General features: G+C 36.8%; 8 protein-coding genes and 1 long non-coding RNA gene across 31 annotated transcripts in view; 3 read left to right on the top strand and 6 right to left on the bottom strand.

The window, feature by feature from the left end:
• Positions 1-1,214: 1,214 nt before the first annotated feature.
• LOC148872961 (uncharacterized) lies at positions 1,215-16,407 on the bottom strand. 3 transcript variants are annotated; one of them, XM_088967518.1, is made up of 10 exons: positions 15,700-16,407; positions 15,561-15,627; positions 15,204-15,232; positions 14,905-15,113; positions 13,280-13,398; positions 3,926-4,021; positions 3,754-3,829; positions 2,092-2,245; positions 1,923-2,007; positions 1,215-1,831 (listed from the first exon to the last, which is right to left on the bottom strand). In XM_088967518.1, coding segments are annotated over exons 1-10 (1,065 nt in total). In that variant the 5' UTR covers positions 15,928-16,407; the 3' UTR covers positions 1,215-1,829. The 3 variants fall into 3 exon arrangements, with proteins under 3 accessions (XP_088823644.1, XP_088823642.1, XP_088823643.1); XM_088967516.1 differs by lacking the exon at positions 1,923-2,007; XM_088967517.1 differs by lacking the exon at positions 1,923-2,007 and having other exon boundaries at positions 15,204-15,270; positions 15,700-16,399.
• A 4,357-nt stretch (positions 16,408-20,764) lies between these two features.
• Positions 20,765-34,867, bottom strand: LOC148872960 (chromosome-associated kinesin). 2 transcript variants are annotated; one of them, XM_088969548.1, is made up of 9 exons: positions 33,421-33,681; positions 32,665-32,990; positions 27,500-27,566; positions 26,636-26,713; positions 25,351-25,403; positions 24,953-25,089; positions 24,605-24,669; positions 21,277-21,335; positions 20,765-21,158 (listed from the first exon to the last, which is right to left on the bottom strand). In XM_088969548.1, exons 2-9 carry the CDS (start codon positions 32,860-32,862, stop codon positions 21,069-21,071), a joined length of 747 nt encoding a protein of 248 aa, XP_088825674.1. In that variant the 5' UTR covers positions 32,863-32,990; positions 33,421-33,681; the 3' UTR covers positions 20,765-21,068. The 2 variants fall into 2 exon arrangements, with proteins under 2 accessions (XP_088825674.1, XP_088825673.1); XM_088969547.1 differs by having other exon boundaries at positions 32,665-34,867.
• A 5,327-nt stretch (positions 34,868-40,194) lies between these two features.
• LOC148872959 (uncharacterized) lies at positions 40,195-43,496 on the bottom strand. 2 transcript variants are annotated; one of them, XR_016106592.1, is made up of 6 exons: positions 43,160-43,496; positions 42,211-42,253; positions 41,274-41,336; positions 40,960-41,147; positions 40,658-40,845; positions 40,195-40,555 (listed from the first exon to the last, which is right to left on the bottom strand). It is a non-coding gene; the product is annotated as an uncharacterized LOC148872959 (long non-coding RNA). The 2 variants fall into 2 exon arrangements; XR_016106593.1 differs by lacking the exon at positions 41,274-41,336 and having other exon boundaries at positions 43,160-43,490.
• Positions 43,497-43,684: 188 nt separating this feature from the next.
• Positions 43,685-60,773, top strand: LOC148872958 (uncharacterized). Its single transcript, XM_088974050.1, has 5 exons — positions 43,685-44,210; positions 44,724-44,917; positions 49,968-50,277; positions 59,190-59,288; positions 59,982-60,773. The coding sequence occupies exons 1-5, from the start codon at positions 44,118-44,120 to the stop codon at positions 60,015-60,017; spliced, it is 732 nt and encodes a 243-aa protein (XP_088830176.1). The 5' UTR covers positions 43,685-44,117; the 3' UTR covers positions 60,018-60,773.
• Positions 60,774-64,841: 4,068 nt separating this feature from the next.
• LOC148872957 (RING/U-box superfamily protein) lies at positions 64,842-67,171 on the top strand. 6 transcript variants are annotated; one of them, XM_088969097.1, is made up of 3 exons: positions 64,860-65,010; positions 65,245-65,374; positions 65,834-67,171. In XM_088969097.1, the coding sequence occupies exon 3, from the start codon at positions 65,847-65,849 to the stop codon at positions 66,906-66,908; it is 1,062 nt and encodes a 353-aa protein (XP_088825223.1). In that variant the 5' UTR covers positions 64,860-65,010; positions 65,245-65,374; positions 65,834-65,846; the 3' UTR covers positions 66,909-67,171. The 6 variants fall into 6 exon arrangements, with proteins under 6 accessions (XP_088825225.1, XP_088825222.1, XP_088825226.1 ...); XM_088969095.1 differs by having other exon boundaries at positions 65,828-67,171; XM_088969094.1 differs by having other exon boundaries at positions 64,861-65,010; positions 65,763-67,171.
• An 8,786-nt stretch (positions 67,172-75,957) lies between these two features.
• On the bottom strand, positions 75,958-80,156 carry LOC148872956 (Pyruvate kinase family protein). Of its 3 annotated transcripts, none has more exons than XM_088968357.1 (3): positions 79,720-80,156; positions 77,403-77,864; positions 75,958-77,159 (listed from the first exon to the last, which is right to left on the bottom strand). In XM_088968357.1, the coding sequence occupies exons 1-3, from the start codon at positions 80,008-80,010 to the stop codon at positions 76,347-76,349; spliced, it is 1,566 nt and encodes a 521-aa protein (XP_088824483.1). In that variant the 5' UTR covers positions 80,011-80,156; the 3' UTR covers positions 75,958-76,346. The 3 variants fall into 3 exon arrangements, with proteins under 3 accessions (XP_088824483.1, XP_088824484.1, XP_088824485.1); XM_088968358.1 differs by having other exon boundaries at positions 79,762-80,156; XM_088968359.1 differs by having other exon boundaries at positions 79,786-80,155.
• Positions 80,157-84,056: 3,900 nt separating this feature from the next.
• LOC148872955 (uncharacterized) lies at positions 84,057-89,981 on the bottom strand. 12 transcript variants are annotated; one of them, XR_016107677.1, is made up of 8 exons: positions 89,633-89,965; positions 89,504-89,554; positions 89,226-89,277; positions 88,412-88,470; positions 87,886-87,931; positions 87,192-87,266; positions 84,468-84,581; positions 84,057-84,354 (listed from the first exon to the last, which is right to left on the bottom strand). XR_016107677.1 is itself a non-coding variant. In XM_088972018.1 (7 exons), exons 1-6 carry the CDS (start codon positions 89,696-89,698, stop codon positions 84,556-84,558), a joined length of 300 nt encoding a protein of 99 aa, XP_088828144.1. In that variant the 5' UTR covers positions 89,699-89,965; the 3' UTR covers positions 84,057-84,354; positions 84,524-84,555. The 12 variants fall into 12 exon arrangements, 6 of the variants coding, with proteins under 6 accessions (XP_088828144.1, XP_088828140.1, XP_088828142.1 ...); XR_016107678.1 differs by having other exon boundaries at positions 84,498-84,581; XR_016107680.1 differs by having other exon boundaries at positions 84,524-84,581.
• Positions 89,982-100,505: 10,524 nt separating this feature from the next.
• On the top strand, positions 100,506-103,890 carry LOC148872954 (myb-related protein 2-like). Its single transcript, XM_088969092.1, has 7 exons — positions 100,506-101,171; positions 101,254-101,464; positions 101,556-101,632; positions 101,715-101,772; positions 101,947-102,019; positions 102,102-102,171; positions 102,776-103,890. The coding sequence occupies exons 2-7, from the start codon at positions 101,254-101,256 to the stop codon at positions 103,532-103,534; spliced, it is 1,248 nt and encodes a 415-aa protein (XP_088825218.1). The 5' UTR covers positions 100,506-101,171; the 3' UTR covers positions 103,535-103,890.
• Positions 103,891-108,705: 4,815 nt separating this feature from the next.
• LOC148872953 (uncharacterized protein At5g19025-like) overlaps positions 108,706-109,529 on the bottom strand; it is a 972-nt gene continuing 148 nt past the window's right edge. The window contains exon 1 of the mRNA XM_088969093.1: positions 108,706-109,529. This exon is cut by the window's right edge and continues 148 nt beyond it. Coding sequence (XP_088825219.1) covers positions 108,846-109,529 — 684 coding nt within the window. The 3' untranslated portion in view covers positions 108,706-108,845.

Here is a 109,529-nt window from a genome sequence, read left to right as displayed (position 1 = left end):
TTTTTCAAAACCGGTTCAAGAGGGCCAGTTTAAGGCTCCTCCACCCCCTGAATCAATCAAAACCCCGATACACCCTCTATAAAGATGTATTAGGGTGCTCCCAATACAATATATATCGGCCGATACATATCGATACTTTGAACCTTGCTTGGAACATCTCATTTGATTCTTTATTTCAGCATTCATGACTTCAACATATGGATTGCTTGGAACAAAAATATTCCAAGATTGATAATGTGTTGGATATTCTAGCCTTATACTACATATGGATTGCCAAGAATGAGAAGTGCAACCTTAGGCAAGGGCAAGGTCCCTCTCTTAAGGTATTGGAGGTAGAGGTAGGTCATTTCCTCAACCAGATCCTTTAGGTATTGTAGGAGGAAAATCCCAAAGCCGGGATACCATTAAGGAAGTAGAGCTACAAACCATCTTTCAAGGAATCTAGCTAGTGAAGCAGAAGGATTTTTTTTTAATAAATCTAGGAGGTGCTACACACAATCCTCACATTCTAATATGCTCGGATTCCACACAAGTAATTCAAGCACTTCAGGAGTAGGAGCATGCAAATCTCCCTTGGTCTTACCTCCGGCTTTTGCTGAAGACCAAGAAACTTTTAGGTGCATTTGTTTTTTAGATTTTGAGAGGGGGGAAAGTTGGTCAATGAGATTTTGGTTTCCATTGACCAAGAATGGGTAAATAACTTTCCCACCTAGGAAAGTTGCTAACACTTGAATGGAACAATAATCCCCCTTTTAATAATGGATTTTTATGACTAAAATGATCATTACCTTATTTACCTAAGAATTAAAAGAACATGAGTAAACACACTTACCTGGGTAAATGATAATCATTTCCTAAGTGGATAAATTTCCCACCTAGAAGAAAAGTTGCTAACACTCGAATGGGACAAAAATGTTCCTTTTAAAAATGGATTTTTATGACTGAAATGGTTATTACCTTATTTACCTAAGAAATGAAAAAACATGAATAAATACACTTACCCAAGTAAATGTTTCCCAAGAAAAACTTATTACTTATCAAAAAACGAGCGGGGCCTTAAGTGAATTAGCTTCCTTCTCCTTTTGTTATATAAATAGATGTTTTAATACCCCGTCTCACTCTATAGCCCCAAAAGGCTAAAACTTTAAGAATGGACTTTGCTTTTTGGCACACTTACCCTACCGGGACTCACAATGTATAGGACTTCGTTAATATTGTGGTAGATGAATAGATATATTCTAGCTATCAAAGAAATAGAGTATCCGCTACAACCAGCCACAGATCTTACCAATTGAGCCAATTGGCACCTTCATGCTTCATGAATGATACATGAAACACTTGTTCTTGAAATATTTATGACTGATAGACCCTTCAGTTGCATTGAACACAAAGCCTACAACCAAGATTAGAGGTACAGGGCCAAAATCTTTAAAGAACTTTCCTTTCCCGTAGAACAAGGTGGAACAAACAGGAAACCTTTTGGACCTGTTCACATCGCTTTGTCTAGTTATGTCGTGGAACTGACTGAAGCTTGGGTACATCATATAAGCACACAATGTGGATCACTTGGTTGTTCCACTGGACTCAACCATCAAGAAATTGTGTAGATAGCCAAAACTTGTATTATCTGGACGTTACCCTTTTGCTACATGATAATTCATTTTTCTGGTTGAGGTTGAAATTAGGAATTCTCCCTACATGTATGCTGCAATCCTATAAACAACTTGCAGGAGCTGGTCCATAGTTTCTTCGCAAGTTCAGTGTCATAAGATAGTGCAGAGGAACTCACAGACCTACCTCTGCCTCCAAAAAAATACACTCCAGATGTTTCCTGAAATGAAACACAAATAGCTAGTAAGTCTATACATTATTCATCTACATGACATCATTGATGGCACCAATATAGGTTAGTATGCCATTACATGTTTCTTCCCAGGCCAACACACACATGGGGAGGAAGAGAGAGAGAGAGAGAGAGAGATTCCTCAAGGGCCAAGACAACATATCCTAGCAATATGGATTGCCCTTTAACGTCAGAGAAATTTGGAGATAGTAGCCACTAGACACCAATATTAAACTAAAGATACTTACTGGAGGGGCAAGGGCCGCATCGACAGTAGGCTCAACTCCACTTTCAGGTGAGTGTAAGAAACCCAGAACTTTCAGAACAACTAAGGCCAAATGAGAGAGTTGAGAAGGAATTTCTCGCATAATTTTTGTTTCTACTGCCCCAGGATCTACAGCACTGCAAGATAAAGAAATTCAACCAAAACAAACATATTTCTACTAATACCAAGTGAGTCTTTTGTTGGAAGGATCAATCTGTCAAAATTACTTCCTCATGAATCAGTGATTTTCAGGGGTTTGGAGACTCACAAATTTCTCCAAGAAAACATGTTTGGTAGAAATAATGCTGGCAAAACAATTTCTCCAAAAATCATCCAACAGTTGCAACCAAGGTTCAAAGTATCAATATGATACACCCTATATCGAGCATATCGTATCTTTTGGTAACGATACACCTATTTACAGGTGTTTCGGGAAGCTGTTTCTTTTTAATAAAAGATATTGTTAAAAACATTACTAAAAAACAAATTTAAAAAAAATAACTAAAAAAACACAAAATCGTGTCGTTTTAAGTACCATTACACCCCTGCCGGTACACGGGCATATCGATACTTTGAACCATGGTTGCAACATCATTGGTAGTCACATGTTACTACCATGAAAATTGATTTAAAAAACACCTCCTGATTCACAAAGCCATCTCCCAAAGCTTCAGGCCTCATCCCAAATCATGAAAACCGGTACTAACCAATCCTCTACTAATTTTTGAGGAATTGGTCTACCAAATGGAATTTTTCACATGATCTGGGGAATCAGCTGACATGGTAATTTTACAATTCGGAATCAAGAAAATTGATTCCTACAACCAAACCCCCAAACCATTTGTATTAGTATAATAGTATCATATATGGTTAGTGTTTGTGACTCTTGGAAGATAAGCGTGTTTGTCTTCTAGGATGTTAGTGTTATCAATTACATTATTTGAACATGTAGGGATGCCAAACCAGCACCAAATCTAATTCACAATAAAGAATGTAAAAAAATCACTAAAAAGCCTGAAATACATGATTGAAACCATGCAAACTACCACATCCTTTAGGATATTTGATGAACTTCTAGGATGGCCTAGAAACATGTCTATTAACTAGATGGTGATGTACCAGATTCAGGTAGATTTCTACCTGAGATTCATAGGTCATGGCACTCATGCACCCATTATTGGTCTCAGCTATTACTTTCTCACCACTTGCATAATGGGCTTAGGACAATATGATTTCCAATAATCAGTTCATGAATTTTCTAAAAAGCATAATATCGCGAGATTAGATCATCATATTTGGGGGGCTAGGCCTTTGGCAGCCAAAATGTCTCATTCAGTTGGGTTCAAAGATTGCCAATTCCTTAGCTGATAGCCTGACCAGAACTGGAGGTGAAAGAAACAAGAGTAATAACGAGAATCTTCTATCCCAGCATAAATCTTAACTCTTTTCTTGGGCCTTGGGTTGTATTCACTTATACATACTTCATGTAGTTGCATTGATGTGTATGATCTGGACCATTGTTGTTTCCCATTCCTGAAGGGCTTTGCTGTATTTTTCTCTTTTTTATATCAATTAACTTAAGTTTCTAATTAACAATCCAAATAAAACTAATAATAATTATAACATGTCAAGATTGTAAACACACATGACAGAGACTGGATGAGATTTGTCCATCAAGTAAAGTTGGCGATGAAGCTCATAAGAGAACAGAAGTAAGCATACTGTCATAAAAGAACCACGTATTCTGATTAGAATGAAGAAAAAGGAGAGTTCTGGAGACTGTACTTGCATTTATTCTTACAGCACATTTTACTTACTTTTGGAGTATTCATAGATATGAGCAAATGGGTACTGTTTTGATTTTGAGAAACATATTCCAGACAAAGATTCCTCGTCAACTTGTAAATCAAATACTGCAGCAGAAAGAAACAATGCATTTAAATTTTTGTTATCAATAAACAATGCATTTAAATATATATCAAAAAATATATTCAGATCTCCCACATGCATCACAATTCAGGCTTTTCTAGCTATATCAATGAAAAAACAAAAATAAAATAAATAAAACATTTGTGAAAGATGAACCATGGAAATTGCTCTGATTGATGAATTTAGGTCCAAATAAGTGGAAGGAACTGGTGAGAGGAATCAATAAATTATTGTCCTCGACACATTGGGAAATTGGCAAAGGATAGGAACGGTTGTAGTGTGGCAATTCATGTTAACTATCTCTGTTTATGGATGATCTTGAAGACCTCCCACAAGTTGAGAACATTAACACGCAGCTGAAAGAAGTGCTCAACCACAAAGGAGAGTGGAATCTTCAGAATGGGGTAAACATCCTTCCTAGTTCCTAGTGATACAGTACATGCAACTCACATCCTAAACGTTAAACTCATGGAGGAAGAAGATAGGTGTGATTGGAAAGTGTCAAATAGTGGAAACTTTTCCACTCAAACAGCATAGGCTGTCATCCAGGGAAGAGGAATTGAGGACCAGGTTTGGAGATGGAAAGCTTTCAATATTGGTGTGGAAAGCTTTCAAAAGAAAATTACTGGCAGATAGTAATTTAAAAGTATAGAGTACAATTAACCTCAAAATATTAGAGAACATGGAAGAAGTATACCACCAATTTTCACACAGCCATCTTGCAATAAAGCCTGGAGACATTCCAGTCCATTCTTTTTTTTTTTTTTTTGAGAAAAGATAACTGATTTCATTGAAATCATTAAACAAGGGAGGGATGTACAAAGTCTTGTCCGCAAAACAAAAACAAAAGACAAAGCCCACTACTAATTTGGCAATATATGTGCATTATACAAAAAAAATCCCTTCCAAGACCAGATTTAGCAATGCAAGCAAGAGGGGAGCTCCCTGATTTCTAACAGCATGTGGGAGAGCTTCCACAGGTCAAGAGCATGGTTCAAAGTATAGATATGCCCCTGTGTATCAGCAGGGGCGTATTGCATCAGTACTTAAAACGACACGCTTTTGTGTTTTTTATTTTAGTTTTTTTTTCAAAATTTGGTTTTTAGTAATGTTTTTTACTATATTTTTTATTAAAAAGAAGCAGGCCCCCGAAACACCTGTAAACAGGTGCCCCGTGACCAAAAGATATGATACAATACACCCAATCGATACTTTGAACCTTGGTCAAGAGACTGTCCAGAAGCCCAATTTATAACATTCCTCAAATCTGATTCCACTGCAATGAAAGGAAGTTGTTGTGACTTGGCAATTCTGAGGCCTTCAAGGAGGACCCTAGTCTCTGCTTCCAATGCATCAGCAGCCTTGGAAGGACCACTATAGGCCCAAGTCAATTCTCCATTAGATCTACAAACCTAACCTCCTATTCCTGCATCTGAGCTGTCCTCCGTAGCTCTCCTAAAGCTGCCATTGAAGTTCAGAATGTACTCACATTCTTGTCTTGGGGTGATTTGAAAGAAAGGCTGAGGATGAAAGGGAGTGGTTGACAGTAGGGCTGGCCAATTCCTTTGCGGTTCACGCCGATTTGATACCCTCAAAGACTTTACTATTCACCACCTAGTTGTTGATATTAGCTAGGATACGATCTCTAAGAGTCTCTAAGGAGGAGTATATCTCATCGAATAATCTCATATTTCTTTCCTCCTAAATATTCCACATGACTGCATGGATAATTACTTTCCAGAAGCAACTTCCTCTCTTGCCCAAATTAATCTTTAGCCCTCGCCAAGAGTTGATAAACTCTATAACAGAATTTGGGGGAGTCCAGCTGAGACTGCCCCTTGCTAAAGAATCAAGAAAATACTGCCAAAGACTTCAGACCACGATGCAATTAATAAAAAGATGTCCAATAGATTCCCCATCATTATAGTGCATCAGACAAATAGAAAGAGATATGTAGAGATTGCCTTGAAATTTCTTGTGGAGGTTGTCACAGGTATTCAGGGTCTGTTTGGTTCGCAATCGGAATTGAAATCCTGATCAGAATCAGAATGGTCCATTCCCATAGTCTATTTGGTTCAGACAGGAATGGGAATGAGAATTGAAATCAGTAGAAATGGGATTTCATTCCCAAGGGATGGGCAAGGTGTGAACTGAATTCAAAGCAAGAAGAAAACAGATTTAGAAGTGTCAAGAATAGTCAACCCCCACCCCAAAGAGTCTCTTTTATATTGAAGAGATAAAAGGTATGTACCGTTACAAGAATGCCTTTACAGGCTGAAAGATAAAAAGAACAAATAAAATAATAAGAACTACGATATTGTACAACAAGGACTACTCTAATAATGTACATCAAGATATATCTTCACACTCCCCCTCAAACTGATGCATAGACATCAGCATCAGTTTGCCCCCAAGAATGAGATCTCGACTTTTAGTCATGGCCTTGGTGAAGATGCCGGCAATCTGCATGTGAGAGGCAACGTGAGGAAGAGATATAGAGCCTGCAACAAGGAGGTCTCTAATAAAGTGACAATCCACCTCTATATGTTTAGTCCTCTCATGAAAGATTGGATTAGATGCGATCTTGATAGTGTTGGTGTTGTTGGCATATAAAGGGATAGGAGTAGGAAGAGAAATACCAAATTCTATGAAAAGTGACATCAGCCAAACAATCTTGCTACATGCAGAAGACATAGCTCTATACTTGGCTTCAGTAGAAGACTTAGAGACAGTTTGTTGTTTCTTGCACTTCCAGGACATGAGAGAGTCACCCATGAAGACGCACCACCCAATAGTGGATCGACAAGTGTTAGGGCAACCGGCCCAATTAGCATCAACGTAAACCCTCAACTGTATGGATGACGAGGAAGAGAAAAACAGTCTCTGAGGGGTCGTGTCTTTAACATAATGGACGATGCGGCGAATAGCAGCCATATGAGATTGTCTTGGGGCAGAGACAAATTGATTGACGACCTAAACAGCATGTGAAATATCAGGCCTGGTCATACTAAGATAGATATAAAAGCCAACAAGCTGACGGTACAAGGTAGCACCAAGAAGGATGAGGCCTTTGGATTTAGATAGCTTGACGTTCAGCTCCAAGGGGATATCAACGTGTTTCTCATCAGTGATTCCAGCTAGTTTGACGAGATCAGAGGCGTATTTTTGTTGACAAATAAAATACCCTCGACTGCTACGATGAACCTCCAAACCCAAGAAGTAAGCGAGAGGACACAAGTCCTTCATGTGAAACGAGTTATGAAGTAAGGACTTCAGCTCACAAATGCCGTCATGATCATTCCCCATTAGAAGCATGTCATCAACATACAAAAGAAGAAAAGTAATACCCTAACAAAGAGGGAGTAGTCAGAGGAACTTTGATTATACCCAACTACAACAACAACATCCCGAAAGCGCTCAAACCAAGCTTTGGGTGCTTGCTTCAGGCCATATAAAGACTTCTTTAGGCGGCAGACACGTGAAGGATCACTGCAATATCCAGGCGGAGGTTTCATGTACACTGTCTCCTTTAGTTCACCATGAAGAAAGACATTCTTCACATCTAATTGGTAAATAGTCCAGGAATAAACAGCAGATATGGCCATAAGAGTCCGAACTGTGGTGATCTTAGCAACCGGGGCAAATGTTTCTTAATAATCAATTCCATATTCCACTGTATCCTTGGGCAACTAACCGGACCTTATATCGATAAAGAAAACCAACTGATTTCAGTTTGATCGTATAGACCCAACGACTTCCAACAATAGAAGCATCTAGAGGAGTTGGCACAAGATCCCAAGTATTAGTCTCATGGAGGGCTTGAATTTCGGAATCCAAAGCTTCTTTCCACTAAGAACTTCTAATGGCTTGCTGATAAGATCTAGGGATATTTGTGGAAAAAAGTACAACAGAAAATGAACTATTATTTGAAGGAAAACCATAGCAGTCAGGAGGTCGAGAGACATGGGTAAAACGACGAAGTGGAATAACCGAATTACTATCTGAAATAGGAGGATCTTGGGTCAATGTATCACTTACAAGGATATCTAAGATGAATGCTCTAGACCGGGTGGAACGGGGGTTGTAGGTGCAGGAGTCGGGACACGTAGCTACTTGCGGGTAAAGACAAGAAGATCTCTCTCAGTTGAGGAAGTAGTAGTGTCATTTGAATCAAAGTCCTGCAAAACAAAGATAAAAGGAGCAGACAATCTAGCAACCCCAACAAAGAAGAATATATGTTCAAGAAACACAACATTCCGAGAAATCCGAATACGATGAATAACATGATCATAACACAAAAATCCTTTGTGGTTAGGACCATATCCCACAAAGGCACACATAACATACTGAGCAATTAATTTAGATCGTTCACGAGCAGAAAGATGAACAAAACAAAGACAACCAAAAACATGAAGGCTAGAGAAATATGGGGAAAAACCAAAAAGTTTTTGAAAGGGAGAAGTGTTGCATAGAACAGAGGATGGAAGAAAATTGATCAAATACGTAGTTGTACTGGCTGCTTATACCCAAAACAAAGTTGAAGTATGAGACTCCTGTAGTAATGTCCGCACAACACTAAGAATATGTTCGTTCTTCCGTTCAGCTACACCATTCTGTTGTAGAGTGTATGGGCAGATCCGCTGAGACTGAATTCCATAACTCCTCAAGTATGCCAAGAAGTCACCATCTCTATATTCTCCCTCTGAATCTGAGCGGAGGATAGTCACATTGCACTTGAATCGATTTTGCACCATAGTATGAAATAATTTAAAAGCACCAAAGACTTCTGATTTGTGTCGTAGAAAATAAATCTAAGTATATCTGGTACAATCATCTATAAATAATACGAAATATTTGTACCCCAATCGTGAAGTAATAGAAGCAGACCAAACATCACTATGTATCATCTCAAAAGGTTTAGTGGCATGTTCAGATGTATGAAGAAATGATAAAACATGACTTTTACTCAAACAACACGTAGTGCAAGAAACATCAAAAGTATCAACAAGGGGAATTTTATTCTTAATCAAACCAGAGTCAAACAAAATTTTTAATTTTTGGGAATATGGATGACCCAATCGTTTATGCCATAAATCCCAAACATTATTTCTATAACTCAACAGAGAATCAGATAAAGAAGAACTAAGTAAAGCTGAAGATGCCCGCGCAAACAGACGGCCCAGCCTACGCCCCTTCCCTTTCACCTTCCCAGTGTATCGGTCCTGTATCAAACAACCATCATGAGAAAAAGTGAGAACATATCCTTCATCAACAAGTTGGCCAACAGAAATCAGATTAGTAGTAAGGTTGGGTACTAAGAGGGTTTTGGAGAGAGGAAATGATCTAGTTGGTGACAGTTGAAGGGACAGATCATTACTACCAATGATGTCTAATTTTTCACCATTAGCAGTAATAATATGTTTATGGTGAGTTTTAGTGGAAGGGATTGGGTGATTGAGGTAGGCTCCTGTCATATGGTTGGTGGCACCTGAATCTATAATCCAAGCATGTGAAGGGGAAGAACAATATACAGAGAACTTACCAGACAAGCCAATAGCAGAGAAAGCAGAGGAAATAGCAGAAGATACCAGTTGCCAAACCCTTTCCTCATCCATGACACCTGTTGAATCACCTTTCACTAAAGACTCACCCTTGGTAGATACAGTGTCTGTTGCTTGATAGGCCCCTGAGTCTTTTTCTGAGAGCCCTTAGCTGGTCGGACTGGACAGTCTGGAATAATGTGACCATTTTGCTTGCAATAGGTACACATATTCTTCTTATTACAGTGAGATGCAATATGTCCAAAACCCTTACATTCATAGCACTAGGTTTTAGAGAGGTCCTTGGAGGTTGGCTTCTTACCCCCATGAGCAACAAAGGTTGTTTCAGCCCCAACTTCAGCCATCTTCCCATCAAACCCGACTGTAGTGAGAAGTCTAGTCTCTTCGTTCAGAAGTTCCCCTAAGACAGAATCCATATCTGGAAGTGCTCCCCTACTCAGAACGTTGGACCTGATTATCTCATATTCAGGTTTGTCTCATCAAGAATTGAGTCACCTTTTTCTTCTCAAAGTGCTTCTGAAGATATTTCACACACTCTACTGGATCCGAAGGTTCAATGTGAACAATCTCATATTTAGCCCATAAATCAAGAAAACCAGAATAATACTCCTGTATCCTCCGATCTCCTTGGTTGTAAGAGAATATTTCTGGTTCTATCTGATATTGTTTAGATACGTTGGATTGTTGATAAACCTTTTCTAAATACATGTACATCTCATATGCTATTTCCATTCTCCTCATAGGTACAGATATATGATAATCAATAGATCTCAGAATCCAAGAAACAAGTTATCCATTATCCAACTTCCATTGTTGTAAAGCTTTGGCCTCAGTCTCAACCGATTTGGTGACCATTCCATTCAGATGTCTTTCTAAACCCTTTCCCTTAACACAAAAGTCGAAGTGGAACTTCCACATCTCATAGTTCTGTCCATTCATCTTTACAAGAATGATATCACCTCTGTCTGAAACCATTTTAGCAAGAGAATAGCACAAAATAGGGTTCGGTTGAAGTTTAAAGAAACTAAACTGAAGTAAAACTTGATCCAAAGACGAGTGAAATAGGCTGTAATAAATCCAAGAGAGTCAAAAAAACTAAAATAGAAACCCCTTACTTTCACCAGAGATTGTTCAAGATCCAAAATAAAGAAAAGTTGAACACACAATCTAGAAAAGGAAAGTTTGGGCACAACCTCCAAGAAGAAGAGTCCACATGTCTCTCAAAACTTCACGGGTCTCCGTAAAAATTTCAGAATATGTTGAGAGGGGCTAGGTGACAACTCCTTTCAATTCTTGTTGCAAACGGAGATCAGACGAGAGAGATCCAATAAAATCTCTCTCTCTGGATGCGCAGAAAACAAAAAAGGGGTTCCTGGAGAGATCAAAACAGTCCAGGACCACTCCGCAGAGATGTAGGTTCTCAATAGATCACGAAAACAAGGTGGATCAGAGAAAAGGAAGATCAAAGGGCAACCTGCTCTGATACCATGTGAACAAAATTCAGATGAAGAAGAAAACAGATTTAGGGGTGTCAAGAGTAGTCGACCCCCACCCCAAAGAGTCTCTTTTATATTAAAGAGATAAAAGGTATGTACAGTTACAAGAATGCCCTTATAGGGCTGAAAGATAAAAAGAACAAATAAAATAATAGTAATTACAATACTATACAACAAGGACTACTTTAAATCAAGCTCATAATAAAATTATATTTTTTAATATATTTGTATTTATAATATAAATAAACATTAAGTTTTTTATATTAACTTATTTACAATATAAATGAATAAATTTATAATTGATTTTCAAAATATATTTTTATTTGTGATATTAATTTATTTATATTTTTAATATATTTTAAATTTTAACGTACCTATTATTGACTTATTTATAATTTTTAATATCAATTTATTTATAACCGGCTCAAGTCGAGCCGAGCTTGAGTATCGCAAGTATCAACTCGAGTTGAGTTCGAGCCAAATATATGAAACACGATCGAGCTCGAGCCGTGTTTCGAGCTCTATGTTTTTGAGTCGAGCTCGAGCTCGAGTAGCTTGATACTCGACTCGACTCGGTCACACCCCTAGGAGGGAAAGATGAAGACTTCTAAGAGCATTGAGAGTAAGGAAGAAATAGCCGGGATTTCTAAGTCTTGCAGCTCTCTACAAAAATTGAAATTGAAGGAGACACCATCTGATCCTCTTATCAAGGTTGTAGAAATGAGAGCTTGTTTATCATGCACGCACTAACCTAAAAAGAGAGGTGAAAACTTCATGGAGAGGATTATTTCCCCACCAAAGGTCTATCCAAAATTTAATGGTATTCCCATTTCCAACTTTCAGTCTAAGAAGGGGAAAGAAAGAAGCAAAGGACTGTAGGGTACCTCTCCAAAGATTTCGAGAGGAATGAACTAGTAAAGGAAGAGAGTTGCCCCATCCCCAACAGCTTCTACCATATTTGCTGCAGATGACTGAGGTCCACAAAGAGTTATGTTCCATCTTGAACCTCCAAAGCCACTTCCCAAGGAAAGCCTGATTTCTTTCCGAGATGTGTCCCAAGCCTATCCCACCTTCCCAAGCAAACAAATTTTCCAATTCACCAAGTGGAAACCTTTCTCTCCTCTTTCCTCCCAAAGGAAATCTCTTTGGATGGGTCTCCAATCTATTCCTAATCTTAGCTGGAACTTTGAAAAGAGAGAGGAAGTAGATAGGGAGGTTTGAGAGTGTAGCCTTTATGAGAGTTAGTCTACCACCTTTGGAGAGAGAGTTCCGCTTCCAAGTACCCAGCCGCCTCTCACATTTCTCAATGACAGTGCCCCAAAAGCTTGCAGATGACGGGTTTCCCCTGAGGGGAAGGCCCAGGTATGTGAAAGGAAGACTCCACCCTACATCCCAGAGCATCCTTCAGACTCCACCCTACATTCCAGTCCATTCTTGGGGTTTAGGGTTAAACCATGGAATTCATACAAGACTTTGTAGCTGGGTGCTTAATGCATCATTCACAGACCAATTCTCTCGTTTATCGGGGGTGCAATACCCCTCATTAATCGACTGGAAGATATGGAAAAACAGAAATTTCAGAAGTCATGATGAATCTTGGTATAGAGAGGAATTTGTAATCAATAAAATACTAAAATGGTTAAGGGAACTGAGTATAATTCTTTCCAGATTCACTTGATAATGGCTATGAGTATTAACAAATTGAACACTGAACGGAGAAGAAGAATACAGAGGGGTATTTGTTGCAAAGTAAAGTTCAGGGTGTCTTTGTTGCAAAAAAAAAAGTTCAGGGGGTAATTATCGCTGACTTCATAGTACAGGGGGCCTTTGTAATTTACCCCAAAAAACAGCACTTAGAAGACTCGAGGACTCGGAAAATATCCCAATTGATGAGGCACTAACTATTATTGTTCAAGAAATTGGATAACAAATGATAAATCTGTAATGGTAATAGCCACAATAGATCCAGAATTGTAGTTTAACCTTTATAAGGAAGATAAAAGATAACATTTTCACCATTCTTTTGAGATGGGGATCCAAATATAAATAATTACTCTTGGCCACTGTTAATATCTGGAACCAAATATCACACAAGATTTTCTAAAGGAACCAAATATATATATATATATATATGTAGAGAGAGAGAGAGAGAAGCTTTGCATATTGGATATTAAAGCATGCTCACCACATCTATGGGTAAAGGATGTAACATTAACAATCCGGGAAGGAACAGGACTGCTTCTAAGTAGTGGCAAGAGGAGATTAGTTAGGAAAAATGCACCAATATAATTTGTCCCCATCATCCTGTGACCACAGAAAGTCAGAAAACCTATCAACACATGTTCTATGTTTTTCCCCTTAAAAGACAACTACATAATACAAACAATGAAATAGCAAACGGTATATATTCCTATTTTGGAGCTCTAAAAATCACAAATAAAATGTCATTCACAAGAAGTTTTTTGCTCTATCAGTATGTAGGACTGGGATTGAACCACAACCGCATGCCTAAGATGGGAGACAGAGAACCTTCCAATTGAGTTCATATTCAAGAAACCTCAACTTAATCCTAATTTTATGTACAATATCATTCAAGTGTTTTAATAGTTGAATGCATAACACAAAGCTTCAAGACCTAACAATTCATGAAAATTAAAAGCAAATGAAAAAGCTTAATCTCAAAACTTCTCATTTGATCATATTAAACAGAACTATTAAAGGTAAAAATTGCAGTAAAATTCAGAAAAGAGTTATTGATTAGAACGTATTCCGGTTAAGATAATGAGACAAAATACCCATTATTAACATATGAATGTAGCGTATGTATCTGTGTCCTGTGTGTATACTCATGGCCAATGACTGTCTTGGTAAAGAATGAGTGTCAAACCTTTTCCTACTACAAGATCCATTACCCTTTGGGCTGTCCTATTGCCTTCTTATAGCCTTCAGTTTGCAATAAAGCATTGCTCACTACTGCAGCCACAGGCCTCCACTTTGACAAAGCTATGTCATAGCCTCTCTTAGTTTAATGCCAATCATCCCATCCTAAGTTCCATGGTTATCCCTTCTATCCCCATTTATCCATCTCAATATCCTCATTGTAGCTGCGTTCATCTGGACCACTGAGGCCTAATGGTCCAACGTTCTAGGACCAAAAAGTACAATTTTATATGTGTCCTGTAAATGTCTCCCATCAATCCTATTTGTATTCATCAGTCAAAACTCAAGGACACAGTTATACTTCACCACCCAGCATGCGGGCAATGTTCTCTTCAGTTCTGAATAACCAATAAAGAATATCAGTCGACGCTATTTTAAACCTTTTTGAAAAATCCCACCAAATCTTCAATCTTTGTTTCAAAAAGGCAAAAGAGGAAAAAAAAAACAAAAAGATGTGAAATAGAACCCAGAAAAGGATTTAAGAACCATAAATACGTCAATCATTCCAAGGAAATAGTTAAGCATATGAAGAATTAGATAAAAATGTTATTTTTTTTTTGCTTTTTTGATTAAAAAATATAAGTTTTCTCATGCGTTCAGATCAACACCAATTCCTATTTCTCACTATCATTTGTTGACCCATCATAAAAGTAGGGATCATAATGAATACAATGCCAAATTATGAATTTTAACCTGCAACTCGTGATATTTTATCAAGTAAGTTTATAATGATTGTATATATTTTGGGTGCTTCCAGAGTGCATGGAACAAAGAAGGAAAAGCAATCAAAACTAAAATCACATGAACCATGTAAGGCATGTTGGATGGGGTTAGTTAATGGAGGAAGAGATATTAAAATGAGAAACTTACTGGTCAAAGCCTTCGGCTGTGAATCTGCATGATGTCGCCAATATCCCAGCATTGTTTATCAGGAGTTGGATGGAGGGGTGCATATCAGAGTCCAAGAGCCACTGCTTAAGGGAATTTTTGAACTTGAGCATAGATTGAAATGATGACAGGTCTACCTGAAATGCTTTAAGATGGGCGTCTCTATTTCGCTGCTTAATCTCTCTGATAATCTGTTATGCAAATGAAGGGACAAACACTCAAGAAAAAGAATTGGGAGTGGGGGAGGGGGGATGATAATAAACTCAGGACTTAAGCCACACCTCTGATAACAAATCGGAGGACCGCCCAGCTGCAAATATTAGATATAGATAAATTTCAGTTTCACAGCTGCAATTATGGTAGAAGAAAGGTCATCCTTTCTCCAAGATAGAGGAGCAAATCAACTACTACTTGTAAACTCAATCAACACAAGAACTAACTAGGCATCTAGATACTAATCCTAATCGATTGATTAAGAGGTCTTGGATGGTTAGGGATATCTGAAGACAACGAACTTGATAAAAAAAAATGGCTTCACTTGTCAAAATGCTCTTCGCTAGATAACCAAGTATGGCCTTAAAAAGGAAGGTTAAGTCCATGAAGTTTTACAGAGCATGATACAGTAAATTGAAAAGTACCAAGAACGACATAGAATCCTTCCTTGGAAAGGGCATGCGCAGCTGCTGCACCTAAACCAGACGTGGCCTGCAACAACGAACACATATGAAATAGGAAGAAAAATAGATACAAAAGGATAAAGAAAGGTGGAATAGTTACGCCGGTGACGATGCAAACAGGCATGGAAGTGGTTGTGGTTGTGAAAATGGGCTGAGGAGAACAGCGCGGGTAGGAATGAGACTTCCGAGAGAAGAGTGCTCTGACAAACAACTGCAGGTGGGAGAAGACGAGAGCGAAAGTCCATAGCACCGCCATTCTCCAGAACTGTACAGAGCAAACGAATCGCAAGGCGTCCCTCCAGTACATCGTTGCCGTCTTCGTCGTCATCCTTCTCGTTTTTCTCCTTTCTCCAAAGGGGAAAATCAAACTATATTTCAAAGAGAAATCCGGATCTTCTACCCACGAATCCTACCCACAGCAATCCGAAGTGTTATTGTTTCATTCGAAAACTAACAGGCGTGCAGGCTTAATTCCCACAATTGCCGCTACAATTTCACTGAGAAGCTTAAAGCCCCGTCCTTGAGATATTGCCTTCAGATACGGTTCGAAGCTGCTTAACGGAGAACCGCGGGTGCTGGGATTTGATTAAGATAACTAGGCTCAGTTAGCAGTGAGGATGAGTTGCAGAGAGTTGCAGTTGTGATTGAATGGTTTGATTGCAAATGGTAGGGAGGAAGAAACTGTTCGACTCTACTTTGATCGAGTTTAGACTGATCTGAATAGTGAATACGATTGGGAAGGACGCAAGGAAACACCCCTTCTTTCTTCTCTTATTTCCCACCAAAATTGCTTGTTCATCAAGGTTTCGTTATTTCCGATTCTGTTGTCTGCAACAGAGTAGGGGTGTCCCGGTTCGGTTAACCGAACCATGGCACTTTTTTTTGTAAACCGAACCGGTGGTACCGATTTTTCTAATTCTCCAAATCGAAATCGAATCAGTACCATCGGTTAATCGGTTCATCAGTTTCGGTTTTTGACTGATTCGGTTCTTCGATTTTTATATTTATAATATATATTATATAAATATATGTATAATATTATATTATAAATAATAAATTATAAAAATTTGAAAAATATATAATATATTTATAAATACATCATTATAAATATAATATAAGTATATATTTTTATATATAATGAATATATTTATATATAATACATAGAAAATATATGGCATATATTAAAAACATATATAAAATATACATAAAAATATATATATTGGTCGGTTCGGTTAACCGTTAGTTTTTTTGTAGGTTAACCAAAAATCAAACTGGTCCTTCGGTTTTTCAAAAATCCTGAACCGATCGATTCAGTTAACCTCATTTTGTGATTCAATTTTCTCGGTTCATTCGGTTTTTCGATTTTTCATGAACACCCCTACAACATAGTCCATGGAGAGAGATTTTTTTATCCGGCCTTCCTTTCCCTACTGCCTTCACTGGGTGGGTCGTGTAGCGAAGATGGACACCCTTCAAGATCAATTGGCCCACTACATCCTGTGTAAATCAAGGGATTACTCCTTTATGAATTTTCCCCAAAAATACAAAAATTCACAAAAACAATTTATTTTACATGTTTAAGACATTGTTTCGTGATTAAGTGGTTGTTAAAAGAAGTATTTGTTGCACAAATATTTTTTAGAAGTACTTCATGCCTGTTTGGCAAGTCTTTTCCAGAAGATCTATTACAAGATCTGATGGTTAAAAGACAGGGTGAGCTTTTGAAAATAGATCTTGGAAGACCAAAGACTGTTTGGTTGAAATATTTTACATAGATCTTACAAAAGATCATAAAAGCTAAAAGACAGTTCGGTAATGTGAATGTCGTGTGTTGGCCAACAAACCTTTAATTTAACACATGGGACCCACATACATTTTCTAAGGTGGGACCCACATACCATTAGTGAACATGTATGTGGGGCCCACGTACATTTTACAAGATGGGCCTGACATACCATTGATGGACATGCATGAGGGTCCATGTGTGGACATGTATGTGGGGCCCCACATACCATTAGTGGACATGCATGTAGGGTCCATGCATGGACATATATGTGGGACCCACATACATTTTATAAGGTGGGCCCCACATGTAATTGGTGGACATACATGTGGGGTCCATGTGTGGACATGTATGTGGAGCCTACATACATTTTTTCAAGGTGGGCCCCACATACAATTGGTGGACATGTATGTAAGGACCATGTGTGGACATGTATGTGGGGCCCACATACAATTGGTGGACATGTATGTAGGGTCCATGTATGGACATGTAGGTGGGGCCTACATACATTTTGCAAGGTGGGCCCCATATACCATTGGTGGACATGCATGTAGGTTCCATGTGTGGACATGTATGTGGGGCCCATATACATTTTACTAGGTAGGCCCCACATGCCATTGGTGGATATGCATGTGGGTCCATGTGTGGACATGTATGTGGGCCCTACATACATTTTCCAAGGTATGCCCCACTTAACATTCAAATAGTTCTTGTGGAAAGATGACCCATTTTCTCTCAAGCGTGTATATTGTACCACAAGTTCAAAGAAGATAGGGTCCTAAAAACTATAAAAGCTTCATTTGAAGTTTCCTGAGAATGCCCAAATTCAGGTTTCTATCATCTTTTATGGCCCAGATCTATTTCCAAATGGGAAAAGCCCAGAATTCAGGCTTCCAGGCTTCTGAACAACCCAAAGGCCACATGAAAAAACTTGCCAAACATGGTCTTCTTTTAACAACCACTTAAGGTTGTTTGGTGACCTATTTGCCAAATCACTTATTATGTTTTTAAGCACTTATTGTGGTGGGAATGTTTGGTGATGTGGCATAATCTAGTTGCTCCTTATTGGATATGATTTGGCTGCCAACAACGACGATGACTGGGGTTCCTAAAAGAGATGGGGTCAGAGATCCCAGGGTGGCTCACCCAGCGAGGACACTCCGACGACTAAATTAGAACACAGTGATAGTAGAGAGCTTGATGATGATAATAGTGAGAGAGCTAGAGAGTGAAGATTACACATACAACAATAATAATTCGCCCCCTGGGGGGCGGAGTCTTTATATATTGGGGTCCATGCAGGTCGGTGGAACGGTTACCGGATCCCAATTGTGATGGGACTTGTTTGCGTGTTAGGTGGGTGAAATGTCGTCAAACGATAATACTGTCCCTTCTCGTCAGAACTGGGGAGTTGGTGAACTAATGTGACTGTTACAAAGTACGGTCCTGTGGGATACAGAGTACGACAGTGTGCTCCTCGAGGTTGCCATGCTTTGAACGGTAGGCGAGCTGCCTGTAGGATATCGGGCTGTTCGATGGCGAGCTGATTGGTAGTGAGCTTCTCGAGCTCGTGCTCCTTAGGTCCGCCTTGTCACAAATGTCGAAGTGCCCTTGGATCGAGTTGATCCTGGTGTGATCTTGTGCTGAGGTATACTTGCTTCGAAGTAGTCCTGACCGAGGTAGTTTCATATGTCCGGGCTCGATCTGTAACGAACTTGGTTTCGTTATCCTGGTCGCAATCTGGTATCAGGGCGGTCTTAGCTCGAAGTGACTTTAGTTCGGGGTACTAGCGTACCCTAGGTAGCTTTGTAGTGAGCTGATTCATGCCGAGTCACCATCTATGTTGAGTCATGTCCACGTGCTGATCTGATCTCGTCAAATTGTCGCTTGTGCTGAGTCATGTCCACGTGTCTCCCAGTCACAAGGTCGGGCCAAATTCTCCTTTATCATTTGGTAAACCACTTTTCTCATAAGTACTTATATCGACACAAATAACAATTTTAGCCATCACTTCACTCATACATATATGTTAATAATGACATTTTTTCTTATTTTTTAATAATTTGCATAAATGAAAATAAAATATAAATTAATTGAAAATTCTGAATTACATTTTACATACTATATGTATCTTATGAACCTTATATACTTTTAATTAAAATAATATATTTTTGTAAGTTATTAACCAATAAATTAATCCACAATAAATAAGTAAATAAAACATAATAATTACTTAAAAAATAAAAACTATTATTTATATTTTTTTAAAACAAACATTATTTATATAAAAATATTAAAGAAGTAACAACAACGATTTATTAATTAAGTAAAGTTATTGTGTGATATAATATGTCAACGATTCTATTATTATTGATTGTAATGTATTTTTTTATGTAACATAGTAAAGTTATTAAGGCGTTGTTTAGTCCCATGGGCTATGGCCAAACGTGTTTGGCCACGTGTTGTGTTTAGTGTTGTTTGACAGTTAGGGTGACGTTAGACACTCCATAAGCTCAACAGTAAATAAATGATGTTTCCCCCGATGCCTGCATGATGATGATATAACACCGTTTTTCAAATAAATGGCCACGAACCAAACACCATGTAAAGTCGGAACCCACATTGTTAAGCAAAATTTAAATAGAAGCCCCATGACAATCCCAAGTGAGTTGAATCCAACTTGTGCTTTCCTATGCTCCAGTAAGTTACTTGGTTTTGCACTTGCATGTTAGGAGTCTTAAGACTCTCGAAGTCTAAGGTAGTAATGTGGGTTGGGCCAACACAGCCCAGCATGACTCGGCCCAGGGTTATGCCGGGCTTCTCTCTTGATAGATTCATGCCAAGCAGGCATGGCCCGCTGAAGTAAGGCAGCCCAAAAAAGTGGATCATAGCAGCCCAGCCCAGCCCAGCCAACATTGCAGCTCTAGGACTCTCTCTAACAAACATAGGGCACAGACTTAAAAATGACCAAAGGTTGTGAATGACTGCAAAAGCAAAATTTTGCCAATAAGACTCGGTATTATACTGTATTTAGGGGATAACTCGGGTTGGGCGGTTGGGCCAAGTCGGACCATTCAAATTTCATAATAGAATCCACCCGTGCCATGTGCCCCTTGCTCGGGAAACCAATACGATACCGGCAGGTTGGTGTAGGACGAGTTCACACCTCCACCCCACAAGGGACCGCCCCACAACGCCCCACAGCACATCCCACTGTGTATCGGGAACATCTCCCAATAATAATACCACTTCCGATGATATCATCATCGGAAGATGTTCCCAATACACGGCAGCGGGGATGTGCTGTGGGGCGGAGATGTGATCTCAGGTAGGACTATGTCCAGTCCACTTTTCACTTGGTCCTTTCTTGAACAACATTGTATTGAAATTGAAGGTTTGAAGCATATTGTTTCCCATGACAAAAGAGATTTTAGGAAGTATAAAATGGACATCCACACGTATCCCCCGTCTCACAAAACCAGTTTAACATTACTGGAAGGAAAGAGAAGTAAGAACAAGTTTAATAGAACTTTCGCCGCAATAAAATAAAAAAATCTGCAGAATTTGAAGCTGCCAGAACCAGTAATCGTATGTATTTCCTTTTTATAACACATTCATTTGTCCCAACGCAGAATGGACAGACCTGCAAAGCCTTCCCCACTCAACAGCCACAGGATCTCTTATCATCAGACCGCAACTCCCAACTCTGACATTTTCATTATCCTCTTGTCCAGAGAACTTCTCTGTTGTTTCACCAGAGATGCCATGGAAGCAACCTGAAAAAAGGGAAATATTTCAGTTTAAAGTTTAAACCACACACTGTCTGAATGACGGTTGACATGCATCAGCATAGAAAATAGAAGTTTCAAGGATAAAGAAAGATGCTGGATTTGCCTCTGCTCGAAGCTTCAAAGCCTCCCTGCCAGGAATTTCCCGTAGCCCATCCATCAAATCTACAAATTTATTTTTTGTAAACAGTGTCAGATTAGGTAAGCAAATATTGAATCATAAAACAAAATATATCAGGCTATCCATCTAATTACAAAATTAAATCACTTTTTTTCATTTGTTCCTTCTTTTTTAACTTGATATCCTAGGCAGCAACTTTATCTGTATACTTTGATCATAATGTGACTGAACACTCAATAAGACCTTATCCCAACCAACACCCATTTCGCCATTCCACTTGAAACAATTCACAATTCATGTTTGTAGGATTTGAGAATTTGTCATGCTCGTTGCCAGCCTGACCCTATCCTTTATCCAGGCTGGGAACCAGCACAGCAAAACAAGTTTGGTAATTCTATGTATTGCAAGAAAGTAAAATATCAATTAATAAGATGTGTATGTGAATGAAAAGATGAGGGGAACATATACCAAAAAATAATAACAATAAAGGAAAAACAAAGAAAACTTCCCACTCCCCTCACAGAAAGAGATCTCCCATTTCATTGAATAAGTGAGCTAATCTCCACACACCTAAGCCATCTCAGCCTATATCTGATGGCAGCATTTGCTGAACCCCCAAGGACCGAGAGTGGAGGAGCCACTCACTCTTGGCAGTTCTTGAGCCAGTCAAGGCAATAATCTTTTCCTTGACTGCATTTGCATACAAATTGGCTTCTGAAAAACCATAGCAACAATGGCATACTATGATTTTGAAAAACAGGCCATGACATTTTTAGAAAAAAATATATATTCTCTCATGAAGGAAAAAAAAAGGAAACAAGTTTGCCCTCATATAATGATTTTATTTTCTTTTGCGAGGGCTTTTTATCTTTCAGTAAGGACAGAGACAGATATGTTATATGGAACGGAGTGTTGAACAGTTAAGAAACAAATATTCAAAAAATAAGTTTAGCAGAAATGCGAATGTTCAGATGGATGAGTAGGGAAATTAAAAAGGAAAGGATGAAAAATTAACATGTTCTTAGGATCTTAGGAGTAGACCATCTACAATATCAGTGAGAAAGACATGACGTGATCTATTGAAAGAAGGATCTAAAAAGAAGGGGGCAGACCAAAAGGGACATGGATAATGGTAGTTAAAAATAATTTGAGGGTCCATAAATTAACAAAGAATATGATACTGAACAGAGTGGAATTGCAGAACAGGATTCATGTAAACAACCTCATATAATTGGGACAAGGCTTAGTTGAGTTGAGTTTGTTATTGCCTTCACTACAAAGTTGTCCCATTTACAATCCCTACTCTAATTTATTTACCTTTTCTTATTTCTTTCAAAGGGTTATTTTACACTGAAAGTGCATATGTTGGCATCATATCTGATTCTAGATTTTCTATTAACATGTTTTTGGCTCTGAAGTAGTGTATTTCAATCAAACCCAGATAAATGACACTATCATTGTTTTAAACTTCTATTAAAAGCTGACTTCCAGGTTCCAACAAAAAAAGGGCAGCCCAGTGCACAAGGCTCCCGCCAATGCAGGGTCTGGGGAGGGATAGATGTACGCAGCCTTACCCCTGCACATACAGAGAGGCTGTTTCCAAGCTGACTTCCAACAACCGAAATGAAATCTACCAATTGAATTTCATTTTTTTTTTCAATTGAATTTCATATCAAGTTTCAGCAAGTTTTGATTCATCATCATCATCCAAGCCTTATCCCAACTATATGGAGTAGGCTAGATGAATACTAATTTCACCACTCCAATCTGTTAAATGCCATAACTTTTGTTAAATCATGAGCACTGAAATAATTTTTACTAAGACCCATATCCTTTTTGTTCTACCCCTAGCCCTTCAAGCCCCATCAACTTGCAATAGATCACTTATTATGGTTAGGGGTGTCAATGGGACTGGATTTGGCCCAATCTGGTCCAGTCCAATGTGAGTACATTATAAATGGACCAGGTCCAGTCCATTCCAATGAATATTTTGGACCATTTTGGACCGGTTCAATTCAATGTCTGGACCGCCCAATCTGTTCAAATTCGTTTTGACTTAGATTGGTTTCAACCCAAACCCAGTACATTAGCACCTATATTCTTATCTTATATCAATGGACCAGATATTGGCCTTAATCCAATCCAATCCAATATAAATTTATTACGGACGGACCAGATCTAATCCAATCTAATAAATATTTTGGACCAGATTGGTCCAATCCAATATGTCTTGTTGGTCCATCCAATCTATCCAAATTCATTTTGGACTGGACGGGGTCCAATCCAAAATCGGTCCATTGACACCCTTACTTATGGGTGCTGCTGATGGTCTTCTATGCACATGACCAAACTATGATTGATCAATAAAAATATCACACATACAGAATACATGATTTTGGTTAAAATATGAGAGTATGCTAACTAAAACCATAAAATAAGTGTAATAGAGAAAGAAAGGGTCGTTGCATCAAAAATAATAAAAAGGGAGAACTCTCTAAAACTCAAGAAAACGAACAGACTATAACAAAAATATTTGAACATAACTTAATGTTAGTTGTATTTATTTGTAATGGAAGAGGCATTTGGATGTTAATGATATCAGACACGCATAATGGCATACATTAGTTTCAACAAATTATGTTTCCTACTCTAAATAGTTGCTTTGATTGTATGATGAGTTTTAAATCTGTCTGGGTGTTTATTCTATCTTTTTCTTACACTGTTTGGTTTGAAAGAAAATGTAGGGAAAGGGAGGTAAAGGTAAAGAAACCTATACAAGCCTTGTATAGGTTTCCATACCTCTCTTTTAAACCAAACACAGGGTAAAGGTTTATTGTAGATTCCCAATATTTTTTTTCTAAGAAAGGTAAATGTTCCATTTACAGGGGCAAAAAATAGACCCCAGAAGCTATACAAATGACACTGTATAAATGTATACAAAGACTATTCTGCTGCATAGAATAAAAAGCAAGAAAGTGTATTACACTTTAGATTTCCAACATTTTCATAGTTTCCATAAATTTACAATATTTCTACGAGCTTTCATGAATTAATTCCACTTCCATAAGGTCTGAGGTTTATACTGGAATTGAAAGTTAAAAACCTTGGACATTATACTATTGCTGTTTTATGGCTTAATAGAGCACCACTTCCATTTGTGTCAAGATAAAGGTTTCACTTCAAGGTTCAATAAAGAAATGCTTGAATGGTCTAATAGGCTAAACTATGAGAAATAGAGAAATAATTATAAATATTGATCAATTCAATTGCTATCCAGTTCCACAATTTGGTAAAAACAAGCATACATACATACCAGCTGCTTGAGCTTCAATCTTGTATACTGATTTAGCAAGTCTTTGAATGTCAGCCCCAGCATTCCTGCAGAAATATTTTAAATAATCAGCTCAAATGTATGATGCCTGTGCTATATGCATGAACCTTTTATAATGGTTTTATGTGTGTGTGTGTGTGCCCATCTGTATAACCGTTCCATTGTTGCCATTAGTCCTGTCATCCTTCAAGATCAGCCCTAAGATGCAAGTACAGTAAATAGACTTGCTCTAGTCAAGTAATTCAACAACCAAAAATACATTGTCTTGATGGTCAAACACATCCATATAGTTATTTTGATGTAAATAAATGAATGAGGTACCACATTTACATTAGTTGATCATAACCACGTTTCATATCCTTTTCAGCGAGAGTTGCCCTTTCAAGGAGCTTTTTACTTTCATTCTTCATTAAATCCACAGAAAGAGTCAGCTCTTTGACATTCTTCTCAGCCCTAAGAAATTGTGCCTGTCAACAGATGTGTGAACATTAAGTAAAAAAGAAAATGCTTTAGAGTATAAAAACACAAGTTTCTTTACTTCTATTTGAAGAGAGGACAGATACAGGCTTCTTACATCAATAGAAGGTGATGCAATATATGCATGTTAAAAACTATATGCAACTCACCGTGTAAAACACTTGTTGAAATGGATAAATTGAGAAAAAAAAATCAATTTACTTTATAACCCTATTTATATGAACCTTCTTTGAAGAAAGATGAGAATGTACCTCCTCACTCTGAAGTCGGCCCAATGTATGACGAAACAGAAACCTTCTTGGACCTGCAAATGCAGCAACATTATACTCAAAGCTATATATGACTTAACATAAGGAAGATAAGTCTGAAGACTCCAAACAAATTAAGAGTCGAATAAGAGATGCAAAAATGCAAGGGTTCAGACAGAGCAACCCAAAAGAAAAAAGAAAAGAAACGAAAAGAAAGGTAGGAAGGTAGGAAGGAAGGAAAGAAAGGAAAGGAAAGGGAGAAAAGCAAGAGAAACAAATGCCATTTGTTCTAGTTCTTAAGTATTAGAAAGAACCAAGTTAAACTCTAAGAGAGTTTTCTTTAGTCTCTTTAAGAAAACCAAGAGAAACAATCGTCACAACTTTCAAACATCAGGCAAGCATGTACCAACCAATTCTCAGTCAACTGTCTCAGATTCTCAGGCACCTCAAATGCATAACTTACGACTGACCACAAGATCCCATGCTTGGATAACCAATCAACCAATCAATTCAATCCCCAAGAGGAAATCTTATCCCAGATCATTATAATGTTGGCAATGATGTACCGACTCTTTTGCCTTTCATCCTCCATGTAGTCATATACTCAATACTAAAGGAAATACAATCTACACCCTACGAATGACAAAGGGTGCTGAAAAGATGTCCAATTTCCTGAAAATGTTACATATTCAAAGCATGGTTACTTCAACTCTCAGAAAAAAAAAAAAAAAAAGTAAGATTTACCTACCTCCACCCCTAGAAAAAAGTACTCGCTTCAAATGGTGTGGGACCAATAATAAAAATGAGTAACCTTTCTAATTTAATTTCCTAATTCAAATAAAAGACTCACCATAAAGATTTTCAATTCGTTAATTGATGTGGGTCTTTTCTTTTAGATAAAGTGGGTCAGCAATTTCAAACTAAACCCGATTTAATCTCCTAAGTTAAATAGAAAATCCAACCCAAGTTTACTGCATGAATAGTAAATCCCAAACAAAATAATATGTGGTTACCCCATACTTGGTATGGGGTGGTCATTAGCTAGCAATGTATTAAAATTAAATCAATGTCATATAATTAGGATGAAATAAAACCATTTATTTGATCTATATAGTTAATAATTATATTTCTAGTATTTTGTTATATATTTACATATTTTTCTATAATAAATATTGTAAATAATAAACTATTCTTTGGGATGCGTATTGACAAAATGTTCCATAAAAATTCTAGCAACATTAGTATGGTATTAAAGAAATGCAAGAAAGATCAGAAAAGATTCTCATACCCCGCATAAGAAGAAGACCTGCTGTAACAGCTATTCCACCTGCCACAGCTGGGTGCTCTTGTGCACTCATCAACTCATCTAGAAAGGTAGAAGTTAGAGCATAAAACCAACACTAGAAATATGAGTTAGAGAGAAAGATACATAGTGAGAAAGGTTGTATTTTTGTGACATGCCATTTTCCATGAACAAGGCACACTTCCTCTGACAGGACAGAAAGTATCCTTGCCTCCCCCCTCTTAATTCTTGTAATACTAAAATGATTATATAAAGGTATTCTCTGTCATTTTCAGAAACTACTTTAGGGCTTACTTATATTTCACCCCTATATAAAAAGGGGGTGTGCCCAAGTTACCACCATGGCACCATGAAAAACTATATGCAGAATAAATTCCTATTCTCAATGAACCCAAGATACATATGATAGATATTGTTGATGCACTTCTCATTCCAAACCTGATCATCTTCCAAGCTACCTCCTAGTTGAGTGATAACCAGAAAAGGAAAAACAAGGATCTCAACCATCTGATAAAAATGGGAACTTGATCTTAAGAAAAGGAAAATGGGGTTAGTGTTAGGAAGAGAAAGTTAAAATATGAACGTTGTGTTTAGAGATTGTTCCTTTGATGATCCAGTTGGCTACCATATGGTATGGGCCAGGTTTTGTTTTTGATTTAAAGAAGATTAGGATCATCTAATATTTTCCAAAGGTTATATGAGGTGGGGAAAAATACTTGTTACCATTTATGCCCATCTGTGGAAAGCTCCACTGAATAAAGCCAATTGATATGAATTAAGGAAAGAAAGTTTCATGTATTAACTCCACATACGTATTTCCATTACTGCTGCAGGGAGAGAACAATTCACCTTTGACTTTCTTGAAGACAGCATCTTCATAAGTTTTATACTGGGATTTCAACTGCGCTGTGAAAGTCTGTAAGATGTGATACAATTCTTAGCACAAACAAAGTACAAATAGAAAAACACTTTCATAAAGTCATTGCTAATTATATGGGAGTAATAAAAGCATTAAAAAAAGAAAGATAAACTACAATCTTGAACTTAACTGCAGCTTAGCATACATAAACTGAAACATTATGTGACTAAATCACTATATCTTGCTAACAGAAAGACAGACAGGGCAAGTTACTATTAATTGAAACAATTCTAAATTTCTTAACAATACCACAGCATTGACATGGTTAATAGTCAATCCTTGCTTGAATTTCTTTTTGATCAGCAACGACAAAGAAGAATCTCATTAACGATTAAGAAAAAGATAGAACAAGGAGTTCTGAACAGCAAGCATGCCCAATACAAGGCAAGCCACCCAACCCATATTACAATTGTGCCCAATGCATAAACTGTCTTTGAACCCCTTGCTTAGCTAAGTTGTCTGCCAATGCCAAGCTATTTGCAGATCTTCTAACCCAACACACTTGGATGTTCATGTCTTTTGACAGCCACAGAAATCTTCTGAAAACTATTAATTGAAGCAATTCTAAATTTCTTAAAAATACCACAGCATTGACATGGTTAATAGTCAATCCTTGCTTGAATTTCTTTTTGATCAGCAACGACAAAGAAGAATTTCATTAACAATTAAGAAAAAGATACAACAAGGAGTTCTGAACAGAAAGCATGCCCAATACAAGGCAAGCCACATTTATCAAAAAAAAAAAAATACAAGGCAAGCCACCCAACACATATTACAACTGTGCCCAATGCATAAACTGTCTTTGAACCCCTTGCTTAGCTAAGTTGTCTGCCAAGCTGTTTGCAAATCTTCTAACCCAACACACTTGGATGTTCATGTCTTTTGACAGCCCCAGAAATCTGAAAACATTCCCTAGATGTCAAGTCACCCCCTCTCCTTTTACCAACCATCCCACAACTACCTTCAAATCCCCTTCAATAATCAATCTGCAATTCCCAATTCTTTGGCCTTCTCTACCCCATAAACCACTGTCAAAAATTCTGTTTTCACTGAATCACCATGCTCTATTGGACCTGAAAATAAAGCACTAATAATGCCTCCCTCATCCATAATAACCCCTCCAATACCAAAGGGACCCAGGTTACCCATACAGCTATGGAAGTGCTGAACCCACCCAGATATTACAATTGAGTCCTGTGTACCCCTTGCTTAGCTAGACCATCTGCCAAGCTGTTGGCAGTTCTTCTCACCCACTTAACTCTGATAGTAATGTCCTTTGCTAACCATTTAAAATGCCTGAAGTCATTCCTCAGGTGCCATGTCACCCCTCTCCTTCCTTCAGCCATTTCACAACAGTTCTCGAACCACCCTCAATGATTAGGTTATTGACGCCCAACTCCCTTGCCTTCTCGACCCCGTATACTGCAGCTAACAGTTCTGCTCTTGCCACATCACCTTGTTCAGCAAGCCCCGAGTATAAGGTTATGATGTTTCCTTCCTCGTCCCTGATTCCACCCCCCCCCCCAATGCCTGAGGAGCAGGTTTCTGTCTTCTAGTAGATGAACCAACAATAACAGCCCAGGCCCTAAAAAAGTCTTCAACCTTAAAGTCTGAAAACAGTTTCAAACTTTTTGCCCATTGTGCCACTCTTAAGGTCATGATTTCCACCAAGGCTTCCTTACTCCTTTCTCTTTCTTCAAATATTCTTGAATTTCTTTCCTCCCAAACTGCCCCTCCTTTTAGTACAGCTAAAAACAGGAGGGCTAAACAATCCTTCCAACCTGTCAGAAGGAAACCAAAAGCATCCAAAGAGGGAGGAAAACCAATTCCAAAAAAAAAACTAACAAGAGGGCAAGAGATTAGGAGATGAAAGGCAGTTTTACCACTTAACTTGCACATAACGCAGCAGCTGGGGGACAAACACCAAGTTGGCCTTTTTCTTTGAAGCAAGTCACAGGTATTAATACAGCCATGAAACGCTTCCCAACAGAAAGCACTGATTTTCGAGGGAATGGGAAAGCACCAAACTTCCTTAACTGGGAAAGGAGAGGACGAAGTGGCAACCAAAGAATTGAAGAAAGATTTACAAGAGAACAGACCATCAGAATTTCGGCCCCAAACCCTGGAATCCATAACCCCTTCACCCAAACACACTAAATTCAACAAGCCAAGCAACTCAGGCACATTAGGAATTTCAGCTTCTCTAAGGTTCCTCTTAAAGCCAAAGTTCCAATTCAACCCAGAAGGATGATCTGTTGGGTCAAGAAATCAAATATAATATAGGTCTACCCTTAAAACTGGATAGGTCACAAAGAGCAGGAAAGCAGGAAATCTTTCACCCAAAGGGGCGTCCCCAATCCAATCATCCTCCCAAAACCTAATTTTTTGACCCAAAGCCAATCATACCTGACATGATTTAGAAAGGTAGGAAGAACCTTGTGGATGGCCTTCCAGGGGAAGCCAAGGTAGCTCTACAAAGACAACCAGCACGCCATCCATTGCCAGATATGCCATGAATGCTTGCAATAACTTTGTGCCATAGCTTGTCATTCTCATTAGGAAATCGCCAAGGTTTTCATATTTAAGAATGAGCAGAGCCATACTCTTCAGCTTGACACTACCAATTGACCCAATTCCCAACCCCCCTTCTACCTTTAATTTCACCACCTTGTCCCATCTAACCAAGTGATCCTTCTTTTTTTCCCCCCAACTCCCAGAGAAAGTCCCTCATGATTTTTTCAATTTTCCTCACTATCTCTTGGGACATAACACTGACATGCAGTACACTGGAAGGTTTGCAAGGATGGACTTAATAAGAATTCATCTCTCCCCACTGGAATATAGTTCCTTTTCCATCCAGCCAGCCGCTTCTCAACCCTCTCCACCACAGGGGTCCAAAAACTAGCTAATCTAGTGTTGTCACCTAGGGGTAAGCCTAAATATCTCAGAGGCCACTCTCCCCTCTCACAACCTAAAGCGCTTGCCATGTCCCTTAAATCATCTTCTTTAGGGGTGCTCACGGTTCGGTTAACCAAACAGTGCGCTAATTTTTGAAACCTAACTGGGTTACCGTTTTTTGGAAAACCGGTAACCAAAACCAAACTGAAGTCGATCAGTTGACTAGTTCAGTTAACCATCGATTTGGTTTGTTGGTTTTGCAGTTTTTTATTATTTACAATATTTATTATAGAAAAAATATAAAAATATATAATAAAATACTAGAAATATATTTTATTTTTTAAATAATAAATAATATATTATAAATATATATTTATATATAATGCATATTTATTAATTTATAATGTATAGAAAATATATAATATATATAATATATATAAATATACATAAAATATATAATATAAATATAAGTATACCATTCGGTTCAGTTAACCGCCGGTTTTCTATTTTGGTTAACCAAAACCAAACCGGTACCTTCATTTTTTTTAAATATTGAACCAAAACTGAACCGACCGGTTTGGTTAACTGAATTTTCAGTTTGGTTTCGGTCGGTTCGTTTTTTCGGTTCTTTTGCTCACCCCTAATCTTCTTTTACATTGATTCCAGTAATTAAACTCTTAGACCAACTAACCCTCAAGTTAGACAACCTCCAAAGAGTTTCACCACCAATTTCAAATTTTCCACCCCTGCCCTACAGTCATCTTCACAAAATATCAAATATCATCTGCAAACTACAAGTAATCAAAATATTGTCTCTCCCAATTGGCCAACCTCTAAATAATTGCAAGGAGTTTGCTCCAGAGATCAGTTTACTCAGCCCTTCAGCTACCAAAGTGAAAAGAAAAGGAGAGAGAAGGTCACCATATATTTATTTGGATCATCATATATTTTAACAGCCATTTGAAATGTCTGAACTCATTTCTTAATTGCCAAGCTGCCCCCTCCCCCTTTTTCAGCCAACCCACAACTTTTTCTGAGTCACCTTCAATTACCAGCCTTACAATATATACATAGTTTTACCTATAAAAAAATACAACACCTTCCTGTGCCAAGCTAGGGGAGAGGGTAAGACAACCTTAAGGTTCAATATTCCACAACTATGGACATATGATACAATAGAGCACTCTCTAGCCTAGTATAGCCTCCTCTATGAAGACTATCAGCAAAAGAGTTAGCTCACCTTTGTATTAGTCTAAATAAGTTTCTCATTATGGAAAAACAATAATCTAGCTTCAAGTGATTTTAGCTACTAGCTGACACTCCCTCTCCAACACTTCTGACTTGTCTCGAAATCTTGACCTAAACAAAGCTTTCTGGGAAGTGCACTTCCATTGAAATCATTTCCTCCTTGAGGATCAAAAAGCCGTCCCATCACCCTCCAATCACAAATTCTTATTGAAATTTGAAGATTTAGCGTGGTCTTCTGTTATATCCCTTTTCAGAGCTTTAATCAGGTATACCAACTTACCAATCCAAAATGGAATATAAACTTCTTGATATGTTCCTAACGTAGGAGGTTCCCTCACTCCAAATGGAATATGTATGAGGAGGAAGTATGCAACCCCTCCCCCGGGGCAAGAAAGAGAGGAGAATGAAGTTAAGCATATATATAATTTTTTTCTACCTCTTATTGTTTGTTACTTTCAGTTTCAGCAGTGGTGGGAGAATATAAATACCTGTAAAAAATCAAATAGTAAAAACTATAGAATAACCAGAAACTCTGCAAGCAATCCATATAGAGAAGGCGTATGCCATCAACACAAAGTGAGAATAACAAAGAAAAAAAATAATCCCATAGACAATAGACCCCTAAATTAAACTTTTACTAAACCCAGGGAAAACAAGATGATCGAGGGAAATTAGATTGGAAACCAAATATATCAACCGATCCTGCAAAACATATAACAAGCAATCCAGCTAAAAAAAAATAACAAATAACAAGCAATCCAGCAAATATATATATATATATATATATATATATATATATATATATATATATATATATATAATGGGAAAATTCAAGAGAAACCTAGATAGAAAACACACTCTCCACCAAAATGCCTCAAAAAACGAACAAAAATAAATTAAAAAGTAGCAACATTAGCGTTGAAGGAAGGGGGGGGGGGAGAGGAAGTACCTGCAATGAACGGAAATGGGTCGATGAATTCTCTTGCAGAGAACGAGCAGAACGGAGGGCGGAGTCCGTGGTTCCGAAAACGGTCTGCTTCAGATCCTCTGCGGTGTAAGCGTGCCATGGCTTCTGTTCCTGTGATGCTTCGCGTGGGCTAGAAGGCCCCTCTGCCATTTTTTGTGTATAGTTTTCCCGGGTGACCATTGGTCTCTGGCCCTAAATTGCCTTTCTCTTTTTCAAGCGTAGGGAGAAAGAAAAGGGTAAATTACAAAGACCCCCTATTATGGGGTCAGTGACAGTCCGCCCTGTACCTTTTTTTGCGATAAAGACCCCTGAATTTTAGCCGTTAGACAAAGACCCCTTCCACTAACGTTCTGTCAATTAACTTCGAAAAAAATTTCATCCGACTGTTTAATTTTTAAATGTCCAAACTACCTTTTTTTTATACTGTAAGTTAAGGTGAAATGGCTACAAACAGAAAAAAGGTTGTACAAGTAGCGGTACATGAGGACCGACAAGAGGTGCTCTAAATACGGAGAAGACTTCGAAATACAGGTTGATAATACAAGCTTATAAAAAGTATCAAGAAAATTAGGGGTGTTCACAATTTGGTTAATTGAATTGTCGGTTTTTTCTGAATCTAATCGACTTGATTAATTTTTGAAAAATCTAAATTGAAATCAAACCGATGTAACTGATTAGCCATGGTTCGGTTTTTTTTTTTTGCACTCAAAATTGAGAAAAAATAAAAGAAAATTTTACCTGGCCTGAGTGGTGGCAGAGCCGCATAAATGAGAGATGAGAGAGACAACAACAGAGCATGGGAGGTGGCAGTCCTGGCAGAGTTGAGGCGGCGACCAAGAGAGTCATTGGTTGAGAGGATGACCGACGCTATTGGTTGGAGGATGACCGACGCTAGAGGAAAAACAGGGAAGACAAAGAGAGTCAAAAGACAAGAATCAGAAGAGAGACTGAGAAAATGAGAAAGCCTAATACCTATTACAATTACTGGTTTAGGTTTTCAAGAAGGGAAAACATGGAAAGAGGAAAAACTAAAAAGGCTCTAGGCGGACAGAGTGATAGATGCACGCGTGTTTGTTATTCAATTTAAAAAATAACAAATTCATACATGGAGAGGTAATTTCTTTTGGGACTTGTATGAAAATTGAAAAGGCGCCAGGCAATAGGCTAACCCGACGCGCACCAGGCGCAAGGCTAACAGAGTGACAGATGCACACTAGTAAGGTTATTCGATCTTAAAAATAAAAATAAAAATATAATATATAATATATGTAATATATACATTATACAATATATTATTGTATATATACACCGGTGGGTTTGGTTAATCGATAGTTTTTTGTGCAAGGTTAACTGAAACCGAACCAACCAGTTCGATTAACCGATTTTTGCACTCTTTTTTTGGTTGGTTCAGTTTTCTTTTTCTTCTTCTTCTTTTGCTCACCCCAAAGGAAAACCTATCATCCTTGATTCTTTTTCCCAGCCCCAGCAAAAAGCTGCAGTGAAGAGACTAAAACAAAAGACTGTGTCAAATGTTGCTAATGTAGCAACCTTGGAAAACGCTAATAAATTGGGATTAAGAACAAAATTCCCCTCACTGAAGCTCAAATGTGGTCCTGTTGACAAATCTTATGAGAAAGCAATACCTAGGATTATGTATAGTTCTGAGAAACCTATCACTTCTGATGCTGAAACTGGGACTAAACCTATTACAAAGATCAGTACGATAAAAATTTCCAACGAGATGAGAAATGAAGATATCCAGATAGAAGCTAAGAAGCCATCCATTGTGATACGTCCACCAACAGAGGTAGATAGAGGTCAACCTCGCAAGAAAATCATAATTAAGCAGAAAAAGACAGTTGCTAATGTGGACTAGGTCAGACAAGAAGCTAGCTCTGGACTGGGTGAAGAACATCAAAAGACAAAAAAGTTAATTGAGTTGTCAAGATTTGAAAAACATAGAGAGAAGGAGAGAAAGCAATTGGCTAAAGAGGCATAAGGAGAAAAGCTGCAGAAGAGAGAAGATAGTGGGAAGAGGAGGAAAAGAGGAGATATGCAGAAAGGTTGAGAGAGGAGAAAACAAGGAGGCTTTATGAGGAAAAGAAGGTTTGTTGTGATTGGAAGACATGAAGAAGCCAGGCAAAGGGAGATGGAAGAACATTAAAGACAGAAAGCGAAGAAGAAGAAAACAAAGATGATGAATGAATATTTAGAGGAGCATAAGGGTAGCTTGTAGCTATTTCCATCCACCAACAGAGGAACGAACAGCCTGTTTTGACTCTGCGAGACCAGATATCCATTTCCTAGGTTAAATAGGTTTTAAGAGAAAAAGGGCAAGAAAAAAAATAGAAAAAGTTTAGTAGGGCACTTTGGTAATTTAATGGCCAATGGGGGTCTTTATTGGCTAAAGTTCAAGGAGACTGTTACAAAAAAAAAAAGTACAGGGGACTTTACCACTGACCCCATATTACAACGGGGGCCTTTGTAATTTACCCAAAAAGGTAAATTATTGAAAACTCCTCTAAAGTTTCTGAACTTTGCTGAAACCTCCCCCAATGTTTAGTAATTACAATTACCTCTCCTAAGCTTTCTGATATAGTTACAAGTACACCATTTTGATTATAATCTTCTCACAGTAGACACGAAATTGTCTAAAATAAACATGCAGTGACTATTGAGGCTGGTTTTTACATAAAAATCAATACAAACTTTATGAACAACAAAAATAGAGAGTTTAAAATTGCAATTTTACCTTTAGGTGATTGATGTGAAGGAAAAATTTGAAAAATAAATCAATTTTGGGAAGAGATTGGAAAGGTTTGGTGTAGTGATTAATATGAAGATAATATTTGGAAAATAAGCATATTGGTCAAAAGTAACTGCAAGGATATTTTGGGCATTTTCATGCCTATTGTTAGGTGAATCTAATAAAAGAGATCTACTTTCAATTGTGCTAGAAGATTCAGGAGAGGTGATTGCAATTACCAAACTTTAAATGAGGCTTTAAGATGGTTATAAACTTAAAAGGGAGATTTTGGCAATTTACCTGTAAAAAGTAAATTGCTGAAACCTCCCATCCCATGTAACTTCTAACAATTGCAGTTCAATGCCTTGCTTTATGCTAAAGCAATGCCATCTCCTAAACTTTTCTTTTTTGATATTATTGCATTTACACCCCTTCCATTATCTTCAACTATGAAAGCAAGCAAAATTACCAAAATACCCAACTTTGACCATTTGAATGGTAATTTGGCTTCTAAGTTTTTTTAATACCCCTAAGTTTACTCCAAATGGAAGAGCGGCCACCAAAAAATGTTATTAACCATTATCAAAAGGGGTGTAAATCAAAATAGAGGAGGGCATAGCCCACCTTGCCCCAACCCAACACAATGCTCAAAAAATAGAAAAATAAAAACCAATAAAAAAACAATCAAGACCATTAATCTATATGATGAGACACAATACCAAGATAGTCTTCTTTAAGCAGTAATCTTGCCTCTCATGGAACCTCATTGATGGAATTGTAAGCATAGAAGTTTCCTTCAGTAACACCCTCACTAGCAAAGAAGTCGGCGCATTTGTTCCATTCTCTTAATATATGAGAGAAAGAAATGTGCATAACATCACATGTTTTATTTTTTATTTTTTGAAGTATATAAGTTAGATGCCAAGAGTGGGGAATTTTTGGAAGGAGAATGTCAATTAAACATTGATTATCACTCAACCTCTACCCCCAAAATGTTGTGAGGTAGGCAAATCTGACGGCCATCATAGTGAACATTAAATTCAACTATAATAGAGGTGCTCTAACCATAAAAAATTGTGGAGAGTAATTCAAAAAAGCCTATAAAGTTTTTCACTGCACCACCTCCTCCACTAGTACCAAGGTTCCCACAACAAGCTCCATCTACATTTAGGTTGAGTTTGGTATCATTGTTGTTTTTACCTGAACATTTTTGTGTTAATCAATACAAATTGGTGAGAGATATGTTTTGTCACATCACATTCGAGAATTACTTCAATTAGAATGATTAGACTTCACTTCCTCAAAGAAGAAACACCATTTTGGTGTTTCTAGAAACAGTCTCTCCCACATGCATTTTAAGGTATGAATATTTCAAACATAAACAACCTCAAGTAACGATCGTATGCCAATTTGTATTTGAGAAACCCAAAATATTTCAAGTATAAGTAACAATGGTACCAAACATAACAACACATTTTTCGTTTATAAGAATAAGTTTGAGGTGGATTCCAAATGACCCACCTATTTTTCTTCTTCTTCTTCTTCTTCTTCTTTCCTGTATAGGTAGGAATGTTGAGAATATCAAAACTAGAGAATTGTCACTGTAACAGCGTTTATTCTCATTTGCAATACTAATTTTCCTCAACCATTTGTTTATCCTAGAAATAAGAGAAGAAAAAGGAGATTTCTTGCATTCAAATTTGCGATAACACATTTCCTTCCAAATTATCCAAATAATGAGAAAATAAAGAATCCTAGTGAGATGGTGAATTTAAGAATCACTAGAAGCCTGGTTCAACCACATGAGAATTCTATCAACAACTTGTTAATAGAATTGGCTTCTAAGTTTTTCCTTCCCTATCACAATGATCATAAAATTCATAAAATTTGTGCCCTTTCTACATTTTTTGTATAATTTGTTGAATTATGAATTTTATGTATTTTCTACATTTCTACCTTTTGATTTTTTTTTATATTTTTTATTTGATATATATCAAAAATTTTAGCCATTTATGCATTTTTACTGCAATTCTGATTTTTTTTTGGTTGAAATATATTTTTGAAAACCACATGTTTTCATCTAAGGGCAACCTTGACAATTAAAAATGTTGATATGATAACATCAGCAACTTCGGTTAACCAGATTTTGTTCTGGTTATTTCATAATTGAATTATCCATTTATTGATCTATACAATTACAATCAATTAAACTTGGGACTTGTATTCATTTAGAATTCTCCATGTAATAAGAGCCCCTAATTGATGATTCATAGCTTTCTTAACAAAAAATAAAATTAATTGCATCTAGTTATTAGGCACGAATAGAAATCCTATTGAATTTTCTATGAATATTTTCATAAATAATAATAACATAATTAAATTTAAATAATCATTAATAATTAATTTTACTCCGATTAAATTTAAAGTAAAGTTAGTGTAAATACTAAAGCTTAAGCTAACTTTGATGTAATTATTTGTCTATTTTATTTATTTTAACTTAACCTATTTAGTAATTTTAATTTTTCAATTTATAAGTTAATTAAGTACTGATATATATCTTTTAATAATACATGTTATCATATATTAATTGTAACTTTATTAATATCAACTTATTCGTATTAATATCATTAATTTAAGTAGAGGTGATCTTCTAATCACCAACAAACCTACACGAACTATGCTGTTTTCATGAGTTACACTATAAGACCATCAACAGCCTTGGATTAATAGTTGTCCCTCATGGCACCATTAATATGGACAACCTTGCATTTGGAGGGTTTGATATTTAAGCCAAGATCTAAAACCTCAACGAAGAAGTTACATCCTCATTGAGATCTAACTTGATTATGACCCTTTTAACCTTTGATGATACTATTGAGATTGAAATTAATCTTATTAGCACCTACATCCTTGGCCCCAAATTAATGCTTGAGACTATCCTATTTACCATATAATCAAATTTTAATGGTTTATTTATTTTCATTCACATGATTAAGTCAAGCTAATTGGGTTAATTATATAGCCATTTTAGTAATTGGTTTTTAATTGTTTAACCAACTTATATTCATTTTATATTATTTAATCTTTCATTACTTATTCATTTATTTTATTATCCATTTAATTGTTTTCAAATGGTTTAATCACTTCCTATTGTTTAACCATATATCATTTAGGTTAATTAAGTTACGTGCATGAATGAGAAATGCTTGTAAAGGGCTTTTATGCCATTATCTATTAGAGAAAAAAAAGAGAAAATAAAGGAATGGAGTTGGGGAGAGAGATGGAAGGGGGTTATTGTTACTTGTTAGAGAAAAAAAAACAAAAAAGAATAAGGCCCTGTTTGGTTTACAAGAATAGGGGTCAGAATTGAAATTTCATACCCATTCTCGCTGGATTGGCATTCCCCCATTGGACAGAATGGTCATTCATGCCCCTCCATTGGAAATAAAATCTTATTCCTATTAATTCCAATTCACATCCCCATTCATGTCTGAACCAGACAGACTATGGGAATAGATCATTCCAATTCCGAATTTTCAATTCCAATTGTGAACCAAATGGACCCTAAAATTTAGAGGGGATCTAGTAGAGAAAAAAGGGCTTCTAACATTTGGTTTGAAGAATAAAGCACATATGCAACCCAATACGGGTTTGACTATGATATGGAAAATATATGATATCTGAAAAATAACTGACCAATAAATTATAATATTTATCAAAATTAATGGATGGGTTTTGATTGGTCAACTCTCTTCATACCATATATTTTCCACATCATAGATTTTCCCAACCCAGTAACATGTCTTTTGTAATATTGTTTTAAGAAACAATATGTTTTCAAACCACATGATCCTGATATATTTTTCTCCGATGTGGGCAACTCACAACAAGAAAAACAATTCAATTCAAATTGTAGAATATTGGTAAGTGGTGTTTGATACCAATGCCATTGCCTATGCTCAGTTTGGAAGGAGTACAAATACAAATATGTAGAGTGCAAAATCTTGTATTTTATATGTATTTGTACCGTACATATCCTTCTGAACTGAGCCTTAGGCTGTATTTGGTTGCAGTGCAATTTTATTTGCACTAGTACAAATGCATAAGAGTACAAATGATAAAAAAAATGCAAATTCTTGTTTAATTCTGTTTTGGATTTTTTACCTTATTTTACTTCGCATCTTAATTTACTTCATTTGTATTACAATCAAACAAAATAAGCTAAAATTTGAAACGAAAATAGGTAAAATTTTATATTCAAATCATTTGTGCAGTTGCACTTCCATGGTTTTGCATCAGTACAAATTAATTCGCATCAGGTTAAATTCCGAAAGAGTACAAATGTAAATACACAAGGTTTTGAATTCTACATACTATATTTGTATTACTTCCACTTTAATGATTTTTGGTTGAATTTCGGGCAAATAGGCAACGGTAAGGTTTTGCACTCTAAAATCAAATTTTTATCTGTATTTCGAGACACATTAGGTGACAAAGGCATTTATCTCCACAAGAAACAAAAAAAAAGCCATTTTCTGAAAAAAAAAAAAACTCGCACATAAATTGGGTAAAAAAGTTAACAAGATCTTCCAAGAAATGGCAAAAAATGTATCAACCAAATAAGAAGCTAATTCTCCATTGCAAAAAAAAAAAAAAAGGCCTTAGGCAGCAAAGGTGCTGAACACCTAAGAAACTCACATGCAACCATCATTTTTGGGAATGTTTTACCGAGCTCAAGTGCTCAACCGTGCAATGGTGATACAAGATTTGCGTTGTAAACTAAAACCCAATGATTTGGATTTTGGGTTAAGGCCTTTATTTGGTAAAGGATACATTAACGAGAAGAAACCGAAAAAATTACAGCATAGAAAAATCCAACAGAGATCAGCAGAACAAAAAAGAAAACAAGTAAGGATTACAACTACAAGAACGACTATCACTACTTAACTAAACTAGATGCATAACTGAAAGCGTTCAAATCATGATTGACACTGTCAACCGGCGAGCCGCACCCTCCATTTCTTTGTAAAGCTGAATTGGAAATTCAAACCTTTGAGAAGATGCAGAATACCGTTGAGAACAAAACCGATCATCTTTATACCTTTGCCTTCCTCGTTATCATTAGGGCTGACAAAAGTTACAGGCACACATTTAAGAACAGCAGCATTTTTTTTGGGTAGAAAGAACAGCATCATTTAGGCCCAACTTCCTAATCAAAAGGACACCCACCTTCATTGCCATGGTTGCAGAAACCATAGCTGCTATGCATGAATGCTGCCAGTCCTGAACAACCATCCCTAAGAAATGCTGATCCTGGTTGTGCAATACTAACAAAAGGCTTCATGACCGTCATTTGAAGTTTTGAACAGCAGCTTTTCAACTTTTCATCATCTCCTGCAGCATCCTGGAAACATAGACTAACAAAAGCAAGGGTTTGGATTAGTAAAAACAAGTAATTTCAAGCTTTTTTGCGATAGTATGATAACCGTTATAGATAACTCTTTTTTTTTGAGCATCCACTCATGACTCACCCATTCACTAAACAAATCCGCAAAAGGTATGAACAGGTTGACATATTCAACTGCAACCGAACCTGTTACTAAACCAAGCATTCCACCTATGGTCACAGCAGCAGATAGCATGCAAAATAGTTTCCAGCTCAGTCTTGCACAATTGACAAAGATGGTAAGTCATAATTCCCCTCTTGGCCAGGTTGAACCTAACAGCAAGAACATTGTTGCAGGATTAGGGCTTGTTGAGTTGAATTGTACTGAGCTCATACCATTTGCAACTATTGAAGTGTAAGGAATTCTTGTTAGCTAAACTTGTGATCACAGATTTGTACCTGTCCACCAATAGCTGGTTGGGTGCATGGCATCTTTTATCAATATGGCATGGATGATAAGACCTTCCACATACAATAGCCATAAAGGCAGTAAGAAATGCTAATCCTACCATCAGAATTGGAGAGGTACTCTCACCTTTGCTTTTACATGGGGCGATTACTGAACCACAATGATGTTAAAAGACATATAGACTCTTGACATACAACTCTAATCCTACTAGCAAGAGTATAATTAGCATCCCTTGGAGGCAATAGGTGAAATTTGAATATTATGTAGAAACCAACAAGTTTGTTTCACTTGCATGATCATTCGTTGCATCTGGCCAACCTCAAATAGTTGGTATGAAGGCCTTGTTAAGTTCAATTGATACCTAATCTTTTTCTGCAAAACTTAAATACATTACCATGCAGCCACATAAGAACACACTTGCATGCAAAGGTTTCCAGTTGAAGACAGGCAATTGATTCAGTTAACAATAAAAGCCTTCAAATGTGTCTGGTACCATGGTTGTTTCTTGAAGAAACATCGCCACATCAGCACCATGGCATTTTCATTTTAGTCAACCAAAACCTTATTTGGTTAGGATGATTCAAGTAAAATTGGTTATAGTGTTATACCTTCTTTTACCTTGGGTTATGTGAAAGTAACTATTGGTAGGAACAACCTTTTGAGGTTTCTTGCCCCTAGGGGGTGTTTTCACCTATATTGTCCCATGTGGAGACTACTGACTAATGGTGCATAGCTATATTAAAGAAGAATAAACAAATGTGCACTGGATTATGAGAACAACCAAACTGCTTTTCTGATTTCCAAGGTTGGATCAAGTACAAACGTTGCCTCATGAAAGGACAATGGTGCCAAACATCTCCCTAAGATGCTTATAAATAAAAAAACTCTAAACAGGTTTAAATGTGGTAGGATGGGAGAAATGAATACCTAGCCGTCCACACAGGCATGGGGAAATGTTAGAACCAACTGCCTGCATTCAAAAAATAGCACAGAGAAAATGTGGGGAACACAATATTTTGTTGTTAATAACTGTAAGAAGAAATATACCAAAATCAAGCACTGAGTAAATCCAAACTCGGATATTATACATTCAAGACAATAAGCTCTTATGATTGAAATAAGATTTGGAAGATTAATAAGTTTAGCAACACATGTTGTCCTAGACACTTAACAGAAACATACACAGTAAATAAAGATACAGGCTGACCCATGAATTTTGACAATGGTGTCAAGATAACTACCAAAGTAATTGCTTAATCTGAGATACCAGGTAATCCCAACACAACTTTGACCGTGAACTTGAAGTGTAAACCAAAACTAGGGTGAGCATCAGCTGAAAAGCAATTGCTTACTCATTCTCTTTCCTTCTACCCTAAAACGGGTTCTCTTTCCAAATCACCTTTATTTATTTTGGTAAAAAGGTTTAAGCCTAAAACCTAATTAATCCCTGCACACCCAAATGGTTAGTCCCTATTCGCATTGCATTAATCATGATATCACCAACGCACGCATAATATAAATATATAATAACCTTCGAATATATATCGATATTATCCACCATCCAAGCAACAGAGGAAAAAGAAATGAAAAGCAGCAGATTAATGGTTATTCCACGTCTTATGTTCATCGAGAATGATCTAATCAAACGAAAGATTCAGTTCAAGCTAAGGACGCTTCCAAGATCACATCTTCGACGAGAATGTCTCATCTCATATAAACTACCTTTGTTGATGATCATGCATTCAAATTCATTGAGAATTAGAAGAAGCTCACTGCCTCAGTCATCCACATTATAGTACTTAAACAACAAAAAATTGAAACTCGGGAAAGACTTAGCAAAGAACGTAGATAAAAAAAGGAAAAGAAAATTTGTTACTTTTTTTTTGGGGAGGGTGAGGAGCCCGCGTGGACATCACCGCCCCTTGGAACAAAGAAGGGGCTCTGACCGCGGGCAGTCGTCACAGCGGGACGCGGCCGAGTCTCGGGTGAGGAACCGGGCAGCAGGGAACGGAGCGGACGAACAGAGAGAGAGAGATAGTCAAGGAACCCAATGCTACTAAACACCGGCGGAGACGGCGCCGCAGGGGCAACATTTCGGTCAGGACGGACTGCTCTCATCTCACGCTGCCACCGTTCCGACCATGCCACATCGCTGCAGTGCCTCGCCGTCGAGAGAACGGCCGAACCCCGCTCAGATAAGATCAAGTAGGGATTTCTCTTTCTCCTAGGGTATTCCTCTTATAACACTAAACAGACCGGACCGGATACCGATTCCATTGCTCGAGAAGTTAAACCGGGGCAGGGGAGGGCCGTTTGGGCTTGGCTGAGACAACGTGCCACGTAAATCACAATAAAGGGCTTCGAGAGGAATTAAAAAGCCCATCGCTGATTTTCATTTTTCAATCAAAACATCATGCAGGCCCGAGGCCCAAAATTGGATAGACCTTTCTGTTTTCTCTACGCTCCCGGTGCAAGTTAGAATGTATCGGGAGTTGGGAGTCGGGAAAAACAGTTGCACTTGCACCGTTGCACGTGATTTTCTCCCGCCCAACTGAAAATATATAATAAGTGAAAATCTGAAAAAAAAGGAAAAGAAAAAAACATTAACGGAATTTAAAAAAAATGCTTGATTTTGTTTATTTTCTTCCAAGAAAAGGGAAAAAGAAATGATTTTCCACACAGTCCATAGCTGTCGAGACAGACGCTCCTTCGTTTTATAATTTCCTCCTCCATCGTTTCTCGCTCCACAGCTTCCTTCTTCGATGTAGTCGTAAGAAGCTGGAAATTCTTTTCAGTGAATAGGTCTTTTCTGAGAGCCGATTTTTCTATTTATAATGCCCTGTTCTGCATTGCGAACTCGGATTCGATCGTGGCTTCGGGATTACGTCAAGATACAAGCCGTTGCTGTTATTCTCATATACATTCAAGTATGGCTTTGCTTCTGCTTCCCTTTCTGAATTAGGGTTTAGCTTGGTTCTTTTCATTTTATTTTGTATTTTAAAGCAGCTTTTGTCTGAATTCTGGAGACCTAGACCGTTTGGTTACACTCTTTGTTGCAATTTATGATTGTCTTTGTTGTATGTATTGATCCAGTTTCATTTTCCACTGCAATTAGGGTTCATTTGTTCTTTATTTTGTAGGGTTACATAGTATTAAGTTCTTGTGAAATTTAGTGAATTTGAGATTTTTTCTCTAATATAACTATCGATTTTCGTTTTGACCTGCAATTTGATATCAGTTTTTCCTTTTGTTTTTTCCCTCCGGAGCGGGTATTGAATTTTGGTTGAAACTTAGGTTTATTTTTTCTGCATCAATTCCCATATAAATGCATTCATTCTATTTGGAAGGTATGGTGTTTAGTTTCTAGTTGGAAATTGTTCATTGTTACTTATCGTTGATGTTGGGAATCTTTTTTTGTTTTTCCCTGCTTTATATGTTAGATCGCTTGTGCATTGGTGGGATCTCTTGGAGCATTGTACAACGGTGTCTTGCTGATCAATTTGGCGATAGCATTGTTTGCTCTCGTTGCAATAGAGAGTAGCAGTCAGAGCCTTGCTCGGACATACGCCATTCTTCTTTGTTGTGCTATCATCCTTGATATCTTTTGGTTCATCCTTTTCACTCACGAGATATGGTGCGTCCATAGGTTCTTTCAATATGTCTAATGCTTTTTTTGGGGCTTATCACAGTTGCTGACATACTGCTATTTTATCTCCTGTAGCATAAAGTGAAGTCTTTCACTACTGGTTGAATTCCTTAGAATTTAAACGATAGTAAATAGCATCGCCAATTAATCTGGCTTCAGATCTTTATCGTTATATAGTAGTATGTCGAGCAGATGTGATAGTCAATTTTCCACTGGAAGGGGGTTGAGAATTGAATGGATTTATATATGTTTATACAAAAGGTTTTGATGGTGGTTTCTAGTATCATGGATTCATAGTTCAATAGTGATTATAAGGTGAAGTTAAAATGTCAAGAATTTGATATTTTATACTATTGATTCCCAAACATTGTAGCCATAGTCATCAAGTCATGTAGAATATTCTAGGTGACAATGGAGCCCTAGTCACCTAGGTGTTGCCTGGTTGGTAGAATTTTACAAAGAAAAAAAAAACTAAATTCTAGGCTAATTCCTTAACAACCTAACTTTACTTTACCAATTATCATGGCATATGAATTAAAAATAGCAATTCTCTTTACTAATAATATTAGTTTTCCTCTCAAAACATATAACATCATTGTATCTAGAAGACAATATCATTTTGATTCATTTAATTTCAATATTTCAAACAAAACATTATATTCTGATAAGTATTTAATAGAGTGATTTCACATTAAAAAATATTTTTTTATCAGAAACGATAACTTTCATTAGAGATAAATTAAACTGAAATACAGAAGTCAACCCTTATTAGAAAAGGTCGATCCAATAAACATCAAACATTACAACATTGCCCAAAGTCTCTCCCTTATAGTCCCTTGTTTTGCTAGGGTATCAACAAAACCATTTGCTGATCTCCTTACCCACTTGAAACAAACACCCACCTCCCTTGTTATGCTAAGAATTTTCCTTATCAGCTGTCTATATTGCCAAATTCCCATCTGCCCTGATTGCATCCACCCAATTACCAACTTGGAGTCTCCCTCTATCTCAATTAGCTGCCCTGATTTCTGCTCTTAAGGAATCTCCAACTCCTACTGGACCTGAATACAGATCCATTATCTTGGCTCGTGAGGCTCGCGAGCCGATCTCGAATATATATATATATATTATTATATTATAATTCTTAATTTTTTAAATATCAAATAAAAAATATTTTTATATATAATTTTTTATTTTTATAAAACACTTTTTCTCAAATCAAGCTTGAGCTTATGAGTTTTTTACTCGAGTTGAGCTCGAGCTCAATGTTCTAGCTCGAACCGAGCTCGAGGCTTGTACAACCTTGGCGAGCCGAGCTCAAGCCTCGTACTATTCGGCTCGGCTCAACTCGAATCCACCCCTAGTAGTTACTCCTTCCACAACCTCTTCCTTGGATCTACAACTACCTTTGAGGATCCTATTGTTTCTTTCCTCTCACACTGACCATAATACAACATCTCTAGTGGCTCTCCACATAATCCTTACACGAATCATTGGTTGCCTGCAAAAAGTTGGATCAAAGAGGTTCACCACGCTCGAAGAGGGAGTCCAACTGCAGTCAAGGAGAGAAGAGAACCAAGACCAAGTAAAGAACACAAAGGGAGATGAGATTAGTAAATGTGAAATTGTCTTACCAGAACCTAAATAGAGACAACAAACATGGGGGGAGAGGTACATATTTGGCCTCTTTTTCTGCAATAAATCCAAGGGGTTGATTTTTTGGGAGTGCCACTTCCCAGCAAAAGGCTTGAATTTTTGGGGGTACAAGGCTACCCCAACCTCCTTTGAAGGAAAGTTCCCTACAAGGTTAGAGGTCTGAAGCAAAATGATATAGAAAGAAGAACAATTAAAAAAAACCAGAAGGGGAAGGTTTCCAAATTCTGCTATCTCTACAAGACTGATCAAGAAAGACTTCCCCTAATTGAGTGACCAATCATCAACCATCCCCATTTCAGAATTCCTTAGACCTCTTCTCAAGCCCAAATCCCAGGAGTTATCAACAAACACTGAAGAGATCACTTTTCTTTTGTTTTCAAACAAGGAGTAAATAAAAGGAAATCTATCTCTAAGGGAGTTTTCACCAACCCAAACATCTTCCCAAAACAAGACTTTATTTCCAGCGCAGACATTTCACATTAAAAAATAGTGGCAATTAAAAAAGATTATAATTTTATGCCAAGAAAAAAATATTAAGAGAGTAATGAAAAGGGAAAAAGAACAAGGGGCAAAGCGCTTTTTCTATTCAACAAAAGAATCTCTCTTTAATTCTTTTTCTTTTCTTAAAAACCTTGGATCCTTTATGTTATAATTGTAAAGCCCTTAAACAAGTATAAGTAATATACAAAGTGTAATATTTTTTTTTTTTTGAAAATTGAGTTTTGTTCTAATGGTAATATACAAAATGTATTATAGGATATATTAATATTAACAGGCATAGTAATAAGATGTAGCCATAGCAATAATATTACAAGAAAGTGTTCACCTTGTATTTTTATCACCTAGATGGGCATCTTTTTTCATAATAACCATGGCGTTAAGGTGAGACACTCAATTAAGGCCACCTAGATACCTTGATACCCATCATTGTAGCTTTGCCTTATGGGCAAACTCAATTAATTTCTTAGTGTTATATTTATGCACTGTTTCTTTTAATGCTGTTTTGAGAGAGGCAGAGGCAATATGAAGGAGCATGAATTTATGAGTAAAGATCCCCCCCCCCCCCCCCCCCATTAGAACTTTTGAGCAGAAAAATCTTGATTCATCAAAGCCTTTATTGATATTGAGCTACTGATTTCATTGTCAAGTACATGCAACTAATGAATTAATTCTCTAATTAGTAATTTACTTGTTTGGGAACTGGTACTCAGAATGAACTTATATTTCAAGATTCATATTGTTATTGGGAAGTTATAATGTCGAAAATCAACTTTCTATGAGAGGTGGGCAGCTAAAAATAAATGTTGCTTAATCAACTTGGGAAGTATGAGTAGAATTAAGCACAATCCTAGTTTAAACATTAAAAAATAATAAATCGAACTGGACTTCATACCAAAGCTAAAAACAAATTTGTAAAAAAACATGGATTTTCAACTAAGAGAACTTAGACTCAAGGTCAGGGAATCATGGGGCAGATAGGGTTATAGGCCTTAGGGATGCTAAGGTTACTACAAGCTTAGTTTCCCTTGAAACTCATCTTTCCATTTTTTATCTTCTTCTTCATCAAAATAATATTCACCTCCTCATCTTCCTTCCTTTTTTATGTATTTGCATTACCAGGTCCATTTGGTATTGGAGGTTCATGATTGGAAGAATGAAAGTGGGGGACCATTGTATTTGATCAAAACAATAACTATATTAATGATCTAATAGGTTAAAAAAAGAAAAGCAACCCCTTGAGAGTCAGGACCCTACCCAACAGAATAAAATATATAAAAAAAAATCCGATCATTTAAATGAGACATCATGAAAAAAAAAAAGAGTTGGCCTGGATGGTAGAACTTTATGTCTAGTATATCTTAGCTCTCTTGGAAACATTCTTGACCAAAGTTCTTTGCTACAGAACATGCAAATCTCAGGATCCATCCGAGTAAGGTGTTCTTCCTATTTAAATCTTTAGCCTCTCTTACATGATGTCACATCAACCTAGGGGATTTGGAATTCCCAGTCATCCATCAAATGACAACCCGAGAGCCCTCCTCTACCCAAGGATCAAAATTTCGATACAATATGCCTGATACAGGGCGTATCGTATCTTTGGGGTCCTGAAACACCTGTTTACAGGTGTTTTGGGAACCCTCTTTTTTTTAATAGAAAATATACTTAACAACATCCCCAAAAACCAATTTTTGAAAAAAAAAACTAAAAAATATATAAACGCACATGGTTTTTAGTACCGATGCGCCTCTGCCGATACACGGGCGTATCAATACTTTGAAGTTTGAACCATGCCTCTACCTATTCTTTCTCAACTCCCAAAGAGAACAAAAACGTGAGATCTTTGAGCATCACCAAGGTCCACTTCATGAACTCCTTGAGTGGGGGGGGGGGGGAGGGGAGAGTTGTGAGTTGTGACAAGGGCAGTCCTTTATAATAATTTGTTTGCGCATTTCAAATTCCTAACAAGGATGGCAAAATGTTATTTTCGGGATCCATTTCCGAGGAGACTATTTAGGCATGGAATGCTGCTTGTCTTGATGCTCTTAACTCTTTAGGTAGGTGCGAAACTTGAGTACCTGAGTTTAAGACTTTACACTGTATCGGGCCCAGGCCCTCAGGGCGAATCCATTCAAAATTTAACAAAAGCTCAACCCAAGTCCGTCCAAGTTGCACCATTATATTTAGGCACCTAGTATTCTTACCTGGGTAGTTTGGGCGATTTGTAGAATGCAGCTAGGTGAATCTCAGCTGGTAAAATAATGTTGTGCTACCACTATCATGTCAGAAAAGCAATCTGGAATGGACTTCCAGTCATGTATTATCATTTAGTTGATGGATTGACTGACTTTTATGCCAAAAATGGGGCATTTATTGCTGACTTGTACTATGAACTGGGTTTATCTTTGCTGTTATTTTCTGATTCACTTATTTCCCCCCTGATATTTGGTGGTTCTACATCTCTTTGTATTCTCTTCATGAAATGCTGCTACTCTGTGAGCAAAGAAATCTTTATAACTTTCTTACCTCACAATTCCAGATAATATTAGAGGATATTATTATTTTATCTTGTAATGCTAAACGTTTCAGTCATGTTCAATTTTCAAAATTATGATTCGTTGAACTTACCTATATCTTTCAGAACTATATCTTCATATGTCAATGTTATATTTGACAAGGAAATCTTTATAGCTAGGTTATTGCAGCATTATACATTTTTGGTTAACTAAGTTGTTATTTGGTAGAACATTCTTTATTTTCTCTATATCATGCTGTGCAGCTTATCTTTTTGGTTGTTTATGTTAGTGTAATCTTGTGTTTTCTAGAAAGTAATATGCACTTTTTGACTCATATTTTGTGCACTTCGGATTTATATTTTATGCAGGAACATTTCTTCTAAGAAGTACGGAGGTTTTTTTATCTTTTCAGTGAGGCTTACTCTATCGATGCAAATTATTGGGTTTTGTGTGAGGTTGGCTTCTTCATCATTGTGGATTCAGATGTACAGATTGGGAATTTCATCTGAAGAAAGTGCATTCTCTCAAGAAGCAGATTATGATTTAAGAAATAGTTTTTTGAGCCCCCCAGCTATAGTTTGTCAGAGCTCTGATTCTGATGGTATTTTAGGAGGCTCCATTTATGACCCTGCTTATTATTCATCTCTCTTTGAAGATGCTCAAGAAAATGGATATCAGGTAGGGTGCATTTGATTTATATGAATTTGAATTGTATATGTCTTATTTGAATGGTTTTTTGCTCATTAACTGCATCTTTTATTACTCAAAAGATTAATTAAAACATCCAACGTGTCAAGGACTGCATTTTGACAAGAACAATAGTACAATACATTGGTTGAGGACTATGGATTCCTTCCAATCCTTTTCCTTTGATGACCTCTGGAGAAGTTGGATAGGTGTGGCGGTGAGCTCGTCCAGAAAACATAGGGTGGTTGCTGACTGGCCTCCTCCATCTGAAGGGAGTGTAGAGTTGAATTTCAATGGGAGTAGTCAGGGTAACCCAGGACCCTCTGGAATAGGAGGGATTTTGAGAGATAAGGATTGCAACATATTAGCTCTTTTCTCTGGTCCAGTAGGTTTGGGAGACTCTAATAGGCTGAACTCTTAGTGGCCCTACAAGGTATTCAAATTGCACATCAACTTGGAGTGGAAAATTTAATAATTGAAGGAGATTCTAAAGTTGTGGTGGTTGGCTGGCTGATCCAGATTCAGGGGTTTGGTGCTACAGGGATCTCTTAAAGAGAGCCAAGTGGTTAACAAGAAACATGTGCATTAGTTTACACTGGGTGGGAAGGTCGGAAAATGCTTTGTCTGATTGCCTTTCTAAACAAGGGGTTAATAGGGAAAATTTGTACTGGGCTGCATTGTAATTTCTTGTCTTTTGCTCCTCTTTTGCTTAATCTGTAATTCCTTTTAAGGAGAGGTTGCACCTCGTGCCTCTCCTTGGGATGCTTGTCACAGTTTTCTCATCTTGTTAATAAATTCACCATTCAATTATAAAAAAAAAAGATTAATTAAAACAGTATACTGCTCTACAATAGAGCCATCCCACTTGTAATTAATAGTACAAATAGGCCAAATTAGTTTGCTGTTTAGTCTAGTTAATGAACCATTCAATTATCAACAAAAAAAAAAGATAAATTAAAACAGTACACGGCTCTACAATAGAACCAGCCCACTTGTAATTAATAGTACAAATAGGCTCAATTAGTTTGCTGTTTAGTCTAGTTGATGAAATCCATCTAGGTACCTATCTAGTTCTAAATAGAAATTTTGCATTTTGTATTAATATTTGATGCAAGGTGCCATTCTAGATATGAAAATACATAATAGGAGCCATATGCTACATATAAATATTTGGATTTTTCAATCTTTAACCCGATCTTTTGTCATCATCATCATCATCATCCATGTCTTGTCCCAACTACATGGCGTCGGCTACATGAATCCTGTTTTTTCAATCTGTTCTATTTAATGCCATATCCACTGTTAATCTTTTGTTACTCAAAAGGTTAATTAAAACAGTACACTGCTCTACAATAGAGCCAGCCCACTTGTAATTAAGAGTACAATTTGGTCCAATTAATTTGCTGTTTAGTCTAGTTGATGAAATCCATCTAGGTATCTATCTAGTTCAAAATAGAAATTTTGGATTTTGTATTGATCAAGGTGTCATTCTGGATATGAAAATACATAGTAGGAGCCATATGCTACATATAAATATTACTAGTGGTAAAAAAACGTAAGATACATCTACTAATTGTTGTAATTTGTAAAGACTTGAATGTTGAAACCAAGAAAAAATGACAAGTAAACATGGAGGTAATTCAGATTAACAATTGAAGCTATTTTTCTCATTGAGATGCTGCTTATGGTCATATAGAAATTGTTGACAAGGTGGTGGATTTTTGCCAGAAGAGCTTTTGAAGAATTTGAGCAGAGAGGGAAGGCAAAGATCCTTAAGAAAACCACTTTAGGGGAAGGGGGAGAGATTTGGAAAGAGGAAGGAGGGCAGGAAGATTTTTTTGATAGGGAGGATTGATTCTAGCTGTTAGGAGGAGCTACTAGGAGAAGGAATTTGGTGTTTGAAGGAAAGAATCTCGTTTACTTTGTTTTGTAGCTTTGCTTTTTAATTTTGTTGGAAGGTTTGCTTTTTGGGAGTTGCTACCCTAGTACCTACTAAGTGGTTGTAACCAATTTTATTCTTTCTTTTGATAAAATTTATTCTTTTATTATAAAAAAAAGAAACTATATAAAAAATTCAGGTGGCTGACTCAACTTGAGGCATTGCAGAGAGAATTAGATAGGTACGAAGGGCTAAAAATAGCATGGCAGATGAGTTAACAAAGCAAGAGGTGGGGAGAGATCCAAATGTTTTGAGTGCAATTGTAAGTAAAAAGAATGCCCAAAAAATGTAAGTAAAAAGAAAGAGGAGATAATAGAAGTTACCTCCTAAAAGGATTTTTGTATATATGTACACTTTATTTTCCATGATTAATAAAATTGAAGGCTATTTTTCAAAAGAAAAAAAGAAGAAGAAAAGAAAAAGAGTTCCCTCATTACAAAGGGTCTTCACTGTTAAGTTGAGCATAATAACTTCATTCATAATTACTGATAAAAAAACTTCATTCATAATTAACAATTAAAAGTGCACCTGTCACACACCCAACAATGGTGTTATCCTTTTAAATCAGAAATATTACAACAAAGCCCAAAAGGCTCACCCCTAGTAATCCCTTGTTTAGCTAATGTGTCGGTCAACCCATTTTCCGTCCTTCTAACCCATCAAAATGTTACACCAATCTCCCGTGGTAGACACCTTATTTCCCTCACAATCTGCCTGAGTTCAAATTCCCAAGTTGTTTGCTTTCATCCATCCTATTACCAGTTTGGGACCCCCTTCCACTTCAACCTGTTGGGTTCCATCTATTTAGCTAAATGCAAACCTTGGAGTGGGGCCATCACTTCAGCTCTTAGAGAATCTCCCACCCCTATTGCTCCGAAGTAGAGAGCCAACAACCTTCGTTCTCCATCTCTTACAACTGTCCTTATGTCTGATGGGCCTGGATTACCCAAGGAACTTCCATTGCTGCGCTGAAGGGGCCCACCGTTCTATCATCACAGCCTTTGAACTTGAGGAGTGTAGTGGCATCTTCCTCTTTTAATCTTTAGCACATAGAGATGCTGTCAATTGCTTCAAGGGCTAAAGATTAAAACTGAAGTCGAGAGTCTTCAGCCAATGTGCTACCTAGATAGAGATGCTGTCAGTTACTTTTTCCTTGGTCTTTTCTAACCCCTGAAATATCCTGTTATTACTTTCTTCCTAGACTAACCAATGTATTGCTGCCCTTGTGGCTCTCCACATTGTCCTTCCCCTCTTCTTTGGCTGTCAAAAAAAGCATGAGTTGAGGCCTACCACATCAGGGGGAGCGTTTCACTACAACGAAAGAGAGAAGAAAACCATTCCCAAATATAAGAAACAAAAGGACACACGTGTTATTGTCTCACCACAACCAAAGCAAAGGATACAAACATGGGGAGAGATGCACCAAAAAGGCCTCCTTCATTGAAGCACATCACAAGTGTTAACCTTCTTTAAGAACTACCTCCCAACAAAAGGCTCTAACCTTTGGGTGTACTGAAATACACCAAACTTCTTTTACTGAAGAAGACCCTACCAGGTTCAGGGAGAGGACATTGAAGAGAGGAACCAGAGAAGAAACCAGAGGGGGAAGCCGACTAAATTCTACTATCGGAGCAAGAAGAGTCTAGGGAAACTGCATTCAAGAGAGATAGGAGTTTGTGAACGGCTTCCATCTCAGAGTCCCTCAGTCTCAACCCCAGATCCCAAGAATTTCTACTACCACAGACAAAGGAAATGATTTTCTTAGCTGACTTTTCACTACGCATCTACACCTGGACTTTTGTCTAGGTAATGGTCATTAAAGTGTCATTTTGTTTTGATCAGTAATGTAAAGTTTTCCTAACCGTGGAGATAAAGTGGAGTGCATTCACCATGCTTTTTTTTGGTTAAAATACAGGTTACCAGTTTACCACCTTACACTTTGGGGGTAGTGACACTTAGCCCCCTGAACTTTCATTTGGGACAAAGACCCCCTTGAACTTTCAGATTCCAACACTTTTCCCCCAGGGAAACCAGACTTCTTAACGAGTTTCTGATGGAACCTAGTGTATAAAGAGGGGGAAGATTGGGAGGGGCTGGTCAAATATTGCAAAGTAGAGATATAGGTGGAAGGGGATCAGGAGAAATAAGGAGCATTAGCTTTTTTTGAAGATAAATAAAAAAGAAAATTTTGTTACTGTGAAAGGAGTATTAGCTTGTTAGTGGTCATGGTTTGTGAAGGTGGGGGTGATTCCTTCTATGTTGGGTCATTTGAAGGTGGTTTTTTATCATTTAGTTCAGTTTCTCAACTGTGTTATCCTTCAGTTTGCTTAGGATATGTGGAACTTTCTGGTTTTCTTAATTATCAAAAAAAAAAAAAATTTCTGGTTTTCTTTGTTTTCTGCTTTATGTCGGGGGTTCTAGTTCTACATGTATTTTTACTATATAGATTTCTGGGTTAGCAGGGTTTGTGCTACTGTTTATCGCTCTACCCTGTTGGTAATCTGTTATGTGCATATCTTCTTTAGCTTTTTTTGTTAATAAAATTGTTTATTATTTTGAAAGATATCTTGTGGATGATATAGAATGTTCTAGGTGAGAGCAGAGTGGACATCGACAACCTAGTAGATAGGGGGGACTTCATGGACTGCTAAGTACTAGGTTCCATCAGAACCTAGCAGTCCATGTAGGAGAACTTCATGGGCTTCTAAGTGCTAAATGATGCAAGATTTTCTCTAGAGAAATCCAGCCTCTAACTCTCATGGAGAAGGTACCAAGTTCTGTCTCCACAGCAGCAGATGGGTGGGCCCACCGATGGAGAAATGTGGTAGCGATTGAGAAAAAGATTCTGGTCTTAGAAGGAAAAAGTAGAACTCCATCGATGTTGAAGATCAGGGAAGAAGGGAGAGCTACGATTCATCTAGTAGGAGATGCGGTACAATGGCTGAAAGGTTTCACCAATGGGGCTCTGTTCTCTATTAAGATCGAGGGGTGGAAAAGTACACTGAATCTCTCAAGGAGAAGGTAGCAAGCCAGTCTAAAATTCAACCAGAAAGGGTGGTTTTTGGAGATTATAACATTTTTTGGAAGAAATAGATATCAACGAATTTGTATCTATAAGGAAAAAGAGGTTGGGGTTGGAGATTGTTGGCTCAGAAGCTTCAAAGTTTTTTGGCACTGAAGGATGGTGATTTGGCTATGTACAAGTCTCTGGCATTCATTAAGGGAGAACCTTCTAAGCTCCCATCGTGAGTCCTTGGATCGAAGGAGAGACTGAGTGCCGTGCACAAGAGAAAGCCCAACAACTTTCTGTGGAGGCTAAGATGTGCAGCATCAAATTTCAGTAGCTAGCATAGGAAAGGCTCACAGGTTAGTTCTGGAAAACGATTTTAGATGCTGGGAAGGAAGATTGATCGTTAAGGCTGAGAAGAAGCTTCCTAACTGGAAATTGATTGTAGAGGCTATTATGAAGAAATAACAAATTTCCTCTGGGGTTTCAGTTTTTCCCATTGATGACAGAAGAGCCATTCTGGATACAGAGTAAAAAACGATTAACTTTAGGTTGATGGAGACTGAATTGGGGGAAAAATGGTCGTTCTCTTGCAACAAGGTGGAAGCAGTGGCCGGAGCTTTTGAGATATTATCGTTTGGTGGTTATCTATGGAAGAAAACTTCCTTTGAAAGGATTGCGCAGGTTCTAGGGGGATCTCTTTTATAAGTTTATGTTTTTTTTTTTTAACGAGCAGCGAAGATGAAGATTACCGGCATTTTGCCGTAGGATGTTCCTTGGATGATTGACATTATTGCCAACGGTATATGGACCAAGGTCTGGTTGGTCATGAAATTTGAAACCTCGCTATGGTGGAACGGGTTGGAGGTTGAAGAAGATGCTGATTTGGAAACAAATAATACGCGTGGAGATAGGAAGAGGAGGGTTTCATTTCCATTAGTCTATGTTTGGTTTGAAAGAAAAGGTAGGGAAAGGAAGGGAAAGTCAGGGAAACCAATACAAGGTCTCCCTACCTTTTACTTAAAACCAAACATAGCCTTAACAACGCTTGGTCCTTTGGAAGGAGAGCATCTGAAAGATTTTTTTGGGTAAGAAAGACTTAAACCTCCCTTGATGTTTCTAAAACATCCCCTCTATTTTCTAATTAGACTAAAACCTCCCCTATGGAGTGACGTAATCAGACAAAAAAGTTTCCTTCCATTAGCCTTCTGTCCAAATTGCTTTGTATATGACATCATGTGAGAGTTAATTTTTTTATAAACCCCTCATTGCCCCTTCCCTTGCTTATGAACAAGTATTGATGCACAAGATCGAGGTCGTACAAATACCATACGATTAACGTCAACATTCACTATCTGTGTATAGAGAGATTCAGAATACAAAATACCAAGGGTGGACGGCGAAGTGATTCAGAATACAATCAGTATATCCTAGTTTTGTCAAAAAATAAAAAACGCTTTGTTGTCCCGTTCGGTAGCTTTTTTTGTTTTTTTTTTTCCTATAAATCTAAAGAATTTTTAAGGCCAAAATGGTCTTTTCATTAATACAGTTAAATATAACGCCACCCTATTCTGACAGGGGAGGTATAGTGCCTCGAAAACCAGTTGCAGTGATAGTAGGGAGACCAGTTGACGAAGGAAAGGTATAGTGCCCAAGAAATCGATTCTAGGCCCTAACAAATTAGCTTTTAAAAGAAGCAGATCGTACGCAAGGCCTGTAATGTTGGAGGTTAGAAAGAGAAGGGGGGAGGAGTGGGTCTGGGACTCTGGGTGATAGCCAAGTACGGCCAGATTTCTTCTGTGAAAAACGATATTGGGAGACGTCTACATGTTGCAAGTGAGCCTGCGGTGAGTTATATATACTACATCTGAGAATGGGACTGCAGACGTGGTATCTCAAGATCCGAGGTTCGTCTCAGAAATTACAGCTTCGTTGACCCCTGAGGAGAATGCCCTTAAGAGGTCTGGGGGGTTGGAGGAGGAGGAGGATGGGAAGAATTGCTACAACGCAGAGGATAAAAATGAAGCGGAAAATGTGACCGAGAAAGAAGGGACTACAGCTGCTGGCGGAGCTGAAGGTGGCAAAGATGAGAGTCATTTCAATGGCAACCGTTGCTTTGGGGAGGTGATGGTCGGAAAACTGGTTGTAGACTTAGGTCGAAGAAACAAGGTTTTAGGAAAAAGAGAAGGAACTGGCTAACGAGGGGACTATTAAAAGATTGCACAACACAAGAAATCATAATGCCGTGCATGTGACAATTTTTTTCCAGGCTGAAACTAGGTCTGGTAGGGCATGTCCTACAAAGAACTTCAAATGGGTTTACAAGAGAAAAGGTGCGAAAGGAAATACGATAGCTGAGTGTGTTCAAAAGGGGTCTACAGCGCAGGATCAATCATCGGAATCCCACCTAGGGAAGGAGCAACTAGTTAACAAGGCGTGTGCTGATGGTCCTGATCCGGGAGAGAATTTGCTCTTACAAACTAGTGACAAGGACGTTGATTCAGGCAGTGGGACTCTTCAGAAATTTGTGGGAGAGGTCACAATTGGAAAAAATCCTGGGCTTATTTTTTGGGGGTGGTGAGGAATTTGCCAAGAAGGCTTTCGAGGAGGTCGAGAAGAAAAAGAGAGATGAGAAGCTGAATAAAAAAGGTCGTTTGGAAGGAGGAAAGGTATGGGACGAGGAGGATACTGGGCAAGAAGGCAATCTCGTAGACGAAGAGTGAGGCTTTGTTTTTGTGCTTAGTTGAAGCGTAGTTGGTCCAAGGGTCTGGCGATTGGCGGTCTCGGATCAAGGGTTTTCCTTGTCTTTCCTGGGGATGATTTTTGTTCTCTGGTAGAGTTTGGCTTTGGTTTACTGTGGCTGTGGTTGTGATCTGGGTTTGTTTTATCACTGTAGGGGTGTTTGGTTATGTCTCTCTCTTGGGTGATATCTTATCACCTTTCTTTTGTATTCCTTTTTCTTTTTATTGAATTTTTTTATCTTTCAAAAAAAAAAAAAAAGATAGCCTAGTAGAGACGGAGGTGGTGGTAGGCAGAACACTTGGACTTTTCTGCGGGGGAGGATGGGGATTTGCTGGGAAGGCATTTGAGCATTTTGAGAAGAGGAAAAGGGAGGGGAGAGATCAGAAAAATTGGTGGAGGGAGGTGAAATTTGGGATGGAGGGGAGGCTTAGGATGAAACCCTTGAAGGGGAAGACTGAAGAGGAGGTGGGAGTAAAAAAATAAAAAATAAAATAAAACAAAAGAAAATGATGAAGATGAAGGAGAGGGGGGGGGGGAGATGAAAATACTTTCCTGGATGGTCAGAGGTTCAAGGGAAGATCGAAGGTGGGTGGTAGTAAGAAACTTGATCAGAAAATATAAGCCAGAGGTGTGATGCTTCAAGTTTCAAAGTTGGATTGCTTTGATGTGAGAGGAAAATATGAAATTTGGGGTTTGAATTGTGGGGAATGGGTGGTACTGAATGCAGTAGGTCTTTCTGGAGGATTAGTGACAATTTGGGAGCCTAGTGTGGTTTTGAATGTAGGAAGAAGATGGGGAAATTCTTGGTTTCAGTCTGCTTCAAGGTGGGAGATTGAGAAGATTGTGACAACCGTCAGAAAATCTGTTGCAGATTGGGTGCTCATCTTTCCTGAGTTTGATATGTTTGTTGATCAGATCTAGGGGCTATCTGTTGGTATGTTCTTGAATTACAAAATTATAATTCTGATTTTTTTTTTTTTTTTTGTAATTTTATGCCTTGGTGTTTCCTCAACACTCGAGTGATTGTAATATTTTTTTTTTTCAATGAATCTTTCTTTTATCATAAAAAAATATAGAATATTCTATTCTATATTATATATGCCTCTGGTAATAGTCCATCTCTTATGCTTAATATATTGATAAGTGGGCATCTCTTTTCATTCCATTCCCTGGATTTAGGATTATTTTCAATGTTCATTGTCTATCTATTTGCAGGGCCTCAAGCTTGGTATTGGTGCTGATGGCGGTTCTTCATCAGCTGCTGAAGCTCTACAGCTGAAGTCATGTATCAGTAGATCCTTCCAGGTTACTGATGTAAGTTCTTCCTTATTTCATTCTTGCTTCCATCATGTTTTTGTTTAAATCTGAACATGGTGTTATTATTTCGTGGTTGTTTTCTTTCATATGCTTAAAGAAGTCCAATTTAGACTAGCTGAGAATAATAGCAGTTACTGAGGGTTTTCGGTTATCATAGTGTTGCTTAAATTGTTCCATGGAACTATGGAAGCTCAAATATTTTGTGTTTAAAAGTGCAAGGCCTTATTCCACATGAGTTTTATATGCATGCAGAAACGCTATCTACTCTATTATGCTCCAATATTTACTAAAGTTTATGTATGCAAAATGTTATCTACACTATTTTATTGGATAAGGCCTTTCCCACACCCTTAACCCTCTTAGGCCTCCATAAGCTCTTTCAAAACCTTTCTAGTATCTGTTTATCTAGGCTTCTATTACTCAATACAAATGGGAATGGGAAGTTGTGGCAAAAAAAAGGGAATGAAAAGCTAACATGTATGGGATTCTCTATTTTTGCCTCAAACTGTTGTGTATGTGTGTTTATTGTAAAAGGGAACAAAGGTTTTGTATTGGAATTGCATGATATGCGGTGGTTTGACCAAAGGTTTTGTATTGGCATTACATGATATGCGGTAGTTTTAGGTGACCCGATAATAGATCTTTAAGTTTTAGTTTTCTAATTGGTATTTGTGACCATCACACTTGCAGGATGAGAGTGCGGTAAACAAGGCCCCACATTTCTGATTTGGAGTAAATTGACCGGTGAGCTTTCTGTTTGGCATCCATTCCCCGATTTATCACTGCCACCCCCCAACCATATTGGGCGAGATAATGTACAGAAGTGGGCTTTGTACAGTCACCCAATTTTAGCCACTTTTTCCATGTTGAAAAGCATTCATCTACAAGTCCAAATATGATAGAGAGATTAGGGAACCACCGCTTCTGTTTATTCTGGAAGAACTATGCTAATACCGAAGGTTTATGCGTAATGATGGTAGATTGTTTCACTCTTTTAATAAAATGGGCCTCACGTGCAGCAGCTTAACTTCACATTGTTTGGAGCATTTCTCTCTGAACAAGCTTCATCTTCTGGCCTCAAAATATGTTAATATTATATTGGAATGAACTGCATTCACAAACCTCGGAAGCTCCTGTATGGCACACCTGACTTGCATTTCACCAAGGATGATTCTTATTCCTACTGAGCATATCACATCTCAGATCTGTATGGACGTTCAAAAATAGAGGGAGAGACAGAGAGGTTCATCAGGTCATTTAAATTGTTGACACCCGCTTATGATTTCATTTTTGGTCCACGTAGAACGTCAGAATAAGAAATTAGTTTCTCCCCGAATAAAAAATCATTGTAATGCTAAATCAGTTCAGTGATCAGAACGAATTATTTCTTTTTCTTTTTTATTGATAGCAGAGAATGAGACGTCGATTCCTATGTTGTGTTTACCTGCTCCAATTCCAATCAAGACACGTTATTTTTAGTCCTGTTGATTTGTGACTACATTTGGTGTTGCATAAGTCAGTACTTGTTCAGTTTGATGATAGAGATGGGTGGTCGTTCGAAGGCTTTAAAAAGTCCCTACCAGTAACAGTAATAAAAATGAAAACATTCTTATAAACTGAAAGCAAGGGAGAATGACGGTGAATATGGGTGTATAGAGTGTTGTTTTTTGACATTTTGAATGTTTACAAGTCTACAGTGGAAATCAGAAATTTGCATTGGGCCTCTCTGTATTTCTCCTAAGCAATTTTCAAATTGGTTATGATTACATGACATCTTTGTTTTTCCAAAGAAAAAAGGGAGAATGACCGATCAACCAAGGTCAGAATTTATAGGGTGCCAGCTCGAAATTGATGCCAATTCACGGGTGGGTGTTGATGCATAGAGTGTGGGTTATGGTCCTTTGAATGTTTAGCTCTGCAGCATAAATCAGAAACCTGCATTGGACAAATCTCTACTTCTAAGATCTGTACTGGTTTTTGTTGGCAGGCCGCAAAGGGACACATGAATTTAGTTGACATGGTAAAACCCCTGCACTAGAAAACATCAATCACCATTTTTTTTTTCTCTCTTTTTAAAGATTCCATTTATTAACTTTTGAAAGAACTAGTTGTTACTAGTCCTTTCCAGGTTTCCACCCACCATCCACATTCGGTTGGGTTTGGGTATAACCTTGCTCACCACCAAATTTACAAAAACAAAAACATGGATACACACTATATGCTGAGATGCATGTAAACATTATATTCATGTATGTGTTTGGTTCTATTAATAATGTTTATTGAATAAACATTTGTGCTTGTAAAATAAAAAAAAAAAGGTAATCATTACAATCATTTATAACAATTAAGCACCACTAAGCACTACATCAGCGTAACAGAATAAATGTCTGATCGTTTGTAGAAGCTTTAAAAAATAACTTCTTCAAACAATCGGCATATACAAAAACTGAACTCCACTTTTGTCATTTTCGATGTGTATGGAAAAGCAAGAGAAGGAAGCTGCTGAAGTGGTGCCTATATGGCAGCATTTATTGAATAAATGCCCAGAGAACCAAACACCCTTCATATCACAGTAATGGGACTTAGGAGTTGGGACAGGACAGACTGCAGAGTTCACATAAGGCACATTAGCCATACCATACAAAGCCTAGCCTGCAGTGTCATTGGGTTGATCCCACATCTCTTCTTTTGGGTTTAGAACCTTTTGTTCCACTTAATATTTTTCAACCATATCCCCTAACCCTAAACCTAATGGCCTAATCCAGTTTTGGACCCAACAAATGTCTATTTTTTCTTGGTTGGGTTGGTCTGGGACTAGCATAAGCAAGATAGTGATGACCCTACAACTCATTAGGCAAGTACTCTATTTATGTCTACCCACAAAATACTACCTCCATGCATTGGAAATTTCTTCCCATGCATAACCTTTAATACTAATAAAAGAGTGAATAACTCCATTTTCAAGACTTTTCATTAGACATTTTTACCCTTTATTTAAGTAACATACAACAAACATAAAAATGCCATATATGTTCTTTACTTTCACTTCAAAAACTAACCACTTATAACAGTTTAAAAACTGTTCATTTATAATTGTTCAAAAACTGTCCATAAATTATAAATAGTTTTGTCTTAGACACGTGCAAATGCATATATTATATATATATATATATATATATATATATATATATATATATATATATATATTTACTAGTAACATATAAAAAGATGAGATATTCCCCATTTATAATCGCGATGTTATATAGGTAAGTGTGAATAGAATTATCGTGGATAGGGAATCCGGACTGGTCATCAAATTCTTTTTCTTTGCTTTGCGCCCAGTGTACACAAAAATAGGTGGATTTTATTTTCTATGGGCAAACAGCAAACGTGGCAAGGATGAGGAGGATTTGGAGAGGTAAGTTGTAAGACCAATTCAGGAGCCACCACTGAACTGACCACGTCTCTGTGGCCCCTTCTGATGCGTAAAGATTTTCTTTGGTGACTTTTGCAGTCGAAAATCACGCTGCTTCCATTAGTGGTAGGGCCTCCATCCTGAGTTTCTGTTCCTCTCTGCATTTACACGTTGACTATGCATGTAATGTAATGTAATGCATATTTATAACACACGTTCATAGCCTACAACCATATATCTATCGGCGGAATGGGCCTTCGTTAATACGACTACGACGTGGCTTTCACTTCCCGCAAGAAAAAGAAGTATTCATACGTGAAATCTTTTTTTTTGTGTGTGTGTGAACAGGAAGAACCAGACAGAGGAAGGCTTGAAAAAAATGGAGGCTCCCGCCAAAGTTATATTATCGTTGGGGAAAATCTCGCTGTTAAGGTTCTATGAAGCGTTGTTGGTTGTTAACCTAAACATGACGCCCAGTTGTTCGGTCTCTCTCTCTATATATATAAATATATAGTGGAAAGAAGTTGGTACACATGCAATGAAATATAACAATAAATTTAAAAAATTTAAATTTTCTTTATTTATCAAAAATAAATTCTATTTAAATATAAAAGTAGAATTAATAAAAATAAAGCTAATTTTTAAATTTAGTAATTTTAAAATAAAAAAATAACAAAGACCACCCAACCTAAAAAGAGTGCATGAATTAGACATAGACCGACTTAATCCAACTGGATGAATCTATATCTACTGACCACAACACATTGTTTGCCATGTTTAGATAGCCACATGTCTGGAATAAAGAGGATGTAAAGTACAACCAATGCTCCATATGTGCATCTAGATTAACATGACCAATAATATATTGTGATTAGCATATCTGAATTCCATTTAAATATGTCAGAGCTCCTTTGGCTTTACCTTTGCTTGATAATGTTCTTAGTCCCGACTAGTATATATATATATATATATTATAATTATTCATCTTGGATGCCATGCTCTCATCAAGAGTTGAATGCTATCTTTACTTTTGAATGAAAACACATTTGATAAAATTGATTGTGAAGCCAAAACACTTTTGGCACTAAGGGGGCATTCTTTTTTTTCTTTTTGGATTTTGAGAGGGGGAAAGCTGGTTAATGGGATTTTGATTCTCGTAGACAAAAAATCACATTTTCTTTTTTTAGATTTATATGGGATCAGAGAAAGTTTATTTTCCTGGGTATCACTTACGATACCCATCTCTAGGTGGGTAAATAATTCTTCTAAATTGAAAGAAAGTTGCCAATACCTAAAAAGGACAAAAATACCCCTTGTAATAATGGATTTTTATGAATAAAATAATCATTGTCTTATTTTCATCTCCATGAGAAATAAAAGAACATGAGTAAATGCACTTATCCGAGTAAATCTTTTCTGAAAAGCATTTACCTAGATAAATACATTTACCCGGATAAATAACTTACCAAAATGCAAACGGTGCCAAAGTAAAAAGCATGATGATGCAGTGAGTTTTAGAATTATGCTCGACGTATTTTAATAAGACTGCCATTAATTCTACCCTGCTTCTTTTTATATAATACCCAGTCTTGAATGATTCAATGATTATTTGCTCACCGAAGTGAGAGAGAGAGGAAGCAACAATTCATATGGGCGAAATTGTAACTTTGGAAACAGCTAGGCTATTAGTTAATTCACCACACAATAAATTTATTTTTTAGTTTTATTTACACATTAAAAGGAAAGCTATTAGATATAGGATAGGTAGACTCTCCTGAAAATTGGGAATAAGCAGACTGTCCATTTGTTTTGTAGCCCACTCTTTTACTTCCAAGGAGGATGAATGGAGGCGGCAAATGGGTCAGGGGCATTATTGTCATATAAAATGACACGTGGCAAATGAAGTCAGTTGGACTGGAGGATCAACTTCCAACTTCCAACTTCCAACTTCCAACTCCAAATAGACCTCTTCCCAATTTTCAGGGAAATCTGCCCACCTGTTCCACAGCAAATTTCTGTCTAAAGAAGGATCTTCTTTTTTATCTGCCACGTGGACATGAAACTAGCCACGTTATAATAAGATTGACTCACCTGATGGTTTCATGCCATAGAGAGAGAGAGTACTAAACATAAATAAATAAGAAGAAATTAAAATGGAGGAAATAGGACAGGGGAGAAAAGACAGGGGAGAAAGGAATACGCGCTTGGCATTTCTTTCTCTGCAACTTCCTTTTCTTCCCCTGTATCCACAGGATCAAAGCAAAACCCCCAAGGTTTTCATCCAAAGGTTAAAATTGCCACCTGGTAAATTTTCAACCTTAACTTTTCAAATTACAGAATACTCAAAACTTTATGTTATTTGATTTTCGTTCTTTTTTTTTTTCTTTAATTAAATTGGGTCTCAACTTAAAAAGGTCGTGATTCTTAATCTCTGTTCCAAATTCTTCTATTATTTTGATTGATGATTCATTTAATCTTTTGGCTACATATTCTGGGTGTATAGTTTTTTCCCCAAGATCTCCTGTTGCTTCTCTGCAGTTTCTGTTGGATTTGGTGCTGCTGAAGGAAAGTTTTGATTTTGATTTGTGGATTCGATCTCTGAAGTTGCGATTTCCATTGGATCTTCCCTTGATTACCCATCTACCTGAAAAATCAGCTTCTTTGTTTGGTAGGAAAGTTCTTCCCCTACCTCCTCCTGCATACAAGAGAGCTTACAATAATAATAAAAAAAACGTTTTGTCACTTTGATTAATGTCGATGAAAAGAACGCATTTCATTTTCCTGAGACTCTCTCTGGTGACTTGAAATCACAATTTTTTTTTTTAGATATTTCTTTTGTTTTGTCTTTTTTTTTTTCTCATTTTTGTTGAGTGTCGTGTATCTGATTTTTTTTTTTGGTTCATTTGTTTGATGGATTGCTATTTTTTTCTGTCTATCGATCATAAACATTTTTGTCTTGGCTTACTAATTTTCTGAGTGATCTTTAAATGGATGCTTCATTTTCTGTTCTTAAACATGAAGAGAAGATAAAAATGGGCGGTTGTTGAAATTTGCAGGGACCTGCTTTTCTTCCATGTGTGATGTATGATGTTGATCTGAACCTTTCTTTCTTTTGTTCAAGTTGCAGAGAAAAGGGAAATATGGGGGATGCTTTGGTTTCTAGGTATTGGTGTTATGTGTGTTCTCAGGTGGTGAACCCCATCATGGAAGTTGAGATCAAATGCCCGTTCTGCCAAAGTGGGTTTGTGGAAGAAATGGATAATGGTACAGGAGAGCAGGACAATTACAATGATCTGGGATCCGATCGAGCTCTTTCTCTTTGGGTTCCAATTTTGCTTGGGATGATGGGTAGTATTCGTCACCGGAGATACAGAAGAGAAGAGGGTGATGCCCAACAGGGAGAATCTGAACAAGAGCGGGAGCTCGAATCAATTCTGAGGAGGAGAAACTCAGCTGCCTTTCTTAACTTTCTTGGTCTTCGTGCTGGTACTGCACCCGAAATGGAAAATTCTGAGAGTGAGAGGGAGAGGGAGAGGGAAAGTGAGCGTGTAATCCTGATCAATCCTTTCAACCAGGCCATAATTCTTCAAGGCTCATACAACATGAATCAAAACGAAAACCAGGGTCATAATGGTCCCAGTTCATTGGGGGACTACTTCTTTGGACCTGGTTTGGATTTATTTCTACAGCATTTGGCAGAGAATGATCCTAACAGATATGGAACCCCACCGGCACAGAAAGAAGCAGTGGAAGCAATGCCAACTGTGAAAATCACAGAAAGTTTACAGTGTTCTGTATGTTTAGATGATTTAGAGATTGGAGCTGAAGCGAAGGAGATGCCCTGTAAACATAAATTCCACAGTGGGTGTATTCTTCCCTGGTTGGAGCTTCATAGTTCTTGTCCAGTTTGTAGATTTCAGATTCCCGCTGATGAATCCAAGATGGCTCCAGATGGTTCTGGCACTAGTGAATATAGGGCTGAAAATGGTGGTATAGGTATTAGTGGTGCTCTTGGTGCTGGTGGACAGGGAAGTGAAGATAGTAATGGGGGAAATGGAAATGGAAGAAGGTTACTGGTTCCTATTCCATGGCCTCTAAATGAGTTGCTTTCTGTCTCAGGATCACAAGGTGGTAATAATTTTTCTTCACAATCATCTCCATCTTCTGCAGCAGGAAATGCTTCTCATACAGATGAAAATTGAAGATATTCATGTAGCATCCACCTCTTTCCTTTTTAACTTATTTGGTTTTCTATTTTTTTTTTTTTTTTCCTTTCTGTATATAGCCGGATAGCCCGCCCTTTGTTTTTTACCTTTTGAATGAACTTCAGTTTGCGGAAGCTGGCTATCTTCTCTGTTGTTAATTTTCTGAAGATCTTGATGCCACTGTAATGACTTGCTCTATTATTTCCTTTGTATATGTGTATTATCTCCCTGTCTATTGTGTTGGAGAGCTATATTAACAACTCTGTTTTATTGTTTGTGTTTTCTGCTACCTTGAAGGGATGAGATTTGGGTATGGATGTCCTATCTGGTTGTCTGTACTTGGAACAGAGCAGGAAATTATGCCATTTGAATTGGATTTATTGACCATAGCCCACGGCTTCTTAATGGAAGCATTCAAAAATCAAAAATGGTTTTGTTGGTAAGTGGAAGATGTTGAAGGGGTTAAGCAAGTCAAGAAAAAAATAAAAGAAAAAGACATGTAAGTATTCATATAAATTGGCCTTGAATCTGTCTCCCGCAGTTTGCAATTCAGTCTACAAATGCCAACCATGAAAATTATAGAGAATTTACATTCTCTGCTGGCTTGACTTAAAAGTCTTTATTCTATTATTCGGAATGTGTGTTTCAGCTTTTCTGAATTTTGGTATGGAACATGAAATTGAGCCATTTGAGTAGGACCAATTCTGAGTTTTGGGAATAGACCAGCCCAATGGAGGATGCTAGGTCGATTGATGAATAAGAACTAAGACTTTGTTTGGTTCACAGGAGTAGGGGTTTTTCGGGATCTAAATGAGTTATTTCTAAGGATTAAAGTATCGGTATCAGGTATCGTATCGGACAAGTCGAATATGGATATACTTTGGAAACACATAGATACGAGTAAAAAATATAGAAACATTTGAATACGTTAGGGAAATGCATACAAATCACATAAATACATTAATAATACTAAACCAAAAGTTGAATAATCTATGAATAAGATATAAATACATAAGAAATGCATACTTCAATAGGTTATATGAAGATGAATATTACAATAAACAATACTGGGACTCTATAACATTCAAACATCATACAATAATTATCACTTTTTATTTTTTATAATTATGAATTTCATTTTTTTTATTTTTTAGGAATATTAATTAATTTAGTACTTTTACTTAAATAACAACTCTTGTTTAAATAATAAATACGTTTTCATTTTTAACATATAATGCTTTTATTTTACATATAATTGTAAAATGAAATAAATAAATCATTTAAGGTAGATAAAATAAATTATTTATAATTTCCAATTTTTATTAAAGTTTTGAGGAAATTAAATCTTAAATTATTCATTTCAGTTTTTATAGTTATAATTTTCTGTTTTCCATTAATTTTGTTGGGAAATTTTATTTATTCAGTATTTTATATAACTCTTTTTTTTTCAAATAACCATGTTTTCATTTTTAACATATAATTATGTGTAAAATAAAACATATAAATCATCTGCGGTAGATGAAATATATTATTTTTATAATTTTTAGTTTTTGTTCAATTTTTTGAAAAAATTAAATCTAAAATTATTTATTTTAGTTTTCATAATACTATTTTTTTAATTTTTATTAAAGATGAAAAACAATTCAAAAGTAGTCAATATACAATTTTGTCAAACTAGGCACGAATACGCCTTTGTATCGGTTGTGTATCGAATCCTATCCACTGATATGGTGCGATACAACCCGATACGAAGACGTACTGTTTTGATACACATGACTCGTGGGATACGTATCTGTCATGGATATGGATACAATACGCCCCATATCGAGAATACCGTATCGATACCTTAATCATTGGTTATTCCAATTCCAATTGTTTGGTTAGGTGGAATCGGAACCCCATTCCCCCATTTGAGGGAATGACCATTCCCTACCCCTCCCTTAGGGTCCATTTGGTTTGTAGTTGGAATTGGAATCGGAGTGGTCTATTCCCATAGTCTGTTTGGTTCAGATAGGATTGGGAATGAGAATTGAAATCAACAGGAATAGTATTTCATTCCCAAGGGAGGGGCAGAGAATGACCATTCCTTCAAATGGAGGAATGCCATTCCAGTAGGAATGGAAATGGGATTCCGGTTCCGTTCAACCAAACAGTTGGAATCGGAAATAATCCATTCCGATTAAAACTATCGAGTAAGATGATGTTTGATTCCGTTGTCATTTATAAGAAAGACGGAACCAACTCATTGCCACAGAGACATTTATTCTGTTTGATAAATCGTTTATCAAATAAATGTTTAGTCTCAATTTGTGTCAAAGCTAATTGTTTGGAGAAGCTTCTTCTTAACGTTTCTCCCAACAGCCCAGCTGTCAAACAACATCAAAAAAATTTTAGGGAAAAATACTCTACAACTGCAGAATTCTGAATTACAGCCCCCCATAGTATATTAGTAGCCCCCCCCCCCCACCTATAAGCCATATCCTGTCCGTAGATTTGGCATCAATCCACGGTCAAGATTCACCCCTTGTATGATGGGGCTAAACAATTCTGAGATGGGCTGATCGATCATTCTTCCAAAAAATTATCAACCACTTTTTTCGTTTTTCAAGATAAATACCATACAAATCTTTTATTAAATAAAAAAGAAATGACCACAGTACCAAAACAGCCTCTAAGTTTTTTGGTTTGATGCCCTTATTGTTGTGTTGAAAGAATTTTGAGCCATGCAATTACCCTTTTGATCTTGGGCATTGAAATCATCCAGATCAGATGCTATTAAACATGCCCAAAGGCTAATGGTCACAGGGACCTGGCTTTATGGATGGAGAAAGCTACAAAGAACTACCCTGGCCTGAACTTTCATTTGTGGGATAGTTATCCTGTACTTTCAGATTCCAACACTCAATTTCAGCCATTATTTTGGCACACAGTGCCATGTGCATATTTGAATATTTAAAATCTCACAAATATTCTTACATAATTTTTTAGACCATTTTGCCCTTTCCTTCATGGAATCTCTAAAACCATAATTCTTAACATTTTCTGTCTTCTTTCTCACACTTGAACAAATAGAGTCCTCATGAATCAATTTACAAGTAATGCCATAATTGCTTGACTTATTATTAAATTAAATAAAAAAATACATAAAAGTTGTAGAAAATAAATCAGAAAAATCATAAACAAACTAAGAATATATGAAGAATAAAGCATAAAAGGAAAAACTGAAACCATACATCCAGGATGTAGTTAATGGATTTGGACTTGAGTGTTGGAATCTTAAAGTACAAAATAGCTCTATGTGACAACTGACAAGTGAAAGTTTGGGCTTTAAGTGTTAGGTACAAGATAATTTACCTGTAACTAATCCCTTTTCAATTTTGATGACGACCCTTTTCCTGATATTCGTCTCTATATCATAGAATTGTCGGCACCCTCCAATACCTTCTCATTAAGCATCATTTGGACTTATAGTTAATAAAGCGTGTTAGATCATGAATAAAGGCCCATTAGGCCTTCTTTGAATGATCATTTGGTCCGAAATCATTCAGGCAATCAGTTATATTTTACCCTAAATTTGGTCTTTGGTAAAAAACCGTTAAATCAGTCAATAATCCATTGATCCGCTCAATAGTTTTGGTTGATTTTTATTTTTAATTTTTGTTGTCAAAACGGGAATAAACTGTTCGTTCAAACTGAATAGTTAAACCATCAACCTGAAAACTGATGGCCAGAACAATTCCATTTCCAGGTCATTTTTTAAAACCATGGATACAATTGATTTTAGATGCATTTCTTCTTACTTGTAAATTGTAGTAGGAAAATAAATTTGCATTGCACCTGATTGTCGATCATATTGTAAATTGTACTGCAATAATATATTATTGTTGTTTATATATATATGAATATATGTATATGTGAATAAATATTAAAATTAAATTTTATTTTAATATCTTATTAATAAATACCTTGTAAAAAATATTCTCAATTTCCCAGGCTTCATGTTTTTCTATCAATGATCAGGTGGCCAACATCTTTATTAAATCTCTCAGTTCAGTGGCCCATGTTCCACTCTTCTTTGTAAAATAGTAGTACATAGGTAGGTAGCCCTACGCCCAAGTGAGACAGGACGTAACAGATAAGAGAAGCTCACACAGAAATAGAAACTTTTCAAAATTAAAATTTTGTATTCTGCCTGTTTCTGTAACCACTCGTGTAAACTGATGAATGTGTGTGTGGGTGTGGGTATGGGTGTTTTTCTTAACAGACTATGAATTTGGTCTATTCACTGTTGATTCTGTTTTATTTATAAAATGGATAAGGGCATTATTAAAATACATAAGGACAAGTGGATAACTCCCTAAATGCTGTTGCTCCATAAGAAGAACAACCCTCGATAATACTAAAGTTGGTAAGTCTACTCATCAAACCTATTAATTGTCACTTCCTTTGTTGTTAAATATTTCCATATAATGTTTTTAAAATCGGACCTGACTGGACGGTAGAACCGAAGAAATTGGGAATTGGTCATTTGAATGATTTTGTTTTACCTCAATACTATTGATTTGATCAGTAAATCGTTGACTCAGATGGTTGAATTATTGAATTGTTCGACCTGAGAATGATTTTTGGTTATTTTTTGTCAGAATAGATCATTCATTTGGACCAAATAATCAGACGGTTCAACCCAGGAATCGAACCCAGATCAGTTCCCTATCTGATCTGGTTTTAAAATCCTTGTTTCCACATGATATCAGCTTCTTCTTTCTTTCTTTCTTTCTTTCTTTCTCCTTTTTGTCAAAGAGCATTCATACAATGGATAATGAATCTCTTCAGTCTTCAATGAATGAGAAGTGCTCTGTGCATTAGAATCGATACAATGCAAAGACGCAACCACTGGTACAAGAGTGGCTTTCAATTTCAATGCACGAGGCACAATAAATGTATTTTTTTTTTCTGAATTTAATCTTTGCTAAAGGAGAGAGAAATCTCCAAGAACTATTCAAATCAAGCTGCAGATTGAACGGCATCCGAACGAGTCTATCTCTCTAATGTTAATATTCCAAGGGATTTACTTTCTATCTGCAGGGTGATTTGTGGGGTCAAGTTACCCGAAATTATAATAATAATAATAATAATAATTAATGAGACCAAATTCAAATATACACCAGTTTAATCCATTAATTTTTATATTCATATCATTCCTATATTAGCATTAAAAACATAAGTATTGTTATCTTATTCTTATTAATTTTTTAGTAACAAAAAATCTTAGTTTAAGTAGATGGTATATGTTAATGATGCTTTGTTGTGTAAGGTGGGGTGAAGAATTCTTACAAAGGAGGATTGTGATTATTAGGGGTATGGGGGGAAGGGATCCATCGATTCCTGAAGTAGATGAATTTACATTCGTTAATTCAATTCTCTAAGAAATGAGAATTTGGGTGTGGAACTTGTAAGTGAACTGCTTCCACACTCGAGAGTGGAATGAAAACCTGTTAGAAGCTCTCTTTCCTAATGATATTCAGGTGGCAATCAAAAAGGTTGGCGTTTCTACACTGACTACGCAGGGGGTGAGTGGCTTTGGGTGAAGGAATGAGCTGGGCAATTTACTGTTAAATCTTGCTACACCATGTTAGCAAGGTTCAAAATATCGATACAGTCCGATATGCCGATAGGGGTGTATCAGGCAGTATCGGCCTTTGCTCTCTCCCCTTTTTTTAGTGAACCTAGTTCAGAGGGATCGGTCTAAAACCCTTCTACACCCTGAACCGGGTTAAACCCCAAAACACCTCCTGTAGGGGCGTATTAGGAGGCTTCCGATATAATACGTTTCGGATGATGCAAGGTTTTCTAGAGTTGCGGGAGCGGGCCTTTTGGATGAAATTTTGGAGAGCTAAAATCTATCCTTGTGTGCATCTGTTTCTTTGGAAATTATTGCAAGGAGTGGTGTTTACCAAGAAATTATGTGGATCGGAGTTGTGTCTTTTGTAATGGAGATATAGAGATATAGAAAGTGGAGCATTTGTTCTTATCTTGTGTGCATTCTGATACTACTTGCGATGATTCAGTGTGCTCTTGGCTGAAAAACTTTATTATATCTACTAACTATAAGGGTCAAACTGGAGTTCATTTGCTGCAAGTACGTGCACTGGTGCTTTGGACAATTTGGCTGACAAGGAACGAGTGCCAATTCAAAGGAAAACAAGTTCAACCTATGGAGTTTGTGGAACAAATTCGGAAATCTATGCATGACTTAAGTTTTGGAGTGCACCTATTGTAACAAACCCGGTTGATGTTTAATGTCATCCGCCAATGGAGAATGGTAGATGTCTATATCTGGTTTGATAGTGCTTTTCATTTGGGACTTGGTGTAAGTATATAATGTTCATTAAAACCATAAGAGAACAGAGGGTGTCAAATCAATACTATATGGATGCTTGCAATGAGTTCATAACTCATCGGACGTTTGCACACCTGCGATGAATTCATACCTGAAATAGGTTGCGATGAGAATTAGTTTATGCAGATCTACGATAAATCTTAGACACACGTGAACTTGTGATGAGCTTTAGACACGTGCAGACCCGTGATAAACTTCAAACAGGTACAAAATTGTTGTAGATCGGGAATAAATATTGGAAACACGTGCTTCTTTAAATTACACGCATGGCGGGGCACCCCGTGGTCCTAGTAAAGGCGAGCAATACAAATAATGACGTCACCTACACCACGACATTTTCAAAAAGAAATAGCATATATAGAAAATCCTTAAGGAAAAAGAAACCCTGTCTTTGAAAGATCTTGCTAGACATGTAGCGAAACCCCAATGATACTCTCTTAATAATCAACATAAATAAAAGTCATTCTTCTTATAGCCTTAGCTTTTCTCTTTATAAGTCCTCTTTTAAAGTCTTGGATTTTCTCTCTATAAAAGGGGAGAACAACTCTTCCCTAAGAGGGAGAGATATAAGATAATCTTGACCTAGGGTTTCTCATAAAAAGACCCTCCCATCTCCCCTCTTTTCTTCTCTCTTCCCTATATCCTCTCTCTTTTCCATTGCCTTTTCCGAACCTTCGAAAACTTGACCAACCTCCATAATCTTACTTTGACACCAACACTTAGAGTAGCGGCTTGTGTGGCCATTGATAACCAATTTCTCATTGCAAGAGCTTGTTCTATCAAAGCGGTAGATGCATAAACAACAAAAATGCAGGCTTTACTTTTGGCAGTGGAGACAGCAGCCGATTATTATGGGAGAGGATTCAAATGAAGGGTGATAAGGTTCCAAGTCAACAGCACCATGGAGATGGAGGCATATATTGAGCGATGCAAAGATTATTGCTGACTCGCATTGCCTATTGTCTTTTTCCCATGTTGGTGGGACCGTTCGATCCAATAACCGGAACCTGACCGGTCATAATTTATTAGAGTAGAATTAGAAGTTGGGGGTAAAATGAAAAACATTTTTTTACTTGTTTGAGAAGTTGAATCAATCTATATATATATATAATGAAAACCAATTTTAATCAAAATAATTAAAAAATCAAACCAAAAATTTTAATTTGGTTATTTCAATTAACTTAATTCGATGTCAGTTGATTTTATTAAACTGAATGCTCACCCACACCTAGCTGAGGAAGGCAATGTTCCCTTTCCCTCTTCGATGCGTCACACATCAACTTATACCAAAGCCTAAGTGCACTTTGGTTACTTGCATATTGTTCTATTATAACCTTAGCTCAGCGGCTTTATTAGCCAAAAACAAACATTAAAATCAAGGATAATAAAGCAACACTCATGCAGGATAGGCCTGTAAACGGTATCTGGAAATTCGTTTCCGAGTTTCTTGGTTCTACTTAAATGAATCAAATTCGGATATTCAATCAAATAAATAGTTGAATTCGAATTTAATTGTTATATCGATTATTTAATCAAATCAAATTCGAATTTGACTTGATTCAATCCGATATATATCTAAGCGGATTATAATTATATATATTAATATATTATGTAAAATTGCATGCATAACCCCATTATATCTTTGTTTCTTTAATAGTTTGAGGGTATAAAGGTAAAACCATTTTTCCTTATACATTTTTCAACAAAACTTCTCTATCATTGGAAAATCTGGCGCATCCTCTAACAAATCCCCTTCCCCAAAAAATCATCAAAACTGTCTAAGAAATCTCCTTTCTCATTTGAAAATCCAACTCTAAACCCAAGACGGAAAATCTCTAACCCTCATAGTTGACTTCTTCTATACTTCTCTTCTGTGTATTCTTTGAAGAGCCAAAATGGCAACCAGAGTTGAGAAATCTTACTGCTGCAACATTCATTCACAAAGTTTAATGCTAATATATTTGTAGAGGCAAAATGGTGAATGAACAAGTTGGAGAAACCTCTGATGATGCTGCAACATTCTTCACAAAGTTCAGTATTATTAGCAGCTTTTCAGCAAAGATAGATATTCACATTGAATTAGTTTTTGTCTAAGATGCGGTTGTTGTGGACAAGTTGGCATGGATGACGAAAAGCATTAGCAGCAATGGTAGATCAACCGATCAATTAAGGCCAGATTCTGACTTGTTCTTTTTGCTTTCTCTTCTATAAATTTTTAGTGTTTGTAGCTTTTTGATTTCTTCTTTTGCTTAATCTTTACTAGGGGAATGGTTGCCGAATTTAGGTTCAAATTCGTCAAAATTATAACTACTATTTTTTTATTCTTAGTAATATTTCTGTATTTTAGTTCACAAACAGAATAGGTAACTTGCTTTTTGGTTTGGAACAACAAAATTTTGCTTCAAGTGCTCATCTTTCATTTATCTCAAATTTCTTTGTCTTTATTAGAATTAAAATTTTATGTTTTATGCCGAACCTAAATAATTGAATTCGAATCAATCGTATATTCGATTATTCATTCAATTTCGAATTCGATGGATATTGAATCAAATTCGAATATTTATTTATGCAATCGAATTCGAATTCGGTTATATCCTTTACACCCCTATGCAGGACACAGGAAAATTAACATTTGGAGAGAGAGAATTAATAAAACAATTGTCCAAGAGACAGACGACAGTCTAATAATTTGAGCAAAAGACATATGAAGGTTGTCCACCTTATACCTAACCAAGAACAAAACTTGGTACAAAGTTAAGTTTTTTGACGACTAAACTTTGCTACAAAACTGTGCTACCGCCACATTAAAAGTATCGATAACTCTGTTTCCAAGTTTCCCGCAGAATAACTAATACCTAGATTCTAGAGAATGAATGAACAAGCCAGGAAAATTACCACAAGCATTCCACACATGCCCAAAAAGAAGACATAAATCACCAGAATCATCATTTAATGTAAGCACTGCCAGCCATTAAACTGCAACTAACACCCTTCTCTCTTTCAGTATCCACAACAAACTGCTCCTCAGATGATCATCACTTCACTGTCAAAATCTTGATAACAGATGCAGCTCCAACTCGATGCAGTGCAACAACTGCATCCCCGGGCTTGCAGAGTCCCTGCTCTTTTCCATGTTGAAGGGCAAACTCTAGTGCTTCCTCAGTGGCTTCTGTATGAGAAGCCTTTGCAGATCCTACTTTTAAAACAGGCACCAACCCTCGGAAAATAAGGCTATGTCTTGCCGGAGCTTCATCACTGCAAAACCAAGTGAAAGAATCCGTCTTTATCTCAGGTACCACCACAGATAAGATTGGCATAGCAGGCCTATATTTGGCCACCAGCTTTGCAGTACTTCCCCCTCTTGTTAGAACCAAGATCAGAGCTGCTTTTGCAGTGTTGGCTGTACGTACTGCAGAGGAAGCCAAGCTCTCTAATGGGCTCATGGGTACTGGTGCAGCTTCCATGATCCGTTTAAAAACTCCCCCATAATCAAGAGAGGACTCTGCTTCTATGCAAATCCTGGCCATTGTCCGAACAGCAAGTTCAGGGTAAGCTCCTGCAGCTGTTTCCCCGCTAAGCATTACACAATCTGTGCCATCAATAACTGCATTGGCAACATCAGTGGCTTCCGCTCGAGTAGGACGTGGAGACTTGATCATAGATTCCAACATTTGAGTTGCAGTGACTACAGGTTTTCCCTGTATGTTGCATTTGTAAATCATCACTTTTTGTGCTAGAAATATCTTCTCAATTGGAATTTCCATTCCCAGATCACCTCGTGCCACCATAAATGCATCAGAGTTCACAAGTATGTCATCAAAATTAGCCACCCCTTCTTGATTTTCAACCTGAAAAATCACAATCGAAATAAAAAATTTTAACATTCTGAACTGGACTTTCATTAATTGATCATTATCTACAATCCATGTGTTCCATAACCACAGTGGCAGGGGAAAGTGAGGCGTGGAGAAGGTGCTATATGTAGTGATAATAACAGTAATAATAAGCGAGGGCATATGATCAGCAGGGATTAAAACTTCCTCTATATTTTTCCATGCATAACAAGCTTAGGGCCAGCAACATTAACAGACCTTTGACATGAGAAGAATATTTTTGGCATGCTTCCCAAGCACCTTTCGGACCTCAACAAGGTCTGAACCTTTGCGTACAAAGGATAGAGCAATCATGTCAATCTTATTGGGGACCCCCCACTGTAAGATGTCCTCCTTGTCTTTCTCTGTCAGAGTTGGGAGATCTACAATGACTCCTGGAAGATTGACATTTTTCCTTTCACCAAGAACTGCAGAATTCTCACAGCGGCACTTAACCAAACCCAACTTCCTGTCAGAAGACAGAACAGTGAGTGTAACTGTGCCATCAGAACATAGTATCACACTTCCCGGCTTTAAGTCCTCAGCTAATTTTCTGTAGCTCATGCAAATCATGTTCTCATCACCCTTGATACTATAATCGGTAGAGATGGTTATCTCTTGACCCTTCTTCAGATTAATGGGCTTTCCATCCTTCAAAAACCCAGTTCGAATTTCTGGTCCCTGAAATATTGCAAAGAAAAAGTTTAGGAGATAATGAATTGTAAAAAGGGTTCAATCGTACTGAACATGGTAAAACACAGCAAGGTCAACCTGGGAATCTAGGACAAAGACAACAGGCAACAGCATACTGAAATAAAGCAGACCTTCATCACCTCATAAATATAAGCATTATGATGCCTTGATTGAAGCAATATCAATTAAATAAATTGTTGTAAACCTATTATTACAAAAACATGTAAAGTTTAGAGTACTCCTAGAGAACATGAAACAACAAAGCTAATAAAATCCAGATGGCATCCCATCTTAAATCTATGCCTTTTAAAATTTTGTCAATGCATCAATGCAACAATCCCATTCCATGATCTCATATTCATTTGTTTAGAAATAAAAACTTGTTTCTTATGAGTCCAATCATCTTCAACGCTTTAATTCTTCCATAAAACATGGAAATTAGAAAATTTTAAAGCCTCTAGGTGTAGGAAAATAAGAGCAATATGCTAATGGCAATAGCTTTAACCCAAACAAATATGAACAAATTATAGAGATTAATGCTCATATGATGACAGAAAAAGAACCATATAAAATCTTCTAAACAAAAAATAAAAGTGCAAGACAACTAGCCTATCTTGCAATCCCACCATCCCAGAAAGTTGAAACAAAAAGATAACAGAAATGTATACAACAAGAAAAAGAAACTTTGGAACAAAATTTTGGTAAATTGCACAAAGGGAGATTAACACAATGAGGAAAGACAAACAACTCCACCTCCAACAAGAACTACTACGAAAACAAATATTAGAGACCAAAACAATTCAAGAAAAACTACTAAACTTGTGTGAAGTTCAAAATGTACTTAGCAAAGCTAACAAGATACAAGAGGTTAATCTATGTTGTTTACAAATATTTGTTTCAGAAAATTTTTTAACGGGTTTTCCTTCATAATTTCTATTACCCCAAGTTCTTTAGTTCTTCTAGAAAAACATGGGAATGCAATGGTTGGTCGAAGAATTTTGAAATACATATGGATGAAACAGTGAAACAAAATAGATGGCCTTAATTAAGTTTCCATACATCAAACAAACACATAATAAAGATTAGCAAATCATATTAAAAGAACCATATAAACAGAACCGTTTGAAAACATTTAAAAAGAAAGGCAACATCAAACAAGCACACTAATGCCATACTCGTAAACAAGAACATTAGAAAAACTTAACACAAAAAATGGAAAACTTGGCAGAGAGATTTTAGTAAATCACATAAAGGGGTAGGGAATACAAGAAGAAAAGGACAAAAGAAAGTGGCATACCAAGGACAAACCAAAACAAGACAAGAGTAATGGACAACAGATAAACAAACAATGTGGATTGAAACAAAAAGACACTAAGGGAAGAAACAATAAAGGCCAAGAGAACAAGGTCAGAATTTCATTTCAAAAATAAAACTTTTTTGGTCCTAGAAGCCACACACTGTCCTCTGGATTCACCACAGGATACTAACCAAAACAAAACATAAGTCGTTTTAGGAACTAAAGAAGAGAAGAAGTGAACACATTTATAAATTTTATTTAACTCTCGACATGAATCAGTTCTGCATGATCATTGTTCCTAAAAAGCTGAGGATAATTGGCCACTTGGCTCTCTAACACCTACTAAAATCAAATAAAAAAAGTACATAACCAGAACAGAGCCAAACTCTGCTTAAAAAAAAAAAAAAAAAAAAGATTCAGGAACAAAACAAAGCCCAGAACCCACAAACAAACATAGGAAGAAAAATAACACCCCTAAAACTAACAGCGCATCAGCCTAAAACGAACAAACCGCAGTAGATAACTAAACAAACACCTGCAACGGACCCAGAAACCAAAAACGCGACAGAAAGCAGAAAGAAGCAAAACCCAAATGGAGGAACACAATAATGCCTTGGTATCCAGCATGACGGCACAGAGTATCCCAGTGTTCTCCATGGCGGTTCTGAGGTTATCAAGGGTTTCTTGGTGATAAGCGTGAGAACCGTGAGAGAAGTTGAAGCGTGCAACATTCATGCCCGCTCTCAGCAACTTCTCGATCATAGGCACTGACCTTGAAGCAGGACCTAACGTACAGACAATCTTTGTTTTGGGCCTCCGCCTTCCTTGCATCGCCATTGCGGAGAAAGCTGCGAACAGAGATAGCTTCAGAGAGGAAAAGCCCAAGGAAGAAAAAGAATACCAGAGAAAGGAAATTCCTCTGGAGCTCTGGTGGTTGTGGTGTTTGAATGTGTGTTTTCGTGTTTTGATGGGATTCAAGGTCTACACGAAATCTGTCGAAGGCGGGGACTCCGTCGATTTTCCAGGTTCTGCTGTCGTTTGATTGGTCTTTGGACGGTAGTTACTTTACATGAAAATAAAGCTAAAGCTGTGGACCTGTGGTCTGAGGCGGCCCCATGTTTCTGTGGCGCCCACAAACTACTCTCAGCTGGGTCCCACAGGGAATTCCAGTTGGCCAGAAACCCATATGTACACAATGGTTCTTGCCCTCATTAGTAGTTTCCGCAAATAGATGTCCAAATCAGATGGTTGAAAGTCAACCTGAGATCTTGAAAAATGAGAAAGGTGGCAAGTTATGGGAGGATTAGACATTAAATAAGACCTGCCTCTCCAGACGCAAAACACCCCCTGTTCATTAAAAGCTTCCTCCCTGGAAAAAGCTAAACAAATCCAAGGACCAAGGTGTGTGAGGTGTGTGATCACACCCCAGGTCATTAGGTCAAGAGTCAAGACCATTACATAAATGCAGCCCATTGGTTTGGTTTGGCCCATTACTTTCTTCGTTTTGCTTGCTTGGAGGGGTGGCCCACTCATGCCCACTTTCAAGTTTCTATGGATTTGTGCTGGATCTCATGAGAGATTTTTTTTTTAAGAAATAAAAAGGAAAAAACAAGAAATCCAGAGAAACGAGAAACAGAGAATCACTACTCCACCATCAAAACCTCTACCTTTTACTTAATGAATTCAGAAACTGATAAAATCTGATCTCATGAGAGATTGGGAGAATATACTTATTATTATTATTATTATTATTATTATTATTATTATTATTATTATTATTACCGAAAGGGGCTACACCACAAACAAAATGCAAATCAGGTAGTGCTGAATTACAGGTTGGTTTTTATTTTTCAATTCAACTGAAAACAGAGTTCCACACACATACTGCGGAATGATGCCAAGGCTGCGTGGGACGAGGAATGCGAATCACACACTCTTTAGACGCAAGGGTAGTAGCAATGACAGATCTCTAATCCTACTTGCAAGAGTTGTTGCATTCCTCCTCGTCTCAGCTAGGTTATTAGCACCATTCACTAATATGTATTGACAGTTTTCATCCAATCCGCCCATTTATTTGAGTGGTTAGAAATGGATTAATCATCCATTGAATCAATTTAAATGGGTTAAGTCATATTAGATTATGGATAACCATTAGATTAATCACTAAAGATATAGATATTAATTTTTTAGGAATAAGTTGACTGTAATCCATCTCAAAAATCTGAAATTACAGCCCATTTATTTGAGTGGTTAGAAATTGATTAATCATCCACTGAATCAATTTAAATGGGTTAAGTCATATTAGATTATGGATAACCATTAGATTAACCACTAAAGATACAAATATTAATTTTTTAGGAATAAGTAGACTGTAATCCATCTCAAAAATCTGAAATTACAGCCCCCTCCTAGTCTACTATAGCTCTGCCACCTATAAATCGCATCCTACCTATGGATTTGGCATCAATTCACAATCGGGATTCATTCCACCTGGGTGGAGCTGAGATTTCTAGGGGTGGACTGAACAATAAAAACCCCAAATTCTTAACCTTTCTTTTATTTTCTTCATTTAAATGAAATAATTTATAATTAATATATTTATTTTTTATTAATTATTGACTAAAATTAGTTTGTCTCGAATCAACACACTTCACTCAAATGATATAAATCCAAATCAACCTGACCCGAGTCTAGATCAATTCAGTCCATTTCAAATATAAGCAGATTTGATCACCACGGCCCGATTCATTTGGATCGGTCAACCCAGTCCAATTCAGACTAAGGCAATTTAGATCTGACCTGACCCTAAGCAACTTGATCCGCTTGCTTTGTCCCCCAGTTCAGATCGACCTGATCCAAATCTGCACAACCTGACCCGAATTTGGACCGGCATGATATGTTTCCCTCGATCCGCTTCAGACTAATGGGTTCAATCACAAACCCATGCACACCCCGATATGAGCTGAGTCAAGTCAAACCACCATTAACTAAACCAATCTGATCAGGTCCAACCAAACTTATCCGAATCCAAATGATTCAACCACTCTTGATGTGATTAGCTCGAAGACAAATCCAGTTAAATAGTTCAAATTGGTCTGACCAATTTAAACCTAAGCGGTTAAATCAAACCTGAAACCCGAACATAGTCAAATGATTTCACATGTGTAAAAATAATACGCATGAATTAGTTTTTAGTTTTAAGTACATAAATACTAATAGATTTGCATGGCTTAAATTGGATCAATGCGGGTTTGGGTTGAACCCAACCCATTTAATTTTATATAATTCAGTCATTACTCATTAATGAATTGACGGGTTAGATGGATTAGGTTAAAGCTCAACCCAAACCAAACCAAACCCAACCCAATCCGCGCAATTGCCACTGCTAAGTGAGAATACCACCCCATTCAACCATTACTGGCTTGAGAGTTGAAACTGTTTGAATCGGTGTGGATTATACGAACCAATGCTCATTCTATATCTACGGTTCAACCAAAAAAAAAAGCTATATTGAATGAGGAAAGAGAGGATATGAGAGGTCCTCTCACCACAGATCATACATCTCTCCTCTTCCCCTATTTTTCTCACACATGTATATATTTATTTTTAAGTTAAATCATTAAAAACATAATAAATCAAAATTAATTAAACTCTCATGAATCTTTTATTACCTCATAAAACCTATATTTACTCTCTAATAATGTCATTCTTAAATCTCCGGGAAATTGTTAAAAACTCACCATGAGTTTGTAACGTAACTTCACAACTTTTCAAAATGTCTAAAACTCACCATGTCAGATGTTAAAGAGACTAACGGCTGTTAATATATTATCAATTTAACCTTCATAGAAAAATATAAAATATATACATATATTTTAATATTTAGATATGAAATGAGGAAAAAGTTCAAAAAATATTTTCAAATATAAAATACATAAAAACACAGAAATTGAAAAAAAAATATAAAAAATTATAGAAATTGCACACAAAATAAAAAATTTATTTTCAAATTATAGAATCTACAGAAATTGAAAAACAAATTCAAAAAATAAAAATTGTAGAAAAAACACCAAAATGATAGAAAAACACAGAAATTGCAAATAAATAACAAAAAATACAGGAAATTTTAAAGATTGTAAAAAATAGAAAATGTAAAAAAAAAGCCGAAATTATAACAAAACATTAGAAATTATAACAAAACAATAAAATGTAAAAAAAAAATTGAAAAATGAAAAGGCCATTTTCCTCTAACTCGCCATTCAAGGGTGATTTGGTCATAAAAACTGTTATTTATGCTGATGTAGACACCTCTGTTAAGAAACATTAATGGTGCGCTAACGGCAGGTGAGTTTTGGAAAATAAAAATTTACTGACATGGTGAGTTTTAGACATTTTGAAAAGTTGTGGTGAGTTTAAGAGAAATGCTGAAAACTCATGGTGAGTTTTATACAATTTCCCTAAATCTCCAATATTTGTAACATTTCCCCTCCCCCACTAAACCTCTCTTCTTTTGGCTCTCTCTAATAAAATAGGGGTGATCAGATAATTGGGGTAAGACAAGGGTCAACCCAAATATAAACCCTATCTATCAAAAAAATAAACCCACTTTATGCTGCTTTTCACCCCATGCCCCCCACCTTTCCGTCTTCGAGCAACTAGACCTGCATGCTCATGGGCCAGGCTCAGGCTTGGCTTCTGCCAAATTTTGAATGGGGCCGGCCTGAAGCCCATGGCTTTTGCCAAAATTTTGAATGGGCCCAGCCCAAAGCCCAAACCCGGAACAAAATTGAGCCCCATAATTGTGTAATTGACTTCCTATCAATTACGCTCACTGAAACCAAAATCCATCAAGCCATATTCTTAACCCTAATTAGACCACAGCATTAAGCAACATTGTTATTTATTAAACAATAAAAACACCTACAACATATACAGTAATCCCAAGTAGTACCTGTACATCTTTTCTTTTCCTTCTATATGTATATTCGCCAGTCGCTCGCATAGCATGCCGGAGGCATGGGCTCTCCAACTCTTAATAAAAAAACAAAATTTAAAGGGTGGAGGAGGTTCTTGACTTATGCATCTTATCATCTTGTGAAGCAGCCGGTGGCAATGATGAAGATGTGGTTGCCGCATGATAGGATGAAGAAACAAGCTGGGCTAGTGCTGGAACTGCACCACCTGAAAAATCCCATGCAGATAGTGATAAAATTTGAAGTTATGAAATCGGAGCAAATAACAAAAGTAGATTGCTGCAGATTCTCAATAGCACTAGGGATTAGAAACATCCATACAATCATACGGTGATCTTTCAATTTACTAACACTGGAATTTTCTACAAATATCTCGCCTGGAAATGGCCCACCAATCAGGGATTCAGGGTCAGTGCTCAAAACAATCCAGAACATCTACATAGAATCAACATGCATCAGTTTATTCTAACCATCCAAGCAATTGCATTGCATAGTTTGTAATACCATTGGCTACTAATTTCCATCGACTATATTTAAGAAAGGAGATTAATATTAGCATGACAACCAATCAATCTGCATTTTGGAACTAATCAAAAAGATGGTATCAATTTAGAGACAATATAATTGTGTCACCGACTCATTTGAGGCAAATAATCACCAGGACAATTTCCATCTATATAATATTTACTAGACAAATGAAGATAGCAGCTACAAACACAACACTTATGTGAATGGACTGGACCGTTATTTTATTTTATTTTTTGATAAATATTGGACCATTATTTTGTCACCAATATTTTCTAAATGATGCTTAAATGTTTTATCTAATTTTGCAGGAAGCAAAAAGGTAATGCCTTTAAGATCTATCTGCAGAATATGTTTAAGGTCTACAAACATAGATGCAATTGTAGGAGAAGATTGAATGTGCACTGACATAATTATTATCTACTAGTTGATGCAGAAGCTGACGAGTCAATTTTGAAAACTTCTGAAATTTTACATGTTCCCGTATTTTTTGAGCAGTAGGGATATTTTCATCATTTTGACCAGTCCCATGTGGGCCTGGTCCATGGTATCTTGTTCTTCTAGTCTAGTAGGGTTTATCTTCTAATTTTCAATTTAATTGCATTAGCAGGTGCAAAGTTGTTGAGTTTCGTAATGCACAAGATAGGCAGTGGCATTTTTGTAATAATGATGAGCAGAATTCCAGCCACACAACACACAAGTCACTCTATAAATAGATGTATTCTCTTCTTTTTTTTTGATAGAACAGAAGGCACTTAAGTTCAGTGTTCTCCTGAAGACGTCACATTGTAGCAAACTCTAGAGCGATTGTAGGTCCCTTGGAATAATTCCTTAGGGTTTCTTTCTCTTTCTCTTTCTTTTTCTCTACCCTTTTCCCCTTTATATATTTCTCTCTTTCTAACTTGTGTCAGTTTATTCTAGCCTAGCTGGTACTAGGGAAAAATGTAATTTTCATTGACAAGCAAAATGAAATTACCACTGAGTTTCCAATGTTACTAGAATTCATGTTCTGTTCCTGAGAAAGAAAATGTTACCAGCATTCTGCACATCATTAATTTGATCATCATTTAGAGGTGTTCCAGAACTTTTGCAAGTGCAGAGATGTAGTGGTGCTTAATTGGTTGTGATGAATTAGGAATAAGTACCTTTATTGTAACTTTTCTAAGGAGCTATCAAGCTCAAGATGGCGCTTAAACCCAGGACAATCGGCCATAGGAGGTTCACTCAGATGTGACAGGGGGAGATTCTCAGGGAGTCCAATTGGTTGTGATGAATTAACTATAGCAGATAATATGGTTCTAATCAAGGGTTTTCTATGGGCATTAGGGAGATTCAAGGACCCAAATTGTTATTACTAGAGGTGTGGTGTCAATTGAATAGATTTGGTCCAACCCGATCCAGTCCAATGTGAGTCCACTTATAAATGGACTGGACCCAATCCAGTCCAAATCCAATATAAACCAAATCCAATCCAATCCATTAAAATGTAAATGGATTGGATTGATCCAATCCAAACCGAATGAAATCTCAAAAATTATATAAAAGCACTTTTAGCATTGAAAAAGCACTTTTGTAAAAGCACTTTGATAAAATTATTTTCATAAAAGTGCTTTTACAAAAGCACTTTACTGAAAGTACTTCAGATAAGTGCTTTTGTGTAAAAACACTTTTCGAAAAGTACTTCCATAGACTTGTATAAAAGTACTTTCGTAGAAGTGCTTTTGTAAAGGTACTTTCGTAAAAGTATTTTTATAAAAGTACTTTCGTAAAAATGTTTTATAAAAGTACTTTGGTAAAAGTGCTTTCGTAAAAGTTCTTTCATAAAAGTGTTTTTATAAAAGTGCTTCTATAAAAGTACTTTCATAAAAGTACTTCCGTAAAAGTTTCTTTGTAAAAGTGATTTCATAAAAGTGCTTGTGTCAAAGTACTTTGTAAAAGTGCTTTTATTAAAGTGATTTTGTAAAAGTGCTTTTATAAAATTACTTATATAAAAGTGCCTTCATAAAAGTACTTTTGTAAAAACGCTTTCGCACAAGTATTTTTATAAAAGTGCTTTTGTAAAAATACTTTTCATAAAATTACTTTTACTTTTGTAAAATGTTTTCGTAAAAGTACTTTCATAAAAGTGATTTTATGTTATTTTCAGTTTTGATTGATTTCAAATTGGACAAGGGTTTGGCCTCATGATCGGATTATTAGAAATTTAGCATACGTCTAATTCAAACCAATAAGAATACAGACCAATTTATTTTGGATTGGTCCGACCCAATAATTATAATGGACCTTCCAAATCCGATTTGATAAGGTTTGGATCGGATTGGAACCAAACCAAAATCGGTCGACTGACAACCCTAGTTATTACTTATTAGGTGGATGCGAAATAGGACTGAAGGTCCTTGGAGCATGGTAATTTTGAGTTGGGAGGCTAGAGCCTTGGTATCTTGGTGAACAGATCATTTACATCACCCTCTTCTTTAATCAATGAAATTTGTAGTTATTGATCCAAAAAAACAAAAATACTTTTTTACATGGCGACTAAGGTTTGCTAACCCATTTGCAAAAACTCTGCTTAGGGGAGAGGGTTTTAGGCCTGCCCTGTATTGCCACGCCAAAAGTCTGGGTTAATGAACTATATTTTAATTAACACAAATTGGTGACAGTAATGCAGGCATTTAATCCATTGAGAGAAGTTGGAAAAGAAAACACTGATCTAATTATTTAGTATGATTGTAATTCTGTGGAAAAGACGGTAATGCTGCATGCTAGAATTAAATAATAATCTCTAAGGCTGAAGTTGCTGAAATGAACAACTAATTGATTTGTATTTTAGTGGATAAAATTATTAAATAAAAAATATTTAAGGGTATAGTCATCTACCCAACTTCAGCTTCAGCCATTAAAGGAGTGCACAAACCTCCTTGAAAACTTATTCAACAAAAGATAAAACAATAAGCTTTTAAGTTCAACCACTTCAGCTGTTATCAGATGGCCCCTAAGAGTTGGTAACATTTTATGGAGTCAAAAAAAGTATAAAATATAAATTACTGAAAATAACAATTAAATAAGCAGATGCATCAAGATACATAAACTATATCTACTTAATCTTCTTAAAAATCATGCATCCAAAGATGAAATAACAAAAAAACTGTTTCTTTTTCATTCAAAAAAAAAAGACGAAAGCTAAATAAACCATATACAGTGGGAAAATCCTAACCTGCTAACCCAGCACAAGCTGAAGAGAAAACTATTACAGGTGGAGCCTGCATTCACATGAAAAATAGCATGTAACCATTGGAAATATTGATCTTTGTAAAAAACATGTCAATATTTTTACAAAATAGAGGCCTTTTACATTTGCATCCAAATGCAAAATTAGTTGAATATTATATTCTCATAAAATCAATACCTTCATCTTACTTCCATAATTTGTCAATTCATATATCTCTTGAAAGTTTATATATATATATATATATATATATATATATATCTTGAAAGATGTTTGAGTATCAAATATATCAAGTTGCTCAAAAGATTAATGAAACTTTTAATACTCAAATACTTGGGATAGTTCCTCAACACCGGGAAAAGGACATTTCTCTTCTATAGCGAGGTAGGATTTTAAGTTTTAATAGACCACCCATCAAAGGCATTAAAAGTTAATGAAAATCAAGAACTAGATTAAAATAATATTTCAAGCAAGTTTGAGCATCCAGATAAATAGGATGTATTAGAATACTTACACCTATGAGGAAATGTAACCACATAGGCCCTTTTACCCATCTTTGAACAATTGGCATTGCTGCAAACAGAACATAAACATCAAGACAATTTAAAAATTAAATGCCCTCTGTTTTCTTCATGCCATCTCTATGATCATAAGAAACCGATATGCAACATAATAGAAGAAAGTTATTAAAATGTTAATAAATATAAAAAAAATAAGAATAGGAATAATGACAACAACAAAAGTTACAGTATCAGCACAAATGTAATTTACTTATATAGATAACATCAAAACTTTTTTTTATGAATATAACATCAAAACCTTTTGAGCTATGACATCAATAAATGTAATTTAATAGTTATGTTATTAACATATTATTTACCACCAAGATCACTGCATCAGCATCTTAATGCATCACTTCAATATTCATTTTTCTTTTCCTATTCTTTAACCAAAAAAGTGTAAGGAAAACCTTGTATTTTCCAATTTAGTCATTAAATATTGTATACTGAACATTGTTCTTTTATCCCATCAGATTGGTTCCTCATATTTAAGGTTAAAACAATTAAAACACTGTCTTCCCCTCTATGCTCTATTGAGGTCAATCTCTTAGGAGAGAAATGTCAGTTTATTCATGTTGTTCATTGTCTTTCCTCCAGTTTGTTATGTGCTTTATCAATTCCATAGAATTAAACTTAATATACCCATAAAAAGAAAAACAATTCCTACTCAACGTACAAAAATACTATTAGCACAAGTCAAGCACTTTCCAAAAGTTAAAAAGCAAAAGAAAATAAAAAGAATGAGAGAAGAAAAAAAAGCTAGCATACCATGGTTAAATCCATAGAATGCGCTCGCAGTGCCACCGACAGCAGAACCAATCTAAATTGCAACAAGAAACAAACATTTAGAGGAACCCAACAAAAGGGAAAATGAACAAATCATATTGCATGAATAGTTTTAACAAAGTATGATCAATCAAAGGCATCAAAGAATCAGTAGGAATTAGATATATATTTGAGGAAACAGATAAGGCCCAATTTCAATCCAAGCCCAAAATTAGAAAAATAAAATAAAATAAAAAAGAGAGAGAAGCATCCGAACCCACCATAGAAAAGCCATCCCTGATTAAAGGCGGAACAGTCCAGCTACTAGTTTCCTGCCATCAATCCAAAAAGGTGTTAGGAAAATTGAGAGAGGAGGAGAAGGAGAACAAATAACGTTTCGGCTTCGCTACCATCTCCTTGGAGAGAGGACCAGCACAGTGAGGACATCTCAAACAAGGATTGTTTGAATCCTTCATCACGCAATGAGTCAGCCTTCACTGCCCTTGCACACTTGCACTCGACTCGCTCTGACTGAATCCTGTTTCCTCTAAGAAGCAAGAAGAAAAGACCCTCTGTGATCTGTGAAACCAACAGACGACATCTGTGACATGAGTTAAGCACAAGGAAAGAAGCAACACTCCCGTCCTCAGATGGCTAGATAGGGTTGATCGAATTTGGATCCGCAGATCGCTCCTTAAAGCCACATCCCACCGTGTTGGAAACATTTCCATGAATGATAACATACAAGGAGATGTTCCCGATGTACGGATGGACATGCTGTGAAATCGGTGCTAGGAGCGCTGAGTGAGGAGCTGATCCGGACTCGGGTTGATCATGGGCCGGGCCAAGTCGGTCTTTGGGCTTATATATATCATAAGAATTTATATTTTATATGATACATAATGTATGTATAAAAGCTAGGGAGAATGAGATTCAGCCGAGGGGGTGTCAGCTAGGAATTGATGCCAATTCATGGGCGGGTATGAATGCATAGAGTGTGATCTTTTGACCTTTTGAATGTTTATAGTTCTCCAGTGAAAATCAGAAATCTGCATTGGGCATATCCATACTTCTCCATAATATGATATACAATATTGTGCCATTATATATATATATATATATATATATATATATATATATATAGACCACTTTTTTATCATAGCTATATGGGGTAGGAATGGCAACGGGGCTAGTTCGAATAGGGTTTTGTAAATTTTAGACTTTATTCATCTCTTTAAATTTGTTAATTTCTATTTGTCCCAAAATCTGTAGTGGGTTGGATTTTGATAGTCCAAACTCTCCTTGTACATGAAAATGTAAAACCCTTCTCAATCCTATTCTCTCCACATGAAAATGTAAAACCTTCTCCAACCCTATTCTCCCTGCATTCAAAGGTTGGGCAGGTTGGGTTTAGAACCCGTTTAATTTCTTATAACTTCATGTTAAGTATAAGCAATAAATAAGTAAAATAATATAAATTAGCAGCAAAATTTTCAATTATTTGATTAAGACATGTAAAAAGCTACATAAATTATCAATTATCTTTCATATAAAAGTCAAAATATTACCCATACCTGTACAGGTTATAGAATCTCAAAACTCATCCCCACCCCCAAAACCCATCAGGATGGGTATAGGAAGGTTTTTTCTTTCTTTTCTTTTTTTTTTTTTTTGAACAGTAAATTATCTTTACTTAGCTAAAAATACTACAAACAGTATGTTCCGGCCAGATAAGTCGGATAGCTCAGCGTAAGGTAGAAATTGCCATCCCTAATTAAGGGGATTTGAGAGGGGTAGACCGAATATGGTCTAGAAAGGATAGATACTGGGCTCAGGCCCTATCCAGAAATTTGTGGGCCTGTTGTGGACCCGGGCCGGGACGCAATTAAGTGGATCTCCATCTTCACCAGCATTTATCCCTATTATTCTTGGTTACTTGCTGCTACTAGTGCTAGGTTAGGCGAGCATGATACTTTGCAGTTTGCACAAACATAAAAGGAACAACTTGGGTTGGGAATGGTATACAACGAATGGATCTTTAACCCAGAATCTAAGTTAGGATCATTCCCTGAGGAGCTGCAAACAGGAGAAGTCCAAGAGATAGGAAGAGAAACCTCAGGTACAGGTAGGAAACCAAGGTGCTTTGGGAAGGCCTACAACCCTAGTTGGCCCTTCAGGATGATCAAAATGCCTATAGGTATAGGCAGCTGCCCTAGATTCTCTTTGTTGCTTTTGGTTTGTGGGAGAATGTCTACCAATTGTTGTCAACTCAGTGGCAATTTTTGTTAGGATATACAGATGAGGGCTGTAAAATAGGGGGCATTACTGCAAATAGAGGGTGAAGGAGGAAGTATATAGAACATTGTCTTCTGATGGGTCTCCATTGATTGGCAATTGCTTGCTTCAAGAAGAAATATTTCAGCTTCATGGTTTGGTAAGCAAAGAAGAGTTGGGGTTGGGGGGGTTATAAGTTAAAAACTGGAGGTTCAGCAGACCAGATCATGGGGTTTGGTTGGATCCTGTAGCTACAAGTTCTGGACCATTTGCAACAAGAACCCAAATCCAAAGACCATATAAGAAGAGACAAAACTGGATCCGGTTTAACAGATCCGAATGTAGATTATATAGAATTTAGGTAGATATTGTTGGGCTCCATCTGAAACAACAACAAAGTTCCAATTGTGAGAATTTATGTATAAAAAAGCAGTTTACAAGTGGATTGCTTGATCAATGAACCTGGAAGGGATCCAATTTTATGTGAATATGAGATGACCGTCTAGTAACAATCATGATATTCATTTTGAGGGTTTGCACATTCTTAGGGTTTCATGAACCAAAGAACCTGAAAGAGCAAATGGAAAGAGTTGGGGTGGTTGGGACTTGTTCTGGATGCCTTTATGCTTCAAGATATATTTCATTTGTAAGTCCAAATAGGACACAAGTAACATCCAGAAGAATTACCAGATTAGACATGTCAGGAATCTCAGAGTAACAGAAAGCCCACTGGTTGCTTTTCTTCTATTCTCCTAGGTCTCCTTTAGAGCCACTTCAAGGGAATACAAGCTTTTGAGGATCCTTGTTTGTTCCTTTGTTTTTCTTTTCCTTTGAGTAAATAGAATAGATACAGCTAAAGCTATATCAAGATGGACAGATTACCAATTTGTAGACCAAATAAGCTTAATGAAACTATATGAGCAACTTGGATAAAGAGCTTGATGGGGAATATTACATGAACAGTTCAGGAATAAGTGTGCAAGAAGTGGGCATCCCTGTCAAAGTAAAGTTGGTGAGTGAATGTGAGACCAAAGTACTCATATTGTGGTACTTTGATGTCTATTCAGTTTAACAGAAAAAAAAAAAAAAAAGTTTAACAGACTATAATCAATTCATTTAATATGCTTATATGATTTTGTTGCCAAATTGCCATGGGAAGAAGCTAACTTTTTGGTATGAAACAATGATGAATGTTAGCTTCACCAATAAAACTCATATATTATTCCACAAAAAAAGGGCTCACTCTAGCAACTTGAAACAGCAAAATTTTGTCATTACCTTTACACAAGCTATCCTTAGGCAAATTGGGATGTTTGCTGTGATCATTTTGCTTTATATTAACCTTTGATGCATCTGTTTGACAAGTTCAACAGTCCAAACTCTTATTCTTTTCTGTTTTGATATGCTAATCAAGTTTACTCAAAAATTTATAACAAGATCCGGAATGCATCAGTTGAAATATGGCTGATAAATATTAGCATGTTGCATTCAGCAATAGAAAATTGCAAAGAATTTACTTCTGTTCTACAGCTGCAGATAATCCGCCGCCATTATCCGAGTAAGATTTAATGTATTGATGTAATTCAACAAGAGAAAGAAAATTGGAATATATCAACAACATGGCCAATGATATTGCCACATTATATTTGGCAGAAGCAGAAGAGGATTTGCTTAACGCATTGTAAATTTTTTTTCTACCAAAAAACTGAGACAACAAGTCATCCCCAGATATCAAAAACAAATCATATTTAGCAAGTAGAGCATGTTACTCCTTTATTTCTGCTAGAACAACATTGAAAGGTTAAGCTAAACTCTTTCGGTTGTAAATGCTACAAAAGAACTAAGTAGCTGAAGAGGAAAAAAGTTCAAACCCCTAAGAAGGAGAAACACATAAAAGTGGATAGATAGACAGGCTTAACTGTAATTGAAACTTGAAAAAGGAAAAAAAAAAAAAAAAGAAGAGAAGAAAAAGAAAATGATTCTATTCCCTCTTGTCATGCACTTGGATTCCATTCCAGCTCCTTTATTTAGTTGATGGAAATTCCTAGCTATACTTGATTCCCATTACAGGGAAATTTCTATATTTCTTCCTAAATCCTAACCCTAATGACATTCCAATTCTCCCTCTCATTTCTTAGTTATTGGCACGTCGAATAATTAATCAAGAAGAACCAAACAAGCTTATAGAGAAAAGCAATACCTAAAAAGTAGAACACAAAAAAAAGAAAAAGCCATCTTGACTCCTGAGTATAGAATGGGATTTAGTTTCAGATATATCAACCTCCAGAGAAGGCATTATTTCAATCAAAATGGTGCCCTTCAAATCATTACTTTGAACTATAAACCAGACAATTAATAAAAAGGAAAGAGTGGATGGTCTTAACCCAAAATGTTGTCTCCTTCACCAGTTAGAATAAAAAAGCATCTAACACTCATTTTAGCTAAAAAGGAAGAGGCAAGGGAACCCATTTTCTGTGGTTTTAGTTGGAAAGAACAACTGATTCTTGGCTTGAGAATATAACCCATGGGCTATAAGCTATATATATATGTATATATATTTCTTTTGAGTGGGGATAAAAGTTTCAACTAAAGATTCTCAAATGCCATTCCCTGGAATCTCACAACTTTTGGTGTTTCATTTTTCCTGAGGAATAATATCCAATGCCCATTCTCATCCGATATAATGTCACGTGGGGCAAACAAGCCATAACCAATGGCCATCTTACACGTGTCTAGCTTATGATATTGACTTGTTTCTGCTTGTTGATCCTCCCATGCATCTCTTTTTGTGAAGGGAAAAGAAAATTCTTATTGACGTACCAACACTTGAAAAGGGAAATATAAGCATACAGGTACAAGAAGAAACTGTGTTCTTTTTCCCTTCCCTCTGATTGGAGAATGATGAGGGTTACTTAAAAACAGCTGAGAACATTTTAGTAAAACATTAGTGAAAAGGTAAGTACTTGTTGTACTACTATGGAGTAGGGACATGAAATGAAAAGCTCTCCTCTTATATTTATTCCATATGGATTTGACCTATGCCCTTAAATAAAAGGAGAATGACCAATCAGCCAAGATCAGAATTTTATAGCCCCATACTACAGGGGGAATGCATCCTGACCGTGAATTGATGCCAAATTCATGGGCAGGATGTGGTTTATAGGGGGAGAGGACTAGTAGTAAGGGGGGGGGGGGGGGACTGGAATTCAGAATTCTGCATCGGGTGTATTCGTACTTCTCCATAAATAAAACCAGCACTGCGATCCATCTTTCCAATCTAAATTCTAAAACCAGTGATATTCAATGGATTAAGTAAAATGGTGCAAACACCCACCAAACGGCTTTCATAGGGTTACTATAGATTCATGGATTTCTATCTAACTTCTTCACTATAGCCCATTAAAGGGTCCACAATATATATATATATATATATATTAAAGGAAGCTCATCAGGTTGAAGCCTTCTCCATTCAAACACGTGGCACACTAATTTTTCAGAAAATTGTATTTTAGAAGTGGTTAGTTACATTTTTAAATAAAATTCAAAATTCAAATCACTCTTTCAAAATATTTAAGTTAATAGATGCATGCTCAACCGAATAAGAAGCATACATGGTGGGACTCATTAAAATTTCTAATATAAGTTGGTATTTAGAGAGAGAGAGAGAGAGGACCCACTATTTGATCCTATATGTAGAAAAAATACATGGGCAATACTTGGCTTCTACCACATTGGAGGACATCCATCCAATCACCTCCTGATTTTTAGATCTAAGCCCTAAACCCTAAAATCTAAATTATAAATCCTTGAACCCTAAATCTAAATCTTAAATGTACTTTAAAACCCTAAAATTTAAACACTAAACCCTAAAAGCTATGTTTGATTTGAAGGAAAAGATAAGGAAAGGAAGGAAAAGGTAAGAAAACCTTTGCAAACCTTGTATAAGTTTCCCTGTCTTTTTCTTCCTTTCCCTACCTCTTCCTTCAAACTAAACATAGTCTAAAATTAATGTGCATATTTGCACAAGTCTTCTTTAAATATTTTATAGATTTTAAATACACCAAGATTAATATTTTTTAAATAGTGAGTTAGTGACAGAGGTCATGAGTTAAGAGTGAAAGGAACTAATGGAGTCCATCGCTCTTCTACTCAAAAGGAGTCACCACTCTGATAGACTGATTGTCGTCCAATGTTTGGGAGACGCACAAGCACAATTCCACTCCACATCTCGCTACCCTCTTTATATTATTTTTTTCTTCATGTTATTCACCTTTTTCATAAAACTGATTCTCTCCCAAACTGAATAATAATAAGTTTCCGCACATTAGAATCAGTTGTTGTTCCGGAAGGAACAATTGAAACTAAGATTGTAAAGAGAGAATCCCTGTATTTTTTTAATCTGCTCGAACTATATATAAATTAACCTTGTATCGATCATATCTCCCGGTTTTTTCCTATATTGCCGGACCACCCACCTCATAAAAAGGAAATTTTGCCACAGCCCATGTAGGGATGGGGGTTGTTGAATTGATATCAGTACTTTAAACCACGTACTTGTTTTTTTAATTTCACTTTTATAGATATTTTTATAGGGTTCCACACTTCCACTATGATATGGGAAAGATTTGATATTTTAAAAACTTCTGACCAGTCAACTGAAATCATAAACGCGGTAGCCAATCAGGTGTTATTTATCAAAATTCATAGGCAGGTTTTGATTGGCCAAAACTCTTTCCATATCAAGTATTTCCCGCATCATAGATTTCCCCATTTTTATATCATTAATAAATAAAATAAAGGATTTCCTAAAAATACCTTTAAACCAAGGTTTTAAAAGCTAGACCGGACATAAAACTGTTCTTGCCACCAGTTCCCAGGTCAAACAGTCCAACCATCTGATTTGAACCGATGGCCCATTCTGATTTTAAATAAATAAATAATGGCCAAAATCATTGTCGGATCAACGGTCCAACAGTTCAATGAGGGGATCTTGTGGCTGTTTATTATAATTCTGATTGAAGTTTTCTTGCTGCTGCAGGGGGAAGATGCATGATTAGAGAAGGGCCAATAGAAGCAGAATTGTGGGCAATTTGGAAGGCTTTGTGTTTTGCTAAAGAAAGAATTTTTTTTTTTTTTGTTTTTTTTTTTGCTGTGATTGTCATTTCAGATTGCTCAATCTCAGTTAAGGCCTTAAATTCTGCTTCTTTCAAGAACATTCCTTTTTTTTTGTTTGTTTATCTTTAGTAAATAAAGTTGTTAGCCTTTTCAAGCCTTTTTTGTTTTCAAAAATTAAACATGTTGCTAGAACTAGTAATATGTCTGTTCATACTATGGCGAGCATGGCTAAATGTTGTAAAAATGATCTTTTGTAGGAAGGTGATCCACCACCTCCCTGGTTGAACTGTTTGTGAATGTAAATAATTTCTTATAATAATATATTTATTTTAACGATCAAAAAACATCCAAATTAGCAAATCACTGACCATGTCAACAGTTTTTTACCTAACAATAGTTTTAGGATGAAATGAAATTGATTACCTGATCATTTCCCGGATCAACTGGTCCAACCTTCTGGTCCGGTTTTCAAAATCATGCTTTAAACAGGTCTATTGAAAGCCTCAAGATACTTGAAACCTCAATAATCCACTTATCCACTCTCAAACTTTGTTGTTTCACCATAAACGTGGCTTTTCAATCTGTAAACTTCAGTTATATAAATATAAATCGACTTTTACGGCCAAATCTTTGTTTTAAGCAAATAAATGCAGCGTCATGGGCCACACAGCGTAGAAAGTAGAAACATCCCATATAACATGGATGTTGACATCTGCCATTCTTTTGGAGGGTTTTTGTCTGAAAACTTCCCTTCAGTTTTTCTATTATATTTACCCACACTTTTCACATCTCCTAGACCCCACCCCCACCCTGTCAGACTTATTTATAAAATGCTTACCTTCCTTTACGTTCGTTGGGTCACCCTCCTTTTGGCTCTGTTATTGAGAACATTTTTGGGATCAACAGCCTCTGTTGTTGAGAATTTTTTTGGAATGCCACATTATCATAGAGTGAGTGGGGCAAAATAGTAATTGCCCCCTATTTCTTTTAATCATAATCATAGACATGGGCGTGAATTGGTGTGGTGTCCAGCCTAAAAATGTTCTCAACAGTATAGGATATCGGGGACCAACAGCTAAAGTTAATTCCAAGATGTTGCTATTTCGAGTACACGTAAGTGTCACATAGGCATTTTGAGTTTAACGGCCAAAAATCATGTTTGGATGGACCATATTAGATGAAAAACAATAAGAAACTAAAATGTTTTAGAAAGAATACAATTCACCGTCACTCGAAACACCAAAAAGGTGTTTCAAGCATCAGCCATTCAAACGGTTCGTTGACATGGTTCTACTATTCATATGTAGTATGGTGTGTCTATTTCCTAAAAAAACACCTCACTCAAAACTGCTATTATACCAAACACCATCTAGGTTTTTTTCTCCTATTTTATGTTCTTCCCACATTTCATAACACATCAACACTCTTCCCATTTGTTTCTCAGACAAAATAGGTTGTAAGCTTTGGGCTTAGTCCCTAAATCAAGTGAAATTCTTAATCAGTACCCTATACTTTGGCTCGAATGATAATTTAGCCCCCGAACTTTAAAATGCGACAATCCAATACCAAAACTTTCAAATTGTGACAATCCAACACCCAAACTTTCAAGCATTGACAAAAAGAACTGAACAGTCCCAAATCCTAGCCTCTTCTATTAAAAAATGTTGGTGATTGCTTAGAAGAATCTAGAATATTGGATTGTTCAATTTTATTGTCAATGTTCGGATGGTTGATAAAAAGAATTAGATGACATTAGAGTATTTTTGACTTTTCAAATGTCACTTAACAGCTGATTAACGGAGTGGTCAACAACAGGTACTAGATTGTCACATTTTAAAAGTTTGAGTACTGGATTGTCACATTTTGAAAGTTCGGGTACTGAATTGTCGCATTTTAAAGTTTGGGGACCAAATTGCCACTCAAATCAAAGTACAGAGTATGGGGGTGTCTTCAAAGAATAGTAATTACCAGAGGAGTACTATGATAATCTTGTAGAAACTGTCATTTAACAGAAAATGTCTGACAAGGGGTGTCTTCAAAGGTCTCTAGAAGTCAGAGGGTTAAGAGAATCCTCAAAAAGTGGAGAGTTTCAGAAGAACACCCTTCTTTTATCGGTCTAAAGTCGATGTGGCGGGGATGGCTGGTTTAGTCTCCATCGAATATATGCAAGTCATTCCTTATTTTCCACAAAGGAAGCAAAAAAATATCCACCATACGATGGAAGTCTTTTAGCCTGTGTTTGGTTTGCAATACAAATATATTTGCATTGATGCAAAATCATGGCAGTTCAAATTAATTGAGTGTAAATCCTAACCAATTTTTGTTTTAAAATGTAGCTTATTTTGTATGATTGCAATACAAATGAAGTAAATTAAGACATGAAGCAGAATAAAGTAAACCCCCAAATAAAAGAAAATGACAATTTGCATTTTTTTTATTTGCACTCCATTCATTTGTACTAGTGTAAATAAAATTTCTATAGGGGGCCAAAACGTAAATGATGTATGGATAGACCCATAGGGGGGACCAAACCATTGAGGTGGAGAGGAGAGAGAAAAAATTACATAAAAAGCTGTATTACTGTGAAGATTTTCTAAACCATAGGGGGGGCCATGGCTCCACCCTTGCAACTAAACGCAGCATTAGGCTCAGTTTGGAAGGAATACAAATACAAATATATACAGTGCAAATGCATACAAAATAACAGAAAATATAAGATTGTGTACTCTATATATTTGTATTTGTATTCATTCCAAACTGAGTAAGAACTGAATTATCCCACAATAAAACCGGTTCAGGTGAGGAACGCCACCACCCACCCACACCCAGGATTCAACACACCATCAAAATACCCTAAAAATCTCCTAGCTCAATAATCAACCTGATCATATCTCGGTAGTTTGTATGTGCTGCGATCATGAATAGTATCGAAATCGAAACAGTAAGAAAAGAACTTGTGCAAAAGTTCAACAACCAAGGCACCAAACAGGAACTGATTGCTGTCAAAACTTATTCTGCCATTGTTCACAACAAAAATTGATCAAACTACTTTGTTGTATCAATAAAATGGAATTTCGTAGTTAAGGAAAGAGAGGAGCTAAGTCCTCTATACGTATTACGGAATACAATGCGAATCAGCCACTCCTAACTATGCACAACCCCATAACGAAAACTAAGGCAGAGAAAGAGCTCTGCTGGCTCCTGGCTATGTCGTCGGTGACCTAATTCCAAGTTAAAACGAACCAATTGGAAATCTCAAAACTTGGAAAGATAGATTCAAAATGCACCACTTACGTACTCTTATAGTAGAAAAAGCATGATATCTAATCTACCCAATGATATCTAATCTACCCACTTGCACTTGGAAGATTAGACCACCGTATAAAACCAAAGCTCATCCAAGCAGAAGTTAATGTCACGGCAAGGGGTCCTTCCAAAGGCCGTGAAGCCCATGACCCATCTTGCAGCCACAGCAAATAAAAATAAAAAAATAAAAAAATAAAAATGTAAGCAAGTACAAACTTTTTCCCCTTCTCTTTTCTTTTCTTGTGCTTCCCAAATCCTTCCGATTCGTCAGAGTGGGAGTGTGGAACCAGTTGTACCATGCCAAGTGGGTAATGGAAAATGTGTGGGTCCCTCTTCCTTTTCATATTGTATGTACAACATGTTGAATAAGTACCAAACTTATCGAAGGAGACAAAAGGGAATACAATTCCTCATTCCATTCCTTGCTTTCAGACAATCTCCGAGAAAGAGCATCTCTCCAGAAGGCTTAATTTTTTTTCTTTCTTGAATGTATCTAATTCCCCAGTTACTAGATGCCCCAGTCAAAAGAATCTTCTACATTACCTTCCATATCACCAATAAAAAAATAATGTTCTTTTTATTTTTGATAGCTAGGCTGGAATTAATCCTCATTTCCAATCTCATTAGTTTACTATCAGCAGCATTTTTTTGTGATTCTGAAGGCATCAGCAACAAGAAATGTGATTTCAAGACTCGGATGTGAGTCGATCTGTAGATATAACTATTTTTAGGAATCCCCCGGAGGCTTAGAAGGCCTCGAAACCATGAGAAAGTGGATTCCCCTTCCTGGGTCAGAAAATTCCTCACCCATCAAGGAATGAGGTTCCTACTTTTGCCAGAGGGACCAATGCAAAAGAATACAAAAGCTTTGGTGGATCTATTCTTGTACCTATTGCAAGGTGTGAAGTGTTCCGGAAAGTTATTGTGCAGAGGAATTCAAATGGGAAGTAATTGTCTAGGAAAGGAAAGTGGAGTTTCAGGACAGGGCCCACCGATACCCACAGTGAGAAGGACAATATCTCTTTTCAAGTCACTGTGAAGATCAGATTGGGCCGAGTGTTCCGCCGGTTCTGTCCAAGATTCTATACTCGCTCATTTTGCTTTATAATGACAACCCCATGCAACCCTTCATTTCGTAAGAGCTGGTCAAAGACCGAAAATAAGCGTATGCACATATTCCGGCGGCACATATAGTAACTGAGCTCTCGTCTCTCAAGGAATAGTAGGCTATATCAAGGAGAAAGAGGAAGAAAGGTAAGAACTCAATTTGCCATGACACTATTTTCTTGCTTTCCCATCTCAAGACAGATAAGTGAATGTTGTCTCTGAATAACAGATGTATCATCATCATCATCACCACGGGAAGACCAGCTTCCCTTCTTCAACGATGTCTATTCCTCCAGAAAGACATTTGTTCCTGCAAAATGGAAATGGCCGTGGAGATACAGGATTAGTTCTCTCAACTGATGCTAAGCCCAGATTGAAGTGGACACCGGAGCTCCACGAACGCTTCATTGAAGCCGTCAATCAGCTTGGAGGAGCAGACAGTGAGTATATATATATATATATATATTGAAGAACATCAGAGCTAATACCCTCCAAACGACACAGCTAATTCGAGACTTTTCTGTGTTACAGAGGCTACTCCAAAAACAGTTCTGAAGCTCATGGGGATTCCAGGGCTTACCTTGTATCACTTAAAAAGCCATCTTCAGGTACATTACTAGAGTTTGGTAAGATTTCATTACAAGCTCACTGTATTATATGTTACACAAACTAAGTTCTTTTGGCTCACAGAAATACAGACTCAGTAAGAATCTCCACGGACAAGCTAATATGGGGACCAACAAGAATGGTAAGAAGACAAATCTCATAAAGATATTTACAAGTATGTAGTCAAATAAAATCATTTTTTTAGTGCGGAAAGCAATAATCTTAAGAAGAGGAACAAAATATTAGCTTTTGTAAGAAATAGAAGCAATTCAATGAAGACATGTTTACTAACTGAGAATAGAACATACAATGGCAGTGGCAGGAGACAGGATATCTGAAGCAAGTGGAGCACTAATGAGCAATACAAGCCCCAGTTCCCAGACAAACAAGTGAGAGAAGAAAACAGATTATTTCTTTTACTTTATTTAATTTCTGAAGAGAGAATGAACTTACGTGGATTTCAAATATCAGAAACTTGCAGATAAGTGAAGCAATTCAAATACAAATTGAAGTGCAGAGAAGGCTGCATGAACAGCTTGAGGTATATGACATACAAATTCCAGAGATTTTATTAATTCCCAAAACCAAGCATGACTTGTTCAACTCAACAAAAAAATAGCAATTTGTCAAAAGCGTCAAACTTATTGATTGCTCTTTTAGAAACTTCTCAACCAACCTTTGGCAAGACCAAATTAAAGCAAAACTTCACACTAATCCTTACTGAAATAAAAAGCTTCCATGCAAAATTTCACCTGATTGTACGTCATTTTGTATAAATGAAGGATTTCTATGTTTTGGCATATACAAGTGCATAGGAAAAAATTGTAATATTCGTTACATTAGTTCATATTGCAATAAAACCTCGGATTTGCGAGGTGATTTTGAAGACTCTATACATTCAGCAAGAAGCTGTGGCAGCCTAAATGTCAGGTTTAAGATGTCAATCGCTTCACAAAATTTTACAATCTACTTTTCTAGTATTTCAAGACTCACTTGGTATTTTTCTTAATTTGAATAGTGCTTCTATGATCACAGCTTATTTCTTAGTCTGCATATATAAAGTTGGTTCAATATATTATCAAAAAAAAAGTTGGTTCAATGTGTATTTGTATATAAACCCAACAGCTTGCTCTGAACTGAACCAGGTGCAGCGACACCTACAGCTCCGGATAGAAGCCCAGGGAAAATACCTTCAGTCGGTGCTGGAGAAAGCCCAGGAGACACTTGGAAGACAGAACCTGGGCTCTGTGGAATTTGATGCTGCAAAAATGCAGTTTCCGGAACTAGTCTCCAAAGTATCTGCTGAATGTCTGAACTCCACCTTCCCTGAGTTGAAAGAATTGCAAGGTTTGTGCTTGTGCCCTCAGAAAACACAAAAAATGCAGCCCACGGATTGTTCAGTGGATAGTTGCTTGACCTCATGTGAAGGATCTCAAAAGGACCAAGAGATACATAATATTGAGGTGGGTCTGAGACCTTATCAGAGTAGTGCATCTCTGGGCCTAAAGGAAATTGTTGATGACTCCAGGATTGAGCAGCCTGAACCTACATGGGGAGAAGACCTGAATGAAAATAAAATGTTTTCTTCTTCCATCGGAAGAGATGCCGAAAGAAACATGTTCCCCATGCAAAGAAGCTGCAGCAGTTTATCTACGACCAGTAGGGTTCAGGGAGAAAACCGGAATGCCAGCAGCAGCTTTGCTGAGGCAAGAACCAAAGAAGGAAATGAAGATGACAGCTTCCTTAACCAAAACTGTGCTAGAAGACCTGTGGCTAATCTGGAGAATGATATGTCAAAAGGGTTCAGATTGCCACATTTAACAGCAAAACTGGATTTAAATACCCATGAAAATGATAGTACCACTCACAAACAATTTGACTTGAATGGATTCAGCTGGACCTAAGAGGCGGCATTGTAGTTGGACATGGTAGCTCAACCTAAGTCCATGCTCATTGGACACTTACAGTTTTCCTTCCATCTCCTTGGAGGTAGTTCAGACTTCAGAAATGTAGCTCTCTGTTCAGCATTCAGCACTGAAAACTATTTTGCGATGGCAGCATATCAAGGTTGATGACTTGAGCTCAGGATGAAGCTAGGATCGAAGGCAACAAAGATGAAAATGAGACCCAACCATCTGATTAATTTGAGAAATCAATAGCAGGCGTTGCTCCGAGAAAAATGTATTTTCCATTGTTTAAAATCTTGTGAAAAGAGTAACACTTAATAGTAGATTGTGCTACATAACTTCTTAGCTTGCAATGAAATGCATGTGAACCTGAAAGTGAATGTCTAGGTCAATAGACTTTAATATTTCTGCACAATACATGAATTGTAAGTAGCAAGCTGGTTAAATAAGAAATATCAGCTCGCTAGGTACTTCTATAAGTTGGGCTTTTCAGATCAAAAACAAGATAAAGGAGGGCTGTATCAGGTTGTTAGCAAGCATCAAAACTTTTGTCAAAGTCTTACAAGAAGTTCGAATTATCATTTTGTGATCATGCTGGGTGTCCCCTGGAAGTGATGGACTGTAACGCCCAGTTGTATTGATAAATAAGCAAGGTTTCTCACTTCCTTTCGGATGAGGGTAAGTAAAGAAGTTAGTAAAAGAAATATGCATTCAACTAATTACTTAAATATAGTGTAGAAGTTCAAGACTGCTATCAGCCTTGAACTCTAATAGATTTCAGGTTCGAAAATAGAAGGAAAATGTAGAGAAGGAAAGAGAAGAGGAGGAAGAGAAGAGAGAACTGTAGAACACAAAGGGTTGAAAGGAGGGAGAGAATCTGAATGTTCTGCCGCTGCCACTTCTATTTAGTATTTATAGGTTATGCTCATTACATGGAAAGGACAGATCTGCCCTTAGTACTTACATAACAAATAGAACAAAATAAAACTGAAATAAATAACAACTGAAATAACCAACTGACCACCAGCTAACCCTAGGATGACTAGAACACATTCTACCCTACGAACACAGTGGGACCATAGCTGTGGGGCCCACATCAGTGCTCTCTACATATAGGAACATTAACAAGAAAGGCTATGGAACTAGTAGACATGGTGAAGAGGAAAAGGATTAACATAGCATGTTTACAAGGAACTAGAAGAAGGAAAAAAAAAAAAAAAAACTAAAGAAATTGATGAATATAGAGCATGGTGCACAACACAGGAGAAATCATCATCATCCAAGCCTTGTCCCAACTATATGTATAATCTTCTTTTCTTATTTCACCATTTCTTTTCTTATCTTCTTTTCCTAGGAAAAAAATAGAGGCTCAGCCCCTCTATTTTGTGAAGTTTCTTTTCTTTCTTCCATTTTTTTCATAAATATGTTGATTTTCTATGTTTCAAATGAAGCTTATACATTTTCTATGATGTTTATAGACAATTAATAGTGAAAGATGGCTGTTGCTTGTTATGAAACCTAACAAATTACCCTAGGATTTATGATTTTTATTCATAAAAAGACACATCACCTAAGGGACTAGGGGAAAACTAATAGCAAAAGATGGCTTTCGTTCAAAATAACCCATCACCTAGCCTCGCCTCGATACCTTGAAAACTATGCCTCCAGGTTCCACTACCTTTGACAGTCAACAAATACAAAGATAGCTTAACATGTGGAGCCATGAGTTCGCATGGTCACAACACTTTATTTTGACCCTCGAATAAAACACCACATACTATTAGGGATGGCAATTTTCCCCATCCTCGACGGGGACCCGTCTTCCCCGACCCGATGGGGTCGAGGATGGGGATTGTTTTGGTGGAGCGGGGACAGGGACGGGGATTAATAGGAATCATCAAAACATATTTAAAACATTATTTATAATTTAAAAATTTTATTTATTTTAAATTTTATTTTTCAAAAAAATATTACTATCTAAAACAATTTCGGGGATTTGGGTCCTCGCGGAGAACCCATCCTCGTCGGGGATTGGGGATGGAGGACAAATTTTATCCCCGATGGGGATCGAGGACAGGGATGGGGTTAATTTCAGAATCGGGGTTGGGGATGGGGATTATGACCCCCTCCCCGACCCCACCCCGTTGCCATTCCTACATACTATCAACTAAATGAAAAACCAAATCACCCAATGAGTGTTTGCCTAGGGGATTTGGTTTTATTTGTTCTCATGGTCACAACACTTACTTGCAATCATCTAATAAAACATAGACATGCTATTAATCAAATGAAAAACTAAATTATCTAGTGAGTGCATCTTGTTGTTTCTATCCCAAATGACACACTAACAACTTGCCTATAAGGTCTACTACCATACTATGACAATTTAGAAATATTAAGGTAGTCTAACATGTTGAGCAATTAGTTCAAACAACATAACACTTTCTTGCAACCCTCCAATAAAACACAAACATGCTATAAATCAAATGAAAACCAAATCACCCAATGAATGCAGGCCCGGGTGATTTGGTTTCAATGAGTTCACATTGTCACGACGCTTTCTTGCAACCCTACAATAAAACACAAATGTTAACAATCAAATGAAAAATCAAAACACCCAGTGAGTGCATGCTTTTTTCTACCCAAATGATACAAAAAACAATCCACCAATATATGAAAATAAAAAAAAAAAAGGAGGCCACATCTAAGGTCTACTACCTTACTATGACAATCAAGAATTCCCAAGGTAGTCTAATATGTATTGCGATGTGTTCACATGGCAACAATACTTTCTCGTGACTCTCCAATAAAACACTAACTTGCTATCAATCAAAAGAAAGACCAAATCACCTTGTGAGTGCATGCTTGGGTGATTTGATATTCATGAGCGCACATGGAGACAACACTTTCTTATGACCCTCTAATAAGTCATGAACATGCTAATAATCAAATTTAAAACAAAATCACCTTGTGTGTGTATGGTTGGGTGATTTGGTTTCAATTTGTTCACATGATCATAACACTTTCTTGACCCTCCAATAAAACACAGACATTCTATCAATCAAATAAAATACCAAATCACCCAATGATTGCATGCTTGTTGTTGCTAGGCAACTAGGAAACAAGGCACCCCAATCGTCTAGCCTCACCACAACACCTCGAAAACTTTGTTTGCTACATATAGCCCTTACCCAAAGGTTCTCCTTCTACCCCATAGGCCCATACCTACATAACAACCTACCAAGGACAGCCTTGTCCATGAATATAAGTGAGAGAGTACTCAATTCTAACAAAATGCCTTCTTCATGATTCTAGACTATTGCACATTTATAGAGACTATGCACTACTCTAATAGCTGACCTTAAGATCTAAATGAAGGAATTGTTTGTTCTGAAGCCAAGTGATAGAGATATGGAGCTCAAGCATACAACTAAAGGAAGAAAAATCTAGTTTGATAGTCATAGAGGTATTACTATACTTTTTCAAACTATGATACCCAGATAGGCATTTCAGACACTTATACATATAACATATTACATGGATACTTCTGGATGTACTCTATAGCATTACCACTTTTCGAATATGTAAACTACTATGTTTTAACAAATCATCCTATAAAAAATCTGTACAAGACTACATGTTAGAAATTTAATAAACTAGAAAATAACTTTTAGAAAGCTTAGATTAAACAAAAGCTGGATCACCCAACTATTGCAAAATTACCACCAATGCAGAAATCTATAAATATGTAATTTCTTCTTCCATGGTTCCTTTCCTTTATTCCACACCTACATCAGTTATTCTAACTAATTCTTTTTTTTTTCCTTTTTTCAAATTCCTTGCTAGTGATTAATTAGTTAGATCTTATAAGGTAAATGCTAATTATTTGAAGGGCCAAGACTCAAGGGATTTATATTACTAATAATCAAATTTTGGATATGGAAGGTACTACTTAAATTACAAAGGTTTCTCTACAAGAACTTGAAGGAGGCTCTCCACCATCAAAGATGATTTCTCTCTTTTCTCTAAAAAGGGCTATTGCCTGATTATTATTGCAGCTATCTAGGACCTTGGGAGGGATAGACTGCATACAAACCTAACCCTATGCATTTTATTGTTCAAAGTGGTCACTCACAAGTGCAAACCAATGTTCTCATGCTTGTCAGACTAAGAGCACCAAGCAATAGTCCCATGCTTCTCCCTCTTTTCTCTGTTATAATTTATTTTATATTAATTAAAAAAAAAGGTACATAGCACCAAAAAATAATAATGTTTCACTCATCATGAGGGGGATGAAGCAATTTAGCTCTAAAAGGACTTCCTTCTCCTTTTCGCCCTGAAATGACCAAAATGATTTCAGTACATGCAGCTCACCACCTACAACTGAGGATCCCAGATTGCCAATCGGCAAGCCACCAATGTTCAACATAATTCGGGTAAAATTCATCATTGATTGGCATCCTCTAATGATAGCATTAAGTAAGGTCCTTGAGCACAAGTGAAAGCCATAAATCACCAACACACAAAGAAACAAAATAACAAGCCAGAAACACGTTTATGTGGTTCGACATGAAAGTTTATGTCCATGGGAGAGGGAGATCAATCCACATCCTAAGGTTTGAAAATAAACAAACTAATTAAAAGTTCCAAGACATAAAAGCAAGCCAATGTAATGATGCAGCCTGCGCCAAAATTTTGAGACTAAATGAAGCAAACAAAACTGAGTATTACTGAAACAAATAAAGCAAACAGAGAAAATAAAGAACTATCTCCCCGCCAGCAAAGATATTACTACATCAAATAAAGTTGTCCCACTAGTGCAAAATGGAAGGAAAAACACAAAAGAAAAAGGGGAGAAAGAAAGAAAGAAAGAAAGAGAAAAGCAAAAACAGGTTAACAATTTCTTTATGATGTATGGAACGTTTAGAAAAGCAAACATTCAGAAAATTTTAAGAAAAAATCATTCACTTCCAAAAGAAACACGTTTAAAAGTGATAGACAAAACCAAACCCTACAGAGAAAACAGAAGGCAAAATTTGGTTGACCTAATATTGCTATTACAGGCAAAAAATGAATAATTATTCAACATTAGCCAAAGTAAGTCTAGATTTGTACATTGTATATCATGAAATATAAGTAGATAAGGGAGAAACATGATTCCCCGTCACATGTGACTATTACTGGACTATAATAGATCACTTATTTCAGAGGTAGGGAAAATGTGGTCATGAACCAACTGATACTTCTAGTTCTTAGTTTATTAATATAAAAGAAAAGGAAAATTGAGTCACAATGGACACATCTTTATCTACTTCTTAATTCTACGGAGTTTCTTGGGCCCCCAAACCTCCATTCTACCAGCAGGACATCCACAAGGTGCTCGAAAGATGAGAACCGTGCGACCATTCAATGGCGCCATCCTTTTCAGCTCTGCTTCCAATTCCTTGTGATCCTGGCCCAACTCTAAAGGTCTGACACCATACGCGTCCTTTGGCACAGGAGACAGGTATTTCACGCACTCTTCTGATTCAAGCTGGATATCAAACTCTACCGCCTTACGAAGTCCCTTGCAGTAAGGATTCCCACACTTCCTATACTTGTGATGGATGATCTCCCATAAAGCAATCACCATAACGAAAGTTACAACCAAACCAACTACATAAGCAACAGGTGCGCTGCATATTACATCGCTAACGAGAGCATAAACTGCAGGAAGAAGCTCGGAGGCTTCATGGAAAAGGAATTTGAAGTATGGGACCATCAGAAATCCAAGCGCTCCAAGTACCAGAAAAAACAGAATGATGTCAACAGCAGCGAACAGCGAGTGATCACAAAACTGGTGTGACAAGGGATTTAATGAATTGCTGTGTTTCTTACTACGAGAGTAATTGTAGTTACTTCGATAATCAGGCATGCCGAAGGAATTCACTGTGTTCCTGTGCTGATCAAAAGACTTGCAAAACTCAATCAAGCTTCGGCAATCAACCATTGG

The sequence above is a fragment of the Nelumbo lutea genome, chromosome 2, assembly GCF_056320005.1.
Source record: "Nelumbo lutea isolate HS-2025 chromosome 2, American lotus-T2T, whole genome shotgun sequence".
NCBI classification, from domain to species: Eukaryota; Viridiplantae; Streptophyta; class Magnoliopsida; order Proteales; family Nelumbonaceae; genus Nelumbo; species Nelumbo lutea.
The sequence above is the reverse complement of the archived record's forward strand: the minus strand, read 5'-3'. Positions and strand labels throughout refer to the sequence as shown.

Coding starts and splice junctions, on each gene's coding strand:
- LOC148872954 (XM_088969092.1), top strand. CDS start 101,254: ATGTATCATCATCATCATCACCACGGGAAGACCAGCTTCCCTTCTTCA. Junction 101,465..101,555: donor TCAGCTTGGAGGAGCAGACA/GTGAGTATATAT, acceptor TCTGTGTTACAG/AGGCTACTCCAAAAACAGTT. Junction 101,773..101,946: donor TATGGGGACCAACAAGAATG/GTAAGAAGACAA, acceptor ATACAATGGCAG/TGGCAGGAGACAGGATATCT.
- LOC148872956 (XM_088968357.1), bottom strand. CDS start 80,010: ATGGCGATGCAAGGAAGGCGGAGGCCCAAAACAAAGATTGTCTGTACG. Junction 77,865..79,719: donor GTCGCGTTTTTGGTTTCTGG/GTCCGTTGCAGG, acceptor GCAATATTTCAG/GGACCAGAAATTCGAACTGG. Junction 77,160..77,402: donor ATATTCTTCTCATGTCAAAG/GTCTGTTAATGT, acceptor GTGATTTTTCAG/GTTGAAAATCAAGAAGGGGT.
- LOC148872961 (XM_088967516.1), bottom strand. CDS start 15,927: ATGACGACGAAGACGGCAACGATGTACTGGAGGGACGCCTTGCGATTC. Junction 13,399..14,904: donor ACAGCCGAAGGCTTTGACCA/GTAAGTTTCTCA, acceptor CTGTGGTCACAG/GATGATGGGGACAAATTATA. Junction 1,832..2,091: donor ATGCGGCCCTTGCCCCTCCA/GTAAGTATCTTT, acceptor GTTTCATTTCAG/GAAACATCTGGAGTGTATTT.
- LOC148872958 (XM_088974050.1), top strand. CDS start 44,118: ATGCCCTGTTCTGCATTGCGAACTCGGATTCGATCGTGGCTTCGGGAT. Junction 44,918..49,967: donor CTTTTCACTCACGAGATATG/GTGCGTCCATAG, acceptor TATTTTATGCAG/GAACATTTCTTCTAAGAAGT. Junction 59,289..59,981: donor GATCCTTCCAGGTTACTGAT/GTAAGTTCTTCC, acceptor TCACACTTGCAG/GATGAGAGTGCGGTAAACAA.
- LOC148872957 (XM_088969100.1), top strand. CDS start 65,787: ATGTATGATGTTGATCTGAACCTTTCTTTCTTTTGTTCAAGTTGCAGA.
- LOC148872960 (XM_088969547.1), bottom strand. CDS start 32,862: ATGGTCACCCGGGAAAACTATACACAAAAAATGGCAGAGGGGCCTTCT. Junction 27,567..32,664: donor CCCATTTCCGTTCATTGCAG/GTACTTCCTCTC, acceptor CACATCTTACAG/ACTTTCACAGCGCAGTTGAA. Junction 24,670..24,952: donor CGTGGTTATGATCAACTAAT/GTAAATGTGGTA, acceptor ATATTTCTGCAG/GAATGCTGGGGCTGACATTC.
- LOC148872955 (XM_088972013.1), bottom strand. CDS start 89,698: ATGAAGGATTCAAACAATCCTTGTTTGAGATGTCCTCACTGTGCTGGT. Junction 89,278..89,503: donor TCAGGGATGGCTTTTCTATG/GTGGGTTCGGAT, acceptor GTTGCAATTTAG/ATTGGTTCTGCTGTCGGTGG. Junction 88,471..89,225: donor ATTCTATGGATTTAACCATG/GTATGCTAGCTT, acceptor TTCTGTTTGCAG/CAATGCCAATTGTTCAAAGA.